Genomic DNA, 133,839 nt, shown 5'->3' on the forward strand with positions numbered 1-133,839 from the left:
TGAGCCTGTGACTATCCAGGACACTGTCGCAAACGGTACTCCAGGACAGGAGTCTTCCAGGCAACGGGCGGCCTTCACTCTCAAACTGATATCCGGACCTTAGAAATGGTCCGGTCGCTAAGGAAGGATTTCCCCCTTCCCCCAACTCCCACCACTGGAGTCATTCTTATCAAATGCGGTGTTCCCACACAAGGAGCTGGTCGCCTGTGGGCTGCTCTTGGAGCCCTGAAAGTATGCAGAACCTGGCTAGACTGCGCCATGGGGCCAGTGAGCAGGTCTGCAATCTAGAACGACAGGGGGTGGTCCTTGGTGGGGGTAGGGCTGCGCTTCCGGGTGAGACAAGGACTGAGAGCCTTGGAAGAGGCTGCCAGAAAAGTGATAAAGCCTCCGCAGACGCAAACTCATGACGTACAGCCAGAGAAGGCCCCATGCCATGCACCCCCACATACACACACGTGCCGCCTGACATACTCATGTCCATTTTCTCGTAACACCTGCAGACATGCACCGTCACATAGGCATGCACTGTCGGGCCAGCACACTCTCGGAGTCATGTCCCAGAATGACACGCAGAATACACTGTTAGAGACAGAATGCCAGAGCCTCATATAGATGTACAGAGCCGTGCGACAAGCATGTCCTGTCAGATACATGGACAGCATTTGTCACACACACACACATCCCCTCAGACATGCACTGTCACAGAAAGACTTGTCCTAGAAATGAGAGACCTAGAGTCTGTCACAGACTGTCTGACACAGATGCTCCTGAGACATACTCCCACGACTCAAAAGGCAGACATGTACCGAGGTGACAGTCACAAACATAGGCAGTATCACAGACACAGACAGACCCAGTAACAGACACATGCACCATCACACACGCAGCCTTGTCACTGCAACACTGTTCAGAAATAGCAACCTGAAATCTGTCACAGGAATACAAACGGACATCATCCCCATCAGACAGAAACTACAGACGCCACTGTCACAGACCAACCCACGCAGACCAGCACGTCTTCAGATATAGACACAAACCGTCAAAGTTCCACCCTCAATCACCACCCTGACACACCTGGAGACAAGTCCCTGCCACACACAACTGGAGACACTGTGAGATGGGACATAAAGACTTGTGTGTCTCCACACACACACACACCAACACCCCCAAAAACCAAATACATACACTCCCACATACTCCTCATTATCAGGGTCTACTATTACCCTCTGGGCCTTGGTAGGGTTTACAGCTCTTAGTGACACGTAAGTAAGGCATCACAGCCCTTGCCCAGCTCACACATATTTGTAGACAGAAGTGAGACTATGAAAGGGGTCACACAGGGCTTCTCAAAAGGGGACCCTCTGCCTTGCAAGACAAATAAGGGGCCGGCTGATCAGTGCCGGTTTTAGTCCCTGTTGCTTCACTTCTGATCCAGTTCCCCACTAATGCACATGGGAAGGCAGTGGAAAAATAGCCCAAGTGCTTGGGCCCCTGCCATCCACGTGGGAGACACGGATGGAGCCTGGCTTCCAGGGTTGCGGCCATCTGGGGAGTGAACCAGCAGATGGAAGCTCACTCACCCGCTCACTCTGTCACTCTACCTTTCAACTAAATAAATATTTAAAAGAAAAAAGACAAATAAAGTTGGCAGCTCAGGACAGGAAAAGGGTAAATTGCAGGCAGAGGCCAAGGAGACTGCACGGGGCGGAAAGAGGTAGGTAGGGGCCCCAGTGGCGCTGACTCCCATAACAGGGTCACTGATAACACCCACGAACATCTGCACTCTCAGAACGTGCCAGGCACTGCGCCTCGCAACACATTATGTTGACCATATACATTTTCCATCAACGCTCACAACCAGAGCGTGCAGGAGGGAGCACATTTATCGTCCTCACCCCTGTATTACAGATGGGGACACTTAAGCTCAAAGAGCCTGTGATTTGAGCAGGGCCACACAGCTCGACAACACTGAGGGGGGCTTCGAAACCACTCTCCAACATACACATGCTTCCCCAGTGGACTAGACATCCTGCAGCCTGCCACTCAGCCAGCCATGCCCTCACCAGTAGAGCCACACATCCTTCCATGGGGACCCCATTACTGAAGCACAGCAAAGAAAAGATATTTGAGAAAACCTAGGGGCCAGCCAGCCTCCTCTGCCTTGGCTTTCTTTACCCCTAGGAGAGGCAGGGACAGAGGTCTCAGAGGACTGACACAAAACCAGATTCAGCCTTCCTCAGCTTCTAAGCCCCACTGGAGGTGGCTCCTCTGATCACGTCCACTGTGTGGACCCATGTTGCCAACCAAGTATCAGTTGTGCTTTTCCAAAGCATCTCATGTCAAGAGTAGCACAAGCAAGAGCAAACATCTATGGCAAGGGAGGCAGGCGGAATTCAGACAGGAAGATGTTTCTGTCCTCGGGCTTGCTCAGTTCTCTGCCCGCATCCCACCCCCAAGAAAGGCGGCGGCCAGCGGGCAAAGACAGCTTGCCCTTTTTTTTTTTTTTTTTTTTTTTTTTAGGTAAGAGGTCCAGAAGGAGGTTTAATGAGCAGCAAATCACGTGGGAACTCTGGGGCCACCAACAGACCCCTTGTAGAGAGGACTTAGACCTCAGAGAGCAAGCCAAGTCCTGTGCCATGGCCTCCTCCGCCCAGAGGCCTGCCCACCCCCTCTCCCACACAGAACAGAGCCGCTCAGGGAAACTGACATTTGGTTTTATTGTGCCAAGGACATTACAGATGGCGGATCTTGTCAACACCTGCAGGGCACAAGTGCCCAATCTGCCGAGGCTGCTCCCACTCCTTATACTCAAATCCTGGGTGGTGGCCATGATCCCCAGTGATGCCCCCGACTCCAAGATTCCAAGACTTAGTGGTAGTGATGGTGGAAGCAAAAGGAATGCAGCAAGGTCAGGGTCTCATTGTCCAAAGCTGGTCTGACGCCTGCTACTCCCGACCCCTGCCCCAGCTCACACTCCAGGTCCTCTGCCCACCCCCGTGGAGCTGGAAGCCAGAAGACAGCAGAAGTCCACATCTTTGTATCCCCCGTCCATGCCCCATGGCCTGCCTGTCCCCAAACCAGAGATGCCACCTTCACAGAGCCAATGCTGTCGTCTACATTGCTTTTGTTTGGTTGATTTCATAAGATAAAAGTACATTTTAATAAAGAAAAAAATCCAACACTGAAGGCTCAGACATTCTTAGGGTACTGGGAAGGGACATTTCCCACTTCTTCCTCCCACCTGCCTGGCATCACTGAAGGGGGTATGTGACAGGATTTTCTGATCTTGGAAGGAATGAGGAGGGGCAGGGCGACTTTCCTCTGTCTGAATGTCTCTTTCCTCTGGGGCTGCCAGTTGGTCTGTCTCTGTGTCTCTCGCCTACCTTCAGCACCCTTGCCCAAGTCCCCTGTGGAATGCAGGGATGGTGCTGTGCGGGGGGCAACAGGGCACGTCAGCTGGCGCAGAGACAGGTGGTGGTGGCAGCAATGAGAGGAAGCGCATAGGGTCAGCCAGAGGGAAGTGGGGAGGAGGGAGAGGGAAAAGGGGAAGGAGGCAAGAGGGAAGAAAGCCAAAGAAGGCGGGGTGGCACCGGAGGGCAGGAGTTGGGGGGGGTTCGGAGATGGTTCCAGTCCCTGGGTCTCGATCAGCTCTTGTCCGGGGGTGGGTCTCTGTGCACTTTGTTTTTCTTCATACTGTCTAGGTATTCCTGTTGGGACACTGCCAGCACCGAAGCTAGGATCTCATCATCATCCCAGTCATTCAGACCTGCTGGGCAAAAAGAGGAGGAAATGCATTATGAGGCACCCTCAGCCTGCCTTCTCCTCACCTGTGGCTAATCCCCCGGCTCTCCTATTCAGGCTCCTCTCACTCCTTTCTCTATGGAAAAGGCTCCCCTGGGCCTGTGAAATCCCACTTAGCCCCCTTTTGGGACAAATCCCCTAAGCTGAAAAAAAATTCTCTATTATGCCATCTCACTTCTTTACTTGGGGAGACAGCCAGAGGCTCCAGAAGTTCCCTCTTCCAGTCTCCCCCCAATTCCCAGCTGGCCCCTGTCCCCAGAGGAAGCTTACCAAAGGCAGAGGGGGACATCTGCTGAATGAGAGCCCGGCATTCCAGAGCAGGATAGAGGGACACGAGGGGGGAAGTGGCCCGGTCGGCCCCTGCAGAGAACTGACTGCTTGTACCTAGGGCAAATGGACAGTCAGAGGTAGGGCCCAAGGCCCAGGTCCCAGGCAGTGCCTTCTGACCCCAGCATGTGCCCTATAAGCAAGTCACTGACCTGGTGCGCAGGGTGAAGGAGGTTTGGCAAGAGCTAAGACAGTGCCTGGGGAAGGGGGTTTGATGCCTAGCTCGGCGTGCAGCTCAGGGTGCTCGGGGGATGAGGCCGAACTCCGCTGCCGCGGGGACCGACTGGTCCACTCCTCCAGGCCACTGGAGGCTGCTGCTGTGGCTGAACTGCACGTGGCGCTCGCTTTCCGGGGCTGTAGCAGGGGAGGAAGAGCAGTAAGGACTAACACTAGCCAGGACTCTCCTGTGCCCCAGCCCTGAGCGCTCATGCCCTTCCCGGGCCCCTGGCTATGATCAGCTTCCATGCAGGCCTCTGTTAATCCTTTCTCATACCATTACAGCTGTGACAGACAATGACAGGAAATCCGGTTACCTCTACCTTCAAAACAGACCCCAAATCCAATCCCTTTCCCCACCACCCCTACCAGCAGGGTCACTGGTCACCTAGTCTAGTTCAGTAGCCTTCTTCCTCGTTCCCTCCTTCACCCCTCACACTCTATTCGCCATTCGGCAGTCAGGGGGATCCTGTCAAATCCCAAATCAGGTCCTTCCTCTGTTCACGACACTCCCATACATCTCCCTCACTCAAGGTAAAAGCCAAAGTCCTGGGAAGGGTATTGTGAGGCAGCAGGTAAGGCCGCCACTTAGGATGCCTACATCCCATATCGGAGTGCCAGTTCAAGTCCCGGCTACTTGGCTTCTGATACAGCATTACTGCTGACACATCCTGGGAGGCAGAAGAGAATGGCTTAAGTGCTTGGGCCCCTGCACCCATGTAGGAGACCTGGATGGAGTTCTGGGCCCCTCGCTTCCACCTGGCCCAGCCCAGGCTGCTGCAGGCATGCGGGAGTGAACCAGCCTATGGAAGGTCTCTCTCTGTCCCTCTGCCTTTCAAGTAGGTGAAAACAAACAAACGCCAAAGACCTCACCACAGCCCACAAGCCTCTATCCCAGCTGGCCCCACCCCTCCCTCACTTCACCTACTACCACATTTTATTCAGTTACACTGGCCTCCCTCCAGGCTGTGCCTGAATCCCAGGCCCTGCCATTCCCTGCATATGTGCTCAGCTCACTCTTCTGCAAGTCTCTGCTCAAGCCTCATCTGCTCTGAGGCCTACCTTGACCACACCCTTTAGTACTGTGAACTCCCATCCCCTCCACCCTGGCTCTACATTTCTCATCCACAGCACCTCTCAACTGATTTATTCATTCTAGTCTTCTTCATTTTGTTTCACTCTGCACGAATGCAAACATCATAAGGACAGGGATCTTGGCCTGCCACATTCACCAAAGTGTCCCGAGAACAGTGCCTAGCACAGGCTTGCAACAAGTATTTGAACAATCGCCAACATCCAGTCACTCCAAATTCCTTGTGATTCTTCAGATGCCTGTCTGCTGTGCCCTAACTATTCAATCTTCCTCTATGAAGATTGACCAGAGCCCCCACCTCCACTGGGCTCCCAGCCAGGGTCACAGGCCCCACCGGTGATTCTGTCTCCCTCAGTAGATGGGATCACTAAGGACAGTGCAGGCTGCCTCTGGCACTCAAGGGCATCCAACAGAAGCTTGTCTCTCTGCAGCTATCCACCATGCACCCATGTCACTAGAACCAGTGACTACCCTCCTTTGCTCCTTGAAGCGAGTGTTGCCCACATGGTTACAGAGTTCAAAGGCAAAATGCCAAGATTAAGACCAAGATGAGCTATAGATGGGACTGAAAACTTCCTTCCCTTATGGAAGTCAAACCGCTTACTACTATTCAGTTTGGAGCAAAACATGGAAGGGCCAGATCAGTGACAGAGCCCATTACGAACCTGGCTGGGGCCGCGGACCTGGCGGGCCTGTTTCTCCTGATCTCGCAGCCACTGAAGGTAGGATTCCCTAGCTACTTGCTCCTCAATGGCCTCATTTGTGGCCTCCCAGTCTGTAGCACGTTTCTTGTCTTCCAGCATCTGCTGTTCAATCCATGACTCCTCCGATGTCTTTATGGCATTCTTCATCAGGGACTGCTCTGCAAACTGCAAGGGGGAGAGGAACAGGCATGTGGGGCCAAGAGCCAAAATGGGCTCAGGGAGACAGGGGCCCAGGCTTTGCAAAAAAGACCTGAAGACAGGTGCTCCCACATAGCACCCTTGTAGATGCCTATTTATCAGTGACTAGGGGAAAAGTAGGCTTGGGTTGTGGGGCCTGTTATTCCAAAATCCTATGCTCCCATGTCCTGACCCCACCCCAATGGAGGCACTAAGTCTGGGGTGGCCAGGTGCCCTCTAGCCTAGGCCTAAAGGAAAAGCAGTCCCATTCAGTTTCACGCTGCTGAGGTGGGTCTCCCTCACACGTGCCCAGATGAGACAAAGAGAAAAAGACCATCCAAGAAGTGAGCAGTGTTGGCGCACAGTGGAGGGGGTATTCAAGGAAGCCAGGTGGCTATGTGAGGCAATGAGGGGCAGTACCACTGTGCTGTGCGCGACTGTGAGCTTTCACGCACTCTGAGAGTACTGCTTGTTAGGCTGTGAGCATGTCAAAAAATTAATAAACAACAGGAAACATCAGAGTATATCCCAGGGAACAAGTATAAATAGTTTCTTTTGAAGCCTTAGCTAACATTATTTTAATGCACACAGACTACACACAAACATGTGCGTGTCAAGTGATGATGGAAAGTATAACCTTTTTCCTGTGGACAATAATTTTAATGGAGTTTTAGAAAAAGCCAATTAAAAGGGGGCAGAAAAAAATCTAAAAACACATCATTCATCAAAGATCTACAGAGGACAAATAAGCATATGAAAGGTAGCTCATCAGCATTTCTCTTTAGGCAACTGCAGATTGAAGCAACAATGAGATACTACCACACACCTAAGAGAATGGCAGCAGCAACTGCTGGAAGCAAGCAGAGCCACAGGAACTTAAATTCATTATGGTAAGCAAGCAAAGTAGTACCAGCCACTTTAGAAGACAGTTTGACGGTTTCTTACAAATCAAAATATAGTCTTACAACACAATCCAGCGTCTCACTCCTAGACATTGACTAACTAGTCTAAAAAACTTAAGTTAACACAAAAACCCACACACAGAAATTCAGAGCAGCTTTATTCACAATCACCAAAAACCAGAAGCAACCAAGAATGTCTTTCAATAGACAAATGATTAAATAAGCTATGGGGCCTCCATAAATGGAGTATTAAGTTGATGTGAAAGAAACGAGCTACCAAGCCATGTAAAAACATGGCAGCACCTTAATGCATATTGCTAAATGCATGATTCCAGTCACAGGACATTCTGAACATCATTTCTCTGGGCAAAACCAGAGAGACAGATAAACACATCAGCGGTTGCAGCGGGGAGGATAGGAGGAACACAGGGAATTTTAAGAGTGGTAAAACTCTTCTGAATGATACTGCAAGGGGAACACAGGGAGTGCTATTGTCAAAAGCCACAGAACTTTACAAAACAAAGAGAAAACCTTAATGTATGCTAATTTTTTTAAAAAAAAGATCAATTAGGAGGTCAGGGATCCAGAATGGAATGCAGAATGTGACAAAAGAGTCTTAATGTGTTACTGAATGGGGTAGGGAGAAAAGCTGGTGATCTCTCAGTCACTTTGAAAATGAATGGAGTCTTAACACTAAAGGCAAAAGCAACTGTGCACAGCACGGTTCTCTAGTTGATTGAATTGTTTCCCACAAGCCTATGGGTTAACGAATCAGACACTGCTATACCTAGATGGAAGTGAGCAGCTAAGTAAAGGGATGGCAGACAATAGGAGCCAGGTTGCTCACCGCTGCAGCGGGAATTGGCAGACGAACAAGGGGAGAAGGCTACCATGATGCATGTGGTAATGGATTTGAGTTGGAGACATCAATAAGAATTCCCATTTACTAGAGATCCAAATGGTTCCATAAGGAAATACTTGTCTATCTGTGTGTACATGCGGGCTGGTACACACATGTACATCTCCTTGCTGTCTCCTAAGAGGGCCTGGAAGCAAGGACGATGTTGCAGCAAAGAGTTAAGCTCAACAAGTAGATCTTGTCTTCTAATAATATTCTCTAATAAAAGATTCCAGAGCTGATTCTAGGACTGGACCAGGAAATACACAACCGAACCTAGAGCACCTTATAGCACCAGAAAGTTAGGAAGTGCTTTAAAAACATCAGAACAATTTGAGCAACAAAATAAATAAAAGTAGAACTGAATTATAACCTAAAGTATAAAACAAATATCTGTAAGTCCATAGTGATATAAAAGACAAATTAATATACGGGGGACAAGCGACAGATGTCTCTTGCAGAATTCCAAATAACTGACATGAATACTCTGCCCCTGGCGAGATGAAGCAGGTGTGAGTTGTGCAAGGACTTTCCTCAAAGAGCATGATAAAGGTGGAAAAATGACTTTACAGTGGAGAAACCTGACAAACACTATTTCTGTCAGGTGATCCAGGACATCAACAATCAAAAATCACATTGGTAGAACACAACCTTGACAAGATGCAATGAAAATGGCACTTCAGCTCTGCAATCTTCTTCCCTGAAACCAGTAACCCCAGTCTCATCATGAGAAAAACATCAGTCAAATTCTAAAAGAGAAGCTTATGATATACTTGATCAGTACTCCTTAAAACTGCCAAGGTCGTTAAAACAACAGAAGCATGAGAAACTGTCCCAGACAAGGGACCCGAAGGAGGCATAGCTGCTTCCTATCAATATTTGTCCCCACATTGTTACAAATGTACACTGGTCATGGGAGATATTCATAACAGCAAAACTGTGTACTAGGAAAGGCGGTCAAAAAGGAAACTAGCCATCTTCTCAGTTGTTTTTGTAAATCTGAAACTCTTCTAAAAATTGAATCTATTAAATAAAAAACACTTCAAGCATTCCAGTTTTATAAGGAAGAAAAAGAAATGAGCCTTCAAGCCAGGAAATCAAGAATCTTAAGTACATAATGGTAAAGTGAAAAAGGTCAGTCTGAAACAGCTGTAAGTATATACCGCATGCTTCCAACTACATGACATTCTAGAAAAGGCAAAACTGGAGTTAGTAAACAAATCACAAACAAAAACAGGGAAACTCTGAGAAACTGTCACAGCAAAGAGGAGCCAAAGGGAACACAACAACTAAATGCAAAATAGTATCCTGGATAGGATCCTAGAACAGAAAAAGGCCATTAGGGAAAAACTGAGAGCATCTGGATAAAGCATGGCCTTTAGTTAATGATATAGCAATGCCAGTTCATTAATTATGACAGATGTACTAGGCTAACATGTTAAGTACAGTGAGGTATTGAGAACTCTGTAATGTCTTCATAATAGTTCTGTAAATCTAGAACTTTTCTACAATTAAAAGTTATTCAAAAACCAAACCAAACCAAACCCTTACATTAGACAGAGGGTGTGTTGGTGTTAGGGTGTTTCCTAAAAATGAGGCAGGAGCACTTTCTGATTATAGGAAGTAAAACTTGAATAAAAGATATCAAAATCCCCCAGCAGATGACTACAGCAGGGTATGAGAGAAAGCCAATGTATCAGTGTGTGGCTGGGAAAATGCCCTGCCACCTTCTGAACACCTATTAGGCCCCAGATCCAGTGGGAGGTACTGTTTTTTAATCAGTCAAGCTGCCACCAGAAGGTACTTGTACAGTCTGCCCAAGGTTCCACAGCCAGTATGCAGGGTCAGGCCCACATTCCAAGTCTCTGGGAACCCAGCTGTCTATCAGTGTTGTGAATGTGGGAGGAAGACCCAGGTGGATGCCAAGTCACTCAGATGAGCCTTGGCTCACTGTTCCCAAATAGGACTCTGTGTCCTTAAAGGTCAACCCTCAACAGACACAAATGATTGATGAGCTGCTCACAGAAAGGCAAGCTAAGGCCATCAAACGAGCCATGAGAGACCACCAGGTGACTTCCTGAATAAAGGAAGCCTCAAAAGAGACCCAGAGAGGAGACAGAACATTTTTGTAGACTCCAACAGAGATTTCTAGCAGCCATCCCGGGCATAGGGACCCACTTACCCCTGGTTTGAATGATGGCAGGCCCAGCCCCACACCAATGGTGGCCTTGTTAGGATTCACAACTGAATTATAATGGATATTCCGATGGTAGCTGACCCGGATGGGCTCATCCTCATTTTGATGGATCCCATGGAATGTGTTGATAGGTTCTACAGGGCAAAAGAAGGAGGGAGCATCCAGAGGGCCAGACATGGCAGGCTTGCATGAGGTGCCACTAGTCCCCCCTCCCTACCACAGAAGTACCTGTGCTGTATTGGTACACCTCCACGGGACGGTTATACATCTCTGCCATGGCCTGCATCTCAATGTGGTTGCCATGGCAGTTGTTTTTCCGCTTGCGGTTGATGTAGGTGGTGAAGTCCTCTGTGACATAATTGGAAAAGTAGTCGGCATTCTTCATCTGCAGAACAGATTGGAAGGTCAAGGTCTGTGTGGAGAGGAGAGATCCTCCCCCGCTGCCTGACCCAAGGCCTGCCCAAGATCTCACCAGATAGTCCATGCAGTGCTTTCGTACAACCTCATGCATGTCCTGGTCTCCATACACCTGGTCAGCTGTGGGGACAGAAGGAGGCGCGAGGGTGAGAGCTACCACTAGAAAGGACTTCTGACTCACAGAACATCTTCAGGGGAGGGGAGCCAGGGGACCAGGGAAACACTCTCCTACTCCAAGGTCAGGACAGCTCTTGCCCTTGTGGCCTAGTTTGGGGTCGTGGAAAAAGGGACAGGCAGGGACAATCTTGAACAAGAGTGCAGCTGAGAGGGACATGATCACAGGCTACTCGAGCAGTTGACTAGGACATGCATGGCCACTCGGACAAGTCACCAACATTCCAAGTTCCACAATGGCCTTGAGCACTATCCATTCCACAGCCTCTCTCTTTCCACATGTGAACAGACTGCAAGGGCTGTGTGGAGCCTGTGACAGACATCAATTCTGGAATTCAGTTTCAGATGCCTGATGTCCAAGAGTCAGCATCGCTTTTGTAGGTTTAAAAAAGAAGAAAAGAAACTGAGCTCTATGTTCAGTTCTAGCAAATGCCAGTGAGCTACATGACCCAAGTATTCTGAGCCCCGTATGCCTTATCTGTAAAATGGCAACAAGATAGGCGATGCCTAGCAAGCCTCTTGTGGAGACTCAATGAGTAATAGTATAAAATGATGAGCACTGAGCTTGGCACAGAGAAGTCACTCAGTGGTATGAGTCCCCTCTCCATAGTGAGGATTCAAAGTGGGGTACTGTGAAGGTAACTAAACTCCTGCTCCTGCCTTCAAGGAGCACACAGTCTAGTAAGTGAGAAAAGCACACAGGCACCTAACTTCAGTTTAATTCATGGGCAGCTCGTGGCCCAAAAGATTCAGGCATCACGGGATTCAGTCAAGTGGAGGCGAGCAGGAACCAGGCGCCCTCTGCCTCACTTGAGGATCTTCACCCATGCCATTCCCCTCTTCATGATGCTCTTCCATCCTCCCCACTGCCTGCTCCTCAAACTCCAACCTGTTGTGTGACACAGTTCCCTACCTTCCTGGGCACCCGTGTCACACTGATCCAACATGGGCACACACTTCTACTGGATCACACCAGGTCCCCACTAAAGGGAGAAGGCAGTTCATACCTAAGTCCTCCCCCAGCTCAGTAAAGGAAATCAGAGAAAGTTTGCCAGGCATATGGATAGGCAGAGGCAGCCAGGGAGCTCTTCTCTCTGGGAAATTAAAGTGGGCTTAAAGATCAGGCAAGGGGCCGGTATTGTGGTGTAGTGGGTAAAGCTGCTGCCTGCAATGTTGGCATCCCATATGGGCGCCAGTTCAAGTCCCAGCTGCTCCACCTCCAATCCAGCTCTCTGCTATGGCCTAGGAAAGCAGAAGATGGGCCAAGTCTGTGGACCCCTGCACCTGTGTGGGAGACCCAGAAGAAGCTCTTGGCTCCTGGCTTCGGATCAGCACAGTTCTGGCCATTGCAGCCAATTGGGGAGTGAACCAGTGGATGAAAGACCTCTCTCTCTGCCTCTCCTTCTCCCTCTGTGTAACTCTTTTAAATAAATCTTTAAAAAAATATCAGGCAAGCCATATTTCCACTGGCTGAGACAAAGAGGGAATGTCCCTGTTTCCCCTGGGGACCAGTGCACTGAAAGGATCTCCTAGGGCCCTGGGGTAGGTAGGGTCTGGTCACACAGGAAACACCCAGAGTTCTTCCATGAGCATCAGTGTACCTCAGAAGAACTGTTGGAACTCACTTGCTGCCCTCCCCTTCCCTCCTTGGAGGGTTCTGTGAGATAAGGAGAAAGGTTGCTCTGAGGGGCCAGTGTGGCAGCTCAGCAGGTTAAGCTGCCACTGCTGGCAACACCAGCATCCCATATGAATGCTGGTTTGAGTCCTGGTTGCTCCAGTTCTGAACCAGCTCCCTGCTAATGCACCTGGGTCTTTGCACCCATGTGGAAGACCCAAAGCTTCTGGCTCCTGGCTTCAGCCTGTACCAGCCCTGGCCATTGTAGCCAGTTGGGGAGTGAACCAGTGGATGGAAGATCTGTCTCTTCTTCTCTAATTCTGTGTTTCAAATAAACAAATTAAAAAGAAAAAGAAGGGGGCCGGCGCCGCGGCTCACTAGGCTAATCCTCCGCCTAGCGGCGCCGGCACACCAGGTTCTAGTCCCGGTCGGGGCACCGGATTCTGTCCCGGTTGCCCCTCTTCCAGGCCAGCCCTCTGCTGTGGCCAGGGAGTGCAGTGGAGGATGGCCCAGGTGCTTGGGCCCTGCACCCCATGGGAGACCAGGAAAAGCACCTGGCTCCTGGCTCCTGCCATCGGATCAGCGCGGTGCGCCGGCCGCAGCGTGCCGGCCGCGGCGGCCATTGGAGGGTGAACCAAGGGCAAAGGAAGACCTTTCTCTCTGTCTCTCTCTCTCACTGTCCACTCTGCCTGTCAAAAAAAAAAAAAAAAAAAAAAAAAAAAAAAAGAAGGTTGCTCCCAGACAGAAAATGGGATGACGTCCCTCTCAATTCCTCCTGGAGGTGAAGAGAGACCTGAGGGAGGGAGGTAGGAGCTGCAAAGGCGGGAAGGGGGTAGCCCCTTCACAGATGTAAACAAGGATGTGGGTTCTGTGGCCACACTCTTCTCGGCCCCACCCCCAGTGGCACTTCCAGCAAGTCACATGTCCTGCATACAGGTTGGGGGCCCCCTGCTGCTGCCTTTCTTAGAAGCCAGGACCGCACAGCCTGCTGTGACTGCCGGAGCTGCTTGAGGAGCTATTTCTGTGAGCGGAGCCTTGGGTGCCCGGGGTGTCCGGAGGTAGTGCAGGTGACAGCGCTGTAAGCAGTTGCAGTAAACAGAGACTAAAATGGAACTCAAGGGGTTAAGTAGGGGTTGGCCTACCAGGCTCAGGGAGGCAGGCTGAGGTGTTGGGTGAAAATGTATCTGCTATGGAAGGGGTTACCATTTCCAGGCCTGGGAGCAGACATAGGACAATGGGAAGAAGGGAGACTGTGGGACAGAGCTAAAGCTGGGGGTAGAGCCCCATTTCCCTGTCATTGACCCCTTTGCCTGGCAGGCAGAAAGGCTCTGTCATCTCTGCATGGTATCGAACAGGGCCTTTAACACCTCTGGGCCGGTAACTCCTTCATATTGCTAGCTGCCCACCAGTCAGCCAGAATGCTACCAGAAATGCATATTAACTCCTTCCTCATTCTTGTTGCACTTCCTCAGCGTGAGGAAAGCCCCAAATGTAGTGCCTAGACTTGGGCTGTCTTTCCTACTGCAAGCCGAACTGGTCTCTATCTTCACTAAATACAAAAGTCCATGAGCCTACTTTCTGTGCCCTTGGTTCAAAACTTGAACAATCAAATTAATTTCAAACGAACAACACAGGCTCCACAAAACAGTCCTGAAGTATGCTAAGCCATGGGACTCACAGTTTTTTGGGGGAAAAGAGACTCACAACACTGATTATAAAATGTACGCTTGTTCTGGAATCATTAATGTGGAAGAAAATGCACAAGGAAGCAGCAACAGTACCTCCCCAACAAGGGAGACAAGGCAGCAGGAAAAGCATCCAGCACACGGGAAGTAGGTAACAAGAATGAGCTTTTCTGACATTTCTAGCCCCACCTCTGTCCTCCAGAAAGCCCTCCTCCAAGAAGGTTGGCACCTGGGGCTGGAGGTCAGGCTGGACTTCCCAGGGAGGGGGCGGGGCAAGACAGGGGAAAGAGGGGCCCAATGGACCTGCAGAGGTAGGGGAATTCAGAGAACTTGTTTTGATAGAAACTGAAACTCCGCCTCTTGCTGACGCTGCACTTGTGTGCAATCTGCACCTGTTCTCCTCCCAGAGTCCAGCTGGAAGGGGGTCCCCCACTACCCCACCTCTGTTCGCATCCAAAATAGGGCTCAGAAAGCCTCAGTACATTACTACAATTGGTTCCGTCAAAGACCTTTCCCACTCCAACTCATTCAATCCTTACCAAAAAAATCCTACTTCACCCAGAAGGGATACTGATACAGAAATCTGGCATGGCTGGCCCAAGATCACACATAGGGGGACAAAGGTAAGGCCAGGCTCTTAAGGGGCAGCACTGCCCACTCCCATCCAGCTATTATCCTAGCCATCTCACACCCTGGGAGTAGGGCTGATCCTGTGTGCCTCAATTTCCCTACCAACACAGGTAGGAATCAGGTGGAACCCAGGAAAGGCCTGGGAGTGGGTAGATTACAGATTTCAGGGGCTGCTGTCCTCTCTAGGGCCACATGGGTTAGCATGAACCTTACCCCCCAACACATCATACTTCCTTCCTGTCTCTGAGCATCCAGACACAGCAAAGAAATGCACATACACACAGTCAGTAGAGCCTGCCAGAGATGATCTTGAGGCCAAATACCCACAACAAACCCCACAACGACAGAACCACAGCATGTAGCGAGCAGGACAGATGGAAGGGCACACAAGCTAAGGTGCCCCCACGTCCTTCCTAGCCTCTGTCACTACTGGAAGCACGGCTCATAGCTATTAACACAATTTGCCTCTCTCCCCCCTGCTGCCAGTGGGGGGGGGGATCCTTCCTCCTTATGTTCCCCAAAATGTAACCAATATTTACCCCCAGTTGTGTGCAGAAGCAAGACAGGAGATGCTGGGTTACCTTTCTAAAGAGGTTTAAAGGCCGGCACCGCGGCTCACTAGGCTAATCCTCCGCCTTGCAGCACCGGCACACTGGGTTCTAGTCCCGGCTGGGGCGCCGGATTCTGTCCCGGTTGCCCCCTCTTCCAGGCCAGCCCTCTGCTGTGGCCAGGGAGGGAGTGCAGTGGAGGATGGCCCAAGTGCTTGGGCCCTGCACCCCATGGGAGACCAGGAGAAGCACCTGGCTCCTGCCATCGGATCAGCGCGGCAGCCATTGGAGGGTGAACCAATGGCAAAGGAAAACCTTTCTCTCTGTCTCTCTCTCTCTCACTGTCCACTCTGCCTGTCAAAAAATTTAAAAAAATAATTAAATTAAATTAAATTTAAAAAAAACTAAAATAAAGGGATTTAAGTACAAGGTCCCACCATCTGCTTTAGAAGCACCTGGGGACTGCCTACTCCCCAGGCTGCCGCCTGCCTGCCTGCTAGCAGAGCCACAGGAAGTTCCGCCAAGGACAGAAAAGGAAGCGTGGTGTCTGCAGGGAACCTAAAAACAAACCACACAAATGTGTGTACACAGAGCAGCATGGGGAAACCAGGACCCAGTCTGCTCCCTGTTACCCTCCTGGGTGCAGTGGGAGCCTGGGCCCGAGATGAGGAGCCAAGATAAAGGCCTTGCCTGCCTGTCCAGCAGCTACGGTGTGACTTGGTCTGTGGCCCCAACTCCCTCATTTGGCACACTCTCAGTGGGGGGATACAAGAGAACTCAGCCTCCTCAATAACCTGGTCCCTGAGATGTCTGCTCCCCTGGTCTAGGATTCCTATGGCAAAAATGAGAAAACTAAAGGATGCAGGGCAGAGGCCAAAGAAGCTGCTGTACAGGAAATAGCCTGTGGGAATCTTCTCCTTCTGTGGCTTGGTTCAACCTCAACTAGCCATGTTTCCGACACTGGCTGTATGACCTAGATATGGTACGGTCCTAGCTTTCTCTTAACGCTTCAGTTTCCCCATTTGTAAAACACTCCAAATCGATCCTAGAGGTGACGGTCCCTATTCCAAGATCAAGAGGTCCAGAGAAGCAGGCCTGGCTAATGTTCCTAGACCCCACTGCCCTAACACACAGTTCCTGCTGCTCCCACAAGGCCCATGCACACACACACAAGTTTGGCCTTTACTTTGACCATAGAGGCCAGCACCAGAGCCATGGCCAAGGTCAGAGGTTTCTGCTGAGTCAAAGCCACATGGAAAGGGAGGGAGAGGGGGAGAGAGAGATGCAGACTCACGTTTCCAAGAGGAGGTTATCTGAGCCTGGCAGGGGCAGGGTGGGCCACAGAATACCTCTAAAACTGTTTCCCACCTCCACGAATACCTCTAAAACTCAGTTTCCCACCTCCACTCCACCCAAGCCTCCGTGATGCTCATGAACCACTAATAGGAAGTGTTGGGGAGGAACTGAGTACAAGCAGTGCATACTGGTACACACAGGGGACACTGGGACCTCAGAGGCAAAAAAAAAAAGACAGAGGGCAGAAAGCTACCTGCCTCAGCTTTCCCAACAGTAGAGGGCCACACTCGCCTACTGGAAGTGGTAGTAAGGCTGAGAGGTCAGAGAAGACAGCTGAGGTCACCCAGTCAGCTGACAACTAAGCTAAGCAGCCAGTACTCCTAAGATTACAGAAAGAATGTGTCCTTTGGACACCTCTGGGTTCCCAAAGCCAGCTGTGCCACTAATGACCCTGAGCATTACCTCCCATTTTGGAGCCTCAATATTCTCAGGTGAGCCTGAAGCACGCAGGCTCTTTGACAGTAGGAGTCAAAGAGATGACAGCATGCCCTTTATGTTTGCAACCTGTCTGACCCCAACTCTCAGTTATATGTGCCTTTACCCTTCAATGCATGGCAGGAAGTCACAACCTCAGGTCTTCACACTTGAGCTAAAGGTGATGACCATCTGTCCCTGTACAGGCTAGGCTGGAAACGGGGATGGCAAAAAGCCTGGGGACAAAGTCCCCTTCCCAGGCACACGCATTGTGTACTCTGCACCAAGGAAACCTCCAGATAAGGCCTAGAGACCAGGGGCCATGTGCTTCTGGGGAGAGGCCATGGGACTTGAGGTTTTACAGAGAAAAGCCGAGGGCAGCCCAGTCAGGGGAAATGTGTAGCCATAGTGCTGATAAGCAAAGGCCTTCAACCTGCTGTGGTCAGCTCTTCCTGTAAGCTCGGGCCCCTTACTGGAAGGCCCCAAGCAGGGGAAGTGGCAGGGAGTGTTTGGAGAGAGTGGCTTGATACACATACACACACGCACACGGTTCATGATCTGGGTTACTGCACATAACAGGTCCTCGCAAACACTCAGTGACAACCCCAGACCCAGATGTCCATCTAACTTTTCTCTGACCCTAACTCCATCAGTAGCCTGGCTCTAGCCTGAAGTCCCCTGCTCTTCCTTTTATCCAAGATGCCCTCCAACCCAGCTCTCTCTAGGAAACATCTAGAGAATACAAACTTGAATCAGAGGGGTAGGAGGGTTGGAATTTTCCCCAGCCCCACAGAGCCCACTGTCTGAACTGCTTCTACTTCTACTTGCAGAAGGGGGATGCAATCACTCACCCTATCAAACTTTCTTTCCCCCCATTCAGCACTGTGCCTTTGAGATACCACTGAGAATAGCATCTGGGCATTATGGATGCTACTGTTCCACGAGGGCCTACTATGTGTCAGGGCCCTACAGAGATTTACCAAAGTAATCTCATCACCTTTTTTATGACACTTAGTCTCCGGGCCTGTTTTAACATCTGAAAAAAAGAGACTCGGCAAGAAAGAGCTGCTTATCAAAGTTCAAAACGAGAATCAGTGGCACAGCTGGCCAGAATAAAGCCGGAACCAGTCCACCCCACCAGTGGATGTGGAAGCCCCCCAGGCTGAGAATGGCAGCTCCAGAAGGAACTCAAGGAGCCCCTGTGAATCAACATCATCTCAGGAAGGGCAGATGGAAGCCAGGGGTCACACAGCAGTTATGTATAAGGGCCAGAACTAGAAGACAGGTCCTCTGACTCCCAGTTTAAAACTCCTTATCAGAGGGAACTTCTTGGTGGCTATCAGAGCAGCAAAGAAAGAGGGGATCAGGTCACACTCCTAGCTTCCCTTTCGGTTAAGTAGAAGTTAGAAATTAGCTTAAGTGTGCCTGAGGAAACCTGCATATCTACACCGTGAAGTCCTGCCCAGAGGCTGATAACTTTCCAGGTGGTCCCAGCCCTCCCCCCAAGGAAAGCTCCCCAGGAGAATTCTCTTTCCTTAGGACCAAATGGGTTACCTGCCAGATAACAAGGAGCAATAAAACCTTCACAGCCTTCCTTGAGGCAGATGCCCTAGGGGAAGCCCCTCTGTCCAGCAAGCCAGGAGGGCTCCCCAATCTGATAACACAAATGTTAAACCTGGGGAGGAATCGTCCTAATTTACACTCAGCAAACCCTCTGTCCTGGAAAAACTGGACCCTTTGTCTTAGAATGCGCTTTCAGCTGAGCCACCCACCCGTGCCAGGTGTATTCTCTCTACTTCACCATGTAACCTTGCTGTCTCGCAGTCTGAGCAACTGCGCACTCTTCTGTCTGTTCCACTCTGACAGATGCCCTGTCCCCAATAAAAACGTGGCTACTTTGCTCTCTGTCTCCCGCACCCCTACACAACTCATCTCTGTTAACACTTTCACTAACACGGGACCTCACAATTGCTTGCTGGGTCACCAGTTCAGAACCAGAGGGCCTCAAAGATGTAGCCCAGGCTGGACTGCAGATGGTATGAAGAAATTATTAATTTGTTAGGTATGATGATGACATTCTGTTAAAAAGAGAGAGAGAGCGAGTCTGTATCTGTCAGAGAAACATACAGAAATATTTGAGAATGAGATGATCCAATGTCAGGGTTTTGCTTTAAAAATACTCGTTTTCAGGGGAGTGAGAAAGAGTGGGTGGGGTAGTGATGAAACAGGCTGGCCATGTGTTGATGACTATTTTGAAGCTTGAAAATGAGTAAATGAGGGTTCTCTATTCTACTTTTGTGTAAGTTTAAAAAAAATCAATGATAGAAGAAATATGTTAGGATCTAGTTGCTACCCCCCCCCACACACACACACCTGGATGAAAGAATAGAGACCCCCACGCATACCAGACCAGGTCTGAGTGCAAATCCAGGTGTTCTGAAGCCCAGGACAAGGGCTTCAGACTAACCCAGACTCTGAATGCCAACTCTACACAGACTATCTGTGTGCCCTTGGGCAAGTCACTCCCTATCTCTGAGCCACAGTTTTTCAAGTGATAAACAGACACAACAATACCCCTTACACTCACCTAGTTTGGGGGAGAATTAAAAGGGTTTCCTGTACTGCCTGTTAGAGCACTGCTGTTTTCTTTATCACTATTGTTACTGCTGTTATTACTCTCACACCACCACAGTCTCAAGACCCAGGGGTAGGAGCTAGATACTAATTTGAGGCTAGGGCCTCCAGTCCCTAAGAGATCCACTAAGTCTGCCTCAACCCTGTCTCAGGGGCTACTCCTGATAACCAGGACACAGTTCAGGGGCAGCCCCAGGCCCTTGAAGGCAGAGACAGAGACTCACCTACAGCCCGGAAAAGACAGGCGCCGTCTTCCTTCATCTGCTTGATGATGAAGCCTTTCTTGTCTCGCAGGGCCTTTTCAAACCAGTGTTCCTGCTGGAGGGAAGAGGTGGGGGTCAGCGCCAGGGAACGCCTGTACCCCCTTTCCAGGGCCCTGCCTGCATCCTGAGGGGCACAGATAAATTGGCAGACAGGACACTGAGCAGGGGGAAGTTTTCAGCCCTTCTTGACTACTCCACCCACGAAACATGAGGAAGACTCTTTCTTTTAGGGAAGCAGCTGCTGGATAAGCATCAGACTTGCTCTAAGAGAGGCCCCAGGTACCCTGAGAGCAGATGCCCCATTTGCCTTCCAACCCCTGCTGACTTGGCAGGGTCTAATCCCAAGCAGCCACACTCCCCTACGCAGCCAGAGACCCAGACCCACCAAGTGCCTGCATGGAAAAATCTGGCTCTACTTCAAGGAGGAAACCTATGGGAAATGCTTAACAGGGACTGACTGGCAAGAACCCAGATCCTGAATCCCACATATAGATTGAGAATTCCAAAATATATCCTATGAGGCAAAAAGTACACAAATTTTATCTCATTTATGACTGAACACATTTAACAGAACATATACATTTATGCACACACATATATACATATGTATACACATATGCACACAAAATAGGGAGGACTACACAACAAAATCTTATCCCTTTGTGTTGGTATTACAGGCGATTTCATTTTACTTTCCCTCATTATAAAGGTACACAATCCCTCACTCAAAATTCAAAAACCCCCAAAGCTTTAAAAAATCAAGTCTTTAAGTCACTTGGCATCATTACCTAACTAGACCTGAAAAGAATCTATTTGGCCCACCTGCGGTGAATATTCAAACACTCTGCGGCAGAAACATTAAGATATTTGATTATGAGGGGCCGCCCCAGACTCTGCTGGAGGTGTTAGATAATACTAAGGATATACAACAGGTGATTTTTCTAAATTCTGAAATTTTTCTAAATCCCAAAGGTTCAGGTTAAGTGAACCTGTACAAGAGTGTGGTTTGGGATTTTTTTTTTCTTTTTTAAACAATGATCTCTTCCCACTTGAAACACATTTTTTCATTTCAAAGCCAAACAAACCAGAAGCTGCAAACCTTTTCCAAGCCCCTCGCGCCCTCTGCTGGCCACTATAAGCAACTAGCCTGACCAAGCAACAGAGCTGGAAACCACAGTGTAACAAGCCTGCTCCTCAGGGATCTAGACCCTGCCCAAGAACTTAGGATTTTGGCCAGCGCTGAAGCTGATGGGCCCACTTCTCTGCAAGGACATTTTCCCCCAGCTCAGGCAAGGGGTAGTAGCCACTCCCCAGGAAAATCAGGGGGGAGGAATCTCTGGCCAAATGGTGAGCATAAAGTTTGGAGGCCAAGAGCTCTGGGTACCGATCTCAGCTCTGTTGCTCATTTGCTGACTGATTTCAGGTAAGCTGTCTAACCTCGCCAAGCCTACTTGCCTATCAAATAGGGGAGATGACATCCACTCAACAGAGTGATCATGATGCTCAAAGGAGTTTCAGGACCTGAAGAGGTGTTGGAAATAAGATACCAATCCCAGAAGAAGGGAAGAGACTGGCACAGACAGGGATGATGTACAACTCAGAGGCCCACACAATGTCCTAGGAGGGGATAAAGAGGGGGAGACACGGAACACCTAGCCAGCCCTACCATCAGGGCCAAGACCCAAAAAGGTGTGGATGGATTTTCAGACCACAAAGGCACCTGGAAACCCTTAGGCTCCCATGGACAGCACAAAGACTCCTGTTTGTTCCCATCAGTCCAGCAGTCCAGGGGCCCCGCCTGCTCTAGGGACTGTGGACTAGCACACTCCAGCCAGTTATCCCTAAGTCCATCCCTGCCCCACCGAGTCAGCCATCTCCCAGAACCATGGTGCATGGCCCAGCCAGAGGCATCCAGCACAGAAACTGCAACTGGTAACTACAGCCTCAGACCCAACAGCAGAAGCGTTGTGAAAAAGGAAGGGAACACAGCAACCTCCTACTCCCAGGTCCACGGTCCTCTATGAGCTGAGGGGTCCCTACTTATTCATCCTAGGCTGGACAACGAGGACAGAGTAAAGAATCGACCTTGGTTAATATCCCTTCAGGGGATAGGGCAGAAAGACAGGCAGTAACCACACATGGTGTGAGCAGGCCTGTGAAGGACATGAACACTTGGTGCTGTGAAACAAGCTGGGACCTGGCTCAACCATTAAAGCTGGCACCTTTGGCGCTGTGGCACAGTGGGTTAAAGCCTCAGCCTGCAGTGCCGGCATCCCATATGGGTGCCGGTTTGAGTACCGGCTGCTCCTCTTCCGATCCAGCTCTCTGCTGTGGCCAGGGAAAGCAGAAGATGGCCCAACTCCTTGGTGGACCCCTTCACCCATATTGGAGACCCGGAAGAAGCTCCTGGCTCCTGGCTTCAGATCAGCTCAGCTCTGGACATTGAGGTCATTTGGCGAGTGAACCAGCAGATGGAAGACCGACCCCTCTCTCTCTCCGGCTCTCTCTCTCTCTCTCTCCCTCTCTGAAACTGTCTTTCCAAATACACAAAATAAACCTTTAAAAAACAACAGGAAAAAAATAAAGCTGGCACCTAAGGAGAGACGCCACCTGAGCAAAGGTTTCAAATACCAAAACCCCCAGAAATGCTTCTTAACTGGGTGAGAAACAAAGTCACTTCTGCCACAAAGCACCAGGGATGCCCAGAGCCCAGCAATGAATTCAAGCAGAGTAAAGGCCTGAGAAGAACAAGGCAGGTTAAGGGCCAGAAGGAAACATGAATTCTTACTAGCTGAATGCCTGCCCCATATCAGGAAAAGGGTGGCCTTGCGTAACTGCCCTTACCACAGCCCAGCTAGCAGGTAGCATTAATCTCATTTTACAAAAGCAGAAAGGACTTGGGGTATGGACACCAGCAAAACCCCGTGTAGGAACAAAGGAGTGGCTCCATGGAGCCTCAGGATGCATACATACATACATACATGGCAGTTTGTCCTAGGAAATTTCTGGCTTGCCTCTAAAAATGGAGACCTGGGGCCGGCGCTGCAGCATAGCGGGTAAAGCTGCCATCTGCAGCACCAGCATCCCACACGGGCGCCAGTTTGACACCCGGCTGCTCTACTTCCAGCTGATTCAGCTCTCTGCTATGGCCTGGGAAAGCAGTAGAAGATGGCCCAAGTCCTTGGGCCCCTGCACTCACGTGGGAGACCTGGAAGAAGCTCCTGGCTCCTGGCTTTGGATTGGCACAGCTCCAGCCGTTGCAGCCAATTGGGGAGTGGACCAGTAGATGGAAGACCTCTCTCTCTCTCTGCCTCTCCTTCTCTCTCTGTGTAACTCTTTCAGATAAGTAAATCTTAAAAAAAATTTTTAAAAATAAAATAAAAATGGAGACCTGAGCAGACCCTCTGCCCAAGGAGAGTTTGGGTCCCTGGGCAGCCAGATTGGCATCTAGGCCTAGATGTAGAGAGCAGACCGCCAGCCACCCACTGGCTTTGGTACCAGCAGCCTGAAGAGCTTGGTCTATGGCCCTTCCCTCTCTCCCTTTGTGGGAGGGTGGGGGTATGTTGTTTAGGAAGGGCTAAAGGGAGTAGGGCCTGAAAAGGTCAAGTCTGGGCCCTGAACCTTGTAGCCCACTGCTGAGAGTGTGAGTTGCTCTCGCTCTCTGAGACACCACAAAAAAAAAAAAAAAAGGACTGGGCAGAGTTCTGACACCGGGGTATCACAGGAACTGAGGCAAAACTCTGCAAACAATGGGTCTAAAATTTCAAGAGAAGTCAGAGCAGGCTGTGCAACGCAAATGACCCAGGTTCCAACCAAACTCCACCAACTATCAGCCATGTAATGAATGGCTCTGAGCCTGTTTTCCAGTGTGAGAAACAGGGATAATAAAACTCCCAATAACAGAAATACTGGATGGACTCAAATGTTACAGGACATTGCCCGTTAGGAAACCATTTTAATGAATTATTTCTCTCTCCCTGAAAGGGAAACAAAAAGAACACAGTAGCAGGCTGAGTAACGGCTACCCAAAGATGTCATATGCTGCTACCTGGAACCTACTGTGAGGTGTTATCCCATAAAGAAAATGGGGCCGGCGCTGTGGCGCAGTGAGTTAACGCCCTCGCCTGAAGCGCCCGCATCCCATATGGGCACCGGTTCGAGGCCCGGCTGCTCCACTTCTGATCCAGCTCTCTGCTATGGCCAGGGAAAGCAGATGACCCAAGTCCTTGGGCCCCTGCACCCATGTGGGAGACCCAGAAGAAGCTCCTGACTTTGGATCGGCACAGCTCCAGCCGTTGCGGCCAATTGGGGAGTGAACCATCAGATGGAAGACCTCTCTCTCTTTCTCTGCCTCTCCTCTCTCTGTGTAACTCCGACTTTCAAATAAATAAATCTTTAAAAAAAGAAAAAGAAAAAAGGATGGGCTGGTGTTGTGGCATAGCAGGTTCTCTCTCTCTTAATTCTGTCTTTCAAATAAATAAATCATTAAATAAAAAAAAGGAAGGGACCAGCATTGTCGCACAGCAGGTTAAGCTGTCACCTGTGATGCTGGCATCCCATATGGGTACTGGTTTGAGTCCCAGCTGCTCCACTTCTGATTCAGCTCCGTGCTAATGCACCTGGGAAAGTGGAAGGTGGCCCAAGTCCTTGGGCCCCTGCACCCACGTGGGAGACCCAGAAGAAGATCCTGGCTCCTGGCTTTGGCCTGGCCCAGGCCTGATTGTTCTAGCCACTTGGAGAATGAACCAGCAAATGGAAGATCTCTCTCTCTCTGTTTTCAAATAAATAATCATTTTTCTTTAAAAAAAAAAAATTTTTTTTTATTTGAAAGGGAGAGAGTATCTTCCATCCTATGGTTCACTCCAATGGCCGGGCTAGGACAGGCCAAGCCTGAAAAATCCATCTGGGTCTCCCACATGGGTGCAGGGTCCCCATGGTTCCTGCTGCACAATGCCAGCCCCAAATAAGTAAATGAATCTTCTTTTTAGAAAAAGGGTGGGGTGGAGCCAGTGTTGTGATATAATAGGTCAAGCCGCTGCAGGTGCTGGTTCAAAACCCAGCTGCTCCACTTCTGATACAGCTCCCTGCTAATGGCCTGGTAAAAGCAGTGGAAGATGGCTAAAGTGCACTGGCCCCTGCAACCCATATGGGGGACCTGGAAGAAGCTCCTGGCTCCTGGTTTTGGCCTGGCCTACTCCCAGCCATCGTGACCATTTGGGGAATGAACCAGCAGATGTAAACTGTTTCTACCTCTCTCTATGTAACTCTGACTTTCAAATAAATCAAACAATCATAAAAAAAAAAACAAAAATCAAAAAAAGGTGTATGGTGGGCTAGGGGTGGCGGCAGCATTGTGGCATAGCAGGTAAAGCAGCCTGCAACAATGGTATCTCATATAGGGGTCAGTTCATGTCCCAGCTGCTCTACTTACAATCCAGCTCCCTGCTAATGACCTGGGAAAAGCAGCAGAAAATGGTCCAAGCCCGTAAGCCTCTGCCACTCACATGGGAGACCAGGAAGAAGTTCCTGACTCCTGGCTTCTGCCTGGCCCAACCCTGGTCATTACGGCCATCTGGGGAGTGAACCAACAAATAGAAGCTCGCTCGCTCTCTCTCACTCTGTAAGTCTGCCTTTCAAACAAATAAATTTTTAGGGGTCAGCATTGTGGCATAGCAGGTAAAGCTATTGCCTGTTATGCCAGCATCCCATATGGGTGCAGGTTTGAGTCCTGGCTGCTCCAGTACTGATCTAGCTCCCTAGAGGATAGCCCAGGTGCTTGGGCCCCTGCCACCCATGTGGGAGAACAGGATGAAGCTCCTGGCTCTGGCCTGTTCCAGCCCGGCCATTGCAGCTATTTGGGGAGTGAGCCAGCCAATGGAAGGTCTCTCTCTTTCTCCATATTTCTGACTTTCACATAAACAAATAACTATTTTTAAAAGTAAATCTTTAAAAAGAAAAGGGGCCAGCAATGGCACAGCCTGCATCCTATATAGGCACCAGCTCTAGTCCCAGCTGCTCCAGTTCTGATCCAGCTCCCTGCTAGTGTGCCTGAGAAAGCAGTGGAAGATGGTCCTCCAAGTGCTTGGTCCCCTGCATCCATGTAGGGAAACCCAGATGGGAGTTTCAGGATCCTAGCTTCAGCCTGGCCCAGCCCTGGCCGTTGCGGACATTTAGGAAATGAATCAGAAGATAAAACTCTTTTATTTTCTTTTTAAAATATTTATTTATTTGAGAGGCAAAGTTAAAGATAGAGAGAGGGAGAGACAGATCTTTCATCAACTGGTTCATTCCCTAAATGGCCACAATGGCCAGAGCTGGGCTGATCCAAAGCCAGGAGCCAGGAAATTCTTCCTGGTCTCCCATGTGGGCACAGAGATCCAAGCACTTGGGCCATCTCCCACTGCCAGGACTTGAACTGGCACCACAGGCAGAGGCTTAACCTACTACACCACAGTGCCGCCCCAAAAACTCTGCCTTTCAAATCAAGGAAAAAAAGGAGAGGAATGAGAGGAATCTAAAGGGGAAAAGAAAAAGAGGGGCTGGCATTGTGGCACAGTGGGTTAAGCTGCCACCTGTAACACCAGCATCCCATATGGGTACTGGTTCCTGTCCCAGCTGCACCACTTCCAATCCAGATCCCTACTTATGGCCTGGAAAAAGCAGTGGAAGATGGTCCAAGTGTTTAGGCCCCTGCCACCCACATGGGAGACCCAGATGAAGTTCCTGGCTCCTGCCTGGCCCAGCCCAGGCTGTTGTGGCCATCTGGGGAGTGAACCAGCAGATAGATGGTCTCTCTCATCCTCTCTTTCCTCATCTCTTTGTAATTTTTTGAAAAATAAATAAATCTTTTTTAATAAAAAGAGAAACAAAAGAGAAGAGAATGCTGTGGCCTATCAGAGCTCCTGGGTTCATTACCTGGCTCTAACTCTTGACTCCAGTTTCCTGCTGATGCGGGCCCTGGGAGGCAGCAGTGATGACTCAATGGGGTTAGGTCCCTGACACCCAAGAGGGAGGCCTGCACTGAATTCCTAGCTCCCAAATTCCACCTTGCCCAGCCCTGACTGTTGCAGGCATTTGGGGAGTGAACCAACAGATGAGCGCTCTCTCAGAGCACGCACGCTTGTTTTCTCAAGTAAATAAATAAGTAAAATAAAGAAGAAAGGGGGTGTTCTTAGACATGACTCAGGATCATGAGATGGGGAGAGGTTACCTTGGAGCGCCAGGTAGAGTCTAAATGCAATCACAAGTGTCCTCTGAGACAGAGGGAGGTTCGCTATGGACAGAAGAGGAAACAACACGTATACAGAGAAGATGATGTGAGGCAGAGATGGAAATAATGCAGCCAGAGACCAAGGAATGTCAGCAACCACAAGAAGCTGGAAATGGGCTGAATTCTCCTCTAGAGTCTCCAGAGAGAGTGTGGTCCTGCCAACACCTTGATTTTTGTCCCAGTGAAGCTTATTTTGGACATCTGGCCACCAAAACTCTGACAGAATCAATTTTTGTTGTTTTAAATCATGCACTTTGTGGTAATCTGTCAGAGCAGCCACAGACACAAATACCACCACCACCTTAGCGTCTGAGCTCTAGGGCCTCAAGGCTGTGAAACATGGTATGACTGCTATTCTGCAGGACTCACCTCCCTACCATCCCCCTAGGAAGGGGAACAGGGGCCTGGAATCCCCTCTATCTTGGCCTAGGAAGCTGCTGATCATAAATGAGCTGCCAGTGCAGGGGGAAGGGGGCAGGCGAAGATGGCAGCAGCAGTGGCCCGGTGGACAGATGTCTTCCCAGAGCTCATGGCCAAGAGGTGTTTAGTATTCTGGGCTTCACAGCTCTGTCCCAGCAATCCTGGTGCCTACACCATCCCCTCCCCCAAAGCACCCAGGAACACTGGCCTGGCTCCATGGGCAAAACACAGGCAACCCATCCAATGAGAAACACAAGACACAAGCCTTCTGAGCAGGAGGAAAAGAGCACGGCCCCAGCCTATTGCCGGGAAACTGAGAGGAGGGGAATTAAAAACCTCCAGGACCCTATTATTCAGTAATAAAAAGGATTGAAGTACTGATGCATGCTACAACACGGATGAGTACTGAACACATAGTGCTAAGTAAAAGAAGCCAAGTCACAAAGCACTGCATATTTTACTATTCCATTTATACAAAACATCCAAAATAGATAAATCAATCAAGATAGAAAGTAGATTAATGGCTGCCAGGAGCTGGAAAGAGATGAGGGGGTTGGGAGATTGGGGGTTGATGGCTAAGGGATGCAGTTTCTTTCTGGAGTGACAGAAATGTTCTAAAATTGTGGCGATGGATGCACAAGGATGGTACGTGAACTGCACCTCAATGAAGCTGTTACAAAAAGAACAGCAAGGGCCTATAGCAACAGCCAGGGGAGAGGCTGAACATCACTTGAAATGTCACAGCACATCCCTTAAAAGACAACATATCCTCAAAAGCCAAGGGGCCCCACTTCAAACTTTCATGAAGGGCAGGGGGAGTAGGGAGCCAGGAATTAAAGAGGAGATCACAACTTACTTTGGAGCAGTAAGTCCAACCCCCCCACCCCCCGTCACTGCAGGAATGTTGAAACCAAGATGCAGAAAAAGGAGCAGCCTGAAGGCCACACAAAAGCTTAGTGCAGAAACAGGATTCAAATCCTTGTCACCTGGGCAGAGCTCATCCCCCACCAGTTAGCTAGCCAACTCCTGAAGGGAAACAAGGGCCCAAGGAATCAGCCGGCAGGTTCCTAGAAGCCAGAGTGGGTTCTTTGCTACCAAGGATGTGTTACAAGGGGTGCCAAAAGGCTCCCAGGGAGAACCAAGATGGCTCTGGGGCAAACGGCCCACCCCAGGCAAGACAACGAACCAGCCAAGCTCTAAGGTGGGCAAGGTCAGGTATCCCACACACTCAGCAGCTCTGGGCATAGATGGACTTCTGCAAGAATGGCAGCTGAGAGGTGAAGTAGCTGCCCAAAGCCATGAAGCACCTAGGTAGGAGATGCTGGGATTTGCACCCAAGCCTACCCTGCTTAAAGCCCAAACTCTTTCATACACACAACTCTCTCTCTACACTGCCCAACAGGCCCCTGATGACCACACTCACCAAGCTTAGTCACCACAGCACAACTGGCCACAAAAATTACTAGCAACCCTAAGTCACACCAGTAGGACACTTGCCCTCCTCACCATGCTTGGATGGTTGAAACAGAGGAGCAGGGAAGAGAGGGGAAGAAACCAGTTCCTCCTCAAAAGACACCCACCACTCTGTCACCTTCAGGTCCAGAGGGCTGTGGACCGAGTTCCCTAAAATCTCAAAGCTAAGCAACACCTCACCAGCCCCTTCCCTGACCGGTGAGAAAACAGAGGTGCAGACAGCACAGCCGACGCCTGTTCTGGTTCACCCAGTAAGGTCTCAACAGTCTCAGAGCTGGAACGACAGCACCTGATTACAAGTGCCAGGCCCACTTTCTTCTACCACCTGTGAAGAGCTCTGCGGGGTCCCCAAGCTCAGGAAGCGTCTAAGTCATCCTTTTCATAGGGTCGACTCTCAGCAAGGCAGTCACATCTGGAAAAGGAAACCCCAGCACCTGGACCCTACAGTGCCAAAAAAGACTCCTCCAAGGAGGCGTCTGTTCAGATTCAGAACAAACAGGAAGTAGTCAGAACGGGGACTGAGTCACCATCCAGACTCTACAACTCTCTCCTTCCCAAGGGATCCAATTGGCTTCCAGGGGACAAGTGCCCCCGATGACAATTTAGGACTAAGACAGGGAGAGCAAGAAGAATCTCTCCCCTCTTCTCATTCCTTTTTTGACAGGCAGAGTGGACAGTGAGAGAGACAGACAGAGAGGAAGGTCTTCCTTTGCCGTTGGTTTACCCTCCAACGGCCGCCGCAGCCAGCATACTGCGCTGATCCAAAGCCAGGAGCCAGATGCTTCCTCCTGGTCTCCCATGGGGTGCAAGGTCCAAGCACTTGGGCCATCCTCCACTGCACTCCTGGGCCACAGCAGAGAGCTGGCCTGGAAGAGGGGCAACCGGGACAGAATCCGGTGCCCCAACCGGGACTAGAACCCGGTTTGCCGGCACTGCAGGCGGAGGATTAGCCTAGTGAGCTGAGGCGCCAGCCTCTTCTCATTCCTAACAGGTCCTAAGTTGGCACAGGTGAGGCAGGGAGAAAAGGAAACTTTTTCCCTTCATCCCAAGTGAGAGGACAGAGGGCCTCTCCTGTGTTATTAGGAAGGGCAGGTTTCATGAGCCCACAAAGCTCTTCTTCCATGTTCTATTTTTTAAATTTATCTATTTTTATTTGAAAGGCAGAGATACAACGAGAGGGGAAACAAAGATATCTTCCATCCGCTGGCTCACTTTCCAAATGGCAACAACAGCCAGGGCTGGGCCAGGCTGAAGCCAGAACCCAGGAGCTTCCTCTGGGTCTCCCACATGGGTGGCAAGGGCCCAAGCACTTGGGCCACCTTCCACTGTCCTCCCAGGCATACCAGCAGGGAGCTGAACCAGAACTGGAGCAGCAGGGACTTGAACTGGCATCCACATGGGATATGGCACTGCAGGCGGAGACTTGTGCAACTACGCCACAGTGCAGGCCCCTTCCATGTTCCTATGGGGACAAATGTAAGGACAGGGCTGTAGAGAGGTGTTTCTTGGGTTAACATGGCAACACAGAACCTTCTTCCTCTGCCCCTGGGACCAGGGAATATATCACTCCCCATTTCTGTGGGCAAGGAGAGACACTGTACCCCTACCATGGAGAAAAAATGAACTTCCTGGTCCTGACCCTGTTGAGCTCAGACTGACCCTGTCAAAAATAATGATGGTAGGAAATAAGAATATGGGGCTCAAGACAAGGCCCTGCCCTCTGTGAAGGAAGTACACAAAGGTTTACCTGCACCAAGGGAGAGAGGGGTATGGGAGGAAAATTTCCCTGGAGTGGGGGTTCCAAACCCCTGCCCTGCCTTTCAGAACCTGGAACATTTCCCTGACCCTGGATATGGCAAGCCAGCAGAGGTGGGTCAGGGAAAGACCCAGAATCTCTCCCAGTTCCAGAAGGGAGGCTCAGACCCCATGTCCCTAGGACATGACCTTCTCAAGGAAGGTAGGGGGACCTTCTTGGCCCGGTGAGGGGGGCTCAGGGTAAGGGGTTATATGAGCTGAAGAGCACCCAATGAGGAAGTCTCAGCCACACTAAGATGCCCTCCTGCTCCTCTCCCTGGTGATAAGGGACTGCCTGGTATGGTAGGAGAGCTTCAGGCTCAAAGGGGAGCTCAGGCCTCAGTCCCTAAGGTAAAGGATCTCTTGTCTCTGGGCAGAAACACATGCCCCTGGAAGACAGGGGAATGTGAGTCTTAGGCCCAAATACCCAAAGCAGGAAATACTACATTCCTTAAAAGCTCCCATGACTGGGGTGTATGTCTGTTGTGCGAGGTGAGGTGACAGTGCCTTCAGGGAAGAGTCATGCCTCAGATCCTGAGGTGGGAAACAGGCCTTCACTCAGGCAACTGCAAACCTTTGAGGGGAGACTCAGCACCCTGTCCCTCAGGGCCCCGGTATCTTGACCCGAGAGAAGAGCCTCAGGGCTCGGTTCTGGTAGGATCGCCTACTCCTGAGGAGATCCCTGAAGAGACTGCTCAGATCCTGTCTCTCTCAGGACAGCCACTGGAGCGCAGTGGGTTTCCAGTCCCTGAGGAAAAGTTCCAGTGTCCTCGGCAGAGTGGGCCTCGGGCCCTTCAAGTTACACTAAAGAGCCACAAGGAGGCCTCAGACAGCATCTCTGGGACCCCCATACTGCCCATGTCCCCTGAGGCAGGCTCGAGTTCCCAAGACAGAAATTTAGGCCCTTGTGACAAGAGGGAGCCCTCAAACCCCTATTACAGAGAAAAAGACAGGCTGTTAAGTCCCCAAGGTGTATTTCAGTCCCATAGAATTGAGAAAGACCTTACACCCATGCGTGTGTGTGTGTGGCGGCTAGGCCTCAGAGCCCTGAGAACACTCGGACGCCAGTCCATGAGAAGAACCATCTCCTGAGAAACTCACCTTGCCCGGGACCTCTGCTGGGGGATATCAAGCCCCTGAAGAGGTCTCAAACCCAGCCTAAAAAAACCCCCAGCCCTTAAGCAGCAGACGCCTCGGCCCCAGTATCCAAAAGCTGTGGGTTTTTTCCCCTTGACAAAAGGTTGAGCGCCCCCTCCCCCTGGGGTGGGGGCATCTCTTGAAAGCCGGCAGCCTCAGGCCACTGGTGAGAAACACAGACCCTTGTCGCTCAGAAGAGATATATCTCATGTACCCAGGCAGTCTCCGGGCAGGCCCTGGGAGTTGTTTTTAGTCCCTGTCCACAAATGGGGAGGAGATCTTATCTCCCCAGGACAAGAAAAAGCTCAGAAGATCCCTCTGCTGTGTGCGTGTGCACATACTCTCATGCACGTAGGCTCATGCCAAGCCCTAAATTCTAGAACAGGGAGTGTCAGGCCCCTGAAGGCAGGCTTAGGACCCTTGAGGAGGGGCCAGGCCCGAGCGCTCCGGGGTCCCACACCATGTCGCCCTGCAGGGGACGAGGGCTGTCCCATGCGTGCGTGCGGTGTCTCAGACCCTTGGGAGCATTTAGGTTCTTTAAGGACGCTGAGACCCCCATCTCTGAGGCCCCCACCTTACGTGAGTTCCCAGGAGGGGGCACTCGCATTGGCCTGTCCTGGAAGGGCGATCTCAAGCGGCAGCACACACACACACACACACACACACACCTGGATTCCTCAGAGATGCCTAGGCCCTCGCCTCACCTGACTCCTCCTCTCTGGAGGAGCTCCATCTTGCCTGTTGTCTCTGGAAAGACTCTCTTGTGGGTCCCCCAAAATGAGGTCCCAGGGCCTGAAGCGAAGACTAGCGCCCCCTTCAAGAGACCTCAGCCCCCATCTTTAAGGCCCCCACCTTATCGGAAGCCTCTACCTACAAGTCCTTGGGAGTGGAGGAGGAGAGTGCAAATCCTATCCCTACCACACACGTAGGAGTGTCAGATCACGCGAGAAGGCCTAGGTCCCTTGGGTCCCTTCTCGGCCCAGGGGCTGCTACTTTAACATGCAACGCCCAGCCTCACCCCCAACCCTTACCTGCTCGACCGTAGCAGGGTCCATGGCCTCAATGCGTGCGGCTGCTGCTTCATACTCGTCCTCACTGTTGTAGCCCGCGCCGACCTCCTCACGCTCCGGGCTGCCCCCACCAACGGCGCCAACCCCAGGAGCCTGACGCCGCCGCTTGCTGTGTCCTGGCCCTGAGCAGCAGCCACCCACGCCCACAGCACCACCTACGCCCACCACCACGCCCGCCGCGCCTACGCCCGCCGCTGCTGCACCCAGTGCATCACCGGGACCGCCGCCGGGACCACCAGGGCCCCCACAAGGAGGTGGAGAGGCCTGCTGTGGCCGAGGCCCCGCCACTGCGCCTGGTGGCACGGCTAATGCCCAGCGGTGAAGCGCGCCCGGCGGCCCCGGGAGCGGGCCCTGAGGCGGCGGCGAAGCCCGGGGACGGGCCCCTACGACACCCGAGTCACGGTCGCGATCGCCGCCACCCACACCCGTGCCGCCGCCGCCCACGCCCACACCCCCGCCGCGGCGCGGCGCCGGGGGCAGAGGCCCGGACGGCGGCGGCTCGTTGGTGGGGTCGGCGTCGGGAGGCGGCGGCTTCTTTTTGGGGAGAATAGTCATGGCGGCAGAGCCGAGTACCCCCCAGCAAACCCGGCGCGAGGCACGCCGGGAGAGAACCCGGATGAGGGGGCTACAGTCGTGCGCGAAGCACGACGGGAGCAGCTAGACCCGGATAAAGAGATCAGGCACCGGTTCGAGAACCGTCGGCGGCGCGCAGGTCACGCCGGGAGGAAAACCCGGATGTGAAGTCTAGCACGAAGGTACAGCGGCGGGCTTGTCGCAGCCTTCTCTCCGGCGAGACTGTCGTAGCTGAGCAAGTTTACGGCTACGTTCGTTCCGGCCTTCGGCTTCAAAGGAAACAGAACCAAAACAAGCACCTCTTCGCTCCGCCCCCTCCCAGGTTCTTGAACTACCGGGTGGGGCCCCGGGGCGCCGCGCATGCGCGCCAGGGCACAGCCCTGCCCGTCGCTCGGAAGTACGTGGGCAAGATCTCCGCCACCGCCACAACAATTGCGGATGCCAACCAATCAAAGCAGCTGCGTAGGTCCTCGACGGCGCCCCCGGCCAATCAGAGGCAAGCGGTCGTCCTCCCGGGCCCTCCGTCTCAGATTTCAAAGTCGGCACTCTGGTTCCCAGCGTTTCTTTTTGTCGGTCCCGTCATGCTCGTCAAGTCTCTCGTGGAGGCTCTGACTCGCAGGCGTGGGTACCGCGAAAGAACAGCGTGGTCTGTCCCGCGCACGATAAAAGCGCCGCCCCTCCAGGCTACCAACTTGAACACAGTCACCCGGACTGGAAAACATCAACACTCCCAGATCACAGCAGTCCCCGTATCGTCAGTTCCGGTCCCACCCACCTACAAATCCCCTTTGGCCGGAGAGGCGGGCGCCGCCTCACCCTGGTAACAGGCTGAGTTCTACAGTGATTGGCTGAGAGACGCCGTCACTCACTTCAGACAAGCCAACCTCGGGACAGACAGGCACCATGGGGATAGTAGGTGTTAGAGAAACAGACACTCCCTCTCTGGCACCACCGTACTCACCCTCGCGTTGACCTCCCCGCCCCTATGGCTGGTACGCAAGGGCACTACGGCTTTCTTCTAAAAACTGAATTTGCTTGGATCCAGCTAGTGTTTCTGAACCAACTGTGCCACCAGCTAGGGTCTCGCAAGGGGGTTGGTAAAATCGCTGCTGTTGTGTGGCTGGAGACCTACAAGCTAATCCTAGCTCTGCTCTTCCTGTCTGAGTGATCTTTGGCAAGTCATTTAACACCCACTCGTTCTCAATTTTGACTTCTTTGTATTACAATGATAATTCCATCAGAGCCTCAGCGAGTAATACTTATAAAGGGCCTGGCGCAATGCCTGGCACATAGTAAGTGCTCAGTAAATTAGTCTCATGGTGTGTGCATAGAAAAGATCCCAGATTTTAGAGATTACCCTTGTGTAAAATGAGAATGATGCGCGGAATCATTACAGGGTTCTGGTGAGCTCATGAACCAAGGTTTGTGAGGTGAGGGCTCACTGCTAGCCTTCGTCATGCAATAAGTTGACTGAAAGACCATTGGAAAGCTTCTGAGTGCCACCTAACGTTTTCCCTTCAGATGCTGCTAGTCGAAGCTCTTCCCCCAAAGGTATTAGTAATAGACAGGCATCAGTAGTGTTGTCTGCTCAGGAGACTGAATGGGAGGAGGGGATTCATGTTTTCTGGCCTTTTGTGTTTGGGACTCTGAGCCAAATGCCTGTACACATTATCCCATTGAATTGTCTAGTGAATCTTGACTGCTTCGGCTCCCTCAGCTCCCACAGGCTTGCCAATCCCTAGTGCTGCCATTGTTCCTCCCAAGTCTCTTGGCTCTCTCTGATTCTACTGCTCCTACCCTGGTCCAAGCCACCATCACCTACCAGCTGGACTACCACGAAAGCCTCCTCACTGCTCTTCCTCCAGGACTGTTTCTCTGTAATTCATCCCCCTACAGCCAGAACAGCCCTTCTGCAACCCAAACCTCACCGTGATAGTCTTGTTCCTAAGCTTTCAGAGGTCCCCGTTATCCTTACAATGGAGTCCCAAGTCCATCTCCTAGCTTCCAAGGCCTACCTCTCCTCACAGCCTCGTCCTCCTCCCTAGCTGAACTGAACTACTTTCATTTCCCCTAGAACCCTGGGCTCACTCTCGAGCCTCCAGGCCATTGTACATGCTGTTCCCTCTGCCTGCCTACAGCATTTCCAGCCTTTCGTCTTTTGCCTGGGCCAGTTCCAACTCATTCCTTATGTGTTGGCCAGGTTAGGTTCTCTTGGCAGCTACATGCTTCTGTAATCCACCAATCACAGCTCCAGCTATACAGTGTTGCTTAATTATCCGCCTTCCATGCTCAACTCTGTGCTTAATGTGCCCATCTTTGTATTTCTAACACTAGAACGCGGTGAGCAGTTAATGAATAACTGGCAAATAAATGAATCATTATCTCTATTTCACAGATTAGCAACCTGAAGCAAGAGAAAATAAGTGGTTCCCTCACCCAAGGCCTGGCTCCTCAGCGCTCTGCAGAGTTCGGTCATGCATGAGCCTTGTGTAGCTGATGACCCAGAAAAGAGAAGGTAGGAGAGGCCACAAGGAACAGGAAGTCCATCAGACGGAGAGATGCTTTTATTAGGGTTCAGTTCAGAGTTGTTTGCTGTCAGAAAGCCTGAGTTGAAGTCTCCTCTAACCAAGTATGTGTTGCTCTGAGTCTCAGTTTACCCATCTGTGACTGAGGGAGCTGGAACCAATGATGTACAAAAGGAGTAGCATGGGACTCCCTAGCCTGCCTGGTTGTAGATTGGACTCTTCAAATCACCCTCTTTCATTTCTTCTAGGGCCTCATCTTCCAGAATACATCACCAGCCACCTGCCTCATACCTCTGCTCACACCAGGCCTTCTACTGGTTGAAAGGAATTGAAATCAAGAGTGTTTTCAAACCCCCACCTTGGCCAACCCAGCCCCCAAGCCCACAGAGCCAACAGATGCTCGGTCCCCATCTCTCCTCTCAGGTTTTATTGACCGATGGAAACTACATCTTTGTCAGCCGCCAGCTCTGTGGGGACAGCGCTGGGGACAGGGAACCTGAGATGATGCCAGATTTCAGCCTGAGAGCAAGAATTCTGGAAGGTGACCCCGGAGGGAGGCGAGAGGGGAATTTGTGAAAAGGAGTGGGTGACGGGGCTGCGAATCAGAAGTTCCTCCTGCCTCCAAAAGCTCCTAGAGTTCAGGAACAATCCAGGCCTCAGCCCGTGATGTGTCTGTGCTGCTGCCCAAGAACATGCCCATGATCTCCAAACACAGTCCAGCACCTGCTGCTGCCAGGCTCTTATCTCAGCCAGTCCAGACTCCAGCCCAACCCAGGAAGGAGGAGAAAGGAGGAGGGGTAATCAGAGGTGGTCCTCCAATCAGGGCAGACGTAACTACTGCAGCAGACCGGTCAGAGGTGTTGCATAATGTCATGGCAGCAGCTGCTATTGCTAGAGTTTGCCAGGGGCCTAGTAGACGACAAGGTTGCAGGGACCTGTTTCCAGCAGCCAGGGAAGGGAGCGGTGGTATTTGTGCTATCTATGTATTGGAGAGGCAGCCTGTCCCCTTAGCCAAGGCCTGGGGGTGGCAGGGCACTGCTGAGGCCACAGCCCGTGAAGCCTGTAATTGATTGCATTCCAAGCTTCAGAATCTAGGAATTGTTGGGCCTGGTAGAGGCCAAGGATCTTTTTGGAGGTCAGATCAGAGGCAAGGGGTTTCTCTTCTCTGAACTCCCAAAGCTCCACAGCCCAGCCAGAGAGAAGAGGACATCTCAGCTGTCCCTCTCAGGCCACCTCAACCCACCTCCAAGGACCTGAAGGGAAGAGCATGCAGGAGGCAGCTGGGGGAGAAGGGCCAGTCCCTCAGTGTGCTGGGGCAAGGAGGCCAGGGCCTGTGGAAGCCCAGTGCTTCAGCTCCCACGGGGAAAACTGTCTGGGGTGGGGGAAGTTGCCCATTCCCTAACTACTTCCCCCTCGCCCCCAAGGTGAGTCGTTCCATGGAAGTCCATTGCATAGTTCTCAGCAGGGGGCAGAAGGGGTCCCCAGGCCGGCCCCTGTCTGCCTCCCCAAAATATGGCTTTGGAAAGGAGTCCCCAGTAATGAAGGGGGCCTTCTGAGTGGGCAGGCCCACCCATTACAGGGAAGAGATCTTGACAGTCTCAGGCAGGAGGCAAGGGGTACCCAGTCTGGAGTTCCTGAGAGTGCTGCTGGCCCTGCCACCACCGCCAGGGGAAGAAGGTTGGCTCTCATCTGGGGTGTTGGCAGGAGGGGTAGGGATACTGATAATGGCAGCCACGAAGTCCCGGCTGTCGCAGTTCAGGTCTAGGCTGTCGTGGGGCTTGGCATTGAGGCTTGAGCGGCTGTGGACAAGGGTGGGAAAGATGGGAGGTGTTTACAAAGTCATCTTAACACTTGCCACTGCAATCGTGGCATTTATTGAGCACCTGCTGGGTCCCTGGCATTGTGCAAAATGCTTCTCCTACATCCTCAATTAAGGTGGTGGAGAGTGAGGGTTCCAGAGTCGGATAACCCTGGGTGTTATGCCTGGTTCCTCTTTAACAAGTCTAAACTTCTCTTTCCCATCATCTGTAGCATAGGAATAACAATAGCTCCTGCTTCATAGGCTGGAGATGAAACGAGATGGGAAATGATAAAAAGTGCTCAGGGCAGTACCTGGGACGAGCAGGCACGCAAATGCACCAGGGTCAGTGCCTGAGCCTTTAAAAACCAGAAACAACACCATCAGGTCCTCAGTCCTCTTGACTTTCCCTCCCCATCCCTCTCCCTCCCTCTCTCCCTCCACGCCACCCACAGTAGCTTCTTTGCTGTGTCTCTAACACAGAGACCCGTCCCTGCCTCAGGGCCTTCGCACAGATGTTCACTCCTAGAAACCTCTTCTTCAACGTTATCTGCATGGCTCATCTGGGTCTCCCTCAGGTCTCTGACCACACTGTGAGGACCGCATCCCCTCCTGCACATTCTCTATGCCCCATCCGTGGCTTCTCTTTTTTCTTGGTGCTCACAGATGTTTACCCACACTATGTGACCTGGCTTTGTAACTGACCTGTTTGCTTAGTAACTGTTTCATCTTGGTAGGTTGCAAGTTCTAGAAGGACAGGGATATCTGTTCCACTCGGTTCACTGCTACATCCCAAGTGCCTAAAACTGCTTGGCCTACAGTAGGTGCTCAGTAAATACTTGGTGAGAGAACAAATGGAAACTGAGGAGTTCTGGTCAGGATAAGCCCTTGGAGGAGTCTGGGTTCAAGGTTAACTTGCTAGGCCTAGAGTCATGAAGTTTCAGACTCACTCTTCCAAGCTCCAAGCAGCCCCAGGTGTGGCCAGTGGATGGAAGAGGTACTTACCTCTGAGGGCCAGGGCTTCTCCGCAGCCCTGCCAGCGTATCGAGCTCCTGCATGCTGCCCCGGCTGACTGAGGCAGTGGAGTTGGCAAGGCGGATGGCCCGGCGCTTAGCACGCCGGGGGCAGCAGGAGGAGAGCAGGCTGCTGGGCCCCACTGGCTGCGAGGACACAGAGGTGCTGCGGCTGGTGCGGCCCCCCAGTGAGACAGCTCCGAGGGCCTCACTGAAGGTTAGCTCGTCTGTGAACTCATGGCACTGTGGACAGAAGGGAGACAGGCACCCTCTGGGAGCTGATCCCCCCCCTCCGAGGGCCTCACTGAAGGTTAGCTCGTCTGTGAACTCATGGCACTGTGGACAGAAGGGAGACAGGCACCCTCTGGGAGCTGATCCCCACCCCCCGTGTCCGCTCAGGCGTTTCCCTCCTTTCTGGAAGTTAGTCTCTCTCCCCTTCCCTTGCCCATCCTCCAAGGTTCAGCTCTACTGTGCCCTCTTCCAGGAAGCCCTGGGTGATTAGCAGCAAACCTCCATCCCAGGGAAGGAGCTGGGTTGGCAGCAGAGGGACCCCCCGCAGTCTGCCATGCCACCTCTCAGCAGGCCTCACCGTCGTCTTCTCTAGGCAGTGCAGCAAGTGGTGATGTTGCTGTTCAAAAGCAGACCGATTTCTGACACACAGCGCCTGCTCCTCTCCACTGCCGTTGTCCTGGAGTGGCCAGAGCAGAGAGGTAAGGTCAGCGCCTTCCTGCCCAACTCACTGCCCACCCCCCAGCCCCTATCCGGGCCCTACCCACCTCAAGGCCCCCATTCTGCTTGTACTGCAGGAAGGCGTTGGTGGTACCACTCTTTGCCAGCCGGATCCTTGCCAGGCGCACCTTCTACAGAGACAGGAGGAGACGAAGGGACAGGTGGGTAAGCCCAAGAGTAGACCGCCCTGGGGGTGTGGGGAAAAGAAGGTGCTCATATGGAAGGGGCAGTTACCTGCTGCGCTCGGCGCTTGTCAGCACGCTGGTTCTGGTGGTAGATGCGGCTAAAGTTGGATACAATAACTGGCACAGGCAGGGCAATGACCAAGACGCCACTGAGTGAGCAGATGGACCCAAAAATCTTGCCAGCGATGGTGCTGGGCACCATGTCTCCATAGCTAGGGTAGGGGGCAGAGCAGGTAGGCCAAGGTGAGGAAATGTGTCCACCCACCTCTCAGTGCCCCACTCCATGTCACCCGACACTGACTCGCTCCTGCAACTCTGGCCAGGCACCCAAACTCTCTGAGCCTCAGTTTCTTGCCCTGCAGAATGTGGGGAAGGACCTTTTTGGCCAGCAGTAGGGGGTCATTTGAAAAACAGGCCTGGCTCTCTGCCCCTACCATCTGCTGCCACCATCCGAGCTATGCACTGGGCATCCGAATCAGCTGGAAACCTGTTCACACCCAGCAGAGGGGAGAACGAGGAAGTCACAGGCGGTAACAACAGCCTCCACGGGCGAGAGTCCCTCAGGCCAGCTGAGGTGAACAGCATCCCAGAAGGAATGTTCTGTTGGTTGTATCTGCCTGCCTCTCTCTGTCTTACGCTCTCTAGGCAGCACCCCTTCTTACTCCCCCCAGGGAAAACCTTGAAAGTGTCCACGGATAAACAAATTGGGGAGGAGCCTTGAAACCCTCATTTCCTGCCCCCGCTCTTCCATGGAGATGGAGTAGAGCCAAGCTGACTCACTTGTTTCACAGAGAGGTAAACGGAAGCTCTGGGAGATTCCATAACTGACTTGCCCAAGACCACACAGCAGACCTGTGTCCTACCACAGCAGCAATCAGAACTCCGCCATAGAAACACAGCCTCTGCAGGCTTCAGCCTCTAGGCCTCTGCTCAGGCTGGCCCTGGGTTGGCTCTGCCTGCTTGCTTCGTGTATTTTGACTCATTTTAAGCATTCAGGACTCTGCTAAGAAGTCCCTCCAACTTGGCCATCTTGGGCTCTGTGATGTGTCATCCCAGACCGTGTCCTCGACCGTGAGACACGGACAGCCATCCACCCTCACAGAGTGGATGAATAGGATAAAAAGGACTTAATGGGGTAAAAGGCATCAAACACCCAGTACCAATCCACTGTCAGGGCTCAATATTTGTTGATCTCATCCTGAACCTGTAACCAGAATTAATTTCCACTCCTTAGAAACGCTAAATCTATTTTTTCTGTACCTGTATTAAGGTACTGAGCAAGGCCAATTCATTGAGTCATTCATTCACCAAGAGATACTGAGCACCAACGGTATACCTAATCGCAGTGATGGAAATTTAGAGAAGAACCACAGCGGCTGCCCTAGATGACGTGTTTAAGAGTGTCATGGGTTTGGTGAGTCCATTTGATACTTTTATCCCAATCTCAGAAATTGGCAGTTAAAAAAAAAATCTTGTTCTGGGAACCATCAAGGAATCACAAAGCCACAGAAGCAGTGTCCCACACAGCAGAGAATTCTAGTAGATTGGGAGACATGGGTTCTTGGAACAGAAAAAAGAGCGATAGAAAGCCAATGCCCGTGCATCCTGCACCAGAAACATTCAGAAAACGTTCACAGCCATGATATCAGTATCCTCTGTAGATAAGAGGGAGTCATCAGTTCCCATTTTACAAAGGGGGAAACTGAGGCTCTGAGAAAATACCAACAGAAAAAGAAGCAAAGACAACCCTCCTACCCAAGTCTCCTGACCTGGGAAATCCAGGTATTGTGAGAACTGGGAGGGGTTTCAAGACTCGTGTCCAGCTCCCTCAGTTGTTACCTAGGAACAAGTGAAGCACCAAAGGGGAGAAAGAGGTCCTTCACTCGGCCAGCCTTCCTAATTTTATAGCAGGGGCGAGTGTGGTTGATGGGGCAGCTCCTAACACAGGCTCTACACTCACCCGAGTGTGGTCATGGTGACAATGGTATACCAGAAGGCCGCCGGGATGCTCGTAAAGTTGGTCTTGCTTGTGCCCTTCTCAGCATAGAACATCACAGTGGCGAAGATGATGATGGCCATGGTGAGGGAAAAGAGGAGGAAGCCCAGCTCAGAGGCACAGCTCTTGAGTGTGTAGCCCAGAATCCGCAAGCCCTGGGAATGCCTGGAGAACTTGAAGATACGGAACACCCGGAACACACGCAGGGTGACGAAGGCGCCAGAGACATCCTCGTTCTTGGGCACCAAAAGCCCAATGTAGTAGGGCAGGATGGCCACCACATCGATGAGGCTCATGACACTCCGCAAGAAGCGGCAGCGGCTGGGTGCGGCAAACAGCCGCAAGAGATATTCACCTGTGAAGATGAGCACACAGGCTGTGTCCATGCAGAAAAAGGCCAGTGGGAAGCGGTCGCCACAGGGCTGCTCCCTCGGGGGCCGCCGTGCAGGGCCCCGGCACGGGATGGTCTCCACCACATTGGCGATGACCGACACGGCGATGAAAAAGCCGGTCACGTAGTAGAAAACGAGGGCTGCGGTGCTCGTGTGCGGGTTCTCAAAGGCCCGCCACAGCCGCTGCCGGATGGAGCTGCCAGCCGGCAATGCTGGACCGTCCCCGGTCTGCTCAGCCTCCTCGTCCTCAGCCAGGCGCTCGGCGTTCTCCTTCTTGCGGTCCCGATACTCTTCAAGGCAGCAGTCACCCACAAGCTCGGGGACCAGGCCATAGAAGGCCAGCTCTTCGTCGAAGGCTTGGATGCACTCCTGGCGCGGGCAGTGCAGCCGGCCCGTGCGGTAGAAGTTTAGCACGTGCCGGAACATGTCCGGGTCACGGTCAAAGAAGTACTCGCCGGAGTCAGCATCGTAGAAGAACTCCTTCTCCGAGCTGCCCAACAAAGTGTCTGGGTAGCGGTCCAGCGTGTTCTTCCAGGTCTCAAAGCGCCTGCCACTCACGTTCACCACCAGAACCTCATCTCCTCGAGATGCTTTCACCCCCGGCGCCGGGGGCAGCGGTTGCTGGGCCAGGGGAAGCCAGCCCACCGCAGCCGCCCGGGCAAAAGGTAGCCACGTGGCCACACCTGCCGCCATCCTGCCGCTCCCCTGGCCCACAGAGACTTGGGGGGAGTGGCCTTTAGGAGAATGTAGCTGTCTCCAGGATGGTGGGGGGCTTGGAGAGGCCCTGGGCCACCCAGACAAGGACACTGCGGGGGGGGGGGGGTGTCTAGAGAGGCCAAGAGGAACTAGGAGGAGGAACTAGAGAGATGGGCAGGAGCATGGGGGGCATTTAGAGGGTCTAGGAGGGGGCCAGGCAATGTCACAAGGGACCGAGCAAGAGCTACAGTGTCTGGAGGGGCCACGGGGTGTCTGAGGGAGGATTTAGAGACCGAGATGTTTGTAGAGGGGCCAGCATATGCCTGAGAGATGACTGGGGGTGTCTAGAGGGGCCAACAAACACGTGAGCGGCTGTCACACTCTCCGGAGTTCTTAGGAATGGAAAAAGGGCCTGGAACCCCCTGGCAGGGCTGGCGAGGAGACTGGGGCATTCAGAGGAGTAGAAGTGGGACCACAGGTGCTTGAAAGAGGCAGAGTCTGGAAGGGGCAGGGGGCTTCTAGGAGGGCTGTCCAAACCATCAAGATTTCTGGAGGAATGATAAAGGGGTTGGAACCCCCTTAGAGATGTGGAAAGGGGGCTAGTGCATCTCGAGGGGTGGCTACAGAACCAGGAGCTTGCAGGGAGGCTGAAAGCTGTCTCCGGAGTACCTGAGCTGCTGAGACTCGCCCGGGGTATGTGTGTGGAGGTGGCGGTCGTCTCCACCTTGCAGGAGTGCTGGGGAAGGCAAGTGAGGTGAGCCCCCTAGTGGGACTGGCCAGGGCGGCAAAAGGGGCTGGGTTACATTTTGAGAGGCTGAGAGCTACCTGGGGACTATCTGGAGAGGCTGACAGAGCCCCTCCCACACCCTCAGGAGTCCTGCAGGCAGGAAAAGGGGGCCTGGGGAAGCCCAAGGGACCAGGACTCAATTGGACAGAAGTTGGGCACAGCCCCAGAGAAACCCGGGGATCCCTAAAAACTAAGATAAGAGGAAGGGGCTGGAGAGGGGGGTGGGGTGTTTAGGGGAGTTGGGTGTGTCTGATTCAGGGAGGGGGACTGCCGGACCTTGAAGGAGGCTGGCGGGGGAGTCCGGGAGAAGGCTGGGTCCCACCGTTGGGGGCAGGTCTGGGGAAACCACACCCCGAGGGGCTGGCGGTGCGTGCTGGGCAGCGGCAGTAGCGACAGCAGCGGCAGCAGGAGGAGGAGGAGGAGGAAGAGGAAGAGAAGCAGCCACAACCAGGCCTAGGAGAGAAGGCGGCACAGGCAGGGGAAGGGGGCTGGGTCTCTGGAAAGACAAGATCTGGTGGGACCCCGGGGGACTGTCCCAGAATGGGCTACAGCATGGGCGCTGGACCAGGGAAGGGCAAGGACTGTGACACTGGTGGTCCCCTCCCCCTCCCCATGGGGCTGTCCTCACCTGTGTCCCCGCTGCAGCAGCAGCAAGAGCGGTGGGGCTGGGGGTACCAAGCACCGGAGCTCCTGACCCCTCTGCAGAGCTGCCGGGAGTTCTCCTCTGACTCTCTCTCCCCGCCCCTCCGAGCTTGCCGGGAGATGGAGAGGCAGGGAGGGGCCTTGTGGCTCCCAGAGCCCCCTCCCCTAGGACAGCCTGAGAGGGACCCTGGGGAGACTCCGCCTCCTACAAAGCTGGTTGGGCCTCAGTCGCGTCATCTGGAAAATGGGGGTGGCAGGGAGTTTTGCCAGTTCTCCCCACCTCCTTCCTGGACTCCCCCCCTCTTCCTGCCCAGCTCCTACCCCCCTCTGCCCCCAGGGGGCCCCCACCCCCCACTGGCCTGAATCAGCAGCACTTAGCAGATCCGATCGATGGGGAGGCGTCTGTTAATGGCCCCAGAGCGGAGTGCCACGGGGGATGATGCAGCGCTGTGTCCCCTCCCTGCCCCCCAGGCTATGGAAGGGCAGAAGAAACAGGGCTGGGGGTGGGGATAATTGGTATGAGGGATCCTCTATATGGCCCTGCCTCCAAAGCCAACCCCCTGGCCGTATCCCCCCCCCTAAGATTTATGCTCTGGCACTGGAGCTTGCATCTTCCTCTCTCTGGATGTGAAATGAGCAGTAAGGGAAGTGCAGATGGGGACAATCCAGGTCCCACGCCCCCACCAGGTTCTATCCCAGGCAGCCCCACTCGGAGCGGTTCACATCCAGTGGCTGGCCTCAAGTCACACCTCTGCCCCTAGAGGGCTCTGTTCCTGGGTGGCAGGAGCACAGAGCATGGATCAGGGAGCGCCTCTGGCAGGCATGGGTGGGTTCCTACTCCTGCTGTTCCACTGATTCGCTGTGCCCTGAAACAAGTGACTTGTATTGTTCCCTCAACTGTCCTATCTTGACAGTGTCATCCTAGGGTATTACACGAAGTGCTGTGACAGGGATGACACAGAGGATGCCTAATCTCAAGTACTGAAAGGTGGGTGGTGCTCGGGCCTTTCCATCAGTTCACACGCCCATGTAATCTTCCATTTGCTCACTTACCACAATCCTGCCATGTCCATGTCTTCATCCCTCCACCCACCCACCCATGCTCCCATCCACATAATCACTCTACTCATCCTTCCACCCACCCATCTGTCCATTTAGTCATTACTCCACCCAACTCGTCCATTTGTATGCTCACCTCGTCCACCTACCCATTCACCATCTGTATGTATCCGTTCTCCACTCATCTGTCCATCCACCCATCTTTTATGCAGCCACTCTTTAACTTCCTGTTCATGAGCTCATCCATCCACTTTCCCCATCAATGCGTCCATTTCTCGCTACCTGTCCATCCACTTACTAATTCACCCACCCATTTGTCCACTTACATCTCCATTTATTCATTCAGCCACCTATCCATCCGTCCATTTAGTTCCCAATCTATCCATCATCAGTCCATGCAACCTTCTGTTTATTTGCCCATCCTCCTTCCCATCTGACGCCTCCTCTACATGCACAACTCCATACATATCCACCCACATACACATCTGCAGATATTTCTCCTCTGCTCAGTTTCAGAGGTTGGTCCACAGTAAATACATACAGGGTGGGAGAAGGAGAGTAAGGTTGCAACCAGAGACTGCCCTCCCCATCCCAGTGCTGTGACATTTCCCCCACCCCGGCCCGCATACTCCTCCTGGTTGAAAAGAACGAGATCAGACAGTCAGTGGGTGGGCCCGTCTGGCCAGATGGTATTTTGGCTGCACAGCCTTTACACACACACACACACATGTTGCTAGAACGCTGAACATGGACCGCGCCCCCACCCAACATCCCCGATCCCAAATGCAGAGTAGCCAGGCTTCCAGACATAAATTAAAAAATAAAATAAAATAAAAAAGAGTTGGTCTCTGGGAGGGAGAGCTCATGCAGAGATGAAGGCAGAAGCGCCTGGGAGCCAGGGCTAAGAAGGAGAAATCCCTGCCCCTTCCCTCAGGACCCCACTCTCCACAGGCTTCTGCCTCGAGACAGGGTCATTAACACCAGCTGTCAGGCCTCTAGCCCCTTTAATGTCCAGTCTCCCAAACTATTTGATTTTCTTGCCAGTCCCCATTTTTCCACCACAGCCCAAGGGAAGGGCATCCTGTGGGGAGGGGGGAGGGGGGTGTAGCCTGCAGATCTTTTTAGCTGGTTTCTCCCGGCTCTAAGTCTGGGTCAGGGGACCCCACGCACTCCTTGCTGAGCCGCACAATTTCCTGGGACAGAACTTCCATGTCCTAAGAAACAAACAAGCCATCAGAAGTGAGAGAAGAGGGCAGGGATGGCTCCCTCAACAAGCCTGAGGGTGATTTCCTTCTCACCCTATTCCTCAGTGCCCAGGTGGGTCTGGCCTGGTATGGGAAGGTAGTCAGAGATGCTCACAGAGCCCCCAGCAGTGTAGGGGGGGGCGCTGAGCTGGACAGTGTGGGCATGGGTGGGGAGCCAAAGGATGGCAAAGGACGGGCAGGTGGCTGAAGGGGGGGTGGGCACTGAAAGGTGAGACCAGGAGTGACTGATGTAACAGAGATGTCAAGAAATAGGTAGGAAGACATGGGGGAGATGACTCAAAGAGTGAACAGTAGGGTGAGTCTATGGACTCATAGGTAAATAGTCAGGTGAAAGGTGTATGAATGGATGAGTGGGTGGATGGAAGGAGAGAGGGACGAGCGAAAGACTAAAGTGATATTAAGTTGACAGGAGAACGGAACATGGATGAAAGCATGACGGGATGGCTGATGAATGGGCAAGGGGGCTGGCTGGGAGGACTGGCAGAGGACGCAGGAGCTACACTGGCTAGAGGGGCATAGATGGGCAGAGGGCTAGGCTGCTGGGCCACACTTGCCTTGTGCAAGTGCATATTCTTGGTGAGCTGCTCCTCCAGCATGTTCTGCAGCTTCTTGTTCATCTCCCGGAGGTTCTCGTCGCCTGGCTTCACCAGGTCTCGCAGGACACTGCCCAGCCCGCTGCGGTCTGTGTGGCCTGCTGCCACGGACACATCTGCAAGGGCCCAAGCTGAGAAGCAGCCCCTCGGCAGAGCCAGAGGCGAAGAGGAGGGAACAGAGGGCTGGGGAGAAGCCATGTTATAGAGGGACAGGGGCTCTGTGGTGTAGAGCACAGCTCTGTTACTTACTAGCCGTGCGACCCAGAGAGATGGGGCTCAGTCACAGAGCTAGAAAAAATGCTGTGACTGCATAGGAATCACTGAGCACACAGTAAACCCTTCATCCAGGTTAGCTAGCAGTATTCTAGTTAGGGAAAATCAGGGAGAGAGGGAGACGGTTTGACAGACAGGAGCGAGGAGCAGCAAGATGAGAAATGGGGAGGGGAGAGGAAAGAAGAGAGAAGGTGGGAGATGGGAGGGAGAGAAGAGAGGAAGAGAGGGGCGGGGCAAAGCGAGGAAGAAAGAGGATGGAGAGAAAGAGGTAAGGACCTAAAAGTGGATACAGATAAAGAGACTGAAGATATTTGGAACTAGAACAGTACAGACAGAGAAGATGAAGGAAGGGGCAGAAAAAGGAGGGAGGGAGGGAGGGAGAGAGATAGGGGAGAGGGAGAGGGGAAAGAGAGAGAAAGAACTGAACCACAGGGAGAAGAAAGGAGAAAGGGAAGGGCGGAGACAGAGAAACACACCAGTGAATGAGGGGCACGGAGCGGAGGGAGGAGGCAAGGTAAAGAGACAGAACTTCCTGCTGTCCCCTTCACAGGTTGGGTTATGGCTTCATCAGGAGCCTTGCTGAATTCCACGCCATGAGACGCTGTCGCACAGGACCATGGAGAAGGAGGGGCAGGTGAAGGCTGGCCCAGGGGTGAGGGCACGGGAGGGAGCACTGACCGATGCGGCTGTCCATGACGTAGGTCTCGATGATGGCGCTCTTCCGGCAGAGATCCTCTGCCATGGAGGCGCTGCTTACCTCCAGGTGCTTCACCTGCAAGATGGCCCGGCCCATCTCAGACCCCTCAACTGCAGATGTTGTTCCCCACTCTGAGGAGGGACCCGGCTGCAGCCCCAGCCTCAGCCTCTCCCAGGGCACTTCAAGTGGAGATAAGCAGGCAGGCAGACGGTACCTTCTCCTCCAGCATCCATTTCTCCTGCTGGGTCTCTGCCAGCCGCTGAAAAAGCTCAGCCACTTCCTCATCTGACAGCTCTGCTGGCCGAGGGGGCTGGGCCTGCGGGCTGCTGGATAAGGACTGCAGGAAAGAAGAGGGGAGAAGCCAGGCTTAGCACTGCCCACTCCAAACAGGAGGAGAGAACCAGGCAGAGGTGGGTGGGAGGCCGTGGGCCCTGTCTTGGCGCCCTTGGTAACACTGGGTCCCTTTTGGCCCAGAGCTGCCTGATAGTAACTCCCCCCACCACACACACACACACACACATCAGAGCTTTATTGAGAGAATGAAGGGCAATCCCACAGAGTTGAGATCCAACTTCTAGCTGACAGGAAAACTAGGAGAGAGAAGAGCCAGCTAAAAACAACCACACTAAGAAGTCAGCAGAAGAATCCAAGAGGTGACATCTTCAACAAAGTTGACATCAGGAAAAGAGGGGCTAGACTTAGAGAGACTTAAAGGATACAGAACAACCACACACAACATGTGCTCTGAAACTGGGTACTGGTGTCCATAAAACCAGCAGTAAAGGAGATTTTGGGGCCAAAAAGAGTAATCTGATTAAGTTCAAAGTACTAGATGAGATGAAGATTTACCAAGTTGGGAAGGTAGAAAGATCAGCTAAACAAAAACAGGTTACTCATAATCTCATTTAGGGTTTTTTTTTTAAAGATGTATTTATTTATTTATTTGAAATACAGAGTTACAGAGAGAGAAGGAGAGATAGAGGCAGAGATCTGTCATCCGCTGGTTCACTTCCCAAATGGCCACAATGGCAAGGGCTGGGCCAGGCGGAGGCCAGGATCCAGGAACTTCTTCCGGGTCTTCCACATGGGTGCAGGGGCCCAAACATATGGGCCATCTTCTGCTGCTTTCCCAGGCACATAATCAGAGAGCTGGATTGGAAGTGGAGCAGCCAGGACACAAACCAGCGCCCATGGGATGCCAGCATCACAGGCAGTGATTTAACCCACTGTGCCACAATGCCAGCCTCCTCATTTAGGTTTAAGAGGGAGTGAGATATTGAAGGGTATGAACTAAGAATTTATAACACTGAGTTCTGGATGGTGAAAATGTGATTTTTTTTTTTTTTTTTTTTTGCTATTTAAGATTTTCTAAAAATCTTGTAGTTTTAAAAAAATCTTTCTGTAATGCACATGGACTATTGATAGAATAAAAAATGTTATTTGCAAGGAGCAGGCATTGTGGTGCAGTGGGTGAGGGTGCTGCTGGGGATGCTCACATCCCATGTCGGAGTGCTAGTTCGAGTCCTGGCTATTCTGCGTCCAGTCCAGCTTCCAGCTGATGTAGCCTGGGAGGCAGCAAATGATGACTCAAGTACTTGGGCCCTGCTACTACCCACGTGGGAGTTCCAAATGGAGTTCTGGGCTCCTGGCTTCAGCCTGGTCCAGTCCTGCTTGTTGCAGGCATTTGGGGAGTGTAAACCAATAGATAGAAGTGCTGTGTGTGTGTGTGTGTGTGACTCTGATTTTCAAGTAGATTAAAAATTGTATAAATAAACCTTTATAAAAAGAACAATGTTTGTAAGAAAAGTGGCTGGCAAAGAAACTGCCATGACAGATGGCAATAATAGTGAGTGGTGACTGTAACTTGGAAAAAGGGACCTTCTACATGGATAGCGTACCTACTATGAGCCACATTACAGTGCCAGGAAAAGTGCAATTAGCTCCCAGATGGCGAAACGGGGGCAGAGCGAGCAAATGACTAGCTCCTCCCCCCATGTGGCAATCTGAATCCAAGTTGGTAAGCTTGGGGCAAAGCTAACAAGAAAATGCATGTCCTGGGCTCAGAGTAGGAGACGGCAGTAGGTGAGGAGAAAAGGGGGTCCTAGAAATTGGGTGGGAGAAGCCGGGGCTGTATGCTCTTCCTTGCCCCTTACCCTGGCTGGAACAGCCGAGCTTTCCTTCTCCCGCAAGATCTCCCGGTAGCTGAAGGAGGAGATGCTACTGCTGTCCCCGGTCTGGGTCCGGCTTGGTGAGTTCATCTCAGAGAGAACCAGCTCCTCAAGGCCTGGGCAGTGGAGGGAAGAGAAACCTGAGCCCCAATCCCCTCGGGTCCCAGAGCCACAACTGGCAGGAAGAAGAAGAGGCAGAAATAGATTTGACAGAGATGGAAAGAGGCAAGAGACACTCGGGCATGCGGCAAGGCAGAAGCAGGCAGCAGGACAGGGAGAGACAGAAACAGAAAAGGTGCCTCTTTAGGCAAACAGCCAACAGAGGAGAGCAAAGCTGAAGAAGCCAGCAGAAAGAAGGCCTTGAGCGGCAAACACACTCAGACTTGGGGGCGGCAGGGGTGGGGGTGGTGATGGAAAAAGGCAGACCGACATCTGCAGAGGGCACGAGGCACACTCATGTGCAAAGAGAAAAGGCCAGAGAACCAGAGAGCCTAGACAAGGACACGAGAGCGAGTCAGAGCAGGAAGAGAGAAAAGATGGCAGCCGGCTCCCGCAGCTATGCGGGCAACTCTCTATTTCATCTAATGGACCAGGAGAATGTACGGTACGCCATTCTCATCGGTTCTGCGATGCTGACATGAATCCCTAACAAAACAGAAACAGAACTCATGCTTCGTAAAGAGAGGTTACTTCGGGAGACAGTGCCTCACAGGGAAGTTGATTTGGTAGGAGATCCATCTGTTTCGCCACGTCACTTAAAACCCAGGCACTGAGCTTGTGCCGCTGCTCTTGTGGCTGCCTCTGGGCGGTGGGGAGGGAGTCAAGACCACACGTCAAGGGCTCCCCAGCAAGGGCAGGGGTGCTGAGTGGGGCTCCATGGGTTCCCCAAGTCAGGGGACGAGCAAGCAAGTTTTCTCTGTGTGATCTGCCTCTTTGCTTTATGTGCATGGACTTTGAGGCCTGCCCCATGTAAAACCAAGCATGAAGCAACTGAAGTGCCACTTGTGTCTTTGCTGCCTGCGTGTCTGTGAGGGTCTCCCTAGCTCAACTGGGAGCTCCTTGAGGGCAGCCACTCCGGAAGTTTCATATCAGGGACCCTGGGCTTGAGGCTGGGGATCGATGGAATGAGAGAATGGATGCAATGGATTTAGAAACATCAAGTGAGGTGTGGGAGTGGGGAGTGGGGAGACCGAGAGAGTGAGCAACAGAAGACAGAATGAGAGAACAGAGGCAGAGAGTGGGGGGATAAGAGGAAAGAGAGAAGAAATAGGAAGAGGAAAAAGAAGAGAACTAGGGAAAGAAAGCAAGGAGACACAGGCAGATCCAGAGGAAAGTGAGAGAACAAAATGAGCCAGATAGAAAAGCCCAGAGAGACGGAAATAGGAGACACAGCAAAAAGATGGGGGCACAGAAAAAAGACCGAAAAAAGGTAAAAGGGAAATGGAGTTCAGGAGGGACAGGACATAGGAGAGCAGGCCCGAGGGACATGCAGGAAGGACCTGCGCCCTGCTGGGCCGCGCCACGGCTCCCCAGCCTGTCCTGGTCCCTCACCTGAACGGTTCTTGCTATTGGTGAGGATGTCTTGCAGGCGCTCCTGCAGCTTATCGGCCCGTTTCCGCTCCAGGTGCAGCTGCCGCTTGAGGTCCTTGAGCTGTGTGTGAGGGCAGGGGGAGAGGAGGACTGAGGCCAGTGGGCCCACAGGCGGGGGCGGGGGGGGCTGCAGGCCAGCGGTGCCGCGCTAGGATGCCTCATCTTACCGCAGCGCTGCCCTTCTTCTCCAAGATCCGCTGCCCGTCCACCGTGTCCTTCACCTCCTGTGGGGTAGAGCAAAGAAGCCTGGTGGGTGCTGGAGTGGCTGGGTGGGTGGGTGGCTGGGTGGGGGAGTGTCTGCAGCCACGGAGCGACCACTGACCTGCTTCAGGCTGCTGATGGTCTTCAGGTGCTCGTCCCGCTCCTCTTGGACCTGCTGGAGCTGATCCTGCACAGCCTGCAGCTCCTCCTCCTTGCCCTACAAGGCAGATAGAAGCTCAGCCTCAGCTTGGGAAGCCACCGTCCTCCCACGAAGGCCCACCACGCCTCCCCAGAGAGGACCACCGTCACATGAGAGCCACCTTCAGCTCAGCAGCGTGCTGCTCCCGACACTGCCGCAAAACGTCTTCTTGCTCCTGCTGCTGCTGCTGCAGGGACTCCTGTAACATAAGTCCCAGGTCTGGCAGCAATCCCCCAGCAGATACCGCACCTGCCCGGGGGTGACCTGGGGACCCTGGGCTATGCAGAAAAGAAGCCCCTGCAGGCAACACCCACAGGCCCATGGGCTGTACCATGCACACCCTAGTTCTAGATTTGCTTTCATGTTTTTTTGTTTAACAAAACCTAACAGCACGCATTTACTACATGCCAGGAATGTTGGAAGGGTTTTACAAGTACTAACTCATTCTCTATAATCCTCCTCTGATACCTAGAGAGTAGGTATTATTATCCCCTTTCTACTTGACAGTGGAAACGGGCCAGAGAGGTTAGACAACTTGCCAAAGGGCACACAGCTAGAAAGTTGCCCAGCCAGGATTCAAACCCAGGCAAGCAACTAACTGCCTCTTATGTTCTATCTTGAGTTTCACCTGAAAGGGCAATGAAGGTTCTTACTGGAATAAACCCCGCGTGTGTAGTGCAATACTTTCCCGATGGAAGTACACGTTCAGGAAGAAGAGGTGCCTTTTAAAATCTGCACAAAGGCAGGGTGGCCCTGCACACCTGACCTGCGGCCCGAGCTGTTGGCCTTCTCTGATCCCTCCGGAGCACCACGGTTGAGCTAGGGGTGTTCTGGAGATACCCACAAGTCCAGAACTTCTCCGAAAGTTCCAGGGCCACTCCTGCTCTCCTGGTTTGGCCTGGATGCCTCCAATCAGACTCTGCACCTTACCCGGAACCACAAACTCACCTCGGCTTCCTTCAAGCGCCGTTCAAACCAGCCCTTGGCGCCATCCATGGAGTGGACCTGAGCTTGAAGTTCCTCTACTGTCTGCTGCAGAGTCTCCAGTTCCCGTGTTCGGGCCTGGGAGGTGACAGTCAGTCACAGGCCAGGCAGACAGAGGAACCAGGTACCTTGCACACAACCATCCACTAGCCCAGTAGCAATGCTGGGGTCCCCAGGGTTTAGAGGAGGAAGGGCACTGCTGTCGGCCCACCCACCTTCTCCTCACGGATCTGCCCCCGGAGCTCTTCCTCCTGCCGCTTCTTGTCTTCATGAAGCTCCCGGAGCTCACGCTCGTAGCGAGCCCGTACCCCCAGCACCTCCTTCTCATGCCGGAGTCGGACTGCTCCCAGCTCCTCCTTGTGCTGAGACTTCTCCTGCAGCGTCTCCATGGCTAGCTCATCCAGCATGGCCTTGCGCTTCTCGGCACTCTGGGGACCAAGAGGATGGCAATCAACCTCCTGTGCCCCCAACGCCCAGAGAGGTCAACCACCCTCTCCCATGCCCAAGGAACTTCCCGAACCCCATCCCCTCCCCATCTCCATCCAGCTGTCTCAGTCACTCACCCATCCTCATGGGACTGGCCACTTTCTTTCTCTTCCATTCTCAGGGATCAGGCCAAGAAACTGGCCAGCCATGGAACTAGTCAACTGCCTTCCCCTTCCCCCTCCCTTTCCCCTTCCCATGGCTTTGGCCATGTATCACCCCTCCCGTCCAGCTAGACTTCACCCCTCCCCCTACATTGCCCCACCTTCCGAGCCTCCTGGAGTTCCTGCGATAACTGCTCCTTCTCCTGCCCAATTTCTTGCAGCTGCTCCAGCAGCCGACTGTTGGCCCGCAATGACTCCTAATGCAGGAATGCAGGGGGAAAGGTTGATAAACAGCTCTCAGTGGGTGCTAGTCACCCCAGACACTTCAGATAGACATCTCCCTTCTCCCTGGAAAGTAGGTGCTATGAGATCAAGCTCTGGCTGAGAAATAGGACACACACTGGTAATTGCTACCCAGTACCCGTTCCCCCCCACTCCGACTTTCTTAACTGCAGAATTTGTGATTGGGCACGTGGTTGCCTAGCAAATGTTTCTCTCCATCCCTCCCAGTTCATTGTGGTCATGTAATTTCTTTTTAAAAAAGGTTTATTTGTTTGAAAGGCAGAATTACATAGAGGGAGGGAGGGAGAGAGAAAGAGAGAGAGAGGGAATTGATTTTCCATCTGCTGGTTCACTTTCCCAATGGCTGCAGTGGCTAGGGCTGGTCAGGCTGAAGCCAGGCGCCAGGAACTCCATCCAGGTCTCCCATGTGGGTGGCAGGGGCACAAGCACTTGAGCCATCTTCTGCTGCTTTCCCAGGTACATTAGCAGGGAGCTGGATCAGAAGTGGAGCAGATGGGACTTGAACCAGTGCTCCCAATATAAGATGCTGGCATTCAAAGTGGCAAGCTTGGGGCTGGTGTTGTGCTGTAGGGAGTAAAGCTGCCATCTGCAACATGGGCATCTCATTTGGGGTGTCACTCTGCCTTTCAAATACAAAAAAATATTCTCTCTGTCTCTCTCTCACTGTCCACTCTGCCTGTCCAAAAAAAAAAAAAAAAAAAAAAAAAAAAAAAAAGCTTCTTTAAAAAATATGAAATGCTCCAAACTTTAAAACTTTGTGAGTGCTGACATGATGCCTGCAGGTGGAAAATTCCACACCTGAGTTCATGTAACAAGTCACCATCAAAATGCAGGTGGCAGGACTGGCATTGTGGCGTAGCAGGTTAAGCCTCCTCCTGCGGTGCTAGCATCCCATATGGGCACCTTTCAAGACCCGGCTGCTCCACTTCCAATCCAGCTCCCTGCTAATGTGCCTGGGAAAGCAGCAGAAAGTGGCCCAAGTCCTTGGGCCCCTACACCCATGTGATAGACCTAGAAGAAGCTCCAGGCTTCTAGCTTCAGCCTGGCCCAGCCCCAGTCATTGCAGCCATTTGGGGAATGAACCAGCAAATGGAAGATCTCTCTCTCACTCTGTCTCTCCTCCAATCTCTGTAACTCTGCCTTTCAAACACATAAAAAATTTTAAAATAAATAAAAATGCTGCCTGCAGCACCAGCATCCCATATGAGCACCTGTTCAAGTCCTGGGTGCCCCACTTCTGATCCAGCTCCCTGCTAATGTGCCTGAGAGAGCAAGATAGGATGGCCCAGGTACTTGGACCCCTGCCACCCACATAGGAAACCCAGATGAAGCTCCTGGGTCCTGGGTCCTGGCTTTAGCCTATCTCAGCCCTGGCTATTGCGGCTACTTGAGGAGTGACCCAGCAGATGCAAGATCTCTGTTTCTGCCTGTCTCTGTAACTCTGTTTTCAAATAAATAAATAAATCCTTATTAAAAAGTACAGGCACACTAAAATATTTATAAAATTATCTTCTAGCTATGTTTACATATATATATATATATGAAACATGAATTAATTTTATGTTCAGAGTTGAGTCCCACCTTCAAAAATCTCATTATATATGAAGAGTCTCCAAAAAGTTTGTGGAAAATGCATATTATTACAAAACTATGTGTGGATTTCAAAATTTTTACACTACAATAATGTTATCTTTTAATTTAGTTTTCATGAACTTTTTGAAATACCTTCATATAGTCCAGATTTTATTTTATTTAAAGAATTGGAGGGGCTGGCACTGTGGTATATGGGTAAGGCAGCCGCTTGCATTGTTGGCATCCCATATGGGCACCGGTTCAAGTCCCGGCTGCTCCACTTCCAATCCAGCTCTGTGCTGTGGCCTGGGAAAGCAGTAGAAGATGGCCCAAGTCCTTGGGCCCCTGCACCCACGTGGGAGGCCAGAAGAAGCTCCTGGCTCCTCTATATTATGGAATCTGAATGGATATCTTAACTCATTGAAGCTCAGCCTCACAGAAGTGAAATGACGTATCCCAGGACATATATATGCTAACAAGTTAGGGAGCCCGACTGCATCCTCCTGAACCCACAGTCTCCCCTCTGCCCTTCCTGGGGGACTCCAGTGAGGTGACTCAGGAACTGGAAGATGGGCCAGAGGCAGAGGTGTCACCTGGAGCTGGGAGTTGAGGTCATCTTTTTGTCCCATGAGGTCCTCATACTCGTCCAGCCGCTGCTGCAATTCAGCTGCCAGACTGGTGGTCTGTTCCCGGAGCATATTCAGTTCCTGGGTCTTTGCTGTTTGGATCTGGAGAAAGTGGCAGTAATGAGAAGGGAAATGAATAAATGTGGTCTATTCATACAATGGAATATTACACAGTGGTAAAAGAACAGATGGTGGGGCCAAAGTTGTGACATAGTAGGTTAAACCATGGCCTGCAGCGGCAGCATCTCATATGAGTGTTGGTTTGAGTCCCGGCTGCCCCACTTTCAATCCAGCTCTCTGCTAATGTGCCTGGGAAAGCAGCAGAGGATGGCCCAGGTACTTGGGCCCCTGCACTCAAGTGGGAGACCAGGATGAAGCTCCTGGCTCCTGGCTTCGGATTGGTGCAGCTCCAGCCATTGCAGCCATCTGGGAAGTGAACTAGCAGATGGAAGACCTCTCTCTCTCTCTCTCTCTCCTTCTGCAACTCTGCTTTTCAAATAAATAAATATTTTTCTTAAAAAAAAGACTAGATAGCTACACATGGATAAATCTCATAGACATAATGCTGCCAGAAAGAAGCCAGAGAGAGAGTTTCTAATTCCATTTATATGAAGTTAAAGAACAAGTGAAATGAATCTAGGTTGCCAGACATCAGAATAATGGTTACTTTTGGGGGAGAACTGACTGGGAAGGGGTAAAGAGGACCATCTAAGCTACTGAAAATGCTCTGTATCTTAATCTGGGTGGTGGCTCCATGCAGAGAGAGAGAGAGAGAGAGAGAGCGAGCGTGCTAAAGAGGATTCATTCAATGGCCACTTAAGCTTAGTCCATTTCATGCACTTTACTGGAGAAAAACATGAATGCCAGGGAAGCAGGGATGGATGGCCAGAGAGGAGAGGACTGGAAGCCAACAGAAAGGAGAAACAGAAACAGCGGCAGGGGAGCAGCACGGGGTCCAGACCACCCTGCCCCGGTGTGGATCAGAAGCAGAGGGAGTCCGGAGAACTGGGGAAGGATCAGCAAAGGTTCCCAGGTGTCCTGTACCTGCTCCAGGGCAGCCAGGCTAGTCCTCAAGGCATTGTTCTCAGCCAAAAGCCCTTCCACTTGTTCCTGCGCATCTGCACTCTGGATGGACACCTGGCCCAGCCCCACAACAGGTGAGAGCGGGTCCAGAACAGGAGGACAGAACGTACTTGCAGCCAAGAAAAAAGAGAGACAGGGAGACAGCCAGACACACATACACACGCACATACACACACATACCCCAGAGTAGGGGAAGCAGGACCCCACCCACCCACCCAGAGCCTTGCCTGCTTGTGTGGGCCCACTCAGGCTGCCCTCATTCAATCCCATCTCCCCAAGCCCACCTAGTACAACGTACCTGATCTTGCAAGGCTCGCAAAGCTGCTGCATGCTCCAGTCGCTCCCCCTGCCGCTGATCTCTTAGCTCTGCCAAGCTCTGTGGGGAACAGGTCAGGGGAGCCCATTCCAGATCTCAGCTCCCCTTGTTGTATGTATAAGCCACACAGACTCCCTCTTTGACCACCTAACAGCACGTCTCTAGTTCCTGTGGGTCTCAGACAACACAACCATCAGAAAGCTCAGGTTCACCTGGACTCCAGGTCATTAGCCCCCAGGGGCCTCTGACACATGTGTCCCCTCTGTTCTGTCCCAGTCTCCAGGCATCTCAGACACACCTGAGCTCCTGGCCTTAGCTCCTGCAGCGGCGGTGGGGGGTGGGGTGGGGTGGTGTTCCAGCTCACTCAGCCCTCATCCCTAAGAGGCCTCACACTCCCCAGACTCCAGCTCAAGGGGCCTATGATTCTCAGACACATTCAGCCCCCAGGGATCCCAGATGCAGTCAATATCTACAGACTACAGCTTTGCCCAGACTCCTGATCCCAACCACTGGGGCTTTCAGACACACTCAACCTCCATGTCCCTAGCTCACAAGAGTCTCAGATCTACCCAAGCTTATTGGGCCAGAACCCGAAAGTCTCAAATTCATACAATCTCCTAGTCTCTTGCTTCTAGTAAGCTCTCAGACTGACCCTCCCATCTGTCACCCTGGTCCCCAGTCTCGGGATAGTCAGACCCAGCCAAACACCAGCTCTTGGGTGGGGGAGGGGGTTCAGCTTTCTCCAGACTCCTGCACCAACCCCCATGTTTTTAATTCTAGGGGTGCTAGGCCCACAAGCCACTATATCCTCCATTTCAAGGGACCTCAGACTTGTCCCTTTGAGGAAGAAACCCAGAGGCTTTAAGGCCATCCCAGCCCCTAAACCTCAGGAGCCTCAAACCCACCTAGACTTCTGCTGTCGCCGCCCCCCCACTTTCAGCTTTTGGTTCCCAGCCTCCAGGGGTTCAGAACCACACCGCCCATGTGATTCCACTTCCTAGGTGTCTCAGTCCCAAACCAGTCCACAGACCCTCAGAATTTCAAATGCACTCAGCCTGCATCCCCGACTGTTTTACCCTTGAAAATCATATATCTATTCAGCCCCTGGGAGTCTGAAATTCACTGACAACTGCAGACCCTCAAAGGCCTTGAAGTCACCCAGTCTCCAGGGAATTCAGAGTCGCAATTCCTCGTCCCAGCCCCCAGTGCCACCCTCCTGTCTCCAAGGCCAGGAGTTTCAGATTCACACAAATTTGTGGCCCACACTCCTTCAAGTCCTCCATCCCTGAGTCTCTGATTCATGCAGACTCCTAGCCCTACTCCTAGGGCTCTCAGGACTCCCTCACTCCCTGCTCCCCTAGCTCCTGGTGGGGGACAGGGGGCTAGGAAATACCTGGTCCCTGTAGTTCTAACACAGGAACTATCAGACGCCTGAACTGGCCTCCAGGGACCTCAGACCTCCCCAGACACCCAGCCCTGGTCTCTACCCCAGGGATCTCAGACCCCAGCCCCACTTGCCTGATTGGCAGCCTCAAGTTCCTGCTGTAGCTTCTGGGTACGAGCCAACTGGGCTTTGAGATCCGCTTCCTTCCGCTGTTGTAACTCCTCAATCTTGTTCCTGGGGGTGACAGGAAGGGAGCATATTGGGCATGGCTTGAGGCTGTCTCCTAGCTCAGGCCCTGTGGCCTTCAGGTAACTCTGCTGGGCGCTGTCCTCAGGCCCCCAACCCGGCAGTTACCTGCTGTCGTTGAATAGTGTTTCCTTTTCTGTCTGCAGACGGCAAAAACTGGCCAGGAAAGACAAACACAGATGGGTCAGCCCCACAAGTCAAACCCCCCACCTTGTCCCTCAAAGCCCCTGAAAAAAGGAAAATTACCTTTCTTGTTTCTTTTTCAGTTTCTCGGAGAGCTGGGGAGTGTAGGGGATATGGACAAGAGACAACAGTAAGAATAATATTAAACACAGAAAAAGACGTAATATTTATAGATACCTGTTACTCAGGCCTTTCTGGAAGCCAGGATTTATTCATGTTATCTCATGGAGTGCTCAGAACAGCCCCAAGAAGTGAGTACTACTGGTTTTACAAATGGACAAACTGAGTCCTAGCTGGTCAACAAGTACAATAATATCTCCACCTGGACCCCACAGGCTCTAAAGCCCAAAATAGTGGCCAACGGCCATGTCACAGAACGGCGAGGCTTGGGTGAACCCAAGATCATGATCTGCTGTCTCACCACTGGGTTTCCAGGTCCTAAGGATCAGGAATCTATGAATGCTTGGCTGGATGAATGAATGAACAAATGAGCAGATAAGGAGGAGACAGAAGGGGTGGATTCTGCGATGTACAAGATACGGTGGGACCGCATGAACCCATTCCATACTGAAAACAGCAGAGACCTAAGTGTGGGTCTTCCCATTTCACAGGTGATGAAGCTGAGGCTTGGAGAGGACACAATGCCCCTTTTGCCCTGGAAGGTGGGGAGTGGAGTGTGGCAAAGATCAAGGAAGCACCCAGAAGCCCCACCTTAGCGAGTTCCTCTTGCAGCCTGGATGTCTCAGCTTGTTTTGAGCTCTGCAGGGAAGGAAAAATGGGGTTGCTGTCATCAAGGAGGGGAGAAGGCCTCTGCCTCCCCATCCTCCTGCCTCCCCCGCCGTGTCAGTCCATGAGATGATGATGTCACAGACATCTCCATAGACCCATGGGCGGAGCCAGGGTTCCTGCCGCCTCCAGGCATCCCAATCTCAACAAAACTAGATTCACCTCCAAGCCTTGCAGCTGTTCCCAGAGTAATCTCTTTTCCTCTTTCTCCATTTCCCACTTCAACTCCACCTCTGCCAATGGTGTGGGGGCCAGGCCCCCTGAGGGGTCTCCCTGACCCCCAACGACAGCTGAGGTCTTCCCGGCCTCTTTCTCATAGCGCTCCTGCAGGGCTGTTGAGTAGAACAGGGACATATGCTGGATGAGGTCATCCTTGAAGTCCTTGCCATGCCTCAACTAGAGGGAGAAGTGGCCTCTGACCCTTCCAAATGACCACAGCCTATCAAATGAAGCTTCAGCCCTGTCCTCACCTCTCACAAGTATTTTAAACACTACCAACCACTGAGATCTTATTAATGCAACCTGGTTTCCCAATCCCTCTTCTTGATCTTCCAGCCTCCACTAAGAGCCCTCCAAGGCCATGTCCATCATGCTGCACCTACGACTTACAGCTGAATCCCTCCTCTAACTTCCTATCCACATTCTATAGTCTCCCTCCTGGTCATTGAACAAGCAGCCAACAACATACCAGCCCCAGCTGCTCTCCAAGGTTCACACACCATGGACTTCCTACTCAGCTTTCCTTCCAAACTCCACTTATGATCTAGGCTCACAATTTTCACACTGTTCCTTCATTCATTTTCTCCACTTAGCAAGTACGTCCTTTTCAGTGTTCAAGTTGGTCTTCTCTAACATTTTCCAGGTACCAGATGTTGAACTAAATGCAGGTTACCCCCTATGTTTACTGCCCTCTTCCAGGTGGCAGACATGTTTGTAGATAAGGGAGCTTTGGCTAAGAGATGTGGAATGACTTGTCCAGAACCACACACTGGTGGCAGGGCCAAACCTCATCCTGAAGCCCCTCTCACTCCCTTAAGAGGACAATACCTTTCCTTGCTCTACTCAAATTCCAAGGCCGCCACCCCCAGGAGGGCCCCCCAGTACCTGCCACGTTCTTCTGCAATGCTGTGTTCTCTGCCTGCAGCCGGAGCAGCTCCCCATCCACATGGGGCTCCACTTGGGCAGCCACTGCTCCAGCAGACCCATCCTTCAGTTTCTGGTTCTCCCGCTCCAGCTGTTCCAACTGGCTGCAGAGCTGAGCAGAGGAAGAGAGAAGTAGAGAAGCGGCAGCAGCAGCAGCAGATCAGAACAACATTGAGTGAAACAAAAACAGCACTGGGCCATGCACTCCACAATTCCTTAAATTCTCAAAACACCCCTAGGGTGTAGGTGCTCTCACATTTTACACATAAGGATATTGAGGAAGGGATGCTAAATAATGCTGCAGGTCTGTGAAACTGCAGTGTCAAGGGGCCAGTGCTGTGGCGTCACAGGTAAAACCACTGCATGCAGCACCAGCATCCCATATAGGCGCCGGTTCAAGTCCCGGCTACTCCACTTCCCATCCAGCTCCCTGATAATGAGCCTGGGAAAGCAGTAGAGGATCCCTGCACCCACATGAGAGACACAGAGGAAGCTCCAGGCTCCTGGTTTTGGATTAGCCCATGTTGGGTTATTGGGGCCACTTGGGGAGCGAATCAGCTGATGGAAGATCTCTCTCTCTGTTTCTCCCTCCCACTCTTTCTCTGTAACTCTTGTCTTTCAAATAAACAAATAAATCTTTTAAAAAATGGAAGCATCAAAGAGGATAAGAAACAGAGGGCAGGCATTTGGTGTGGCAATTAAGACATCACTTGGGATACACACATCCCATATTGGAGTGCCTGGGTTCGACTCCCAGCTCTGCTTCCAAATAACACGCACCCTGGGAGGCAGCAGGTGACTCAAATACATGGTCACTGACACCTATGTGAGACACATGGGTTGATTTCCTGGCTCCCAGCTTTTGCCTGGCCCAGTCAAGGCTGTTGTGGGTATTTGGGGGGTGAATCAGCAAATGAAGAGCTTGCTGTGTGTGTGTGTGTGTGTGTGTGTGTGTGTGTCTGCCTTTCAAACAAATAAAAATAAAGGGGCTGGTCTTGTGGTGCAGTGGATTAACCTGCTATTTGGGAAAGCCTGCATCCAATTATCAGTGTGCCTGGGATCAAGTCCCACATCCACTTCCAAACCAGTTTCCTGCTAATGCACACCCAAGGAGGCAGCAGAAGATGGCTCAAGTACTTGGGTCCTGCCACCCATGTGGCAGATCAGTGTGGAGTTCCTGGCCATGGTTTTAGTCTGGCCCAGCCCTGGCTGTTGCAGGCATTTGGAGAACAGACAGTAGATGGAAGATCTCTATCTCTCTGACTTTCAAGTAAATAAAAATAAACAAAACATTAAAATAAATAAAAAAGAGGATGAGGGTACTGCGAACAATTTTTTTCCCTTGTCTTCTCCCAACCTCACCATGCAACCCAAGATACTGGCACCTCTGGAAGCTGTCAGGACCATGGATAGCCCCAGAGCCACTCTTCTGTGAAGCCTTCTGTGTCCTGGGTCCCAGGCCCAAGGAAAGTTCCTTCTCGGCTCAGGCATTTACAGGTAAGTTTCAGGACACTTCCAGGACCAACGCTGCCTACATCTGCTGTATGCTCAACACGTGGCTAATGGACAGCTCTCACAGCAGTTCTGACGTGGTCCCTTGTCACCACTTTTAGGTGACAATACTGAGGCCCATAATTTTTTTTGTATTGCTTCATTTCTTTTCTACCCGGAATACTATTTCTTTGATTTAGATCTTCACATGATTGGTTTATCTGCATCCTTCAGTGCTCTGCTCAGATGTCACCACTAAAGTAGCAGTTCTTGGGGCCACCGCTGTGGTGTAGTGGGTAAAACCACTGCCCGCAGTGCCAGCATCCTATATGGGCTCTGGTTCAAGTCCCAGCTGCTCCACTTCCAATCCAGCTCTCTGCTATGGCCTGGGAAAGCAGTAGAAGATGGCCCAAGTCCTTAGGCCCCTGCACTTGCATGGGAGACCTGGAAAAAGCTCCTGGCTCCTGGTTTCGGGTCGGCCCAGCTCCAGCTGTTGCAGACAATTGCAGAGCGAACCAATGGATGGAAGACCTCTCTTTCTCTGTCTCTCCTTCTCTCTGTGTAACTTTGACTTTCAAATAAATAAATAAATCTTCTTTTAAAAAAAGTCAGCTATCACTACTATTGTTTGTTCAGTGGGTTATCCTCTTTGTTCCACCCCCAGAATATAAGCAACCCAAAAGTGGGGACCACTCTGTGTTGCTCATAAATGTATAGCCATAACATAGGGCACACACAGGGTTCTCAGTAACTCTTTGTTGAAAGAACAATTGAGTTGAACCATCTTTGTAAACAAAGGATTGAGGCAAGCTTTGAGCCCAGGGATTTCTGTGAGCACATCTAGCTCTTGGAAGGGAGAAGGGGACTAGGAAGACAGTGCCTGACCCAGGGTGCAAGGAAATTGGAGCTGAATTTATGGACAAATGCCTGCCTCTGTCTCACGGTACCACAAAGGCTGGACACAAGAAGCAGTGAGAAGTCGGTTGCTGAAACCAGTAGTTATGTGAGCATCCGGGGCTCTGAACACAGGGTGGGGCCCCACTGGAGGACACTGTTTAATAGAGTGATGTGGAGGCAGATGTTTGGCTTAGCCAGCCTGGGTCCAACCCTTAGCTTGGTTTCCAATTCTAGCTTCCTGCTAACGTGCATACTGGGATTGAGTCCCAGACTCCAGCATTGGCCTGGCCCAGCCCTGCCTGTTGTGGCCATTTAAGAAGTAAACCAGAGGATGGGAGATCTCTCTCATAAAATAGAAATAAACAAATAGATAAAAATGAAAGGAATGATATAGTCAGACCTGAAGGTCAGAACCATCTCTGTGGCATGGACCAATAGAGGAAACTAGCAATGAAAAGACTGTGGAAATAGAGCAGGTGGCAGGTGATGAGGATTGAGGCAACCGGGGATACATACAAAACTTTTTAAAAGTCAAGAAATATTATAGATGGAAAATAAATTAATAGAAGATTGATAGGAGATGATTAGTAGCTAGCCTGTCCACAGCTGAGACTGTGCCAAGACCCTGTTCTATGTGACTTACATACATTAACCAATTTAATCCTTGTGAAAGGCCGGTGAGGTACACCTTGTGACTGTCAGCATTTCCATTTTAAATGTTTGGGAACCATGATACAGGCAGGTAGTGTAAGAAACTGGCACGTGGTACAAGTCCAAGGTTTCAAGGTAGTAGATGGTACAGCCAAGAACTTCCAATCCAGGCCTTCTGGCCCCAGAGTCCTTACAAAAACTACTGCTTGCTCAACTGCCTCTCCTGGTATTATACCTGCTTAAAGATTATCTTTGATTTTTTTTTTCTTGTTAAAGATTTACACAGTTACTTATTTGAAAGGTAGAGTGTCAGAAAGGGATAGATGGAGAGAAGACAAGATTGTCTATTTGCTAGTTCACTCCCCAAATGGCTGCAATGGCCTGGGCTGCAAAGCCAGGGACCCAGAACTTCATCTAAGTCCCCCTTGTGGGTGGCAGGGGCCCAAGTATTTGGACTATCTTCTGCTGCCATCCCAGGCACATTATCAGAGAGCTGCATCAGAAGCAGAGCAGCCAAGAATAGAACCTTGGTTCCCACATGGAATGCCAGAGTTGCAACCTGAAGCTTAACACCATGTGTCACATATAAGCCCCTTTTGTTTTGTTTTTTTTAAGGTCTTTTTTAAAAAATGAATTTATTTATTTGAAGGTAGAGTTTCAGAGAGGCAGAGGCAAGGAGAGAGAGAGGGAGAGGGAAAGGGAGAGCGAGGGAGAAAAAGAGAGAGAGGTATTCCATCTGCTGGTTCACTCCCCAGATAGCCACAATGGCTGGAGCCAGGAGCTTCTTCCTGGTCTCCCACATGGGTGCAGGGGCCCAAGGACTTGGGCCATCTTCTACTGCTTTCCCAGACCACAGCAGAGAGCTGGATGTGAAGTGGAGCAGCTGGGACTCGAACCAGTGTCCTATGGGATGCCAGCACTGCAGGTGGCAGCTTTACCCACTACACCACAGCGCCAGCTCCAAGGTCTTAAGCACTATCTTCTTAGGTGGACTTAGAAACACCATTTTTGCTCCCAAGGGAATTTCTTCCTTAAAACACACTAAGCAGGGGCCAACATATGGCTCAGCAGGCTAACACAGCCTACAGCACCGGCATCCCATGTGGCTGCCAGGTCGCTTCCTGGCTGTTCTACTTCAAATCCAGCTCCCTGCTAATGTGCCTGAGAAAGCAGCAGGATATGGGCCAAGTCCTTGGGCCCCTGCACCCATGTGGGAAACCTGGAGGAAGCTTCTGGCTCCTAGCTTCAGGCTGGCCAAGACCTGGCCATTGCTGCCATTTGGGGGGTGAACCAAAGATGGAAGATTCTCTCTCTCTCCACTAACTTGCCTCTGTGTGACTCTGATTCTCAAAAAGATAAAAAAACTTAAAAAAAAACACACTAAGGTTAGGTAACCTTTTTTCTGCCAAGGATCATTTAGATAATTATAATATCATTTATGGTTCACACAAAATTATCAACTTAAAAATTAGCCTGTTATAGAGTTATTGAATTTCTTTTTTTAAAAATATATATATATTTATTTAGAAAGAATTAGAGAGAGAGAGAGAGAGAGAGGGAAAGACAGAGAGAGATCTTCCATCTGCTGATTCACTCCCCAGATGGCCACAATGGCCAGGGCTGAGCCAGACCAAAGCCAGGAGCCAGGAGCTTTTTCCAGCTCTCCTATGTGGGTGCAGGGGCCCAAGGACCTGGGACAGCATCTGTTGCTTTCCCAGGCACATTAGCATGGAACTAGCTTAGAAGTGGAAGAACCAGGACTTGAACTAGTGCCCATATGGGATGTCAGTGCTGCAGATAGTGGCTTAATCCTCTATGCCACAGTGCCAGCCCCAAGTTATTGAATTTCAAGTCCCACCTGTGGTTGCCTTGGCAGGGCCAGACCAAATGATTTCACAGGCCTCATATGGCCCGTGGGCTGGATGCTCCCCACCCCTACACTAAGGGGTCAGCATTGTGATGCAGTGATTTAAGCCTTAGCTGACAATGCTGGCATCCCATATCAGAGTGCCAGTTCAAGTACTGAGTCCTCTACTTCTTTTTTTTTTTTTTTTTTTTTTTTTACAGGCAGAGTGGACAGTGAGAGAGAGAGACAGAAAGAAAGGTCTTCCTTTGCCGTTGGTTCACCCTCCAATGGCCGCCGCGGCCGGCGCGCTGCAGCCGGCGCACCGCGCTGATCCGATGGCAGGAGCCAGGAGCCAGGAGCCAGGTGCTTTTCCTGGTCTCCCATGGGGTGCAGGGCCCAAGCACCTGGGCCATCCTCCATTGCACTCCCTGGCCACAGCAGAGGGCTGGCCTGGAAGAGGGGCAACCAGGACAGAATCCGGCGCCCTGACCGGGACTAGAACCCGGTGTGCCGGCGCCGCTAGGCGGAGGATTAGCCTAGTGAGCCGCGGCGCCGGCCTGAGTCCTCTACTTCTGATTTAGCTTCCTACTAATGTTCCTGGGGAGGCACTGGAAGATGCCCCTCATACTCAGGCCACTGCCATGCATATGAGAGATCAGTATGGAGTTTCTAGTTCTTGGCTTTGGCCTGGCCTATACCTGGTTGATGAGACCATTTGAGGAATGGTGGGAGATATATTTCTGTACCTCTCTCTCACTCCACCTTTCAAATAAAGAAATCTTTAAAAATACACACTAAAAACTTAGTAAGTTGTTAACCAAAGGTACAGAAGACAAATAGGGAACAACAGTTAATGTTTCCAACTACCCAGTATTTTTAAAAACAGTACACTAAAATCAGTGAGGAGATAGAATTAGTCAATCTAGAATGAACCCCAGGCTCATGTCAGACAAAGGGAAGGCAAGGAAAAGGGAAGTAGCTTGAACACCTTTCCATCCCATATTAAGCATTACCTAAATCCCTCAATACCCTAGAGTTCCATAGCATTGACCCCAATTATACATGGGGAGACTTGAAGCCCAAAGAAAAGAAATGACTTGGCCAGGAACCAGTTGACTTCAGGGCTGGAAGCCTCCTGATTTCAGCACAGTGAGTAAGCCCTTCTGTCAAATCATTGCCCCCCAGCAGCAGTCCAGGACCTATTTCAGCACCAAGGACAGTGCTCCAATGCCAGACCCTGTCCAACCACCCTTTGCTGCTTTCCCCACCCTGCCTTTCCCCTGGGGCTCTCCTGGGCACCAGCACCTTGCTGAACTCGGCCATGAGTGTGCTGTTCTGCAAGCGGAAGTCCTCCTCCTGGCTGTGCAGCTTTGCCTGCAACATCTCATTTTCACTCAGCAGTACCTCGACCTCCTGCAGTGGCAGACATGGGCCAGGAATCCATCAGGGGCAGAAAGGATGGGGGTAGGACAAAGAAAGAGAGGGAGAGAAAATGGCATGGGGAGAAAACATAGGGTAAAGGGAATGAGGTGATAAATTAGAGATAAAATGAGAACGAGTGATGGGGGAGAGAGACGTGGGGAGTAGAGAGGAGGGAAAATAAGAAAGATGAGAGAGAGATGGAGAGGGAGAGAAAGGAAGGGAGAGAGTGGGGTAAAGATGGGGAAATCATGATGGGGAGAGGAGGTAAAGAGAGACGGGGGAACAGGGACAGAAAAGGAGAGTCATTGGAAGGGGAAAAGAGAAATAAAGGCAAGAACAGAAAGATCAACAAGAAGAAAACAGAACAGAGGGAGGCTCAGGGAAAGAAACAAGTCAGGAAGGATAGAGGAACGGGGAGATGGAAGCAAAGAGAGAGAGAGAAGGAAGGAAGGAGAGGAGGAAAGAGAGGAAGGGAGGGAGGGAAAGAAAGGAAATAAGGAAAAAAAGAAAAGAGAAATGACAGAGATAGGAATGGGTGGAGGAGAGAAGTCAAAGAAGGTTGGAGAGAAAAACAAGAGTTAGAGAGAGAGGGACAGGAGGACAGAGAGATGGGGCAGAGGGCACCTCAGAAAAAAAGGATGAAGACAGAGAAATGGAGAAGTATAGAGACACAGAGAAGCGGGGTACAAGACCAACATAGGAAAACAAACGCATGACTGTTAGTCACAGATTCAAGGATACACTGAGAGAAAGAAAGGTCAGTACAAGGAGAGCCCAACATGCAGAAATATCTCCACTAACACACAGCTTCCCAGACATACTCACCCTCCATGGGTTCCCTTACCTGAGCTTTCTTGCTCTTGCTCAGTGCCTGAAGTGGGAGAAGAGAGTTAAAGTGAACAGAGATGTACCCATCCACTAGAGTATGGAGACAATGGTGGCAAGTGCAAAGGGGGTGGGGCAATGATAAGGGCTGTGGAATAGGAGGATCTTCAACCCCAGAACTTTCTATATCAATTTGGAACCTACAGGAATGATAGAATGAATAAGTGAAAGAATGAGAATTCTGCCTTGGTACTACAACACACAGATATCATCTTTTCCTCTAAGTTCTTAGGCTGGTGTGTGCGTGTGTGTGTGTGTGTGTGTGTGTATGTATGTATGTAGGAAAGGGGTGTTCCTTATTTAACCTTCTATGAGCTCAATCTCCAGACTCAAAAATTGTGACTTCATTGCTACATCTGTCCAAACACATCTCTGTGGATCCCTCCCATACAATGTAGAAACTGCCATGCCCTCGATGGGCAGTGCAGGGAATTGCCAGGTTTGGGGAACCAGCACCCTACCAAAGAGAAGCTCTGCTTCCTGACTGCCTGATGCTCTGCATTCTGCAATCTTCATCCAACAACTATTTATCAAGCATGAACTATAAAAGAAGGAGACAAAGGAGGACCTTGAATATCTTGAGGGGCCATAGCAGGTTATAGTCTATCTCATCTTTAGAGACTATGAGAGATGGGTTCGGCCTCATTTTACCAACAGAACAATGACAAGGATGACAGGCAAGAGCACAAAGCAACAGTGTGAGTGGAGGATGGTAACACAGTCAAGGCAGATTTCCTGACAGATTTGAGTATTTAATTAAAAGCTAGTGAATGAGAATGAGTATGTAATTGAAACTGGAAATGAATTAAGAGTAAATTAAAATGAATCACTAAATTAAGCAGGATTAGGTAAAATTAGCAAATTCAAGAGACTTCCACGCAAATTCTTTAAATGAGTACATGGAAGCAGCATGTGACATTAGGTCTGGTTCACTGTAGGGGCTCACCAGGTAGGTGAATGAGTGATATGGATAGAGGGAAGCATGGGTGAATGGATGGGTAGGTAGAAGGAGGTACCTTCTGAGCTTTGCTGAACTCCTTATCCAGGTAGGCGACCTTCTGTCGAAGACTGGCGAGTTCTGGTATAAGGAAAGCAGAGAATCTCAGTTTCAAACAATGGCAAGAAGCTGAAAGGTCTTCCTGCCAGGCCTCTGGGGGCGGAAACCTTGGCATCCATCCCCCAAAGCCACTCCAGTCCCCCACCACCCAATGAGACCCTTTTGGCTCACCAACACCATTTTTGCGAAGTTCATCTGAAAGCTGGTAGTTGTTAGTCCGAAGCTCCAGGAGCTGGGCCTTTAGGGGAAGTAGGAAAGGGGAAAGACATGGTCAGGAAACCACCCCTAGCCCCACCATGAGTGAACCAAGCTCCTAAGCCCCAGTCCCTCCATGTGCCTCTTTAGCTACTCGTTAAGACCTATGCATACTGCATCCTCACTGAGCTTCCAGGCCCTCAGCCCCTGTCTCACCTCCTCTAGCTCCACTTATAACCCTAGCCATTTGCACTCCTCCATCTCCCCCATTTCAATCCACTTGGCACTCAGGCCATCCCAGAGTACTGATCAGAGCAGGCTCTTGTTTGGGTGCGTCCCATGGTTATCCATGCCCACAGGATAAAGTTCCTCCTCCTCCTAGCTGAAGACTGTCAGGGGTTGAGTGTAGTCCATCCTCCTCATCCCACCCAGAGGCCCAGGAGGGCAGAAGAGGGTCTGGTATTCTCCTCCCCAGCTTTCACTGAGTCAGGAGGCTTCCCAGGGTCTTCCATCTGCAAAACTCTGAAAACATGTCCAGAGCCTCTTCAAAAATTTAGGGACAGTGAAGTAAGGGTCTTTTCATACAGCGCACTCCTGTCTACCAACCCTCTAGACCCAAGGCTGGTTCTTCCCAAAGCAACTCACTGTCCCATACTCTACCAGGACCTTCTCCCTCTTATGGTACCATCCTCCACTCCCCCACTGCCCCCCTCCCCCAACCCCTACTGGCTTAGCCTCTACAAGATCTTTCCTACTCCTGTCCTCTCCAAGACCCAATGACTTGTCTCTCCAAGTCCTAGTCCAATTGGAACATCCTTTGCACAGCCTTGGAGTCCCTCCCCCTATAGAGCCAACAGTTTTCCCTTATACACAGCCCAGTGGGCTCAGTCTTTCTAAATCAAGGGTGCCCCCTCCCCGCTCAAGATTGCTCCAAGTCACGATCCAAAGGGAAGGCTCTTCACCCTTCAGAGTCTCTCCTTACAAGGTCTTAGGTGGGCCAGGTGGCTTTCTCCTGCTCACTTAGAATTCCTTGCACAGGTTACACTGTTCTTCCCCATTCATGGTCAAATAGTTCACCCTTCCATCCATCTCCACTGTCCCTCACACAGGGGACAACTGGATTCCCTTATTCAAGAACCAATAGAACGACCAAACCTCACTCAAGAGTTCATCTCTTTCCCCTACAGGACCCCACTCAGGGGTTCTCCCTCTCAGAGTTCCCCACAGTGAGCAACTCTCAACAAGGGTCCACTTATGGTGGAATACTATGACCATCCCCTCTCCAAATATCCCCATGGCTGGAAAAGAACCAAGTGACAAGAATACCCAGATTACCTCCCAAAATCTCTGTGATCTCCCCTGCATGCTGTCCCAAGTATTACTTTCACCCACCCTCTCTGGTCCTGCCCCCTACAGGGATTATGAGATCATTTCTAATCATGCAACAGTACCGCCTCCTGTTAGGATTCACCTCATCAGTGATCTCTGCCTCACAGAAACGCATCTCATAATGGTATCTTCCACAAACTTTTCACCTCCCACCATCTAATGGTATTGCCCTCTCCTGGGCTCCCCCCACAATGACGCAAACGGCCCAACGCCGGCTTCCTTCCTCTCCACACAAAATGGTTTCGCCCTGTCAGAATCTCCTTCCCGCAAAGCCCAGCATTATTACCACCGATGGTGTCCCCCGCATGAGCCCAAAGGTCTCGCCCCACCCCCAGGTCTGAGTAAGGTAATGTCTATTCAAGGACGTTCTCCCCTGCCCAGAAAGCTAACAGAATCCAATCTTCAAAGCCCTACAGAATCTCGGATTCCAACAGTTTTCACCACTCAGCGCCTCAGTTTCCCATCTCCAGCCCAATTCTTTAGACTCAAGAGTCCATCCCAACCAACTCGTCAGAGGCGGTGGCATGACCGCTCGCTACCCCGCCCCCGCTCGCCCAGCCCGGTGGTCTTTCCCACAGCGAGTGGCACCTGCATCCGCTGAAACTCCTCCTCAGACAGAGCTTGCGCCATGTTCCTCCCCCCCACCCCCCCCCGTCAGCTTTCTACGCAGACGCAGCTCGTGCCTGCTGTCAGTATTCAGGTCTGACCAAACCACTGGCCAGGAATGGAGGGGGAAAAACGTAATTCAGAAGTTCGGCGTTTTGCCGATGGAAAGAGGAGGACGAAATTAGCAAGCCAGGTGAATTGTGACTTCATGTATTACTAAAATGCAAGCCATAGGATCTGTCGTTTGAGCTCCCATAGACTGCCTATTATGGTGCGACATTATGACACCCCTGCCTCAGGGGTGGACTCGTCGCTAAGGAAGTGTTTGCCGACAGAAAATCGCCCTTCCGCGGTACTCCTTTAATGAGAAAGGTTGACTTAACCATAGAAATGAAAGCGGAAGCTTTGCTAGGGTCTCGGTTTCGTTCCCGCCCTCCTCCGGATGACCCGAAAGGGGGAATCCCACCTCTTCTAAAGCCCTTGGCCTTTTTAAAATTTATTTTCTAAATCTGACGATAATTTTGTTAACGTGATGTAGTATATTATTTTAGGTAAATGACCCAATAAATTTAAAATGCCGGAAAGAATGGCAGTGAATCGAAGGGAGAAAAAAAATATATATTTAAAAAAAAGAATGAAGTGGTGAAACACCAGGAACATTCAAATAAGCCTTAACATACATTATAATCCTAACTGACCTGAGAGTAAGAAATGGTATCTCCTGCAGTTTTGTTTTGTTTTGTTTTTTGTTTTTCATTATCATAGGAGTTGTCTGTTGTGGGAAAATATTTTCAGCCAGGGGTTTTTTTCCCTGCCCTTTAGTAATGGAATGGACTTTATTATATATACCTCTATACCAATGCATCCATTATAACAAAAGAATTCCGTGAGCTCTGACAAATGTATACAACCTTGTAACCACCCCCACAATCAAGATACAGGACATTCTTTACCCTCAAAGGGTTCCTTTGTGCCCCATTCCAAACCCCACCCCTACCCCAGGCAACCACTGATGGCCTTCCTTTCCTATACATTGTATCTGTCTTTTGTAGCGGTTCTTACAAGTGGAATGAGACATTTTGTGCACTTTTGTATCTGATTTCTGTTACTCAGTGTAATACTTTCAAACATCATACAAATTGTATCCATATTTTTTTTCTGGGTGAGTAGAATGCCAAACCACATTTTGCTTATCCATTCTGTTAATTTTTATTTATTTTGTATTTGTTTGAAAGGCAGGGAGACACCCTTCCCTCCAGCCCCCCACCCAAAAAAAAAAAAAAAAAACCCTCCCAACCATTGGTGTACTTCTCAAAGGCAGCAGCAGTCAGGACTTGAGCCCCAAGCCAGGAGCCTGTAACTCAATCTGGGTCTGTCATGTGGGCTGCAGAAACCACCTCCTAGGGTGCACATTAGCAGGGAAATGGATTCCAAACTAAGGCCCCGGCACTCCCATTTGAAATGTGGGCATCCCTAGTAACCTCAACCACTAAGCCAAACACCCACTCCAAGATGCATTTTTTGTGTGTGTTGTAAAGATCTATGGGTTATGACAAAGGCATTTTAAAAGTTTTTTTCTGCATAGATTTTTTTCTTTGACATTTCTTGTTTTTTATGTATGTCATTTTTTAAAAAATATTTTTTGAAAGGCAGAGTTACAGAGAGAGAAGAGAGACAGAAGAGGAGAGAGAGAGAGAGAGAGAGAGAGAGAGAGAGAGAACTTCCATCTGCTGGTTTACCCCCCAAACAGCTGCAATGGCCAGGGCCTGGCCAGGCCGAAGCCAGGGGCCAGGAGCTTCCTCCAGGTCTCCCACATGGCTGCAGGTGCCTTAGCACTTGAGCCATCTTCTGCTACTTTTTCAGGCTCATTAGCAGGGAATTGGATTGGAAGTGGAGCTGCTGGGTCTCAAACCTGTACCATTGTGGGATGCTGCCATCACAGGCAATAGCTTTACCCACTATGCCACAATGCCAGCCCCTGTATTAGTCTTAATTTTTAAAAAGATTTATTTACTTATTTGAAAGGCAGAGTGACAAAGAGAGAGGGAGAGACAGAGAGGGAGACAAGGGCTTCCATCTTCTGATTCACTCCCCAAATGCCCACAACAGCCAGTGCTGGGCCAGGTCAAAACCAGGAGCCAAGAACTCCATCATGTTCTGCCATGAGAGTGAAAGGAACTCAAGTACTTGGGCCACCATCAATGCCTCAAATGCACATTCATGGGGAATTGGATCAGAAGCACAGAATAGCTGGGACTGGAACAAGGCACTCCAGTACAGGATACAGGCATCCTTAATGGAGGCTTAACCTTCTGTGCCACAACACTGCCTCCCTGACACTTTATCAATGCTTTATACCCAATGTATATATCTTGCATGTATTTGGTGAGTTTTTCCCTAAGTATTTCTTGTTTTTGGTGTTGTAATAAATGATAGTTTAAAAATTCAATGGCCTGTGGGTCACTACTAGTTTATAGAAATACAGTTAATTTAGGTATATTGATATATCCTGCAATGTAGCTAAAGAAACATGGTTCTATTTCTTTGTAGATTCCATATGATTACATCATCTTTGAATAAAGACAGCTTCGCTTCTTCCTTTCCAATCTATATGCCTTTTCTTTCTTTCTTCTTGCCTTTGCGCTGGCTGGAACGAACAGCACAATGTTGAATTGAAGTGATGAGAGTGAATATCTTGCTTTGTTCTTGATCTTAAGAGGAAAGACAGTCAGTCTTTTGCCATGAAGTTTGATGTCACAATGAGTTATGTGTAGCTGCTTGTTATCATGTTGAGATATTTCCTTCTATTTCTAATCTTTTGAGAGTTTATTTTTTAAAAGATGTATTTATTCATTTGAAAGGCAATGTGACACACAGAGAGGGAGTGACAGAGAGATTATCTTTATCCTCCAACTGCTGGTTCACTCCCCAAATGCCTGCAACACTTGCCTTGGGCCAGGCAGAAGCCAGAAGCCGGGAACTCCATCTGGTTCTCCCATGTGGGCAGCAAGGGTCCAAGTAATTGAGCCATCATCTACTGGCTTCCCAGGATGCATCAGCGAGAAGATGAATAAGAAGTGGTGTAGCCAGGACTTGAACCAGGCACTCCAATATGGGATGTGGGTGTCTGAAGTAATGGCTTAACCCACTGTGCCAGAACACTTGTCCTTGCAAGTTTTTCTTTAGAGGCCAGAGCTGTGTTGCAGCAGGTTAAGCTGTTGCCTGAAACACCGAATCTCATATGAGCACCGGCTCAAGTGCCAGTTGTTCCACTTCAGATCCAGCCCCCTGTAGCCATAACTCTGCTTTTCAAATAAATAAATAAATAAATATTTTTAAAAAGTTCTTCTTTAGGCCGGCGCCGCAGCTCACTAGGCTAATCCTCCACCTTGCGGCGCCGGCACCCCGGGTTCTAGTCCCGGTCGGGGCGCCAGATTCTGTCCCGGTTGCCCCTCTTCCAGGCCAGCTCTCTGCTGTGGCCAGGGAGTGCAGTGGAGGATGGCCCAAGTGCTTGGGCTCTGCACCCCATGGGAGACCAGGAGAAGTACCTGGCTCCTGCCATCGGATCGGCGCGGTGCGCTGGTTGCAGCGTGCCAGCCGCGGCGGCCATTGGAGGGTGAACCAACAGCAAAAGGAAGACCTTTCTCTCTGTCTCTCTCACTGTCCACTCCTGCCTGTCAAATAAAGAAAGAAAGAAAGAAAGAAAAAGTTCTTCTTTAATCAGGGATGGATGTGGGATTCTGTCAAATGGTTATTCTGCATCTTTTTTTTTTTATGATTTTGTGGATTTGCTAGCATTACTAGAAGAAATAAAATTTTATCTTTATGTATTTTCCTTTGCATATATTATTAGATTTGATTTACTAAATTGTTATGAAATCCTGTACCTGTATTCATAATGGGTAGTTATGTATAATTTGCTCTTTATAATTTTTATTTATTTTCATTTTTTATTAAAAAGGCAAAGAGAAACAGAGTCAGAGACAGATCTTCCATCCATCGGTTCATTCCCAAAGTGCTCAAAAACATTCAAGGCTGGGCCAAGCTGAAGCCAGGAGCCCGGAACTCAATTTGGGTCTCCCACATGGGTGGCAGAGACCCAAGTAACTGAACCATTATCTGCTGCCTCCCAGGGTGGACATGAGAAAGACACTCAGTCCCAGGCACACTGATACGGGATATGGGCATCCCATGTTTAACTACTGTACCTAATGCCCTCCCCAGGTTTCTTTTTTTGTTGTAACTTCTCTGGTTTTGTATCAGAGTAATGCTAGTCTCATAGAATGAGTTGAGAAGTATCCTCTCCTCCTTGATTTTCTAGAATAGTTAGGGCAGAATTTGTTCTACTTCTCTCTCTCTCTTTTTTTTTTTTTGACAGGCAGAGTGGACAGTGAGAGAGAGAGACAGAGAGAAAGGTCTTCCTTTGCCGTTGGTTCACCCTCCAATGGCCGCCGCGGCCGGCGCGCTGCGGCCGGCGCACCGCGCTGATCCGATGGCAGGAGCCAGGAGCCAGGAGCCAGGTGCTTTTCCTGGTCTCCCATGGGGTGCAGGGCCCAAGCACCTGGGCCATCCTCCACTGCACTCCCGGGCCACAGCAGAGGGCTGGCCTGGAAGAGGGGCAACCGGGACAGAATTCGGCGCCCCGACCGGGACTAGAACCCGGTGTGCCGGCGCCGCTAGGCGGAGGATTAGCCTAGTGAGCCGCGGCGCCGGCCCTACTTCTCTCTTAACTATACGATAGAATTCTCCAAGGAAGTCATATGGGCTTGGCATTTCATTTGTGGAAAGGTGTTTTAGTACAAATTCAATGTAGTCCATACAGATAGGGCTAATTAAGCTATCCATTTCTTCCTGAGTGGGCATGGATATTTTGTGTCCAAATTATTGGCATGAATTTGTTCATAATACTCCCCTTTATCCTTCCCATATATAGTGGTAAAGTATGCATCACATAGAAGTTATCATTTTTCAGTATACGATTCAGTATACATTCAGGAGTACATTTGTTGTTGTGCAACAATGACCACTGTCTATTTCCAAAACTTTTCATCATCCCAAACAGAAACTGTGTACCCTTCTGGCAATAACTCCCCATCCTTCCCCACCCCCTAGACCTCAATAACCTCTATGCTACTTCCTGTCTTTATGGATTAGTCTATTTGAGATACTGCATATTTGTCCTGTGTCTGGCTTAGTTCAAATAGCATAATATTTTCATGGTCCACCCTAAGTTGACCCTCTGTCTCCAGCTCACCTTGTTGGTTTCCAATTTCTCAAGGATCACTTTCCTTCATTGTCTGCTGTCTGCTATCTTGAGATTTGGTGTTTTTATAAATTTGTCTGGATTCTTTTTTTAAGATTTATTTTATTTATTTGAAAGATTGACTTACAGAGAAAGGTAGAGACACAGAGAGAGGTCTTCCATCCACTGGTTCACTCCCCAAATGGCCACAACAGCCAGAGCTGCGCCCATCCAAAGCCAGGAGACAGGAGCCTCATCCAGGTCTCCCACATGAGTGCAGGGGCCTAAGGACTCCACTGCTTTCCCAGAATCCACTGCTTCCCAGGCCATAGCAGAGAGCTGGATAGGAAGAGGAACAGCCGGGACTCCAACTGGTGCCCACATGGGATGCCGGAGCTTCAGGCCAGGGCTTTAACCCGCTGCGCCACAGCACCAGCCCCTGCAGTAGAGGAAATCCAGTCACCATTATTCCCTCTTGGTTGGAGGTGGAAGCCTCCTATAGCTTACAAATCATGTGGTTCTATCAGCTACTGAGCACAGGATGGTAAAAATCTCCAACCATGACTGTGGACTTGTGTATTTCTCCCTTTCTTTCTGTAAGATTTTGGGTCAGATTTTGAGACCTTGTTATTATTCATTTTACACATTCATGATGAGTGCACCCTTTTATAATATCCCTTTATTTTTTTATAATAGCTGCAGCATTTTAAAAGAAGACTTACTTATTTATTTGAGAGGCAAAGTTACAGACAGAGAGAGGGAGATCTTCTATCTGCTGGTTCACTACCCAAATGGCCACAACAGCCAGACATGGGCTGATCCAAAGCCAGGAGCCAGGAGCTTCTTCTAAGTCTGTCTCCCACATGGGTGCAGGGGCCCAAGCACATGGGCCATTTTCTGCTACTTTCCCAGGCCACAGCAGATACCTGGATCGAAAGTGGGGCAGCCTGGACTCAAACCGGCACACATATGGGATGATGGTGCCGCAGGCAGAGGCTTAACCTACTAGGCCATGGCTCCAGTCCTGATAGCCACAGCCTTAAAATCTAGTTTCTCGGTGCCGGCGCTGTGGCATAGCAGTTTTCATATGGGTGGCCGGTTTGAGTCCCGGTTGCTCCACTTCTGATCCAGCTTTCTGCTATGGCCTGGAAAAGCAGTAGAAGATGACCCAAGTGCTTGGGCCCTGCACCCACGTGGGAGACCCAGAAAAAGCTCCTGGTACCTGGCTTCAGATCAGCACAACTCTGGCCATAGCAGCCAGCTGGGGAGTGAACCAGTGGATGGAAGACTTCTCTCTCTTTCTCTTTCTCTCTCTCTCTCTCTCTCTCTCTTCCTCTCCTTCTCTCTCTGTGTAACTCAGACTTTCAAATAAATAAATAAATCTTTAAAAAATCTATTTTCTCTGTTAACACAATACAGACAATTCATCTTTCCTGAGCTTGATGTCCTCTATATATTTTTTCTATGCTTTAACATTTAAGAATATTTTTTAAAGAATTATTTTATTTATTTGAAAGACAGAGTTAGAGAGAGCCAGAGAGCGAGAGAGGTCTTCCATTTCACTGGTTCACTCCCCAAATGACTGCAACAGCCAGAGCTGAGCTGATCCGAAGCCAGGAGCCAGGAGCTTCTTCTGGGTCTCCCATGCGGGTGCAGGAGCCCAAGGACTTGGGCCATCTTCCACTGCTTTCCCAGGCCATAGCAGAGAGCTGGATTGGGAAGTGGAGCAGCCAGGACTCGAACCAGCACCCACACGGGATGCCAGAGCTGCAGGCTGGGGCTTTAACTCACTGGCCACAGCGCCAGCCCCTAAAAATATTTTTAAACTTGAACTTGAAAGGCAGAAAGAGACAGAGATCTTTCATCCTTTCGTTCATTCCTCAAATGCTAGCAACAGCAGGGGCTGGACAGGCCAAAGCCAGGAGCCCAAAACTCAATTTGGATCTCTCGCATGAGTGATAGAGGACCCAAGTACTTGAACTATCATCTGCTACTTCCTAAGTGCACATTAGCAGGCAGCTGGAACTGTAAGCAGAGCCAGAACTCAAACCCAGGTGTTCCGACGTGGGATGTAGGGCATTTCAAGTGGTGTCCTCACCACAGCTCATCCCCAATGTTTCAATTCATGTATACATGGTATAATGTTCACATCAGGGCAAATGTATCTATCTCCTCGAACACTTATCATGTATTTATGGTGAAAACATTCAAAATTCTTCCTTCTCCTTCTCCTTCTTCTTCTTCTAAGAAAAGTGTACAATAGACTTTTGGCTGGAACTGTTATCTTCCAGCAGTAATTTCCCAAAATGAGCAATACAAAGAAATAGAGGAGAGGCACCTGATATATATTCTCTAGCCCTTTTAGAAAACATGGAGGGGGTTCCTCCTGAACTATGGTCTTTTTACTTTCTATTTGCTGATCTCTTTTTTTAGGGGAGCATTAAGCCTTTGACTATAATGTAAACTGAGAATATATTATCTCAGGGCCCGTGTTGTGGTGTAGCAGGTTAAAGCTGCCACCTGTGACTCCTGCATCCCATATAGGGGCTGGTTCATGTCCAGGCTGCTCCACTTCTAATCCATCTCCCTGGTAACATGCTGGGGAAAGCAGTGGAAGATGGCCCTAAAGCCTTGGGCCTTTGCACCCCTGTGGGAGACCTGGGTGAAGCTCCAGGCTCCTGGCTTTGGCTCCAGGCCTGGTCATTGTGGGCATTTGGGGAGTAAATCAGTGAATGGAAAGATGGATCTCTCTCTCTCTCTCTCTCTCTCTCTCCCCTTCTCTCTGTGTAACTCTCCCTTTTAAATAGATAATAAATGTTTAAAAATATGTTTAACAAAACACTGTAAAATAAATTTTATTAAAGCAAAAGACATGGAGGGGCTGGTGTTTGACCTAACATCTTGGCTGCCCAAGTCTCACATCGGAGTGCCGAGTTTTTTTCTCTTTTTCCTAAGATCGATTCATTTATGTAAAAGGCAGAGTTAGAGAGAGAGAGAATCGATCTTCCACTCACTGGTTTACTATCCAGATAGCTGATATCTCAGCTGATTGGCTGAGGCAGGCCAAACCCAGGAGCCCAGAACTCCATTCAGATCTCCCATGAGCACATGGGCCATCCTCTACTACTTTCCTAGGTACATTAGCAGGGAACTAGATAGGAAGCAGAGCAGCCATAACTCAAACTGACACTCTTTATGGGATGCTGTTGTCGCATGTGGCTGCTTAACCCTCAGTGCCACAACGCCAGCCCCCAATCAATTAATTTCTTATAAAAGAAAATATGAAGTTGTTCCTTTGGCCACATACATGCACATCCACAAGAAAGGTGATATTGTAGACTTCCAGGGAATGGGTGCTGTTCAAAATGGAATGCCCCATACACGTTACCATAGTAACACTGGAAGAGTTTACAATGTCACCCAGCATGCTGTTGACATTGTTGTAAACAAAGAAGTTAAGGGCAAAATTCTTGCCGAGATAATTAATGCACATATCAAGCATATTAAGTGCTATAAGACCCAAGATAGCTCCGGGAAGGAAAATGAGCAGAAACAGAAGAAAGCCAAAGAGAAAGGACCTCTCCCCCCACCCCCTTGTAACTCTGCTTTTCCAATGCATAAGTAAATCTTTTAAAAAATAACTTCCAAAATCCTTGCATGTAGCTTTTTTTTAATTTATTTTTTAAAAGATTTATTTATTTACTTGAAAGCCAGAGTTACAAAGAGAGAGAAGAGAAGCAGAGCGAGAGACAGAGAGAGAGAGGTCTTCCATCCGTTGGTTCACTCCTCAATTGGCTGCGAAAGCAGGAGCTGAGCTGACCTGAAGCCAGCAGCCAGAAGCTTCTTCTGGGTCTCCCACATGGGTGCAGGGCCCCAAGGACTTGGGCCATCTTCTACTGCTTTCCCAGGGCCATAGTAGTGAGCTGGATTGGAAGCGGAGCAGCCAGGACTAGAACCGGCACCCATATGGGTTGCCGGCACTGCAGGTGACAGCTTTATCCGCTACGCTACAGTGCCAGCCCTGCATGTAACTCTTAAAATATGGAGAGTCGGGTATTTGGTGCAGTGGTTAGGTGCCACTTGGGGGGCCAGTGCTGTGGCGTAGCAGGTAAAGCCCCCACCTGCCCATATGGGCACCAGTTCAAGTCCTGGCTGCTCCACTTCCAATCCAGCTCTCTGCTATGGCCTGTGAAAGCAGCAGAAGATGTGGGCCCCTGCACCCATGTGGGAGACCCAGAGAAGGCTCTTGGCTCCTGGTTTCAGATCAGCTCAGCTCCGGCTGTTGTGACCATCTAGGGAGTGAACTAGTGAATGGAAGATTTCTCTCTCTCTCTCTCTCTGTCTCTCTCTCTGTCTCTGTCTCTGTCTCTCCTTCTCTCTGTGTAACTCTGACTTTCAAATAAATAAATTAAAAAAAATATATGCCACTTGGGATGCCTACATCCCGTATCAGGATGCCTGGTTTGAGTCTCAGCTCCTCTTCTGATTTCAGCTGATAATGTGCACCCTGAGAGGCAGCAGTGATGGCTCAGGTATTTGGGTCCATGCCACCTATGTGGGAGACCCAGATGAAGCTCCTGGCTCCACCCTGACTCTGCCCTGTCTGTTGTGTCCATTTGAGGAGTGAACAAGCAAATGGAAGCATGTCTCTCTCTCTCTCTCTCTGTAACTCTGCCTTTCAAATAAATCTTTAAAAAAAAAAAAAAAAACTTTTAAATTCATGTTTGGGACTGGCATTGTGGTGTAGAGGGTAAAGGTGCTGCCTGCAACACCGGCCAGCATCCCATATGGACACCAGTTCATGTGCCAGCAGCTCCACTTTCCATCCAACTCTCTGCTGTGGCCTGGGAAAGCAGAGGAAGATGGCCCAAGTCCTTGGGCCCCTGCACCCACTCCAGATCAAGTTCCTGGCTTTGGCCTGGCCCAGCACTGGCTATTGTGACCATCTGAGGAATGAACCAGTGGATGGAAGAGTGATCTCTCCCCCCACACCTCATAACTCTGACTTTCAAAATAAATGTTCTTAAAAAGAAGAAATTCATGCTTATGTGAGGCCTTGTCATTAGAAGCAAGTTTCACAGTGTAGCGCACATTGAAGTGGAAAGGAATTCCACCCCGCCTCTCGGAGGGCTAAGAGTCAGATATTTCACATACGTTTGGAAAGTGAGAACTAAGGTTGGGCAACTGTTGGATGCCGTGTTTATGTGTTAGCATTTGGTGGGTCTTACCTGCAGTAATTATTTCTGCAGTAGTCTAATGCACTTTTCTACTCCTTGCATTCCTTCTATATTTATTATTTGGGATTCTTCCACATGGAAGAACTGTCCCTTCTCCAGCACTGATTTATTCAATCATAGCACTGACTGATGTCAGTATGAAGTCATGGATGTTTCATCCTTTGGACCATAATCCAATACTATTGCTGCTCTGTCGTTGTTCCAGCTTTGGCCCTGGGAGTTCTGTGAGGTTGCCCCCATATCCTGGGGACATGCTCCCATAACTACTGGCTTTACAGGATGTTCTAGGCTCATGTTTCTCTACTCCAGCCTTAAAATCAGACATTTCTCCAAGGAGCTCTGGTTCCTTTTATTAAAACATAATTATCCATTTATTTAATTGAAAGGCAGAGAGGGAGAGAGAGAGAGAGAGAGAGAGAGAGAGAGAGAGAGAGAGAGAGAGACTCTTCTATCCATTGGTTCACTCTTCAATGGCCATAATAGCCAGGGCTGGGCCAGGTCAAAGCCAGCAGCCAGGAACTCAATCCAGGTCTACCACATGGTCAGCAGGGACCCAAGTACTTGGTCCATTTTCCACTGCCTCTGCAGGCACATTAGCAGGAAGCTAGACTGGAAGCAATAACCAGGACTCAAACCAGTGCTCTGATATAGGATGCCAGCCTTGCAAGTGGCAGCTTAATTGCACCACAATGCCGGCCATCTGGTTCCTTTTATTGGGGAATGGCATTTAGAATGCAAGATGTGGGGCTGGCACCGCGGCTCACTAGGCTAATCCTCTGCCTTGCGGCACCAGCACACCGGGTTCTAGTCCTGGTCAGGGCGCCGGATTCTGTCCTGGTTGCCCCTCTTCCAGGCCAGCTCTCTGCTGTGGCCAGGGAGTGCAGTGGAGGATGGCCCAAGTGCTTGGGCCCTGCACCTGCATGGGAGACCAGGAGAAGCACCAGGCTCCTGCCTTCAGATCAGCGCTGTGCGCCGGCCGCAGAGCGCCAGCCGCGGCGGCCATTGGAGGGTGAACCAACGGCAAAAGGAAGACTTTTCTGTCTCTCTCACTGCTGACTGCTGTCCACTCTGCCTGTAAAAAACAAAAACAAAAAACAAACAAACAAACAAAAAAAACAGGAAACTGGATTAGAAATGGAAGCAAGACTCAAACCCAGGCACTCCAGTATGGGGTAAAGAAGTCCAAGTGGCATTTTCACTGCTATGCCAAGTGCCTACCCCTATAGCCCCAAAATGTGATAATTTGCTTCACTGAAGCCAGCAAAAAGGACTCAGCTATGAAAATGAAAATCATAATCTCATGTAATCTGGTCACTCTATGTTATGTTTATAAAATAAAGATTGGGACCGGCAATGTGGTAGCAGGTAAAGTTGCCACCTGCAGTGCCAGCATCCCATATGAGCACTGGTTCGAGTTCCGGCTGCTCCACTTCTGATCCAGCTCTCTGCTGTGGCCTGGGAAAGCAGTAGAAGATGGCCCAAGTCCTTGAGCCCCTGCACCCATGTTGGAGATCCGGAAGAATCTCCAGGTTCCTGGCTTTGGATTGGCCCAGCTCTGGCCATTGCAGCCATTTGGGGAGTGAACCAGTGGATGGAAGACCTCTCTCTCTAATAAATAAATAATATTTAAAAAGATTATAGCAAAGTAGAGGAGAGAAAAACATAAAGGCATCAAAGAGCCATATGTCTGAGGATTGAGAAGCACAAGTGTGAGGGGAGTCATGGTGACCACGCCCATCCCTGCCCTCTGGGGTCACTGTCTGGTGGGGGAGACACAGGGATCAGACCTGATGCCTGCAAGCCAGGGTATGGCTGGGGAATTCCACACAAAATGCTATTTCCCAGGCTTCATGAAAACACTTAGATCTGTTCATTTCCACTTAAATGCTTCCCAAATAGCAATGTCTTGTTCCAAAATTGAGTTGCTTGCCTATTCCTTGACCTTCAGTTTTCTCTTCACCCTTTCTACCATTTTGGACACCTGTGTTATCTTCCAGGTGACATTTCCATATGCTTTTTTTTTAAACGAAAGATTTATTTATTTACTTGAGAGGTGGAGTTTCAGACAGAGAGGGAGAGACAGATCTTCCATCTGCTGGCTCATTCTCCAATTGGCCACAACAACCAAAGCTGGGCTGATCGGAAGCCAGGAGCCAGGAGCTTCTTCCGGGTCTTCCCCGCGGGTACAGGGGCCCAAGGAATTGGGCCATCTTCTACTGCTTTCCCAGGCCATAGCAGAGAGCTGGATCAGAAGAGGGGCAGCCAGGACTTGAACTGGCACCCATATGGGATGATGGCACTGCAGGTGGAGGCTTAGCCTACTATGCCACAGCACTGGCCCCAATGTATTTCCTTATCAGTTTCAAATATGAACTTGTGAGTGGGTGTTTGGCCTCGTGATTAAGGTTCCTGCCCCCCCCACCATGGGAGACCTGGATTGAGTTCCTGGCTTCTGTTTTTGGCCAATCCCAGCCCCAGCCTGTTGTGGACATTTGGGGAGTGAACCAGCAGATTGGGAGCTCTCTAGGTCTGTCTCTCAAACAAATGAATTAAATAAGTAAAAAATAAGCAAATTAAATTTCCAATAAAATCATTTCTCCCAGGAACAGGCATTGTGGTATAGCAGATTAAACCACTGCCTATAACCCAGGCATCCCATACTGGATTCCACTTCCAATCCAGCTCCCTGCTAGTGCACCTGAAAAAGCAGTGGAAGGTGGCCCACGTGCTCAGGCCCCTGCAACTCAAGTGGGAGACCCAGATGGAGCTCCTGGCTCCTGGCTTCAGTCTGGCCTAGTCCTGGCTGTTGGGGCCATTTGGGGAGTGAATAAGTGGAAGGAAGATATCTCTCCCTGGCGCTCTGCCTTTCAAGTAGATAAAAATAAACTTTTTTTTTTTTTAAGAAGAAATCTCCTCTCCCACTCTGCCCTCAGTGACGTTTTCAATCTGCAGCCGTCACTCGGCAAACTTGACTGTTCAGTATTTCAGCCATTTATAGGCTGCCCACCTTCAGAAGTGTTACTTAAATTCTGCCACCAGGCTTCTTCAAGCAGGAAATGGGAAGGAGAAACAGCACAATCTGACCAACATTCCTCAGAGAAACAAATCAAGTGAAACAAATGGCAGCCGTTCGAATGGGGCCTGGCAGGTCTTTTGCAAGGCCAACAGCCTTTGTTTGGAGGTTGATCTCCTGCCGCCTCGCTTCCCATCTCCAATCTCTCATCCATCCCTCTCCAGTCTGTTTCTTCCAAGAACCTTCAGCCTTTGTGCCCTACACGGGTCATGTTCACTGTACCGTCACAAACGAGGACAGGAGACTCTTTGCCAAAGTTAAAAGCGCATCAAACACGCCTAGCATTTATTATTTTAATCCCAAACCTACAGACCCCTCAGCACACCCTCCCTGGGGCCTGGCCCCAGCAATCCAAAGCCGACAGCCTTGGGTGTAAGTGGTGGGAGGGGTGGGCAGTGGGTGGGGAGTGTCTCTGGATATCTCAAATGGAGGGATTCCTCCCCATGGAGAATGGGGTGGGGCCCAGAGGCTGGGGGTAACCTAGCTTCGGAATAGGGGAGTTAAAAAAAATGAGGGGAAACAATATGCTTTTGTGACCCACGCTCCAGGGCTCTGCCTCGGTGGAAGAGGTTTCTACCTTTTTCCTGGGCTGTGGATCTTGCAGAAATGTCCCCTTCCTTCATCGTGTCCCTCTATGCCCTGAAGTCCCGATTCTGGATGCCTGGCCTCAGTCCCTGCTATCCCCCATCCCCTCCCCACACTGCTGCGAGGAAGAAGGCAGGAGTCTGCCCAAGGGTCAGGGCCTGAGTCTCACTCCCTACCTCGGTCTGCAAAGTCAACCCGTATGATTTCAACATCTTGTCCCCTTCCTCTAGAGCAAGGTCGGCTCAGAGCCCTCCTAAGCTAGGTGGGCTTGGTCCCAGGTTCAGGCAGGGGAGCTTAAGTACCACTCTTCCCTGCAGCGTGGAATGCTTGGGTGGGATGCTGCTGATGGGCCAAGGGCACGGCTGTGACCTCCACGCAGGGGCCTCTACACCTGAAATGCCTGCGCTGGGCTGTTACTACAGGGAAGGGAAGGGGCCTAGCGCCGCCATTCCTAGAAGGCCAATACCAAGTTCCTAGGCAAAGGGGCCACGTCTCAGTCTCACTTCTGTTCCTTGCCTGAGCAGGGCAGGATTCAAGGGGAAGGCGCAGGGCTGTAGCCCCCGGCAGTGGGACCTCCATCATTTTGACTCCTCTTCCCTGGTAGCCTGGACTAGATTGGTGGTTTGCAGAGAAGGGATGGAGCACCATCCTGACACCTTCTTTCCCTGGGAGATCGAGCTAGGACGGTCCCCAGGGTACAGGGCAGGCCCTCATCCTGCTTCCTTCCTTCACTTGGGCAAGAGCAGGTCCCACGGCGGCAGGGGCGAGGCTGTGATCCACAGGGCACAGGCCCTGACCTCACCACTTTGGGGAGCCTTCTCCCTCTGAAATACCTGCACTGGGCTGGGCCTTTGGGGATGGGGAGGAGCCTCATCTGACTCCTCCTCCTCCTTGCCTGATCACATCTCCTCTGCCCCCAGTACACCTGGGCAGGGCAGTCTCACGGGAGGGTGGGGGAAAAGGCAGGGCCTCATCTTGACTTGTCCTCCTTTCCTGGGCGGGGAAGGCCCAGGGGAGGGGTGAGGCCTGATCAGGACTCCTCCTCCATGCTGAAGCTGCTGCGGCGGCTGCTGGCCTTGGAGACAGCAGGGGATACTGAGGAGAGCAGGGGGTCAGAGGCAGCCCGCAGTGGGGACAGGGCACCCCCCGACAGTCCTCCCACCACCCCTTCCTCCTCCTCCATCAGAATGTCCTCCAGCCCTAGGTGGAAGGGGTCCCCCAGGTCTCCCAAGTGGTCACTGGGAAACTGCAGGTCCAGAAGCGCGTCCGAGGGTGGTGCCGGGGGCTGCTGGTGGGGGGCACTCTGGGCCGGTCCCCCCGCTACATGGAACGTTGCTGTGCCTGGCCTGCTTTCCTCCTCAATGTCCAGCTGCTCCGGCTTGAGGCTGTCAGAGGCCGAAGTTGTGGCCAGGGAGAGCAGCCCTGGGGTGGGAGGCACCGGGAGACCATGGATCTGAGCCTGCAGTTCCAGCTCCTGCAGAAGAGAAGGGATAGGGGCCGGATAAGATGGGGTTCACAGTCCCCAAGAGGCAGAGGAGTGGAAAGGTTAGGAGGGCAGAATGCCTGGGCTCCAACACAGCCCCTTACCACTCAGCAACTGTGAAACCTCAGGCAAGTCACTTAACATCTCTGAGCCTCAGAGTCCCAATCTGTAAAATGGGTATAATAGTAGGCCCTGTCTCCCAAAGTTGTTGTGAAGATTAAATGAGCGAATGAATCAAAAGCTCTTGTTACAGTGCATGGCCTAGACTCAGCACGAAGCACACCAGGTAATATCCTTTATCCTCCTTGTCAAGGTTAGGAGTCTCCGTTATCATAACTGTGATCATAACCATGTGAGTGGCGAAGCCCGGGGACATGCCATGCCACGCCAGGAGGGGAAACCCTGGCCTGTTTTCCCTCTGCCTCTCCTTGCAGCAACCCCCGCCCCCACCCCACCCCTGCCACCGTCTCTTCCTTCCAGACCTGAATTCGGAGCTGCAGGCTACGGTTAGCCTGTTCCAGGGATCGCTGCCGGCTCTCTAGGTCTTTGGAGCGTTGCTGCTCCTTCTGCAGCTTGCGGATGTAGTCCACAGAGGCCTTCAGGATGGTGCCTTTGTTCCAACGCATCTCCCTGTGGGGCCCGACGGGGAGGAATGAGAAAGCGCTGCGTAAGGAAACTTCAAAAAGTTGGTGGAAAGTGGCATGAAAAGATAACGATTATTTTGATTCAAAAAAAATTGAAATCCATGCATAGTTCTGTCACGATATGTGTTATCCATGAGCTCATTATTACTGAGGCGACCTCATAAGTGTGGGTTTCAACATTTTCTTGCACCAAGATAAACATATCGCCCAATTCCATTTTTCTGCGAACATTCTGAAGTGCACTCGTAAGGGGAGTCTCTCTGGGGCTAAGGCGAGTGGCAGCACACTCAGGCAGAAAGAGCACCGCAGCACAGGCCTAGAACTTGAGGTGGGGGCATCCAGAAGGTAGAGACCGCTCAGAGGAAAACCCTCTATCCGGAATCTTCCAACAGTGCCCCATCACACCCTGAGCCCTGGAAGCCCCTTCTTGAACCCGGGTCTCTCTGGTTCAGCTCACGACAGTCACACTGGCCTCTCAGTGCTCCTAGGGCATGGACAGTCATTCCTGTCTCTTGGCCTCTTTTTCAGCTGTGCCCTGCACCTTGAACTTGCTCCCCTAGATCCCCGTGTGGCTGCCTGCCTCGTCTCCTTTTAGGCCTTATTATGCCTGGTCAGTTGCAGCCTGTCCTGTCCCCACGTGCCTCACTCCAGACTGTCACCCTCCCCAACCATCCCCCATCTTCCTTCCACTCTTCATTCTCTTCCATGGGGCCCATCCTAAGCCTCTGACTTAACTTATCTGGCCTGCTATCTGTCTGCCCCCACTAAAACAGCAGGTCCATGAGGTCAGGGATCTTTGTGGGTTTCATGCCCTCTGATCCCTGGCACAGAGCAGAGGCTCAACAATAAGTCATGAAAGAATAAAGGGAGTATTGCACTAGCAGCAAACTGGGGGGTGCATGTCCTACAGGGAGCAGATGGGGCACACAGACCATTCCAGGGTGCACAGCGGGGGTCTATGGCCATGCTCAGGCTGAAAACGGCCAGAGGAAAACTAGTGGGCGAGAAAGCCTGGTGCCCACCCCATCTCCCACCGGCCCTGGATTGCCGAGCCAGACTCACGGATCACTGGACTTGGGGATGAGGGTGCCCAGTTCCTTGATCCTGTCGTTAATGTTGAATCGCCTGCGACGTTCGACTTCAGAGGTGGGAGGAGAGAAAGAAAGAGTGGGAAAGAGTGGTCAATGGGTGAAGGAGGGACAAAGGAGAGGCTGTGGGGATACTGCAGGCAGGGGCCCGGGCATGCAAGGCAGGGCAAGCGCACAAGGTCTCTGGCTTACTCAGATTGTGATTATCTTTCTTCTGCCGTTCCTTCAAAAGGGCCTTTGCCTCGGTCTCTAGAAGAGAACAGCAGTGGTCAGGGCCTCTGCAGCCATGAAAGACAGCAGCCCAGGGGCAGGGGTGCTGCGCAGAGGCAGGGGAAGTGACTTTTTAAAGAAAGTGTTTCTATTTTTACGATTCTTTAAAAATGTATTTATTTATTTGAAAGGCGGAGTGACAGAGGGGAGGGAAACGGAGGGAGAGGAGAGAGAGAGAGAAATTTTCCATCTACTGGTTCATTCCCCTAAATGCCTGCAACATCCTGGGATGGGCCAGGCCAAAGCCAGGAGCCAGGAACTCCATCTGGGTCTCCCACACATGGGAAGCAGGAACCCAAGGACTTGGGCCATTACCTGCTGCCTCCCAGCATGCATTAGCAGAGAGCTTGACCTGAAGGAAGGCGTGCACCACGATGCCTGCCTCACAGTTGTTTACAAAGCCATGGTGACAGGCCACTTGTTCAATCCAAGAGGAGAGAACGCGAGAGGCAGCTGGGTAAAAGCAGGCCAGGAGCCATACAGAAAAAGATGGCAAATAGCTCGTATTCCTTCGTGCTCTGAATGCCCCCAGATCAGGCTCCGTTCCAGAGCTGCTAGGCACAGGGCTCACCCCGGGGATCCAGATGAGGGTACAGGGCCAATACCCTGGCACTTACCAGAGATCTCCCGCTTGATGTTGGGCAGCTCTGCCGGACAGGAGTTGCTGACGGTGATGGCTGGCGTGGCCACACCCTGACTACTGTACACATCAAGCAGGTTCCCTGACACGGGCAGCTGAGGGCAGAGAAATGGTTGAGACAGACCCCTGGCACCGTTCTTCCTCAGAACAAGGCTCCTGACCCTGCACACAAGCCGAAGATGGGGCCCTCTAAGGCAAGGCTTGGCTGAGTCAGCCAAGGGAGCACGCTTCCTTGGCCTTCAAGGTGACTTCACATGCAACACAACAGGGAGGGCAGAGCTTTGCAGGGGGACTGCGGCCTGCCTGGCCTGCTCATCCTGCAGCACCCCCCCCAATACAAAATTTGGCAGTGACCTCCGATGCCCCCCTTCCAACTCCAAGGCTGCCTCTGAGACAAATACTGGAAAACCACTCTTCTCAGGTCACTGTCGGCTCTGATGTGACATTCCAGTCCTTTAGCTCCTCCCCACACCACATTCCAATCCAGCATTCTTGGAGCGCTCCAACCCAACCTTTCTCAGACCTTGGTGAATTGTCATGGCAACATTCTACCCAAAATCTGGCTTCTGGAGAGTTCCAACCTAATCTCCAGTCTTTTGTTCTGATAAAGTCACACCAGCTAGGCACCACGGTCTCCTGCTGCCATGTACTGAGGTGCTGACTCCAGTGTCTTCCTGCTTAGTGTTCTTCCTCACTAAGTATTCAACTCAGCCTGCTTGTATGTCAGCCTCAGGTTTTTCTTCCCCTTCCTTCACACTATCCTGGATATATTCTACTATAATACATGGAATCTCTTAAGTACATCCAAGTCCCACCTCTTGAAGAGTCTGCATCTCTCGAAACCCCCTCCAGCCTGCTGATCTAAGACAGAGTCTCAATTTCTGTGTCCAACTCAACAGAAAGTTCCAGAAATCAGTACCATTTATACAGATGCTGCTATCCTCTTTGTAAGTTGGATAAAAAGGAAAGCTATAGGCAGCTTGTATGTTCCAGAGCAAATTATAAGATTCCTGGAATGTTCTAGAAACATTACAATCCCTTGCTCTAGGATGTTTTGGCCACTCTCTACAAGGACACATCCTCTTGGCCCACTTTACTGCATGAGACTTGGGATACTCCAGTCACTAGGAGGTTCAACCACTTACTATAATCCATACCAACTTTGGAGACTTTTGGTGTGGTCCAGTTGCAACATGGTCTGGGTATGTCCCAATGACCTGAATTTCATTGTATGTTTAAATTGCTAAAAAGATTCCCAACTCTTGGTACTTCCCAAGCAAAATCCAAGTGCCCTGATATGCCTAACATCACCATGCATTCCCCACACCATGTATATCAAAGTCGACAAGGCAGCATCTTCCCTGTCCTACATCAAGGGGGCTATGAGGTCCATTATAAAGTTCTGGGAGGAATTTCAGGAATTCCATGCCCAGAAAGCCTTCTACCTCGCCATATCCCAGAAAGGGAGGGGGGAAGAAAAAATAAAAGGCCATATCCACATATCCACATCCATAAAAACTCCAGTCTGAATACAGACTGGGTTCTCAGTTCTTTCCTAAGATGTCTACCAGGTCTGTCAGGTGGACTCTCTCCATTAAACTTGGCATGCTTACTGCTAATCATAACAACAATAATGATAATGTCTACAGGCTCACCTCTTGATCCAGTCCAACACAAGGCCCAAGAGTATGGGTATGCCCCATTCTCATCGCAAGGACTCCCTCTCCATTCTAGTAAAATGCACAAGGGACTCATCCATCTACAGCTACCACAGGTGCAGCCTTAGTGATAAAGGGATGCCCTCAGTTTCAGGGAAATCCCCCAGCCCAGGACCTACCGTGCTGGGGAGCTGCAGCCCCGCAGTACCTCCCGGCAGATAGCTGAGCATCTCGTCATTGTAGCTGGACTCGAGGCTGATGATCTCATCAATGACATCATCGATCTGGGGGCAGAAGCAAATGTGCTATAGGCTTGGACAAATTTGGAGAGCAGGGCACAGGGGCACTGTCTGCAGCCTCTTACCTCCTTTTCTGAGCTGGACCCAATGGTGAGCAGCGCCATGGGGCTGTTGGGAGCACTGCCTGTGGGGCCGGTAGCATGGGCAGCCTCAGGAGCAGGGAGCGGCTGTGCACTCGCAGGCCCTGGCGGTGGGGTGAGGGCCTGGGACGCCAGCTTGGGCCCAAGTGTGGTGGACAGGTACTGCTTTACCTGCTGCCGGCGCGCCTGCTGCAGGTGGTAGCGCGTCGGGTTCTCCAGGTGGGTCTGCACCTGTGTGATGAAGGGGGGCGGGCAGGAGAGGGGAAACGACAGGAAAGCAAGGCTCAGGGCTGACACTGCCCTTCCTAACCCATCTGCTCTTGGGTTCTGGGAGACAAACTGGGTACAGAATATGAAACCCCCCCAAGTACTTGTGAGAGTCCCTCTTTGGGCCCAGATACCCTTTCTCAAAAATCTCAGAACTCCTTCATAGCCCCCAAGATCCACCTATGATTGACAGGATCCCTTACAGTTTCTGGAACACCCTGGCACTGCCCCGTTAGCTCCCCGTATTCTGATTCCACCTGACAGGCCTAGGCACCATACCTGCTTTCTTCTAACACTGCAAGGGCAGAAGAACTTTTAATGTATCACATGCATACAGGAAGCTCATCCTACAGACCCAGGGCCCCCAGGGTACTTAAAAGCCCCCATGGTCCACCAAGGCATCCTCGGGGCCCCCAAGAACCTCTTACAGCTCCCCAACAATAACTCAAGAACCCTAAATGCACAGGACACGAACAGATGATTCAAACAGAATCGGAGACCTTCCTTCAAAGTCCTTGAGACTTTGCTCAAAAGCTTACCAAGACCCCCCAGGGCCGCCCCCCGCCCCCAAGCTCTGAGAATTGCTCAGCAGTCACAGGAGTGGGTCCCGGGCCTCTGGGTCTCACCTTACCTTGAGCACCTCCCTGGGCACCTGAGCAGGAGGCGGACGGCCCAATGTGTGGCCCCCAGCAGAGACACCAACCACGGAGATGGCAGGAGAGGCAGGTGCAGGGCTGGGGAAGGGAGTGGCTGCAGCCTGTTCCCGACGCTCACGCTGCTCTTGCTCCTGCGCCTGGGCCCGCATTAGCTGCTGTCGCAGCAACACCCGAGACGAAGAAGCCGACGACATGGCAGGGGTCCTGGAGCCCCCTGTAGAAGACGACGCAGAGAGTGTCGCTGGGGTGGCTGGTGTAGCCTGAAGTGATATTGGGAGGCTGTGGAATGGGAAATACGGGGCCACATGTAAGCTAAAAGTCTTGTCCCAAGCTTAAGGTGGGGTGGATGCAGGACCCAAGCCTGGCTGCAGCCCTCAGGGGTCATAGTCTGATGGCGGAGACCTGGGCACGGGATCGGGTCCTGGCAGTCAGAGGTCACAGGTCGGTGGAAGAATGTTAGCACTCAGACCTCGTGGTGGAGCCTGGATGTGAGCCTGTTCCTGTGTCAAGTGGTGATGCCACTGCTGAGCCCTGCCAGAGGGGATGTGCCCCACTTCAAGGTGTGCAGCAGCAGAACTGAGGCCCTGGAGGAGAAGGTGAATGCCAAGGGCTCCTAAACCCAACTTGGGGTTGGAGATGCTCTGTGAGCTCCTGGTGATAGATAGTGGTGGTGGTGGGGGGAGTGGGGAGGGGCCGGGTTAGAGGGGCAGCCCCAGGCCGGACTTCCCCCCCTGCCTGAGCCTCTGGTCCCGGGAGCTAGGCAGTCTTGAAAATCTCAGAGATTTCACAATCCTCCCTTCCGGCCCCCTCTTCCAGGTCCCCTCCCCTCTCTTAGAGCCCAGGCCGATGACTCAGCACATTTAGACTTCCAATGGGGGGGGGAGGAGTGTGAGGGGGGCAGAAAGAGAGAGAAAGAGAGAAGAGACCCATAGGGGGATCCTCATGGGCTGAGAGAGGTGGGTTCTCAGAGTGTGGGAGGGGGCTGAGCAGGGGCTGGGGCTGTGGCTCCGCCCACCTCGGGTGCCTTTAAGCAGACCACATCCTGTGTGGGGAGACTCCAGGCTGGCTGGCATATTTGTGTATGAATGGCTCTGCAGGTGGAGTGGAGGGAGGCAGTGGAGGTCCGGATGGCCCCCCTAGCTTGGCCGCTGGCTATTCGGTGTGGCAGGCTCTTTGTGGCCCCTAATTTTGTCATCTGGAAAATGCAGGCTGGTGGGAGAAAGGGTTGGGCTGGCGCTGGGGGGAAGCAAGGCTGAGGAATGGGGGGGGGGGGGGGCGGAGTCATACCTGGACCGGAGGGGTAGGGGTTGGCTTTTGAGTTCGTAGAAGCTGTCAGGATCCAGGATGTTTTCTAACTCGATGTCTGCAACAATTCCGGATTCCGGAAGCAGAGAGTTCAAGCTGAGGGGGGGGGGGGGAGGCAGGGGTGAGGGTCAATGATTGTATGAATTCCTCATTCTCTTCTCTGCTCCCCTCGACAGAGAGAGAGAGAGAGAGAGAGAGACCTATAGAGTTGGCCACCCTGCTGGGTACCACCACCAAGAATCCCCACATCTGCCAGCCCTCTCCCGTCCTCAACCCCCCGTCCCTAAGAGTCAGAATAATGGGTGCCTGGATCCCAATCCCCTCACTCTAACAATCACTTGTAACAACCACCTGAGCACGAGGAAAAGCAAAGGAGTTAGGAATGCCAATTCACTTGACACAAGGATCCCTGACTCTGCAGTCAAAGTCCTCCCAGCCCCCACACCCTCTACTGTTTTCCTGACAGTTGAATGTGAGCCCACATGCGTGTACACACACACACACACACACACACCAGGTGGGGGCATCCCTCAGCCAGAACAGTCCCTTGTAAACACAACACTGACTGCATCCCAAAGAGAACCCGGGGTCTGTGATTTGCTTTACGTAAGAAGCTACCACTTCCCAAAGGAGTTTTTTCCCAGCCCCAGCCAGAGTTCATGGGCTGCCAACACACACCCAAATATAAAAATGGAAATATCAAAGACTTCCACACTCTGGGTTTGCACGAGGGGGATCGATCTAAGTGGATGATCTGCTTTATAGAGCATTCTTTTCTTTTCTTCACCGCAGGAGCCGGCCCTGCCCTCACCTGCTTTTTTTTTTTTTTTCAGAGATCAAAACACAACCTCCCCCCACCCCAACACCAACACCCACTGGCACACAAAGTAAGAAGTCATAAACGCCCCTCCCTTTCAAGTCTGCCCACTGCTGTGATCCAGGCTGTTACAAAGGAGTTCAAAGGCACTGAACTGATATATACTGAGAGGCTCCTGCTCAGCCCTCCGCGCTGGGTGCCAGGACCCTGGCATGGGGGGGCCACTACCACGCACGTGCACCCTGGAATTTAGTCCAAGACTTTCAGTCCCTCAGAGATTGTGACTTCACTTGACAAGAATTCTCTCCCCTCCCCAAGGATCTGTCTTCCTTCCTCTCCTCACCCTCAGATGGGGCCCTAAAACCACCCAGGAAGAGGAAGCTCCCGGAGCCGCTGAGCTCAGCACAATCCCGGGCAGAGAGAAGAGGCAAAGCCCCCTCCCAGGAACACACACACACACACACCCTGCACACAAGTTGGAAGAGAGGGGCGCGGGGTGGGGGGGAGTGGGCAAGGGTGTGGACAGGAGGGCTGGGACTCCAAGGCCCACTAGATGAGAGGAGGCCAGCAAAGACCCACCCAGGCAGGGACAGCGTAGTCGGTACTCACTCCAGCTCTAGAAGGGAGTCAAGATCACCTCCCCAGGAAGGGAGGGATGGACAGGGAGGGCGAGATCAACAGCAGAGGGGTGTGTGGGCAGGGCCGCCTGAGTGACAATAGCAACAAGACCCTCTGGGTTCCCAAATAAGGTCTGAGGCTTTTTCTGGGCTAAGAGGTAACATCATCCCCATGCCCTCAAGTCTGCCAGGCCGCTTCCCATTCAAGCCCCTAAGGAGTATGGGAAGAGGGCTTTCCCACTATCCCTGAGATCTGCCCCGGCTGGCTGGGTGGGCAGAGGTGAAAGGATTGTTATGCCCAAGTCTTGCTGAATGTTTTGCTCTTCTAGCTCGTTCACGCATACTCATTCACACGGCACATCGGAGACACCCCCAAACCGACCCGATTCATGTTAGTCCCAAACACAGCTACCAGCCACTGGGAGTCACCAAGCTGCCAAGACAGCACCTGTGTCCCCCCCCCCCAGGACCCCTTCACCAACACTGAAGGAAAAAGATTCCAGGATTTCCTTAAAATCAGTGCTTCGGCTGACAGTGTCCCCTCAAATTCATTCCCCTCACACCCGGCCCAAAGACGTCAGATTCATCCTATAACCAGAATCCCAGTCCCCCAAGTTCACCAGGTTCTGGATACTCCAGAATCCGACCCTCTAGGCTCAGTCAAGAGCCCCCCGAATCTGCACTCCCACTACTGCTTTAAGCCTCGGTCAGGCAGGCCACTGCCGGATTCCTTAGGTGCCCCCCCACCCAAGACGGGTACCCCGATGTCCTCAAGGGCTAGGCCAAGGGCCTAGAATCCTAGTCTGGAGTTCCCGCTGCCCCCAGATCAGACCCCAGTCTGCACTCCCGGCCCCAGGCGGCCCCGCACCTGAGCAGCTGGGCCGAGTCGGCTGGCCTGCGCTCCTCCAATAGCACGAACACGGCTCGGGGGCCCTCCGCGCTGGCCTCTACGCCGTCCCGAGCTGGCTCGGCCGCATGAGACATGACGCCCGGTCCCGGGCGAGCCCTGCCAGGCCGGTCGGGCCTCGGCCCGGTCCCCCTAACAAAATAAGAGTCCCCTTCCCCCCGCTCGCCACCGCCTCCTCCTCTGCTAAGCCATGGAGCCAGTTCTGCGCGGGCGGGCGGCGTCGGAGAGATGGGATGGGCCGTGAGTCATCCCCCGCCCTGAACGGACCGACACCCCCCCAACCTAACCCCGGACGACCGCCCTCCTCCCCCTCGTCCTCTTCCCCCTCCTCCCGGGGCTGGGGAAACTCCACAGGAAGTGACCACACAGGCGATGGACGGCTCATCGGGCCACACCCCCTAGTGAGGCGGCCTATCTCTGAGTGCGGTTCGAAGGCCCACCCTAAGCCACGCCTCCTACGCGAAGGGAAAACTACATTTGGCCCAGCCTCGTTCCGAGAAGGGAGCACCTAGGCCCCGCCTTCAGTGGCAGGAGCAAATAGGCAAAATGTAATTTGCTTAAGCCACACCTCCTGCTTGCATCACTTTCTGAGCCGCTCCCCCTCCTCTCAAATTATTCCACCTCCCCGCACAACATTAAGCCGCTCCTAGACTGCCCCGCGCCTGCGCGCTGGTGACCGGTCGGCGCCTAAAGGGTGTCTAGGTCAAGTTTACGGCTGTGGAAGTGCGCTCCCTCCCGGCCAACATTTGTAATAATTTGCGCCCTAGACTGCGCTCCAGCCTGGATCTTGCCTTGCTCCCTGGCCAAAGCCATAACTATGAGGCAGAGGCAGCGACATTCCCTGCAAGTGCGGGTCAGAAACTCCGCCCTCAGTACTCGCAGTCCAGCCGCCCATCTGGGCTTCTAGGGAGCCTTGCGCCTTTGCACGGCATCTAGAGCGGTTGTTGTACTATGGTCGTTGTGCCACGCAGTAGATGCTTAATAAATCCTTAACAGATGGATGGATGGATGGACAGATGGATGAGATTTAGATCTGGTCCCGCCGGTGATTGACTTCTGGGATCATAAGGAGCCCCTCTGCTAGCCTTAGCTTTTCTGGCTTGTCAAGGGGTTCATACCCCCTGTCTGGCAGGGTTGTTGGGATTAGTGATAAATCATGAAAAGCACTAGCAGGTTGTTTGGCATACAAGAAGCCCTCCAGAAACTGTTTAGCTCATTTGTTCGTTCATCCAACGTGTATTAAGCCCCTCCAACTACCATTGGTGTTACACGCAGTGGAAGCTCCTGTTCATATTTTCAGGTGCACATAGCTTGCAGAACACCTTGTACACCTAAGCTTCTTTCTTCAGCTGGGCCTGCGGAAACCGGGCTTCTGTTTGCCTTGCACCTTCTTGTGGCTAGCACTTTTATTTCCCAGATCTGTCCATTGGCTTGATAAACAAGCCGATCTATGCGTGCACATACAACCTCCATGTAATAAAGATGACAGTTCTTGGCCAAACTGACCTTTAAAAAATAAGTACATTCCAATCAAAATTCCAAAATGGAACTTGTAAACCGGTGTTAACATTCTGATGATGCTTTAAATGTGTGAGAATTATTAATTTACTCTCTGCCTTTCAAAAAAGTCCTCCCCCCAGCTGTTCCTCAGTTGATACTGAACCAGGAGAAGCCATGTCAAACCCAAGGGTGAGGGGCCGGTGCTGTGGGTCACTTGTTTAGTCCTCCGCCTGCGGCGCCGGCATCCTATATGGGCACTGGGTTCTAGTCCCGGTTGCTCTTCTTCCAGTCCAGCTCTCTGCTGTGGCCTGGGAGGGCAGTGGAGGATAGCCCAGGTGCTTGGGCACCTGTGCCCACGTGGGAAACCAGGAGGAAGTACCTGGCTCCTGGATTCGGCTGAAAAGCTATCATCAGGGCCAGCGCTGTGGCATAGCAGGTAAAGCCACCGCCTTTAGTGTCGGCATCCCATATGGGCGCCAGTTTGAGTCTCGGCTGCTCTACCTCCAATCTACCTCTCTGCTATGGCCTGGAAAAGCAGTGGAAGATGGCCCAAGTCCTTGGGCCCCTGCACCCACGAGAGAGACCCAGAAGAAGCTCCTGGCTTCTAGTTTTGGATCGGCACAGCTCTGGCTGTTGTGGCAAATTGGGGAGTGAACCAATGGATAAAGATCTCTCTCTCTCTCTCTCTACCTCTTCTTCTCTCTCTGTGTAACTGACTTTCAAATACATAAATAAATCTTTAAAAAAAATAAAGAAAAGAAAAGCTATCATCATCTTTGTTCCTATTCCTCAACTAAAATATTTCCAGTAAATTCAAGTCCAGCTAGTACATGAGTTAGAGAAAGTGTTTCATGGGAAGCATGTTGTCTTTATTGCCCAGAGGAGAATTCCGCCTAAACCAACTCGGAAAAGCCAAATGAAAAATAAGCAAAAGCACCCTGGGAGCCGCACTCTGACAGCCGTGCACATTGCGATCCTTGAAGATCCAGTCTTCCCAAGTGAAATCGTGGGCAAGAGAATCCGTGGGACACTGGATGGCAGTCAGCTCATAAAGGTTCATCTGGACAAAGCACAGCAGAATAATGGGGAACGTAAAGTGGAAACATTCTCTGGTGTCTATAAGACGCTCACAGGTAAGGGTTTTAATTTTGAATTCCCAGAGTTTCAGTTGTAAACAAAAATGACTAAATAAAGTATGGTTCACGATAAAAAAATTTTTCCCATGAGTAGGCATTTATTTGGCACAGAGGTTAAGATGCCCACATCTGGGGCTGGCGCTATGGCACAGTGGGTTAACACCCTGGCCTGAAGCTCCCATACGGCATCCCATATGGGCACCGGTTCGAGTCCCGGCTGCTCCACTTCTGATCTGGCTCTCTACTATGGCCTGGGAAGGCAGTAGAAGATGGCCCAAGTCCTTGGGCCCCTGCACCCGTGTGGGACACTCAGAAGAAGCTCCTGGCTCCTGTCTTCGGATCTGCTCAGCTCCAGCCATTGTGGCCAATTAGGAAGTGAACCAGCGGATGGAAGACCTCTCTCTCTCTCTGCCTCTTCCTTCTCTCTGTTTGTAACTCTGACTTTCAAATAAATAAATAAATAAATCTTTTTTTTTAAAGTATATCCAGGTGGGGCTTGGTCTGGTGATTAAGATGCCCACCTCCCCAATTGGAATGTCTGTGTCCTAGTCCCAGCTCCACTTCAAATTCAAGCTTCCTGCTGTTGTGCACCATGGGAGGCAGCAGTGATGGCTCAAGTACTTGGGTTCCTATCACTCATGTGAGAAACCTGGATTGAGTTCCTGGATTCTGACTTCAGCCTAGCCAAGCTCCAGCTGTTTTGAGCCTTGGGGGAATGAACCAGTGGATAGGACATTTCTGTGTGTCTCCTTTTTTCTCTGCCTTTCAAAAAAATGAAGCAAATGACATTTTTCAAAAAAGAATGCTTTAAAAACCGAGAGTAGGTGTTTGGCAGTTTGTGACATCTGCATCCCACATTGGGGTGCCTGGGTTGAAGTCCTGGCTCTTCTCTTGCATCCAGCTTCCTGCTAATGCACATCCTGGGAGGAAGCAGGGTCTCCGCCACCCACCTGGGAGACCCAGATTGAGTTCTGGGCTCCTGGCTTCAGCCCGGCACAGCCCTGGCTATTGCAGGCATTTGAGAGAATGAATTACCAGACTGAAGATTCTCTCTCTCTCTCTCTCTCTCTCTCTCTCTCTCTCTCTCATCTCTATCATCTCTATCTCTCTTTGCCTTTCAATTAAAAAGGAACAGAAATCCAAATGTCAACCTGAGTATTTATGGGAATTAGTATTAGTAAAAATTATATTTCAATTCACTGGGAGAGAGAAGCACTATGAAAAAAGGGCTGAGGAGGAGGGGCTGTGCTGTGGCTTAGCGGGTAAAGCCACCACCTACAGTGCATGTACCTTATATGGTTGCCGGTTCGAGTCCCAGCTGCTCCACTTTCAATCCAGCTCTCTGCTATGGCCTGGGAAAGTGGTGGATGATGGCTCAAGTCCTGGGCCCCTGCACCCGTGTGTGGGAGACCCGGAAAAACTCCTGGCTCCTGGCTTTGGGCCAGCCCAGCTCCGGCCGTTGTGGCCATTTGGGGAGTGAAGCAGCAGATGGAAGACCTCTCTCTGTCTCTTTTTCTCTCGCTCTCTCTCGTTCTCCATTTCTCTGCCTCTTCCTCTCTGCAACTTTGCTTTTCAGATAAACAAATAAATCTTTTAAAAAAGTGGCTTGGGGAGAAATCACTATCTTTTTGGGGAGGGATAAGATGCTTATTTTGCAATTCAGAAAAATTAATTCCAGTCTGGTTAAAAATGTAAACATAAAAAAGCAAAGCTATAAAACTGTTGGAACAAAATGTTTTTGAAAAGCATTTTAAGGTTTTGGGCAGAGAAGCAGCAAAACACCAAAGAAAAGGCAAAAGATATAAAAAATAATAATAAACAACAGTTATTGGTCATCCTTGGCATTTTATTTGCATTAATTCGCTTTCAGCCTGACAACAGACCTCTGAAGAAGGTTCTATTTGAGATACAACCTATAAATCAAGAGATCAAAGTACAGCAAGCTGAAGTCACTTCCCCAGCTGAGGTCACTGCAGATCGTCAAACCTGGGCTTTGAAGCCAGGCACTCCTCCTCCACCCCCCCACCCCACCCCCCATGCTCTATAGTCTCTCCATTCCACATCAAAATAGAAAATTACAGTGTGATGAAAGATGCCACAAACAAAGTGAAAAGACTTGCGACAGACTGGGAGCAAATATTTAAAGCATTAGATCTACAGATCAATTATCCTGTCACACACCCTCGTCCTACAAACACCAGCTTTATACACACATCTCAAATGTCTCTATGACAAGTGAGACAAGTGCTTCCCTATCACATAGGCTGCACAATATGCCTGCCTTGTCTTTCTTAGGTTCTCTTTTTGTAATCTCTTCCTCTCAACTTGATCAATATTCCTCTCTTTTCTTTAAAGATTAATTTATTTAGTTATTTTAAAGATGTATTTATTTTGGGGCCGGTGCCGTGGCTCACTTGGCTAATCCTCCACCTTCGGCGCCGGAATCCCATATGGGCACCAGGTTCTAGTCCTGGTTGCGTCTCTTCCAGTCCAGTTCTCTGCTATGGCCTGGGAAAGCAGTAGAAGATGGCCCAAGTCCTTGGGCCCCTGCACCTATGTGGGAGACCTGGAAGAAGCTCCTGGCTTCAGCCTAGTCCATCCCTGGCCATTGTGGCCACCTGGGGACTGAACCAGTGGATAGAAAATCAATCTCTCTCTCTCTCTCCCCCTTCTCCCTGTCCTTGTCCCTCTCCATTTGTCTCTCCCTCTCCCTCATTCAAGTAAATAAATAAATCTTTAACACCAGCAACAAAAAGAGATCCGTAGAAGCAGATTTGTGTAACAGAGAAGGAGATGACAACGTGGACATGGAGGCAGAGATTGTGCCACAAACCAAAGAATGCCGTCAGCCACCAGAAGCTGGAAAGGGCAACAGATCGTTTCTTCGAGGCTCCAAAGGGGGTCTGGCACTTGACTTTGACCCACTGAAACTGATTTTGGACTTCAGGCTTCCTGTGAAAGAACAAATGTGTGTTGTTTCAAGTCACCGAGTTTGTGGTAATCAGTTATAGCAGCAGCAGTAAACTACTACACATGGATTGGGGGCAGAGTTGGAGGTCACTGGAGGGACTTAGGGATCTGTTTGGGGGGTTATTGAGGGTCATTTGATCATCTCATTAATGGTCATTGGAAAATATTTATTTGCATGCAGTTGGAGCTGTCAAAGGGAAGATTGCAGTGGGGTGGTTACTGCACGGTGCAGTGATTTGGAGGTGTAGTTGGAGACTGGGAAGGCAAATGGGGATGTTTATAGGTTAGCATTCGGGATTATTGGGAGGCAGTTTAGTGTGTAGTTCAGAGTTGTTGGGATTGTGGATGTTTGCGAAAATACTGGTAGATTTTTGTGGGTATAGTTGCATATAATTTAAACCAAGGTTGGGCATGGTGCTCATCACTAAGTGATTTGGGGTTATAGTTTGGGACTGCAGTTACGGGACCAAGAGAAGATAGTGAGCATTCAGATGGGTAGTTTTTGGAAGGATAATTTTCCTAGGAACTCCTTTTCTGATCCAGCTCTCTGCTATGGCCTGGGAAAGCAGTAGAAGATGGCCCAAGTCCTTGGGCCCTGCACCCATGTGGGACACTCAGAAGAAGCTCCTGGCTCCTGGCTTCGGATCAGCATAGCTCCAGCCATTGTGGCCAATTGGGGAGTGAACCAGCAGATGGAAGACCTCTCTTTCTCTCTCTCTGCCTCTCTTCTCTGTGTAACTCTTTCAAATAAATAAATAACTCTTAAAAAAAAACTACACCACAGTGTTGGCCCAAAATAACTAAACTAACTTACTAAATAAATAAATAAATAAAGGCATCTCTGCCTCTCCTTCTCTCTCTGTGTAACTCTGACTTTCAAATAAATAAATAAATATTTTAAAAAATGGATGAATCTCAAAAACATTATGCTAGAAGCCCAACTAAAAAATATCAACATATTATGTACAAAATGTTCAGGAAAGATAACTCTATAGAGACAGAAAGTAGATTAGTGGTTGCCTAAGGCTTGGAATGATATGAGGATTAAGTGTATTTAGCCATGAACAATTTTAGTGGAGCGATGAAAATACTCAAACTGGGGCTGGTTATTGCACATTTCAGTAAATTTACTAAACTTTTTTTTTATTTGCACAAGTTAAAAATGGATGACTTTTATGGTACCTAAATATATCTCAATTAGGTTGTTTTTAGAAAAGATCACTAAAGTATGGTTTGGGGTGTACCTGGGTCATTGGAAGGGTTGGAGGACATATTTTGGGCCACCAGAGTATGATCTGGGGGCTCAGTTTGGTAAATACAGCGAAATCATTCGTCGTTATTTGAAGGTGTGGTTGAAGATTGTTGGAGTGTAGCTTGGGGGATACTGTTTGGGTCGGTAGATGTCGCTCCCCCTCTTCGTGGAGGAGCAACACAGGACCCTGCGCTGTTCTTTCGTCTGCTCGGCCCTCCCCGGGTTTGCTGCTGGTTCTTCCCGGGTTGGCTACTATCCCTTCCACCTCCGTGGAAGGGCAGTTCCCCCTGGCCGCATTCCCCACTTCCGCAGGGGAGCGGCACACCGCCGGCCGGCTCTTCTCGGGGGCTGCACAGGTGTTCCCTCAGCTAGATGTTCCCCATAGATGTTCCCTGGTGCATGCCGTCTCTCTCCTCCTTTATAGTCCTCCTCCGCCAATCCCAACTCGGCTGCCCACACGCCGAGTACACTGCTCTCCAATCAGGAGCAAGTCCTACAGTTTATTGGTTGAACTGGAGGCAGCTGTGCAGAAGCTGTTTACTCCTCTCCCAGCGCCATATTGTAGGAGAGCAGATGCATAGAATAAGTCTTAATTCCAGTAACTCAGTCCAGTCCGGGCTGCTCCCCACAGGTAGAGAGCAGCTTGGCAGTGTACAGGGAGAGATAGGGTGGCTTGAAGTGCAGTTGGGAGACCACACATAGTCAAGAGCATGCAGGACAGAGATCGGGGGTTCTGCAAGGCAATTTTGTGAGGACAGGAGGGGAGGTCAATGGAAGGTCATTTGATGGTGGTGGAATCCATAGAGCATGGTTTGGAGACAGAGCAAGTGACAGTTGGAATTGATTTGAGGTGCGAGTGACGCCCACATTGAGGGTAGCTGGTAATATTTGGAGTGGTGTTATGGACTCTTGCAGAGCCAGTAGGGGATTCATAGTGTATGGTTGGAGGGTACATGGAGAGTGGTTTGGGATCAATGGACAGTGTTTTGGGTGCACATTGGAGGCATTTGGAGGATGATTTGGAAGTGCTGTTTGAAGGCTAATGGCTTCAGGGCTAACTGCAGACGGTTTGAGGAACAATTTGGGAGTAATGGAAGGTAGTGTTTTGGTGCGGTTTGGAAGTCCATGGAGGATGGATTGGAGGTACTACTTAGGATCAATGGGCAGTAATTTGAAGACATAATTTGGGGGATAATGAAAGATAGCTTACTGCGTCCACTGATAGACCTTGAACAATTTGCTGTTGTTCTTTTGGTTTGCACCAGGATGTGAAAGAAAAATCCCTGCACTTTCTCTTTGTGACAGCCTACATTGAATTGGGGAATACATTTAAAGAAAAAAGAAAGAATGAACGAAAGATAGTTTGAAGATTGAAATTCAGAGATAAATGGAGAGTGATTTGGAGATTGTGGGAACACAGTTGGGGGTGCACCAGGAGATTCTATAGGTGATCTGGGTGTAATTTTGATAGTCATGGAGGGTCATTTAAGGGATAAAGGCTTGGCGTCAATACAGTGTGATTTAGGCACAGCTTGAAGGTCAATGGGAGGTGGTTTATTGGTGCAGCTTGGATGTCCATGGAAGATAAATCAGAGGTCCTGCTTCGGATCAGTGGACAGTACTTTGAGGGTGATGGAGAGTGGTTTGGGGTGCATTTGGGGATGGCGACAAGGAAAGCTGGGAGAGTTTAGAGGTGTGGTGATGGCTTATAGAGAGCAGCATGGGGTACAGCTTGTACCGCCTAGGGGTCCGTGCAGAGTGACTTATGGGGGGGTGCCTATCTGCTCGCCGAGGGGGCGTGGCCATGGCAGGGCTGGGGGAGGACTCCGCCGCCCTAAAGAAAGTCTGTGCGCACGCGCTCCCAGCCTGTTCACTCCTGGCGCTCCCAGGGCAGGAAAATCGAAGAGCCGACCTGGCGCCTGCGCACTTCGTCCTCGCCGCTGCTGTGGTCTCGCGCCCCGCCCCCCGCACCCCCCACCCCGAAGCTCGCGTTCAGCGGCGGCGGTGGTCGTGCCGCCGGGAGCGGGCGGACCCGAGTGCAGGGTGGGGGGCGGGGGCCCAGCGCCGGCGGCTTGGCCGGCGCTCCTCTCCCACCCCCCGGGTGCCCCCCGTCTGGCCCCACGGTAACGGTCGCGCGGCTGAACGCGGCCCACGGGCAGGGCGCGGAACAGGAGAAGGCGCGCGCCCGGGGACGAGCAGGGCGCAGCGAGGGACGGGCGCGCCCACTACCCCTGCCGGCCTGCACCGACCCCGCCTACGCCTCTGGGTGAGGACCTTCGGTGAGTAAGACCCCCGCACACACTTGGGGAGCAAGGGAGGGGACTGGGTGGGCTGAGGGCCCGGAAACGCTGGTGAGGATATACCTGCGCTGGCATTCACGACCTCTGACCCCGTGGCCTCACCCCTGACCCCCTCTGACCTGACTACATGTTATTGAGATCTCGAACCCCAGCCAGCTTTGGCCTCAGGACCTGTGGTCCAACCCCTAACCTAACCACATTCTGGGGTGGTGGGATCTTCATCCTCTGTTTTGTCCCCCTAAATCCAGTCAGGACCCCAAACCCCATCCAGTTCTGTCCTTAGCATCCTTGACTTGATCTCTGATTCTTGATTGAGCCCGTCTCAGCTTTGAGGCTCATCTTGTTATGTCCTGGTGCTTGACCTTAACTCTTACCCAGTCTCTGAACCTCCGCCCCTCTTGTTTCCTTAACCCCAATCTGATCCAGTTTTGTCCTGATTCCTAACCTGACGTAGGTACTTTCACCCTGCCCTGTACTGTGCCCCTGGTCCCTCTCCTTACTCCAGTCTCCATCCCAGCTTACCACCTGTATATGTCCCTCTCTGTCTCCTGCTCTGGCCCCAATCCTGTCCTATTTTTCCCCCTTTTCTTGTCCCATCACCATTCTCATTCCAGTCCTCACTCTCTCCTGGTCTTTTCCTGTTCCTGACCTCTATCCCTAACCTGCCCTTTTTCCTGTTCCCTCCCTTGACAACTGGCTTCTGTTCTGTAGGGATGCTGTCCCCCGCCCTGCTGTTTTGTTGTACTTTGCCTCTAACCCTGTCTTGAATCTTAGCCATCCCATCCCCTGAGCAGTGTTCTGGCTCACTTCCTGTCCTGCCTCTTGACCTCCATCCCAAGATGTTTCTGTCTTGTCCTCTGTACTCCTTCCCTTCCTGTCGCTTTATCCCATCCCAACCCTAGACCCCTCTTCCACACTCTGTCAGATCTCCCTCTCCCTTTCCTAATACCTACTTCCCATCCCCTCTGAGTTCAGGGCAGGGGTCCCATTATTCCCTGCCCATAAACTTGAAGGTTCTACGGGTCTTAAGACCTCTGAAGTACATCACAAGTGCTTTCCTTAGCGTGAAGAAGCAGCCTTGTGAGTCTTGTGTAGCTGATAGGATTTTTGTATGGGATTTCCCACACCTGCACCCCAGTGATCTCACATAGACCTTGCATTTCTCGCCCTGCCCTAGGAGGGCCTGGAACTGTTCATCAGCCCCCTGCCCTCCCCGGGTGTGAAAGAACACCTTCAATTATTCATTGATTCTCTAGAAGTTGGAGAGTCTGAGAGGTCTGCGTCATGTTTCCAGCTGTGTTTTGTTGGGGGGCTGCCTCACGTTGGGAGGAAGGGTTTACAAAATATGCAGGACTGAGGGCCCTAGGGGTTTGTCTGAATCTTCTAGATCATGTTACCTCCATCCCTGACCTTGATCCTGGGTGTGGGATCCCTTACTTTCCTCCCCTAAAAAAAAAAATCTATTCTAGGCCAGAGGCTTCAGGACTTGGTAGGGGTTTATTCCCCTTTTCTTGGAAGTGAGCAATAAACATCTTGGTGCTAAGTTCACCTCATCTCTGGGAGGCTGGTCTGGGGAGGTGGGAGACAGGCAAGCATTGGATTGAGAGAGTGAGGTCTATCCAGCAGTAGCAATGACAACAATACCATGAGCTTCCTTCGCCTTCTCTCTTCAGTCTCCTTGATTCTGAGGATGGATGAGGAGAAGTTAGAGCATAATATGTTACTCAATTATGTCTTGAGCTTACATTTTTTTTTAAGATTTATTTACTTATGAGGCCAACAGTGTGGCGTAGCAGGTAAAGCTGCTGTCTGCAGTGCTGGCATCCCATGTGGGTGCTGGTTCCAGCCCCGGCTGCTCCTCTTCCGATCCGGCTCTCTGCTATGGCCTGGGAAAGCAGTAGAAGATGGCCCGAGTCCTTGGGCCCCTGCACCCACATGGGAGACCTGGAAGAAGCTCCTGGCTCCTGGATTTGTATCAGCGCAGCTCCGGACATTGCAGCCATTTGGGGAGTGAACCAGCGGATGGAAGACCTCTCTACCTCTGCCTCTCTATAGCTCTGCCTTTCAAATAAATAGATAAATCTTAATAAAGATTTGAAAGGCAGAAAGAGAGAGAGAAAGAGTGAGAGAGATATCTTATATCTGCTAGTTTACTTCCTAAATGGCCGCAATGGCCAGGGCTGAGCCAGGCTGAAGCCAGGAGCCAGGAACTTCTTTCAGGTCTCTCATGTGGGTGCAGGGGCCCAAGGACTCGGGCCATCCTCCACTGCTTTCCCAGGCATATCAGGAGGGAGCAGCTGGGACTCGAACCAGCACCCAAATGGGGTGCTGGTGCTGTAGGTGGAGGCTTAACCTGCTGCACCACATCACTGGCCTCAAGCTTACATTTTTCATAGAAGAGTAGTGAGCTCAAATAACAAGGTACTAGATCCATCTTATTTACCCAAAGCCTTTATCCAAACCTATGTATAACACACAGGTATTCTTCACTGTCTCAATCTACCTGGCACCTGTGTTCTGAGAGGGAGTTCTGGAAGTTCAAATATTGAAACATACCAAGTTACCTGAAAGTCTTCAGTTGTCATCTCTTACATAATGACTAGGGAAAGTTCAGATAATGCTCTAGCTCAGAAATGTGTCCAGATCTCTGCTGTTAAGTCTCCTGATCCCCAGGGACAAGAAGTTGGGCTAGTGAGGGCACCCTGTTGGGTACATATATTGGGTTCCTGCATTTTGCCCGGTCACTAAGGTATGCACAAGAGAGAGGGTACCAGTTCTAGCTCAGAAATATATCAAAGTCCATTCAGTTCTTGGATTTAGATAGTGAGACTTGAGACCACATGTCTGAATGTATTTGGTTCCCGCCATCTTAGTGGTGAGTAGGGAGAGGTCAGATAATGAGGGAAAACAGCTCTGTTGCAAATACCTCCGATTTGGCAAGCACAAGGCTTCCAGGTCTGGACAGCAAATACAGAGGGTTTTGGAGACTGAGGGATACCAGCTTTGTCTGCCTCAAATGCCTCTGAATACATAGAGTTGCTGATTTTGGATCGTGGGAGTTCACACAAGTTAGCCATATAGCTCTGTCTCAAATAAAGAAAACATGCCTTTATATAAAGAGGAATACCTGAATGATAACAGCTTGCACATATTAAGCATCTAGCCTGCTAAGTGGATATAGCTAAGTGGCAGACCCACCATTTATTAGCTGTGCAGAGCTTGGTAAAGCTGAGGACCCGGCTGCGATGGGGCATAGAGGTGGGGCCATCTTCTAGACTGTTGAAAGTTGTGGACCAGGGCAGTGATGTGTGTGGGACCCTGTTCCTCCTTGTCAGCCAGGCCACGAGGTCCAGTTAACCTGCTCTCCCCTGCTTACCCGCTTCTGCGTGAGTTTACTGCTATTATTACTAGCGGTCATTAATGACACGGTGTGAGTTTCCTTACACCAGGCTATGCCTTCCAGAATTACTTTGGCCTCTGTTGTGTCTGTAACCCCCTTTTACCCGCTTTACAGAGGACACCCAAGCCCTGAGACTCAGTTTTGCATTGTCAGCCAGATTGCCTTGGCCCCCTTGGCCCCAGTTGTGTAAGCATCTCTGTTCCCAGCCTCCTTGGTGGCCCACAAGAGGTGGGGGAGGCTATGGCGGAGAGGACACTCCTCACCAACAGCCATCTGCCCACCTTGCCCTGCCTGCCTCCACCAGCCCCAGGCAGTGAAGGAGGGGAAGCAGGGAGGGTGATGAAAGGGGCCTTTGTGTCCCATGCTGGAAAGCTCACACGGTGTGTGTGTGTGGGGGGGGGTGGGCAGGGATGGCAGGAGGCCTAAATAGGTGTGTTGGGGGGAGCCTCTCTCTAGGCCTGACACACCCACCAAGTAGGGAGGGAGCTTTCCTCACTCTGTGTTCTCACATCCTGGCTCAGAGCAGTGGCTACTGCAGGGGCCTGGGTTGAGTTTGGGCCCTGAGGTCATATAGCAGATGGTCCCAAATGGAGCATAGGATGTGTGGTGTCTGCCCGGTGGTGCTGTAGGGCGGGGGGGGGGGGGGGGGAGCAGTCCCTTGTGGGGACTCACAGCCCTCGATTGCCTTGTCTGGCATGAGGCCAGACTCCTGGCCAGAAATGCCCAAGGGGGAGGAATTGGGGAGAGACCCAGCGTAGATGTGGAGAAACCTGAGCCCCCTCCCCTCCCCCCAACTCCTCCCTTGCAGGAGTAGCCTCTGTCTGCTTCCAGCCCAGGACCCCACACCCCCAAGTTCCGATTCCATCTGCTCTTGTGCCACGGTGCCCTGAATCAGCCTCTCCTCCTCTCTAAGCATCAGCTCCCACTTCTGTAAGAGGGCAGTGTGGAGATCGAGTCTGTGCTGTCCTCCCAGGTTTGTAGGGCCCAAAGGCGTTGAAACACACGAGTGTTTTGTAGGGCAGAAACTGGCGGTTTGCTAGAGTTCTTCCTTCTGGGGCTATGACGGGGGCTGGGGTTGTGAGACGTGGCCCCAGCCTGGGGAGCTGTTTCCCCCAGCCAGGGTGGGAATTGATTGCCCCAAGGCCTTCTCCCACCCCACTTCTCTTGCCCTGGGCACAGGGCCAGGGTCTCAGGAATGTGTTGCCACTGAGCACTGCCCCTCTGCAAGCTAAGCCGACGCCCTTGGGTGGGCAGGCTCTAACCCTCTGGGAGTTCAGGCAGCAGGAGGGGCAGCTGCTACTCCCGTGACTCTGAGCCCTTCTTCCCCAGTTCTCGGCCAGGAGTCTCTGATAAGTTCTCTGCTGTGTGTCCCGAGTGAGGTGAGGGTTCCTGGTTCTTTACATGGCCAAGCCATGTGCCCCAAAGAGGATGTGGCCCTCGCCTTGGTGGTAGGCAGGCAAGGGTTAAAAGGTGTGGGACGGCCCAGTTTCTGGCCAGGTAGGCTGGGCCATTACCTAGTGGGAGGCGGCCAAGGCATCCGCCACTGCTGCTCACTGCCACTACCAGCGGAGCCAGGGCCTGGTAGAGACAACTGTGCTTTTGAGAGACCGGAGGCTTCCCCCCACCCCCAGCACTCTCTGCCTTTGGTGAGCACCTGGGAGCAGCGGGTAGGGATGCGGTGGCAGGGAGCGGAGAGGGGGCGCAGGGCGGGGGGGGGGGGGCAAGGGCATGGAAGCTGGGGGAGGTACACGGAGTGCCTTTGGGAGAGAGCCTGTGGGAAAGGTAAGCTAACGCTGTGGGGTGGAGTGGGTGGGGGTGGGGTGGGGGCTGTCCAGCCAGGAAGGAGGGCCTGAGTAGAGGGGCAAAAGCCCCAAATATCTAGTTTCTTTTCTGGCAGGAAGCTGATTCCTGGCCGGAAATGGACAAACTGGACGACGAGCGATGGGAGAGTAGGGAAGCTTGGGTCCCCCTTCTTTACTCCACCCCCCCCATACTTCCTCCCCTCCTCCCCCTGTGCAGGAGTAGCCTCTGCCTATCCCTAACCCAGGGCTCAGTTCCCCGAGGCCAGACTGGACTATTGGGAAACCATTGTCCGGGCACCTGCCTGCCTTCCCTCCCCCGTTTGCCCACCTTGAGGAGGAGGCAGGGGGGAACAGTCCAGATTTCAGCAGTTTGTATGTGCTTCAGCAGGATGCGGAAGTGGGGGTCTCGCTGACAGTGTTGGGGTGCCACCCAGGTGAGGTGTCTTGGTTGTAAACAGTCATTACAGCCAGGAATTTCTTTCTCGGCTGTAGTGGCAGAAGAGCAGACCTGAAAAACCTGCTGGGCCCGCCTCTGGGTGTGTGTGTGTGGGGGGGTGCCCCCTGCAGCTCCTCTGTTGTAGCCATTCTTGCGATGGGCCCTGGGGTCACCAGAGGCAGACCCAGGGACTGGTATGGGGCAGTGTTGGGGAGGGGGCTGCTAGGATCCCCTTCTCACCATCTCCCTGTGGGGACAGGGCAGCCCCGGCCCCAAAGGCAAGAGTGCAGATGTCAGGCAAGCAGAGGCAGAGGTTCTGGAGCTGGCTGTGGGGGTGTGGGGCGTTGACCCTGGGTCTAGCCTGCCCAGTGACCCCATGACTCATGGCCTAGCTATGTCCCCGAGGTCAGGCCGGCAGGGTGGGGCTGGGATTCCTGTCTGGACCCCGTGTTGACTTCCAGGATATTCTGAGTTCCCAGAGAGGGGAGGACTGAGGCAGCCCAGCATGGGATGTGTGACCAACCCTGGTGAATGGGGAGGAAACTGGGTTCCTATTGGGGTGGCAGAAGATTCAGGGGAGCCCTGGGACAGTTTCCCAAGCCCAAATGGGGCCTGGGAAACAGTCTGGGCCTCAGGAGCCGAAGGGCAGAGGAGGCTGCGCTGAGGCATGGAGGAAGCCCTACGGCACTGGGAAACATCAGATCTTAGACGGGTGGGCAAGGGAGTGCCTTGCAAAGTGTCCTGGGCCTGCACTTGGAGAAAAGCTTTAGGGAATGAGCCCTGAAGGCACCAGTGCTTCGAGGGATAAGCACAGATCCTATGGGGGTGGGGCTGCAGAGGTAGAGATGTGGAAGGGGCTTGGGCCCAGGCCTCGTTGATTGCCTGGGTCTTCCCCATACCTGGCTAACCTGTCAGGACAAGCTGTGGATTTCAAGGTAGGCGGAGATGGGAACTCTGTGGCCCTGTGAGGGCCTCTCAGTCACTTGCTACCGAGGTTAGGCCAGGTGGTAGGAGGTGATGTCACCCGGCTGCCCAGCTGGGGAACAAGCAGGATGTGGGAGGAAGGGAGGGAGGGAGTAAACTCCAGACAAGGGGACAAGGGCAGGGCTGGAGACCAGCCAGGGAGGCTCCATGGGCTGCCGGCCATGTCTGGAGACAGAGAAGGAGGCAGGAGGCAGGTGGTTTGTCATCTGTGGCTGTGGACTTTGCTATTCACAGAGCCCTGCGGGGTGACTTCCCCATGCTAGTCTTAGGCCAGGCTGGGGGAGGGAGCGGAGCTAGAGGGGCCCCCCGGGTGGCAAGGGAACAGTTTGCTGGCTGCACCAGGGCTGTGAGATGGCAGTTGTGACAGTTACAGACCCAGCAATTTGGACTTGAACCCTGGCCCATCTATCTGCCTCAGCCTCCATTTACTTCATTGACTGCCATCATTCATTGAGCTGGCAGATACGCATTGAGCATTTGCTGTGTGCAGCAGCGTTCAGGGCACTGGACGTCCCGATGGCACTGATGCAGAGGACAGATGTACGTCCTGTCCTCATGGGCACCTGGGAGAGGCATGAGCTCTGAACTGGACAGCAGGTGTGAGAGGACCCGACACAGGGGCCCACTTCTTTTTTTTTTCAGATTTACTTATTTATTTGAAAGGCAGAATTACAAAGAGGCAGAGGCAGAGAGAGAGGTCTTCCATCTGCTGGTTCACTCCCCAGATGGCCGCAACAGCCGAAGCTACACTGATCCGAAGCCAGGAGCCAGGAGCTTCTTCTGGGTCTCCCACACGCGTGCAGGGGCCCAAGAACTTGGGCCATCTTCTACTGCTTTCCTAGGCCACAGCAGAGAGCTGGATCGGAAGTGGAGCAGCCGGGACTCGAACCGGCGCCCATATAGGATGGCGGCACTGAAGGCAGCGGCTTTACTCGTTATGCCACAGCGCAGGCCCCATCACAGGGGCCCACTTCTGGCAGTTACGTTGAAGTCCCAGCATGCTCAGTGAGAAGCAGGGGCTGGGGTGGTGAGAAGTTGCCAAAAGCCTGGACAAAGGCCCTGAGGCCTGATGGACTTGGGGAGCTTAGGAAGTTGGAGGGATTGGAGCAGCTCTATAGCGAGGGAGTGTACGACCAGAGGAGTGGGTTTAGCTATATCCTTGGCCATGGGCAAGTAACATCACCTCTCTCTGCCTTCCTAATGTCCATCGTCTCTAAAATAGGGACAGCAATAATCAGAAAGCCACCCTCAGCGGGTGGTTGTGAAGATTAAACGCAGCACAGTGGGTAGCTGTTCCAGGCACCCAGGTGCTTAATGAGTACGGGTTGTTGTTATCTTCAGCTGAATCTGTGCCATGAATTCTCTCCCCAGGCAAGACTCCTGGCTGTGGCCCATGGGCCTCTGAGGAGGCGTTGGAAGTCCGCCCAGCTCCCCACTTGCTGTGCTCCCACTCAATGGGAAGGGAGCCAAGGTACCGGGGACCAAAGGGGGGTCCAGACAACAACACACGTTCCCAGAGGGCAGATCGAGCAGGCGGTGGGGTCAGGGTACTCCTTATTCCAGCTGGGGCGTGAGAAAAGCTGGGGCAGGCAGGGGCCTGGGGTATCACAGGATGAACCTCCTTAATGGCGCTCCGCATCACTGCCAGGCCCTGTCCAGCCACCAGCCACGGCCTCTGGACAGCAGCAGGATGGAAGTCAAAGGTCAGCTCATCAGCTCACCTACCTTCAGTGCCCCAGGTCAGTAGCTGCTTCCCCCTCCTGCTGCCTCCTCCCCTGCTCGGAGTCACCACCTGCCCCCTGGGAAGGATGGTCCCTGGCCCCACAGCTGCGCCACGACACCCTGGCCACGCCACTGATCTTTGCTCCCTCTGTGTCTAGCTGCCCCGTTTGGAGAGGCTGCCCCCCAGGTGAAGTCAGAGCGTCTGCGGGGGCTGCTTGACCGGCAGCGGGCCCTGCAGGAGGCCCTGAGCCTGAAGCTTCAGGAGCTTCGCAAAGTGTGTCTCCAGGAGGCGGTGAGGGCCTGGCCCGAGGGGCGTCAGGTTGGGGGTGAGGAGCCCGGGCCCCCACGTAGCTGGAGTGTGGTGGCGCTTGCCGAGCCACTTGTCTGCACTGTGGATTCCCTGTCATTTCGCACTCCTTCAAGGTTGGCTTACATGGCTTAGAGTCAATGACATATAGGAATCCAGGCCCATGGTCCCCTGTTTACAACTTGGAATCCCCAGAACTTCAAAAAACAAAAGTCATTTCCAAAGGTTGGCAGCAAAGGTGGCCCTGAACTGATACAGGGTAATTTATGGTTTCGATTTCCCCCCTTTCTGGCGTGTCCAGAGTTTGCCAGAAATAATGTGGTGGAAGCCAGGCGGCCCCAGCCCCTGCAGGGAATGTGTGGTCATATCAGTGTATATAGACTGTGTGCGTTTATAAACCAAAAGAATTCCAGATTGCAAAGTAGGTCCCCCTGCCTCCCCATGCCAGCCACCCCGGGGTCTGGGCCAGTGAGGGGCTGAGGGTATACACAGCAGACCTGCCAGGTGGAGCTCTTGGGAGGAGGGAGAAAGATACTGATTGTGAGGGGCCGAGCAGGGCTGGGCTCCTAGGAGGACTTCTGTAGCTCCTGGCATCATCACCGCTTTGCCCCCTCCCCCTCCCCCCGGCTAACCCCTGGTAGTCTCTGCCTCCCCGCCCCTCCCAGGAGCTGACAGGCCAGCTGCCTCCTGAGTGCCCACTGGAGCCTGGTGAGCGGCCCCAGTTGGTCCGCCGGCGGCCCCCTGCAGCCCGCGCCTACCCTCCGCCACACCCCAACCCAGCACATCACTCCTTGTGCCCTGCTGAGGTGAGCAGATGGGTCAGGAGCAAGATGGCAGGGAGGGGACAGGTATAGGAGCAGACTCTGGGTGTTGCATCTTGCGGGGGAGGCTAAGATGGAGAGTGAAGGGGCTTGAAGAAGTGGGTTCCTGCTAAGTGGGAGGATGCTGGTCCCTAATGCTGTCCCAACAAGCCTCCCACCCTCAGGAAGATGGACAGGCCACGCCCCTCGTTTAGCTAGGTCTCACCCCCAGAGGACTAATGAGCTCTGCCCCTTGGTGAATAGGCCCACCCCCAGGAAGGACCGGGCCTGGGTCCTGGGCGCGGCCATTTCCAATGTTTCATCCTGTCCCACCCCTCTTGGGCCCTGCAGGAGCTGGCTCTCGAGGCCCTGGAGCGCGAGGTATCTGTGCAGCAGCAGATCGCAGCCGCTGCCCGCCGCCTGGCCCTGGCCCCTGAGCTGAGCACCGAGCAACGCCGGCGCCGGCGCCAGGTGCAGGCCGATGCACTGCGGAGGCTACACGAGCTGGAGGAACAGCTCGGGGACGTCCGGGCGTGCCTTGGGCTCCCGCCGCCCCAGCCCCTGCCACTATCCACGGGTGCACTCGTCACCACCCAGGGAGTCTGCTTGGGCACGCGCCTCACTCAGCTCAGCCAAGGTGAGCCTGGCCCACCGTGGCCCACCAGGGAGTGAGAGTGGGCTAGTAAGTCTGACAGTGGCTAAGGGGCGTGGGTGAACGGCCAGTGAAGCCCAGGAGGTAACTTAAGGGGCCCAACCTGTAGGAAGAGTTGGAATAAATTGGGTACTGCAAAAGGGCCGGCCAAGGGGGCCTGACCTGTAGGCACTAGGAGCGTGAGGAACCAGGCTGGTGGTGGTATTGGATTCAGGTCAAGGTGGATTCTTGGCAAGGAGGAGCCTGTCCGGTCCGGTGTAAGGGATGGTTCTGAGACCTTGGAGTGTGAGGCCAGGTTTTCCTTCTTCTCACCTGTAGAGGACGTAGTTCTGCACTCGGAGAGCAGCTCCCTGTCAGAGTCTGGGGCCAGCCATGATAACGGTGAGGACCTGTCCCCAACTCCTCTGTCCCTTCGGCCCCTCCGCTAACCCCTTCAGCTCGTCCTCAGCTGTGCTCTGTCTTCCTGTGAGCCCCCCATCTTTGCAGCTTCATCCTGCCCATGTCCCGTCGCTCCCAGGACCTAGTTGTCAGCCCCTCTGCCACGCCTTTTGCCCTGTCTCATCCCTTAGCTCCTCCCCAGTCTGCCTACGCCTGTCTTAGCACCTGCCCCTCCCCTCCCGCGCTGGCCCCCTAACCTTTTGCTTTGCAGCCACAACCTGTCCTGCCCACAGTAGGCCCCTCTCATTGGATTCTACCTCACTTCCTGTCTTCCACCCAGAGGAGCCTCGTGGATGCTTCTCCCTGGCTGAGCGCCCCTCGCCACCCAAGGCTTGGGACCAGCTGCGGACAGTATCTGGGGGAAGCCCTGAGCGGCGAACCCCGTGGAAACCACCCCCATCAGATCTTTATGGGGATCTGAAGAGCCGACGGAATTCTGTGGCCAGCCCCACCAGGTGGGCAGGAGACCCTTGCCTCCTTTCCCCAGGGGCTGGGCAAGGGAGCGTGAGCCTCCGCCCGCAGGAGATCCTGCTGGGTGTCCAGTCTCTAACCAGGGCCCTGGCCTGGGCCTGCCCGTCTCTGTCTAGCCCTACACGCTCGCTGCCCAGGAGCGCCTCCAGCTTTGAGGGGCGAAGTGTGCCTGCCACTCCTGTGCTCACCCGGGGCTCTGGCCCCCAGCTCTGCAAGTAAGAAGGCTCTGAGGGGGGGATTTGAGGATCATTGGAGGGCACCGTTACTTCTAACCGGAGGCACTGGGGAGGGACTTCTCAAAAGGCGTAGGGCACAGGAGGCTGGAGTTTGAAAGGTGAAAAGCAGTTGTCTTGATGGAAAACAGGATGGGGATTGGGGGCAGAAGCACCAGAGTCTGTGCATGGTGGACAAGTCATTTCCCTCCTCCTTTGTGAAGCGGGCATAATAGTATGTGCCTTTCAAAGGCCTGGGAGTAGTAAGTTCCTTATCCGACACCTGCTAGTAACTGGGCATGTTACATGCTGTCTGCTCACCGAATCATCCCAAGATCCCCACGAGGTGGGGGCTGGGGGTGCTATCATTATTCCCATGTGGTAGACAGGAAACTGCAGCACAGAAAGGTCGGGTAACTTGCTAGCAAACAGAAGTCCTGGGATTTCAGTGCAGTCAAGAGTCCTCTGCTGGTTAGCTGCTGAAACAAGTACTTAGGGAGTGCCCACTTGCCCTAGGCTGTGCTTGTGGGCTTTGCATTCTGTGAATGACTGCTAGTGGGTGGTTTGGGTGGGACAGGGACTTCCGGCAGGGACTTAAATTCTCAGCCCGAGGGCCCGAGGAACCAGGTGAATGCTTTGTGCTGGCTTCATCTCTAGCTCTATACTTCGTTGCCCCAGGACCCCCTGAGCCCTCCAGCCTGGGAAGAAACCCCAGCTGCCTTTTGGTGCCACTCCACAGCTTGTAACCCTGGGGCCCATTTTGGAGATGGGAAGGCAGAGACTCAGGGCTGAGATAGGCAGGGCGTGGGCCATCTGCCTGATTTTTCTGACCCTACTTCCATTACACCCCCGCCTCTGCACCTCAGACCCGAAGGCCTCCATTCTCGCCAGTGGTCCGGCAGCCAGGACTCCCAGATGGGCTTCCCCCGGGCAGACCCTGCCTCCGATCGTGCCTCCCTCTTCGCAGCTCGCACTCGCCGCAGCAACAGCTCTGAGGCCCTGCTGGTGGACCGGGCGGCTGGAGGGGGAGCCGGCTCCCCACCGGCTCCTCTGGCTCCCCCTGCTGCTGGTCCCCCAGTCTGCAAGAGCAGTGAGGTGCTGTATGAGCGCCCCCAACCAACCCCTGCCTTCTCCTCCCGCACAGCCGGCCCCCCAGACCCTCCCCGGGCCGCCCGGCCGAGCTCAGCTGCCCCTGCCTCCCGCGGGGTCCCCCGGCTCCCACCTGTGTGCGGGGACTTCCTCTTGGACTATTCCCCCGACCGGGGCCTGCCCCGCGGTGGCGGCGGAGCAGGCTGGGGGGAGCTGCTGCCTGCAGCTGAGGTCCCAGGACCCCTCTCCCGTCGGGATGGGCTCCTGGCCATGCTGCCCGGCCCACCACCTGTGTATGCAGCTGACGGCAGCAGCCCCCTCCTCCGCAGCAAGGACCCCCACACCCGTGCTACCCGCACCAAGCCCTGTGGCCTGGCCCCAGAGGCTGCTGAGGGTCCGGAGGTCCATCCCAACCCTCTGCTGTGGATGCCCCCACCCACCCGTATCCCACCTGCCGGCGAGCGCAGTGGCCACAAGAATCTCGCCCTGGAGGGGCTGCGGGACTGGTACATCCGGAACTCGGGATTGGCTGCGGGGCCCCAGCGCCGGCCTGTGCCCCCCCACATGGGCCCACCACACCCGTCCTTCCTCCACGCCCGATGCTATGAGGTGGGCCAGGCGCTGTACGGGGCTCCCAGCCAGCCACCTCTCCCACACTCGAGGAGTTTCACGGCGCCCCCTGTCTCTGGCAGGTATGGAGGGTGCTTTTACTGACGGGTTCGGGGTCTCTTGAGGCGGATGGTAAGGTTACCCAGGCCAGGGAGCAGCCAGGCATGAGAGCTAATGACTTAGACCACAGGGAAACTAGCGGCAGCCTTGGCACAGGGGCACCGTACCGGGCACAACCTGCATTAGTACTTGGGGTCCTGGTGGAGGCAGAGCTTGGGCTTTGGTAGCAGCAGGTCTTCCGCGAGCTGTAGAAGAGTAGGTTTTCGCTAGTCTGGTCAGGTGAAGATAAGCCTTGAAGCCAGGGTGCTGAGAGGAAGGGGCATCCCGTGCCTTCATCTTTTTCTTCGTCTTCTCTGTGCCCCGTGCTTGGGAGCCTGGAGGTACTGTCCTGTGCCTGCCTCCACCTCTTTAACGAACCTCTTCCTCTCTCTTTCTGTGTCTTGTCTGTCTTTTCCTCTCTTCTCTACCTGTCTTCCGGATTCCTGCTACCCCTTCCAAAGATACTACGCGGACTTCCTGTACCCCCCGGAGCTGAGCGCTCGTTTAAGTGACCTGACGCTAGAGGGGGAGCAGTCCTCCAGTTCTGACCCCCAGACCCCGGGGACGCTGGTCTGACCCCTTCTGATACATCTCACGTTGGCCTGGGCATGACTCCAGTCTGGGGAGCACACAGCTGACCTCGCTGAGCCCTGAGATGTGGCTGCTCTCAGTCTTGGGCAGGGTGGGGTGGGGGGCGGGGAGGGCACCCAGCTGGTCTTCCAATGCCCCTCCCTGGCTCCGCGTGGGCCCAGGAAGGTGTCTGACACCCTGGTTCTCCTCTCACACTGTGCTGGGGACTGGGGGACCCTAGCCAGCTTAAAGGAGATGGGAGTGATGTCGTGGGGATTCCACGCCCCCTCCTCCATTTCTGTTTACAGTTGTGATTTAGGTATTCACTGTCTTCCCCTTGCCCCCCACCCTGCACTAGGCATTTTATAAAAGGGAAACTGTGATCTTGTCCTGGTTGGGTTCATTCCTGTCCCCATGCCCAGCCTGTTCCATTCAGGAACCCCCTCCACCAAATGGACCATGTAGGGTCTCAAGCCCCTGTTTGGGGCAGCCAGGAGATTCTGGTGTGCACAGAACTCCCTGCCACTCCCCACCAGGGCAGTTTTGGGGGAGTTGGGCTCTGCCTACACTTGGAAGGATTGAAGTCTCTGGGTGTGGTCCCTGAAGGAGGCTGCATCCCTGCCTGTGCCCTGGGCCTCTGCCCTGACCATTCCAATCAGGAGGCCCCAAAGGAGGAGCAAGGGGCAGAGCCCTCGGGGGTGTTGTGTCCTGGGATGCTGCTGTGGTTGAACCTGGCGTCGGAAGATGCCAGTAAAATCCTCAGGTGACGTCTGGCTATGGGCCACAGGCCACGTCACATCTTTCTTGGCTTTCCTTCCACTCACTTTTTAAACAAATCACACAAGCTGTGTTTTCTATGATACCTGTCTGTGATTAACTGGAGTTGGGGGTTCCCCTCCCCCCTTTACCTGGTATTAAAACTTTTCTTTTTGTACAAATGGATCTGGGCCCAAGACACTACCCACACTGGAAGGGGATTTCTACAATAAATGTGTAAACCGAATCCATGTGCTCCTCCTCTGCCTTGTTTTGTAGGCCACACCTTTAATTAAGCCTGGAAAATAGGGGCCAGCATGGTGGCGTGGCAGGTAAAGCCCCTGACTGCAGTGCTGGCATCCCATACAGGCACCGGTTCAAGTCCTGGATGCTCCACTTCTTCTTCTTCTTCTTCTTCTTTTTTTTTTTTTTTTTTGACAGGCAGAGTTAGAGAGACAGAGAAAGGTCTTCCTTCCGTTGGTTCACCCCCCAAATGGCTGCTACTGGCTGGTGCGCTGTGCCGATCCGAAGCCAGGAGCCAGGTGCTTCCTCCTGGTCTTCCATGTGGGTGCAGGGCCCAAGCACTTGGGCCATCCTCCACTGTCATCCTGGGCCACAGCAGAGAGCTGGACTGGAAAAGGAGCAACTGGGATAGAATCCGGCGCCCCAACCGGGACTAGAACCCGGGGTGCCGGCGCTGCAGGAAGAGGATTAGCCAAGTGAGCCTTGGTGCTGGCCTGGCTGCTCCACTTTTGATCCAGCTCCCTGCTAATGCACCTGGGAAAGTAGTGGAAGATGGCCAAAGTGCTTGGGCCCCTGCACCCATGGGGGAGACCTGCAGTTCCTGGCCCTCCTGGCTCCTGGCTCAGTCTGGCCCAAGCCTGGCCATTGCAGCCACTTGGGGAGTGAACTAGCAGATGGAAGACTTCTCTCTTTCTCTCTTACTGTGCCTTTCAAATAAATTTTATAAAAGACTGGAAAATATATTAGGGTACTTCAAAAAGTTCATGGAAAATGGAATTAAAAGATAGTCACTTTCCATTAAGCTTTTGAAGACTTCATAATTTTAAAAGAGGTTTATTTTACTTGAAAGGCAGAGTGATAGAGAAGGAGAGACAGAGGAATCTTCCATCTGCTGGTTCACTCCCCAGAGACCCACAACAGCCAGGGCGGGGCCAGGCCCAAAGCCTGTAGTTAGGAGCTCCATCTGGGTCTCCCACATGGGTGGCTGGGGCCCAAGCACTTGAGCCATCACCTGCTGCCTCCCAGGCACATTAGCAGGGAGCTTGTTCAGAAGCAGAGCAGCTGACTGGAACCAGTATGGGATGCAGGTTTCTCAAGGGGCAGCTTAACAGAGCGTGCTCAATGCCCAGCCTCCCCTCATATTTTTACAGGAAGAAAAATAATACCATGGAAGTAGCCTAAGCCATCTGCTTGTGGCTTGCCAGGTGACATGGGGTAACTCCTTTGCCTCTGCTCAGATTCACAGCCAACCTCAAACAAGAACTCTTAATAATGCAAATGATGATAGTAAACAGTGCCCCTAACTTCTTCCTTAGGCTTTCACACTGATCCGGAGGTAACAGGATTGAGGAAGGGCCTCAGAGATCACCCATTCAGCCCACATAGTTGACAGCCAGCCAGGAAGTCTCTAGGCCACTTCCTCATTGACATAAATAAGGACTTTACCCAGGAGGCCCAGATTGGCTTGGAAGATGCAACAGGTTTTATTGTTGCGGTAATACTGATATATATGCCCCACCTCCACTCAACTCCTTGGTCCTGGCCACTGTGGAACATGGGAGGGAGCGGGTGGTAAGGGGACTGGTTGGGGTCACCTGGGACCAAAGGTTCAAACAGGGTCAGGTTGTTTGACTCCACCCCAGCGATGGGCTGAGCATGGGGCTTTGGTTCAAGATGTCACAATACCTTACCCCAGACCCCAGCTTTGGGGCTCAGCATGGGAGATGGGCCAATCCCACATTGGGGTTAGGAGTGTCTCTGGGTCCACAGTTTGATGTTGGCCATGGATGTTGTGGTCTTAAGCCCCAGATTTGGGGCTAGATGTTGGTGGCTTTGGTTCCCAAGTTTAGGGCTAGGGAAGACTGTGGTTCCTGGGTAATGGGTGTGTGTGTGAGAGAGAGAGAGAGCCTAGTTTGAGACCAAGGCAGGGCTGATATAGATGTCTTGTTCTTTTTTGGGGGGGCGGGGGCAGGGCAAGGGACTCCAGATTACTAGTTTGAGGGCTGGGAAAGGGCTGAAGGTCTCAGGTGGGGTTGGGAGTTAATATTCTCCACGTTGGGGCACAGATCCCAGGCCCTTAGGATCCGGCCTCCTGCTCTTGTCCCAGTGCCTCTAGGATGAGCCCCATTGGCGTCCGCTTGAGACCAATGCTCTCGATCTTGTTCTCAATCTTGTTTTTAAGGTTGCGCAGGCGCAGGGAGGCGTGCACCAGGATCACTGTGGGCAGTACCAAGAGGGGTGGGGTCAGTGGGATGAGTCCTCAGCCCACACCAGTTGGGGCCCACAGAAGGGAACTGATGCCCTGGTAGAGTAATAGAATGGTGAGTGGCCAGGGTAGCTCTGATCATCAAAGTGTGGCGGAATAATTCTCTTTGCGGGGGGGGGGGGGGGGCGTGGCCAGGGAGGGCTCTTGGTAATGGGGACCTGGCCAGTGGAAGGCACTTAATACCAGGAGTGATCCCCAAAGAGGTGGCAGTAAGAGGGGTGTTTCCCAAAAGGGGGTGGGGTGGGGGAGTCAAGACAAGAAAGGCACTTTTAAGCCATGCCTCCTGGGTTTTCCAGCCCCCTCAGCCCAGGAACTAGGGCAGGCCAGGCCTGGTGCTTTAAGTACAGGTTGGCCCTTTCCCGCAGTAGTGGAGACTCACGAAGCACTGGCGTGGCGATGCTGAGTAGGAAGGTGTAAGCGCCGCCGGCGAGCCAGAGAACCAGGAGGCTGACGGCCAGCACCGCGGCCATGCAGGCAGCAGGGTGGTTGCGACGGCAGCGGCGTATGGCTGCACGGGACTCGGCTGCCCACGTCAGTATGCCGAGGGCTGCCACCATTGTCAGAGCGCCAAGGAGCGTGTGTTGCGGGCTCATGTATCTGTGGGGACAAGGGAACTAGTTGCCCAGACCACCATCCACCCGATCCTGAGCCCCAAGACCCTTGGGTCCCCCGTCTCTGGGCCCTCCGATGCAGCAATCCTGCTAGTCTTGTCTCCTACAGGTCCATCCTCCAGGGCTTCCGCTGCCTTAGACCCCCTGCGGGCCCTCGTTTCCTCCGTGTCATTCCTACCCTGCGGTCCTCCCATCCCCGCTAGACCCCTTGGGCTCCCAACACTCACTTTCCTTCTGACTACCTGCCCATGTCCCCCATTTCTCACCCAGTCCCAGAGCAGCTTCCTCTGGACCCAGGGTCCCCACACTTTGCCCTCTGGTCAGGCCCAGGGTCCTCACAGGACCCCTGCCGGACGCCCCCTCCAGTCTCGCATTTCCCTATGGATTCCGTCCCCCCCCCCCCCCCCCAGCACTGCTAGAATCCTCTCCTGGCTTTGGGTCCCCGCCCAAGTCCCTCCTCCAGATCCTCCAGCCTTATCTGGTCTTCCCTCTGGGCCCAAGTTCCCCCACAGGCACTGGCTCGAGGTGCATTCCAGTCACAGCTAGGCTCCCCCTCCAGGTCCGGATACCACACAGGTCCACCTCCCACAAACCTTCAACTTCACCGCGTCCCTGGGCCTGCCCTGACTCCTCCAGGGCTGCCTTTATCTGGCGCCGTTACTCATATCAGCCCCGCCGTCCCCTACAGACTCTCAAACCCCCTTTCGGACCCTCCTTGTTTTCAGGTCCGCCTCCCAGCCCACTTACCCCCTTCAGTTCCTCACTTTTTCCATCTCCCCCGGGTCTTCCCGCCAGACCCTCCGTTCTCCACAGGCCTCCCCCGGCCACGATCCATCCCCACCAGGCCCTCTCATAACCAGGTTCCACCTCCTTCAAAAGCCCTCAGACCCTCCATCTCTACTAATGTCGCTCTTCCCGGCCCGGTGGCCCCCTCCCCCTGCCCCTCCCCCACCAGGTTCCCCCTCCCCATCCTCAAAGGCGTCTCCGACCAACCGGCGCCTCACTCCCTCCCCTCACCCGGCCACTGCGAGCGTGAAGCCGAAGCACAGAAGATAGTTGGTTTGATAGTAGAGCAGGTTATTGATGACACGGTGACACCACCGTTGTGGGTCGCATGGATCAGGAACCGCCAGACGCGCCGGCCCCAGAACAAAGTCGTCCAGGGCGCGTAACGGTGGCAGCCGTACCTCCGACATCCTGTCGGTTGCTGGACCAGCCTGAAAGGCCGCCGGACTACAACATCCGTTAGCCCCTGCGCACCGCGAGGCACACTGGGAAATGAAGTCTGGACTGGGCGGGCTTAATGACCTAGGTGAGCTGCGCATGCGCCGTTACCCACGTGACGGGAAACGTAAACAACGGCGTATAGTGAGGCAGCAAGGGTTGCTGGGAAATCAAACCTCAGCCACGAGGCGGGACGCTCCCAGCTCTTCAAATTCCTAGCAGTTCCCGGGTGAGGCGCCACGCAGGACAGTTCTGGGCGGCGGCTCAAAGTTTCCAGACAGGCAAAGACAAGACAGCAGGGACTGTCAGAAGGACCAGGGCGGGATTTTACTTCCTTCCTGTCATAGTCCAAGAGGGTCACGCCTCTCCTGGAAACTCCATGCCCCACCCTTGAGCACAAGCCATAAATGCCATTAAAGAACCTTTTACTCATATTAATTGCATCAGAGATCATCTCTTTCTGGGAAGCTTTTACAAATCCCCAGGTTGGATTAGGCTGTGCCCTCTAGGTTTCCCGCAATTCTCCAGGCGGTTCTGGTGCCTCCCCGAGTTCCTGGCCTGGCCCTTTGAGCACAGAGTCATCAAGAAATACTTGGGGAAGTGAGCTGTTTTATTTAGACACAGCTATGCTGAGGGGGGCAGTGGGCACAGGCCCCATTAATGCTTACTAGCTGGTGGCTTCCACAGCAAACCCCGTCCCCAAGGCTCAGCTCCCACAACCTGCCACGGCAGGTCCCTAACACAGCCCCTAAGGTCCTTAAAAGTCATCATCATCACAAATGTCAAGGTACACGTCGAAAGCCTCTCGGTTGCAGTTTCCATCGGGAGTGAAGACGTATTTGTGGAAGGTCCCATCTACACAGATGGCTGGGGAGGGGGAGAGGTGATACAAGGTTAGAGACTGCACAGACACACAGTCCAGCCCCCTCAGGTGTCCCATAGCCTAGGGTCTACATCCAGATCTTTGCCAAAGTACCCCCTACCCCTTACTGATGGAGCTCAGTCACACGCTCTGTCCCCCTCAGGCTTCCCATGGCCCTAGAATTCTTTGAGGTCCAACCTGCAGGCCTTTTGCCCATGCAGTACCCCCAAACGAGCGGCGGTTCCCACTCACCAATCACAGAGTTGACATTCTTGGAAGTATTCCGACCGAAAGCGCAGATGCAGGCTGACTCAGCAGGCACAGTGAAGCTCGCCAGGCTCCACTGAGAGTCCACGTACTGCCCAATCATGGGCCCCACCTTGCCCACGCGAGCCAGCCTGCAGGCAGTACTGGCTAAGCCCAGGTGTGGTATACAGGCAGGGGGATGGGGGCATGGCGGGTGGGGGGGCAGGTGGGTACTCACGCGGAGCGGCGGTTGAGGCGGGTATCCTTGAGAGCAAAGATATGGACTGTGCCCTTATCGCTGGAAGCGCAGAGGAAGGAGGAGTCATGGCTGAAGTTAATGCTGGAAGACAGACCCGCAGTGATGTCCATGTGTCACATGAGTGGGGTCACCAGCTCACCGTGTGTTCCCTGTGCTCACCAGTAAAGAGTGGCAGGGTCAGTGCCTCGGCGCAGCTCCACCAGTTTCTCCTTGGACTGCGTGTCAAAAAGGCGAATAAGGGTGCCCTTCTGGGAGGCCGAGGCCACTACGGTACCTGGCTGGTTCAGGGACATGCAGGCCACGTCACTCTGATGGGCATTGATGGTGAATGGAGCGGAGGAGGTGCCAGGCTTGGTGCTTGCCAGGTCCTGGGGTAGGAGGGAGCAGTTGGGACTTGGAGGGGCATGGAGGAGAGGGGCTGAGAGTCAACAGGTGGAGCCAGCCTGCCCACCTACCCCGCCGGTCCCCTCAGCTGCTGCACAGCTCACCACAAGTTGTAGACTCCCACACTTGTGTCCTGGGAACACGAGTAGTTGTTTCTCCAGGCTGGGGCAGAGGTCACAGAGCCCTGGTGGGGGGAGGGGGGATCAAAGGGAGGCAGGGGCTTGGCAGGGCTTCAGAATGGACAGAGCTAGGTTTTGGGCCAGACTTCAACCCTCAGGGACTTTAGGTCAGCTGCCATTTCTCCACCAGCAAGGCAAATTATCGCCCCCATGCCACTGTGGATTCCAGGAAGCTGCTGTGACGGCCCCTTGGAGGCCCAGGGCTCTCTGACACACCCACCCATGTCCTCATCAGGTGCTTCTGCTCTGCCATCTGGGGCACCCAGGGGTGGGGCGGGGTCTTGGATGGGGAGAGGGAACTGGCTGAGGACAGAGAGACGGGTAGATTGAGTGTGGCATCTCTGCAGTGACTCTTCCTGCCTCTTTGTTTCTAGCACGTGTGTCTCTTCCTCTCACTCATTTTTGCCCCATGCACTGTCTCCTGCCCTTACACCCACACATCTGGGCCCTCTCACCCTTGGGGTTGTCCCGGGTGTCAAACTCAAACAGCTTTCGAGGATTGTCGGGGAAGGAATACACGTAGATGCGGTTCCTCAGCACGATCACAATCCTGGGGACATCACACAACACAGTGTGGCCACGAGCTGTGAGGGGGAGGGTGTTGGGAGGCCAGGGAAGGACCTCCTACCCTCCGCCCCACTCTGCCTCAGGCTCACTTGTCATGGCGCATGCGTACAGCCAGCACAGGCTTAGTGAAGGTGAACTCCAGCACCAGCTTGTCCTTGGAGTCCTTGCCCTCCCGGGCATCATCCCAGATCAGCACTGCTGGGCAGGTAGGTGGGTGGGTTTGGGAAGCCAAGGTTTATGGTGAGGGGAGGTCCTTGGTGACACAGGGCACACCTCTACTCCCCCACAGAACCTTAACTCCCTTGTTTAACCTTTCACCGAAAACACCCAAGATGAGCCTCCCACAGCATAAACACTTGTTGATGCCTCAGAGAACCAGGTCTAGAAGCAGAATACTCACTGCCAGCTACGGAAATGGAGCTTTGAAAGGGTTGAGTGTCTGGCAAAGTAGGGACCCATATCGAGGTCTGTAATCTCCCCTCAGCAACTATTCCTGCCTCCAGGGTCCCAGTCCATAGTCCCAGGAGATTTCCATGAGGACTTCTAGGGCTCAGTGGCTCTCCTACAGTATCTCTTGCCATGTCCCAAGATTTTAAAACCTATTGGTTTGGTGACCTTGGATAAGTCACTTAACCCCACTGGGCCTCAGTTTCCTCTTTGGTAAAAATAGAGATGAATGATACTTCCTGCAACAGAGTTGCTGTGAGGAGTCCATGAGTTCAGACAAGCAAGCCAAGTGCTGGCAACAGGACCAGACTCACAGGAAGTAAACACTACCTAAGGAAGGACATGGCATACAGGAGACAGGTTTTTTTTTTTTTTTTCCTTTTTAATAAAAACAAAACATCCAGCGTCTCAAGCTACAAGATCCATGGCTTCCACGCTCTGACATCTCCATGCCTCGGGGCACCTGTGGGAGGCCGGGAATCCGGGGAATCTGGGGCATGGGAGTGATGCGGGCACTTACCTGAGATCTCTGAGAACTTGGGGCTGCTCCCACCGCCTACCAGGGCCAGCAGGTTAGAGCGGTGTAGCATCTCCACCAGGCCCATGCTGCCCACCTGCTCGTGGTCTGGACAGGGACCAGGGTGTCAGTGGAGGTGGCAGCCAACACCCAGCCCTTCTGCCCTTTGCTCCTCCCTTGTCAAAGGCTCACCAAGATGCCCCTTTTCCATCAATGGCTCCACATTGTAGATCCGCACACCTGTCTCCATGGCACAGCAAAAGCAGCCTGGGGGTGGTAGGAATCCATACTGCCTCAGAGAAGGCCCAGGTGGGAAGCTGGGGGCCCATGACCTACCTGGGACCCTTCGCTCCCTCCCTTCTCCCCTCCCACAAGGATACAGGTGGAAGCCTCTCTCACTTTGGTCTTGGTTGAAACGCAAGCTGGTCACTCCTCGAAGTGGCTGCTGACTCATGGTCCAGGATTGCTCCTCTGGTCACAAATGGCATACAGTCGAGAAGAGTCCTGGGGTCTCCCCTCCAAGTCCTCCAACTCCTGTCCCCAACAGATTTTCTTCCTCCACTCTGCCTACTCTTGGCCCCAGCAGAACTCCCGAGTTGACAACAATGAGGACAGTCCTCAGATCTCTGCTCTAAGCTCCCAACAGCATGGACAGGAACTCTGTCTTCTCACACTGACCTGGAAAACCTCCCCTTCTCCTTACTTGCTGGCTCTCACTGACTCATCAGGAGGTAATGGGGTCGAGGGTGCCCCAGTAATCATCCCTCCCCACCTGCAGTCAATCTTGGCCCCAATGCGTGACATGGCCCGGAGTCACTCCCCAGCTTCACAGCTGAACCTAGCACTAAATTTCACCTGTCAACAGAGGAGAATGGTGCTAGGACAAGTCACCTCTTCTTGCATCTCCCTGAGATGACTGGTCCAACACCTCCTCCCGTGGTTCTAACTCTACCCGAACACCTTTCTCCCTCACAGGCTTCCCCAAACCCTTCTCACACCTTGCTAACTTCTTGCATGGATGCCTCCTCATCCCTTTATGCCCTGAAGACATTACCTCACCATTCCCCTAGCACTCTAAATCCCCCGCCGCTGGGGCATCCTGTTTCTTCACTCTGACTTCCACCCCATCTCCCTAAGATTCCCCTCCTAGACCCCCATCCTCTCCCCAAGACCCTGCCGCAGGGTCCCGGCTGGTCTACTTCCGATCCAGCTCTCTGCTATGGCCTGCCAAAGCAGTAGGAGACAGCCCAAGTCCTTGGACCCCTGCACCTGCGTGGGAGACCAGGAAGAAGCTCCTGGCTTCTGGCTTTGGATGATGCAGCTCCGGCTGTTGTGGCCAATTAGGGAGTGAGCCAGTAGATGGAAGACCTCTCTCTCTCTCTCTCTGCCTCTCCTCTCTCTGTGTAATTCTAACTTTCAAATAAATAAATAAATCTTTTTTTTTTTTTTAAAAAGACCCTTGCCAAAGGCACAGCGCCCAAAACACCTGCCTAGGAAAACACCAACCTGAGACTGCTGAACAGGACCCAGTCCCTAAGATTCCTGCCCTGGAGCTCCATCCTCCCTTTCAAACCCCATCTCTCTAAGACCTCTGTCCAAGTGCACCCCCTCTCCACCCTCCAAAAGCCCAAACCACCTGGGTCTCCCCCTGTAACATCCTCCACCGGACAGCCTCACTCTCCCAAGCCCCATTGTTTCCACGCCCCCGCCCCCTCCCATTCCCAAAGCCTGCACTATCTCTGGACTCCTGCCAGGGATGCCTCACCCCTCTGAAGACCACCCTTATACTCCTTTCAATACCCCTGGTCTGAAACCCACCATCTACAAAGACCCCTATTCCCAAGGATCCCTTCCCTCCCCTAGACGCCATCCTACCCCGGGATCGTGGTCCTTCTGTCCTGATCTCCCGCGTCTCTGACTCCCAAGCCCCGTTCTCGGCGCCGCCCGCGGCCCGGCTTCCCTGACCTCCCGGGCCTTGGCGCCCGGCTCCCGTGTTTACATCAGGCCCTACTTCCGGGGGAGGGAGGCTGTGACCGGAAATGATGTACCTTGGCCAGAAAAGGAGCCCGCGGCTCTCTCGCCCGTTTCGCCGGTTTGGGGAGCATCGCGAGCAACTGTCTCCTAAGGAAGGCGCGGGAAGTGCAGGGAGGGCGGCTGGGGGTTCAGAGGCGGGGGAGGTTTCTCCAGGGCTAGACAGAGATACCCGAGGAGGGATGATATGGGGGAGGGAGGAAGGGAAGGAGAAAGAGAGAAACCCTCTCGCTAAGTGGGAAAGGGCGGAGCATCCAACTCGGTACCCACGGAGAGCTAGATGTGTTAACTTTCTGGACTAACTAGGCTTGGACCTCCGAGGTGCACTAGAGTAGCTGCCCCCTGATTGACGTACAGAGTTCCAGACTTATAGCGGAGGTAGGGGTGGAACCTGCAGACCCGGAAGGCTGAGTGAGACTTGCTCTCTTTGTCTAGGGAAAGACAGGGATGGATTTTGCGCTCCCCACCCCATCCTTCGCTGTCGTCTTTACAAAAGAAAAAAAAAAAAGAAATAGCTCTTTGCTGGTAAAAAGTCTGAATGCTTACTGTGGAAACAAAAGTTGCCAAATTATGGCAACTGGAAGTGTTTAATTCAACATTTGAATTTTTTGAGGTAAGTGCAGATTACATGCAGCTGTAAGGAAAACACAGGGAAATCCTGCAGTTGTATTACAATCGGGTATTAACACGGATACACCCACCCATCCTTTACTTTTTTCCCCAGTGTTGTTGATGCTTTCTTAATGCATACTTTGACATCTGTTTAATTCATTCTTTGTAACTGGCTTATGGTATCAGTGTAGCACTGTTGCGCTGTTGCCCTATTGATTTCAGGTCCTGTGTTGTCAACACTTCTGAACACATTTCCTTGTGAAGCTTGGTCCTGGAACCCTCCTGGGCATGACCCCATTGCTCTGCTTCACTCTCCTTCCCCATACTCAGCTTCTATTTAGCTTAATTCAGTTTGGCTTCTGCCCCTCCCACATCTCTGAGACTGCTCTTAACCAAATCACTGACGATTAATGATCTTGCAAAACAGCAGGAACTTCTCTACCCTCTGCTCTGATCCAGTTTCTTGCTCTCACTTGCTTGGTTTTCTGTCCCTTCTCTGGTTATCCATCCATTTGCATCCAGTTTCCAAATATCATGGTATCTTGAGTATTGCTGTAGTTTGAAAATGTCTCCTAAATCCATGTGGTGGGAATTTAGCCCTCAAATTCATGTTGATGCTACATGTTGAGGAATCTCCCTTCAGGACAGGATTAGTCCCTTCAGAGATGAATTGGTTATTTTGGGAATGGCTGTGTCGGGAACACTCCATCTCTTGTTTGGTCTCCGCATGTGATGCCTGTCCCTCCTGGGATGCTGAGCACATGTCAGTGCCATGCTGTTGGATTTCCCAGCTTCCAGAACTGTGAGCCAAATTTCTATTCTTACAAATGACCTGGTCTCGGGCCAGCGCCGCGGCTCACTAGGCTAATCCTCCGCCTTGCGGTGCCGGCACACCAGGTTCTAGTCCCGGTTGGGGCACCAGATTCTGTCCCGGTTGCCCCTCTTCCAGGCCAGCTCTCTGCTGTGGCCAGGGAGTGCAGTGGAGGATGGCCCAAGTGCTTGGGCCCTGCACCCCATGGGAGACCAGGATAAGTACCTGGCTCCTGCCATCGGATCAGCGCGGTGCGCCGGCTGCAGCGCGCTGGCCGCGGTGGCCATTGGAGGGTGAACCAACGGCAAAAGAAGACCTTTCTCTCTGTCTCTCTCTCTCTCACTGTCCACTCTGCCTGTCAAAAAAACAAACAAACAAAAACAAAACAAAACAAACCCAAACAAACAAACAAACAAAACAAATGACCTGGTCTCAGGTATTTTGTGATAGCAACAGAAAACAGACTAAGACAGCTATGACTCTGCCCCCTTTACTTTCAGAGCCAATAGTCTCTTCCTAGGTGACTTCATCTTCTCTGGTAGTCTTAATTGTTGCAAAGGTAGGCCCCCTAGTGTAGACCTCCCTCCTGAACAGCACATTCATATACAGTGATGACTTTTTGGACACATTCATGTCGATGTTTTAAAGCTTATCCATCCAAGCAGATCTCTTATTTCCTTCAAGCACCTTCCTCCTGTCCTCTTCATCTTACCCACTGGCACCAGAACACCCAGTTTGTCACTCAAGCTTGAGAGAAGTTACGGGATGGTGCTGTGGTGTAACGGGTTAAGCCTGCAGTGCCGGCATCCCATATGGGCGGCAGTTCGAGACCCGGCTGCTCCACTTCCTATCCAGCTCTCTGCTGTGGCCTGAGAAACCAGTGGAAGATGGCCCAAGTCCTTGGGCCCAGTACCCATGTGGGAGACCCGGAAAAAGCTTCTGGATCCTAGCTCCTGGCTTTGGATTGGCCCAGCTCCGGCTATTGCAGTCAGTTGGGGAGTAAACCAGTGGATAGAAGACCTCTCTCTCCCTCTCTGCCTCTCCTTCTCTCTCTGTGTAACTCTGACTTTCAAATAAATAAATAAATCTTAAAAAAAAAAAGAGTAGTTACATCATGCTAATTCCCCTCCATTGTCAAATCCTCTTGCTCCCACTGTGAAAAACCATGCACTTATAGTCAAGGTGGAGTAACAGAGACCAAAATGGCCCTGTCATGAAACACTCGTCTCCCCCAAATACCCAAATAAAGCAGACAAAATACACAAAGCAATGGTTGTTAAGACACTGGACATCTGGTACAGAAGGAAAATGACTCTTGAAAGATAAAAAGCAAGGTGAGCCCTACAATTGTCCCGTGTACTGTCTAGAGGGTTTCCTTACTGTGCTACAGAAGAGGAAACAGGCAGAGCCTGGGGTATTTCCTCAGCTGAGATATTCCAGCAAGACTGGGGCAGCTAGAGTTCAAAGGACGGAGTAGCAGGAGAGCAGCGCGTGGAGAGCCACAGACGTCTGTGGAGGGTTCCCCTTCAGCATTCCGCAGAGTACTTGTCAATACACGCATGGAAGACTCATCCAAGTGGATCAGAGGGAACACAGCCTGGCACGCACACGACGTCGACGCTGGTACCTACCCTCACCAGCCAGACCGGAAAAACTCCTGACTTACAGGATCTAACATACACAGAAGGTCTTGCCTCAGTCACGGGTCATACTTAGCTCTACATTTTACTGCTTCAGACCACTTAAACCATTGAAAGTCTCCAAAATATCTATAGAGGGAAAAATTCCCAACACCTAGAAATGTAAAATTTATGATGTCTGCTATCCAGTGATTACTAGACATTAGAAGGAGATACATGCCACAGTATTAATGAACCTTGGAAGTATTATGCTAAGTGAAAGAAGCTAATAGCAAAGGACTATATACAGTACGATTACATTTATAGCAAATACCCAAAA

General features: G+C 52.2%; 7 protein-coding genes, 1 long non-coding RNA gene and 1 other non-coding gene across 19 annotated transcripts; 3 read left to right on the plus strand and 6 right to left on the minus strand.

The window, feature by feature from the left end:
• Positions 1-2,698: 2,698 nt before the first annotated feature.
• Positions 2,699-34,545, minus strand: OTUD5 (OTU deubiquitinase 5). Of its 3 annotated transcripts, none has more exons than XM_002719904.5 (9): positions 33,177-34,545; positions 20,013-20,106; positions 10,788-10,852; positions 10,544-10,700; positions 10,301-10,449; positions 6,103-6,306; positions 4,281-4,482; positions 4,072-4,185; positions 2,699-3,766 (listed from the first exon to the last, which is right to left on the minus strand). In XM_002719904.5, the coding sequence occupies exons 1-9, from the start codon at positions 33,768-33,770 to the stop codon at positions 3,645-3,647; spliced, it is 1,701 nt and encodes a 566-aa protein (XP_002719950.1). In that variant the 5' UTR covers positions 33,771-34,545; the 3' UTR covers positions 2,699-3,644. The 3 variants fall into 3 exon arrangements, with proteins under 3 accessions (XP_002719950.1, XP_008270822.1, XP_008270821.1); XM_008272600.4 differs by having other exon boundaries at positions 2,699-3,769; positions 20,013-20,103; positions 33,177-34,531; XM_008272599.4 differs by having other exon boundaries at positions 2,699-3,769; positions 33,177-34,531.
• Positions 34,546-36,187: 1,642 nt separating this feature from the next.
• On the plus strand, positions 36,188-36,682 carry LOC138847658 (uncharacterized). The gene is made up of 2 exons (XR_011385572.1): positions 36,188-36,303; positions 36,562-36,682. It is a non-coding gene; the product is annotated as an uncharacterized lncRNA (long non-coding RNA).
• A 1,067-nt stretch (positions 36,683-37,749) lies between these two features.
• Positions 37,750-44,748, minus strand: KCND1 (potassium voltage-gated channel subfamily D member 1). The gene is made up of 9 exons (XM_070067043.1): positions 44,538-44,748; positions 44,186-44,362; positions 43,792-43,858; positions 41,999-43,232; positions 40,088-40,250; positions 39,901-39,984; positions 39,714-39,812; positions 39,117-39,367; positions 37,750-38,112 (listed from the first exon to the last, which is right to left on the minus strand). Exons 4-9 carry the CDS (start codon positions 43,117-43,119, stop codon positions 37,887-37,889), a joined length of 1,944 nt encoding a protein of 647 aa, XP_069923144.1. The 5' UTR covers positions 43,120-43,232; positions 43,792-43,858; positions 44,186-44,362; positions 44,538-44,748; the 3' UTR covers positions 37,750-37,886.
• A 1,526-nt stretch (positions 44,749-46,274) lies between these two features.
• Positions 46,275-72,310, minus strand: GRIPAP1 (GRIP1 associated protein 1). 3 transcript variants are annotated; one of them, XM_070067040.1, is made up of 26 exons: positions 72,231-72,308; positions 70,230-70,296; positions 70,018-70,079; positions 68,961-68,987; positions 68,000-68,107; positions 61,771-61,921; positions 60,829-60,998; positions 60,592-60,639; positions 59,944-59,975; positions 59,806-59,853; positions 59,586-59,685; positions 58,050-58,127; positions 57,713-57,805; positions 56,636-56,770; positions 54,329-54,424; positions 53,796-54,008; positions 53,545-53,658; positions 52,718-52,795; positions 52,519-52,614; positions 52,364-52,420; positions 52,158-52,257; positions 50,592-50,722; positions 48,653-48,775; positions 48,420-48,513; positions 47,430-47,584; positions 46,275-46,824 (listed from the first exon to the last, which is right to left on the minus strand). In XM_070067040.1, the coding sequence occupies exons 1-26, from the start codon at positions 72,270-72,272 to the stop codon at positions 46,732-46,734; spliced, it is 2,511 nt and encodes an 836-aa protein (XP_069923141.1). In that variant the 5' UTR covers positions 72,273-72,308; the 3' UTR covers positions 46,275-46,731. The 3 variants fall into 3 exon arrangements, with proteins under 3 accessions (XP_069923141.1, XP_069923143.1, XP_069923142.1); XM_070067042.1 differs by lacking the exon at positions 68,000-68,107 and having other exon boundaries at positions 72,231-72,310; XM_070067041.1 differs by lacking the exon at positions 57,713-57,805.
• A 13,737-nt stretch (positions 72,311-86,047) lies between these two features.
• On the minus strand, positions 86,048-97,504 carry TFE3 (transcription factor binding to IGHM enhancer 3). Of its 3 annotated transcripts, none has more exons than XM_051827096.2 (10): positions 97,078-97,504; positions 94,758-94,871; positions 93,446-93,749; positions 92,533-92,778; positions 92,348-92,452; positions 90,488-90,605; positions 89,793-89,849; positions 89,575-89,650; positions 88,351-88,498; positions 86,048-87,859 (listed from the first exon to the last, which is right to left on the minus strand). In XM_051827096.2, the coding sequence occupies exons 1-10, from the start codon at positions 97,191-97,193 to the stop codon at positions 87,416-87,418; spliced, it is 1,728 nt and encodes a 575-aa protein (XP_051683056.1). In that variant the 5' UTR covers positions 97,194-97,504; the 3' UTR covers positions 86,048-87,415. The 3 variants fall into 3 exon arrangements, with proteins under 3 accessions (XP_051683056.1, XP_051683058.1, XP_051683057.1); XM_051827098.2 differs by having other exon boundaries at positions 93,446-93,684; positions 97,078-97,441; XM_051827097.2 differs by lacking the exon at positions 97,078-97,504 and adding an exon at positions 96,202-96,223 and having other exon boundaries at positions 93,446-93,684.
• A 7,679-nt stretch (positions 97,505-105,183) lies between these two features.
• Positions 105,184-105,305, plus strand: LOC127485041 (small nucleolar RNA SNORA31). Its single transcript, XR_007912243.1, has one exon. It is a non-coding gene; the product is annotated as a small nucleolar RNA SNORA31 (small nucleolar RNA).
• Positions 105,306-105,882: 577 nt separating this feature from the next.
• CCDC120 (coiled-coil domain containing 120) lies at positions 105,883-120,868 on the plus strand. 2 transcript variants are annotated; one of them, XM_051827099.2, is made up of 11 exons: positions 105,883-106,253; positions 114,268-114,367; positions 114,545-114,635; positions 114,777-114,910; positions 115,591-115,731; positions 116,077-116,362; positions 116,696-116,758; positions 117,096-117,270; positions 117,403-117,501; positions 118,365-119,279; positions 119,757-120,868. In XM_051827099.2, exons 3-11 carry the CDS (start codon positions 114,587-114,589, stop codon positions 119,869-119,871), a joined length of 1,977 nt encoding a protein of 658 aa, XP_051683059.1. In that variant the 5' UTR covers positions 105,883-106,253; positions 114,268-114,367; positions 114,545-114,586; the 3' UTR covers positions 119,872-120,868. The 2 variants fall into 2 exon arrangements, with proteins under 2 accessions (XP_051683059.1, XP_017205430.1); XM_017349941.3 differs by lacking the exon at positions 105,883-106,253 and adding an exon at positions 111,131-111,320.
• A 1,456-nt stretch (positions 120,869-122,324) lies between these two features.
• On the minus strand, positions 122,325-125,408 carry PRAF2 (PRA1 domain family member 2). The gene is made up of 3 exons (XM_002719908.5): positions 124,759-125,408; positions 123,510-123,727; positions 122,325-123,081 (listed from the first exon to the last, which is right to left on the minus strand). The coding sequence occupies exons 1-3, from the start codon at positions 125,064-125,066 to the stop codon at positions 122,942-122,944; spliced, it is 666 nt and encodes a 221-aa protein (XP_002719954.2). The 5' UTR covers positions 125,067-125,408; the 3' UTR covers positions 122,325-122,941.
• A 146-nt stretch (positions 125,409-125,554) lies between these two features.
• On the minus strand, positions 125,555-131,855 carry WDR45 (WD repeat domain 45). 4 transcript variants are annotated; one of them, XM_051827102.2, is made up of 11 exons: positions 130,302-131,855; positions 128,826-128,897; positions 128,619-128,693; positions 128,430-128,534; positions 127,552-127,657; positions 127,351-127,445; positions 126,821-126,900; positions 126,492-126,700; positions 126,312-126,413; positions 126,080-126,225; positions 125,555-125,832 (listed from the first exon to the last, which is right to left on the minus strand). In XM_051827102.2, exons 2-11 carry the CDS (start codon positions 128,878-128,880, stop codon positions 125,723-125,725), a joined length of 1,083 nt encoding a protein of 360 aa, XP_051683062.1. In that variant the 5' UTR covers positions 128,881-128,897; positions 130,302-131,855; the 3' UTR covers positions 125,555-125,722. The 4 variants fall into 4 exon arrangements, with proteins under 4 accessions (XP_051683062.1, XP_051683060.1, XP_051683061.1 ...); XM_051827100.2 differs by having other exon boundaries at positions 127,552-127,660; XM_051827101.2 differs by having other exon boundaries at positions 127,552-127,660; positions 128,826-128,960; positions 130,302-130,450.
• Between the last annotated feature and the right edge of the window lie 1,984 nt (positions 131,856-133,839).

Source organism: Oryctolagus cuniculus, chromosome X (assembly GCF_964237555.1).
Source record: "Oryctolagus cuniculus chromosome X, mOryCun1.1, whole genome shotgun sequence".
Taxonomy (NCBI): domain Eukaryota; kingdom Metazoa; phylum Chordata; class Mammalia; order Lagomorpha; family Leporidae; genus Oryctolagus; species Oryctolagus cuniculus.

Bases quoted from the DNA above. Each gene is read 5' to 3' on its own strand.
- OTUD5 (XM_008272599.4), bottom strand. From the start codon at position 33,770: ATGACTATTCTCCCCAAAAAGAAGCCGCCGCCTCCCGACGCCGACCCC. The intron at 4,483-6,102 runs GTTCGTAATGGG...CCCCTGCTACAG, and splicing joins AGGTCCGCGGCCCCAGCCAG to CCCCGGAAAGCGAGCGCCAC. The intron at 3,770-4,071 runs GTAAGCTTCCTC...CTTTTTGCCCAG, and splicing joins GATGTCCCCCTCTGCCTTTG to CAGGTCTGAATGACTGGGAT.
- KCND1 (XM_070067043.1), bottom strand. From the start codon at position 43,119: ATGGCGGCAGGTGTGGCCACGTGGCTACCTTTTGCCCGGGCGGCTGCG. The intron at 39,985-40,087 runs GTAACTGCCCCT...CTGTCTCTGTAG, and splicing joins ACAAGCGCCGAGCGCAGCAG to AAGGTGCGCCTGGCAAGGAT. The intron at 38,113-39,116 runs GTAAGTACCTCT...CCTTGTCCACAG, and splicing joins AGAAGCCCTGGCCCTCAGAG to CCGCTCAAGCCTCAATGCCA.
- GRIPAP1 (XM_070067040.1), bottom strand. From the start codon at position 72,272: ATGGCGCAAGCTCTGTCTGAGGAGGAGTTTCAGCGGATGCAG. The intron at 70,080-70,229 runs GTGAGCCAAAAG...TCCTTATACCAG, and splicing joins ACTTCGCAAAAATGGTGTTG to AACTCGCCAGTCTTCGACAG. The intron at 48,776-50,591 runs GTAAGGGGCAAG...TCTTTCCTGCAG, and splicing joins GCTCGGCTGTTCCAGCCAGG to TCCTTATCCAGCAGCCCGCA.
- TFE3 (XM_051827096.2), bottom strand. From the start codon at position 97,193: ATGTCTCATGCGGCCGAGCCAGCTCGGGACGGCGTAGAGGCCAGCGCG. The intron at 94,872-97,077 runs GTGCGGGGCCGC...CCCCCCCCTCAG, and splicing joins GACTCGGCCCAGCTGCTCAG to CTTGAACTCTCTGCTTCCGG. The intron at 92,779-93,445 runs GTAAGGTGAGAC...TTCATCACACAG, and splicing joins TGCCCAGGGAGGTGCTCAAG to GTGCAGACCCACCTGGAGAA.
- CCDC120 (XM_051827099.2), top strand. From the start codon at position 114,587: ATGGAAGTCAAAGGTCAGCTCATCAGCTCACCTACCTTCAGTGCCCCA. The intron at 114,636-114,776 runs GTCAGTAGCTGC...CTCTGTGTCTAG, and splicing joins ACCTACCTTCAGTGCCCCAG to CTGCCCCGTTTGGAGAGGCT. The intron at 119,280-119,756 runs GTATGGAGGGTG...CCCCTTCCAAAG, and splicing joins GCGCCCCCTGTCTCTGGCAG to ATACTACGCGGACTTCCTGT.
- PRAF2 (XM_002719908.5), bottom strand. From the start codon at position 125,066: ATGCGCAGCTCACCTAGGTCATTAAGCCCGCCCAGTCCAGACTTCATT. The intron at 123,728-124,758 runs GTGAGGGGAGGG...TTGTCCCCACAG, and splicing joins TTCACGCTCGCAGTGGCCGG to ATACATGAGCCCGCAACACA. The intron at 123,082-123,509 runs GTGAGTCTCCAC...TACTGCCCACAG, and splicing joins CATCGCCACGCCAGTGCTTC to TGATCCTGGTGCACGCCTCC.
- WDR45 (XM_051827100.2), bottom strand. From the start codon at position 128,880: ATGAGTCAGCAGCCACTTCGAGGAGTGACCAGCTTGCGTTTCAACCAA. The intron at 128,694-128,825 runs GTGAGAGAGGCT...TACCACCCCCAG, and splicing joins GCGTTTCAACCAAGACCAAA to GCTGCTTTTGCTGTGCCATG. The intron at 126,414-126,491 runs GTGAGCACAGGG...TCTGTCTTCCAG, and splicing joins GACCCTGCCACTCTTTACTG to CATTAACTTCAGCCATGACT.